Genomic DNA, 135974 nt, shown 5'->3' on the forward strand with positions numbered 1-135974 from the left:
TTTTTTTAAATATTTTTGTTGAATATGTTATTTTAATGTCACATAATAGTTATTCACTTTCACAAAAAATTGGGTCTGCAAAAAAAATTAGTTACCTGAAAAAACTCTAATTTAAAGCAAAAAATGGTCAAATTGTCTGGAAGCCAATGAGTTTTTGGGTAATTTAACTGTTTATTTTGTCTTTTTATAGTTGAAATAATTGTTTTTCCCTGTTCTTTTTTCTTATGGAAGTGAACAACTTCATTAAAACTGCATAATGGCCTATTCTTTATTTTTCATGATTTTGGGAGACAATACATCTTTAATTTTAAAATAAAGTATATACATTTTATAAGATTAATAAATAATATTGTAAACGACAAAATATTAAATAGCCCCATTACTACAATTTTACTTAAGTAATAAGCAGGGCTATAATGAAAACCATTTTCCGATTTTTTGATATAGAATACATTATAATAATAATTATTACTGACGACGTAGATATTAAATTGTCAAAGTATGAATACTGATCATATCTGATATTTTCAGGGGTCCCTGATATTATAAAATAGATTAATATGATAGCAATAGAGACGGAGGCATGCTCAGCCATAATAACTGAACCAATAACAAATGTCAAAGATTCGCGCGCTGTCATCATTTTATAGCTTCACCCTCTGTCTTGCCTTTTTCACGTTTAAACTCCGCCTTCTAATTTAAATATTAAAACGGAGCCTACTCAAGCGTGGGACAAAATGTTTAAAAAAAGGTTTTGTCCCACGCTTGAGTAGGCTAGGCTAAAAAAATTCATTTTGTTGCCCAAAATGAATTTTGTCTACACAGAATGAATTTTGTCTACACAGAATACATTTTGTCGCCACAAAATTAATTTTGTCGTTACAGAATGAATTTTGTCTACACAGAATTAATTTTGTCCACACAGAATTAATTTTGTCTACACAAAATGAATGTTGTCGTTACAGAATGAATTTTGTCGCCACAAAATGAATTTTGTCGTTACAGAATGAATTTTGTTTACACAGAATTAATTTTGTCAACACAGAATTAATTTTGTCTACACAGAATGAATTTTGTTTACACAGAATTAATTTTGTCGAGACAAAATAAATTTTTTCCACACAGAATAAATTTTGTCAACAAAAAATGAATTTTGTCAATACAAAATGAATTTTGTGTTGACAAAATGAATTTTGTATTGACAAAATTAATTATGTGTAGACAAAATTGTAATGTTTCGACAAAATTAGCAATGTCCCAAACGGCGCCCCGTAAAAAAGAATACATAATATACTGCATACCTACTACAGTTATATGTACATTGTTTAACAACTGCTGTACAATTGTGTTTTTTGGTCACGCTTCATTGGTATACACGGTAGTTATAGACTAGGCTATGAATGAGGTAGGTGCCACCCGGAGAGGTAGAAATTCTCATATGACTTTTCTAGACCAGTTTTTTCTGGGGAATCCAAATATATTGGGTAAACGGGCTGTAACCTGAGAACTTTCGCGTGAGGGCGCTTTTTTCAAAATGGCTACCAGTTACAGTAGACTATGATATCTTGGCAACCACTGGTCATATAGAGGTGATTTTGGTGTCAAATTATTCGGAATGTACATGTTCCTATTTGATGTAATGGAACATTTTGTCAGAAAATGGCCGGAAATACCTCTATTGACCTTTGACCCAATATCTAACAGATATCATATCTCCGTAACTACTCGACACAGAAAGTTGTAATTGGTGTCAAACTCTCCAGAATATAGATGTTTATATTCAGACTAATAGAAAATTATCTGTAAAAATGACCGGAAATAACGTTACTGACCTTTGACCCAAAATGCAAGACATTTCTCCCATCTGATCACGTTAATCTTGTCAATTAATTCATTTTGTGCCAATTGGAGGTTGACATTCTCATATTATTTTCTTGACCAGTTTTTCATGTGCAATCCGAATATATGAGATAAATAAGCCATAACAATTAGGCCAAGAATTTAATTCTTTTACTACATACATGCTTCCCTTTAGTGTTTCAGACTGTATGTCGTGTATTAATCTTCAAGATCGCTCACATCACTGCAATCTGAAAAGTCTTCATATTCATTATGTGTAAACAGTTCCTGGACATCAGTGGGAATCACTGTCTCAATCCATTTAGGCTCCATTTGTTCGTTCCATCCATTGTGTGTACTGTTGTTGACAAAATCATTGACGTCTGCTGATTGCCATTCTTTAGTAATGAAGTGTGGAAAACTTTCTGTTGAAGATATCATATCTTGCTTGATTTACACTTTTCCCCTTCACTCCATAAAATAGTGAAACATACTCTTCAAATTCCTCATACAACTCTTTTGATGGAACATCTGACACTCCAAGGTTGCAGAATGTGTCAACAAATTTTGCTTTTGATTCCAGAAGCTTCCAGCAGGTACGTTTTCCTTTCCGAAAGAAAGCGGTGTTATAATCGTTACCTGTGAAAGCATGGAATCCAATAAGGGATGATTTCTGCGCTTTTGTTAAATCAATGTCACTCAATTTCAGTACCTTTCGGTATTTCCCAATGTTTGTATCAATAATTACCCTCTGTCCATCATCTATGAAATGAGATAGTGCAATGACTGGAATATCAATGTCTCCAGAATGGGAACGAATTATTGCTACGCCTTGATTGTTATTTGTTAAAGCATGCTTTGCATGCAGGATGACTTTCGTGTAGGCTTCTTCTTCCGGCTACTATTAAGCTCCGGAACCAATACAACATCTCAGTTAGTAACGTAGATGTATTCTTTTGTACGATGAAAAGTAGATAACATCACTCCTCATATCTGTTAGAATGCTTTCTTTCTTTGACACTAGTACACAGCGAATAAGCTCAATCAATCTGGTCTTGTTCTCGCCGTTGGCAAGGAAATTGTTGAAATCACGGGCCAACTTTGATATTGTTGAGCTTACAATTACTTTTGGTGCAAAGGTCAATAGAGGTATTTCCGGCCATTTTCTGACAAAAAATAGGAACATGTATATTCCAAACAATTTGACACCAAAATCAACTCTCTATGACCAGTGGTTGCCAAGATATCATAGTCTACTGTAACTGGCAGCCATTTTGAAAAAAGCGCCCTCACGCGAAAGTTCTCAGGTTACAGCCCATTTACCCAATATATTTGGATTCCCCAGAAAAAAACTGGTCTAGAAAAGTTATATGAGAATCTCTACCTCTCCGGGTGGCACCTACCTCATTCATAGCCTAGTCTATTAATGGAATCAGTGTAGAGTGTTGGCCATCAAAATACTAATTAAACAGTTAGATAGTAGTGAAAAAACAATGCTTCTCCAATTCAATTCAACAACATCAATGGTGAGTGTTATTTATTCATCATTGGTCAGTTACGGACAGAATCAGCATTGGTCAATTACTGATAGATTCAGAAATGGTAAATTAATTTCAATTTTCATTTATCAGACAGTTCAACACACCGTGAAACAGGTATTTTTTGTGAAACCCTTTAGAATATATTTTTATATAATAAATAAAAGGAAATATCATGTCAATATTTTGTATTATTATTATTATTATTATTATTTATTGCCAAAAACCAGTTACAAACAAACAAAAACACAGAAACTGGGGTTGAAAAAACCAGCTTATTCCCGATTTCCGTTCGCGTGATCCAATTAACTTTTGCCTCAGGCTACAAAAAATTCGAGGTAAAATGTTCACCAAATTTGCAGGTTATTTCAGCGATAATCCAATTATACTCGGCCTTCGAGGATAATAAATCTCCGATAGAGGCAATGTGTCAAATTTTGACAAACGTTCGCTGCCTAGGCCCGTCATTTCTCCTACGAAGCTCTTCCATACATGCTTCGAGAGCGATCGTCAGCTGGTGCTGTCCTTGTTGGTGTAGACCGCTTAGTAGGCCTAGCTGGTCGGTGGTGTTTCCGTCGTGTAACATTGGGCTCAAATTCTTTGTCAATGAGTAAAATAATGGTCGTCAGGAGAAGGCATATTTCGGCAGGATTATCGGCGTTAAGAGGCATAAGGTTTGTCGCAAGGATAAGCAGTGAAAGGTAGCAAGTAATTGTTATTGTAAAGAAAGATCGCGAGTAAAAAATATACAACACGAAACTAGCGTGCGAAAATGGGGTCGTAGGTTGTAAAGACAACTGACCTTAAAACGTAATTTCCGGTTTGTGATTCGTCGATTAAGCATTTAAGCGGTTAAATATTTCAAGTACGAACAACGCTCAATTTATAACCCGAGGCATGGGTGAAATTAAGTGCTTATTTTAACCACCGTACGAACACGACCTTAGTTTAATGTCTTGCCTAGCTGTCGATTAGCCTCGACTCGACAAATTTTGTGTGAAGAAGAGTGCGCGAAGGCAATCGCGTGAATTGACTTAGAATCCTAGGCCTACAGTAGACTGTAGAAAGTATCGTATCGCAGTTGTGTAATCACTTCTTGTTGCTATACGCAATTGGGTGCACACGGAACAACAAATTTAACTGATGAATTATTCATGTTTATTTTGTGACGTTTCATGAGGGGTCCCCAACTTATGTACGAAAAAAAAAATCGCCGCCCGGTCACGCTATCGTAGCGCCCGGTTGATAAAGCAAACTGTTTATACGGCAGTTTTTACTAAATAAATTGCATAAAACGAACAATTAAATATCCAAAAAGTATTTAGCATGATGTTGGCATGTAGTTGATAACATTTTTTATCATGAAAATACTACCGGTGGTCCAGCCTTTGATTAGTGAAACCGTCACAAAAAGTTGTATACATCATATGCATCCCAGATACATCCACACTTATGGCGGCGCCCTACCACATGGACAATATTACTGTTGCAGGGAAAATCGCGGATTACTCATTCTTGTGATATATATTCTTTGCTATAGTGTAGTACCTAGAAGAAGTAAACAACACGTAAACGGCATTTGTAATACGAATTTTGGGGTCAGTTGAAAAGCAAATATTTGTAAGTAGCCCCTGTAAATAAATATAAATGTGTGATTGCATGATAAACTTAAATTACCCGGTTAGACTTAGCACTTGACCTAGCCATCGATCGACATAAGCTCTCTGTGTCGCGTCGTCATCGTAGTTTCTGTACCAAAGTTGCCAGTTTGTGTATAGTGTAGTCGTTTCGCCCCGGTTAACAATTAGTTGTTTATCTGAGTTTGGGCGGATTAGTGGATATTATAAACATTGAAACGTTTGGAGGTTTTATACTTATTATTCCTTATTTATTTTCTTTTCATGAAATAGTTTTTATTTTAGATGTGTTTGTTTTATGACAGATTTATTGTTTTGCACCTCATCATAAATATTAATATTATTATTAGCAAAACAATACGCACTGCGCACTGACTGTTCTGATGGATGGTGAAGAATTTGTTTTTGTTTTGTTTTTTTGTCTTTTTGAATTGAAAAAACTACAAAGTTTGTTTTCTGTTTTGTTTTGTACTGTAGATTTCGTATAGTATTAGTAGGATATTGTTTGTTGTTGTAAATAAATACAAAATAATGTGTTTTTATTAACCATATATAATATAAATGTTGTATTTAGATTTTTGTGAGCAATATATTATATTATATTTATTGTTTATGCATAGGTAGGAATTGTCGGTCCTTACAACAAACTTGCATTCAATCTCAAACACATAACGTACGACGTAACTGTTTGTTATGATGTAACGATGACGCATGTGTGGCCGTTTGTAAAATAATGTTCACGTAACGCTGTGGATCGGATTTATTTTTAGTTTATTTTTGTTGTATACAAACATTGTCTTTCATTATTCCAGTATAGTATGATTAATTAAATGCAATCTTCGCTTATATTTGGTGAAATGTAAGGCTCTACTTTAAATTTAAAGGCAAATGGGTGAATTTAAAATTCAGTAACTTATTTTTAAAATTTATAGGCCTACAATTATTTTCAAGAGACATACTACTGTAGTAGAGGGTTGACTAATAAAGTTGAATTAGTAAACAACATGTTTTTGTTTCATATTTTTCGTTTTATTATCGAACATTTTGAAATTGAATTTAATCCATCCAATGATACGTACATTTATTTGATGCATTCATTTTGAAGCATAGAACCGACCGATCGACGGAAACCTGTCGTATTTAATAAAATATTAGAAATACCTCACCTGTGGCTGTGACACAGTCATTTCGACACCCACCGCGTGTCGCAGAGAATATGTACATAGTACAGTACTGTTGATTTTTGTTGAGCCAGGCATAAGATCAAAGGACGATTTCCTGGTCCTAAGCATCGTGCTGTTTGGGTTTTTGCTGTTAGATTGTTCGGGAAATGAAATGAACGCAAACTGAGACCAGGTTACAATCTCTCCACAGTTGGAATGAAAATTTAAAATTAAAGGTTAAATTTCCGTCGCTATGACTATGCCAATGGTCATATAAATTCTACCTAGTTAAAAGGATGCTTCTTTAAATTAAATTTAAAATGATTTTTCTGTGGGAATATGTTTACTTCCATTTAGGAGTTCGATGGACTGGAAAAATTGTTGTCGACAGTGATAATAATTAATATCAAATATAATGAACGAATAATGAAACTATTCATTTACTTTTCATATATTGTTCGTATAAAGATTAGTAGTAAGTCCTCCCTAAAATCTCTTAATAAATATTGCATCGGTGCTTCCCTGTATCCTAGCATTCTCAAGACATCTCTACAACTACCACTACTAGACGGGTATTGCTAAACTGCGCAAACTGCGCAAACACTGCGCAAACTGCGCAAACACTGCGCAAACAACAAAAAAAGCTGCGCAAACCTCCTTCAAAACAATTATTATTGACTAGAACACAACTAGAACTATATAGGGAGACAATTTATGAGAAAAAAAATTTGAAATTCCTTTAAGTTTGCCTTTTTTGGGTTAAAAACTTCAATTTTTGGGAAAATTACTGATTTCACAGCGCAAACAACCACAAAAAGCTGCGCAAACCTCCTTCAAACCAATTAATATTTATTAGAACACAACTAGAACTATATAGGGAGACAATTTATGGGGAAAAGAATTTGAAATTCCTTTAAGTTTGCCTTTTTTTTGGTGAAAAACTTCAATTTTTAGGGAAATTACTGATTTCACAGCGCAAACCCCCCAAAAAAGCTGCGCAAACCTCCTTTATATCAATTAATATTGATTGAAACACAACTAGAACTATATAGGGAGACAAGTTATGGGAAAACAAATTTGAAATTCCTTTAAGTTTGCCTTTTTTTTTGGGTGAAAAACTTCAATTTTTGGGAAAATTACTGATTTCACAGCGCAAACAACAACAAAAAGCTGCGCAAACCTCCTTCAAAACCATTAATATTGATTGAAACACAACTAGAACTATATATGGAGACAACTTATGGGGAAAAAATTTAAAATTCCTTTAAGTTTGCCTTTTTTTGGTTGAAAAACTTCAATTTTTGGGAAAATTACTGATTTCACAGCGCAAACAACAACAAAAAGCTGCGCAAACCTCCTTCAAACCAATTAATATTTATTAGAACACAACTAGAACTATATAGGGAGACAATTTATGGGGAAAAGAATTTGAAATTCCTGTAAGTTTGCCTTTTTTTTGGTGAAAAACTTCAATTTTTGGGGAAATTACTGATTTCACAGCGCAAACCCCCCAAAAAAGCTGCGCAAACCTCCTTTAAATCAATTAATATTGATTAAAACACAACTAGAACTATATAGGGAGACAATTTATGGGGAAAAAAATTTGAAATTCCTTTAAGTTTGCCTTTTTTTGGGTGAAAAACTTCAATTTTTGGGAAAATTACTGATTTCACAGCGCAAACCCCCCAAAAAAGCTGCGCAAACCTCCTTTAAATCAATTGATATTGATTGAAACACAACTAGAACTATATAGGGAGACAAGTTATGTGGAAAAAAATTTGAAATTCCTTTAAGTTTGCCCTTTTTTGGGTGAAAAACTTCAATTTTTGGGAAAATTACTGATTTCACAGCGCAAACAACAACAAAAAGCTGCGCAAACCTCCTTCAAACCAATTAATATTTATTAGAACACAACTAGAACTATATAGGGAGACAATTTATGGGGAAAAAAATTTGAAATTCCTTTAAGTTTGCCTTTTTTTGGGTGAAAAACTTCAATTTTTGGGAAAATTACTGATTTCACAGCGCAAACAACAACAAAAAGCTGCGCAAACCTCCTTCAAACCAATTAATATTTATTAGAACACAACTAGAACTATATAGGGAGACAATTTATGGGGAAAAGAATTTGAAATTCCTTTAAGTTTGCCTTTTTTTTTGGTGAAAAACTTCAATTTTTGGGAAAATTACTGATTTCACAGCGCAAACCCCCCAAAAAAGCTGCGCAAACCTCCTTTAAATCAATTAATATTGATTGAAACACAACTAGAACTATATAGGGAGACAAGTTATGTGGAAAAAAATTTGAAATTCCTTTAAGTTTGCCTTTTTTTTTGGGTGAAAAACTTCAATTTTTGGGAAAATTACTGATTTCACAGCGCAAACAACAACAAAAAGCTGCGCAAACCTCCTTCAAATCAATTAATCTTGATTAAAACACAACTAGAACTGTATAGGGAGACAATTTATGGGGAAAAAATTTAAAATTCCTTTAAGTTTGCCTTTTTTTGGGTGAAAAACTTCAATTTTTGGGAAAATTACTGATTTCACAGCGCAAACAACAACAAAAAGCTGCGCAAACCTCCTTCAAACCAATTAATATTTATTAGAACACAACTAAAACTATATAGGGAGACAATTTATGGGGAAAAGAATTTGAAATTCCTTTAAGTTTGCCTTTTTTTTGGTGAAAAACTTCAATTTTTGGGGAAATTACTGATTTCACAGCGCAAACCCCCCAAAAAAGCTGCGCAAACCTCCTTTAAATCAATTGATATTGATTGAAACACAACTAGAACTATATAGGGAGACAAGTTATGTGGAAAAAAATTTGAAATTCCTTTAAGTTTGCCTTTTTTTTTGGGTGAAAAACTTCAATTTTTGGGAAAATTACTGATTTCACAGCGCAAACAACAAAAAAAAGCTCCGCAAACCTCCTTCAAATCAATTAATATTGATTAAAACACAACTAGAACTATATAGGGAGACAATTTATGGGGAAAAAATTTAAAATTCCTTTAAGTTTGCCTTTTTTTGGGTGAAAAACTTCAATTTTTGGGAAAATTACTGATTTCACAGCGCAAACAACAACAAAAAGCTGCGCAAACCTCCTTCAAACCAATTAATATTTATTAGAACACAACTAGAACTATATAGGGAGACAATTTATGGGGAAAAGAATTTGAAATTCCTTTAAGTTTGCCTTTTTTTTGGTGAAAAACTTCAATTTTTGGGGAAATTACTGATTTTACAGCGCAAACCCCCAAGAAAAGCTGCGCAAACCTCCTTTAAATCAATTAATATTGATTAGATAACAACTAGAACTATATAAGGAGACAATTTATGGGAAAACAAATTTGAAATTCCTTTAAGTTTGCTTTTTTTGGGGTGAAAAACTTCAATTTTTGGGAAAATTACTGATTTCACAGCGCAAACAACAACAAAAAGCTGCGCAAACCTCCTTCAAATCAATTAATATTTATTAAAACACAACTAGACCTATATAGGGAGACAATTTATGGGGAAAACAATTTGAAATTCCTTTAAGTTTGCCTTTTTTTTTGGGTGAAAAACTTCAATTTTTGGGAAAATTACTGATTTCACAGCGCAAACAACAAAAAAAGCTACGCAAACCTCCTTTAAATAAATTAATATTGATTAAAACACAACTAGAACTATATAGGGAGACAATTAATGGGAAAACAAATTTGAAATTCCTTTAAGTTTGCCTTTTTTTGGGTGAAAAACTTCAATTTTTGGGAAAATTACTGATTTCACAGCGCAAACAACAACAAAAAGCTGCGCAAACCTCCTTCAAATCAATTAATATTTATTAAAACACAACTAGACCTATATAGGGAGACAATTTATGGGAAAACAAATTTGAAATTGTCTCCCTATATAGGTCTAGTTGTGTTTTAATTCAATATTAATAGATTTAAAGGAGGTTTGCGCTCCTTTTTTTTTTCTTGTTTGCGCTGTGAAATCAGTAATTTTCCCAAAAATTGAAGTTTTTCACCCAAAAAAAAGCAAACTTAAAGGAATTTCAAATTTGTTTTCCCATAAATTGTCTCCCTATATAGGTCTAGTTGTGTTTTAATAAATATTAATTGATTTGAAGGAGGTTTGCGCAGCTTTTTTGGGGGTTTGCGCAGGCCTTTAAATCTGTGAAATCTTTAATTTTCACAAAAATTGAAGTGTTTAACCCAAAAAAATAAGAAACTTACAGCAATTTAAAATTTTTTTTCCCATCAATTGTCTCCCTATATAGTTCTAGTTGTGTTCTAATAAATATTAATTGATTTGAAGGAGGTTTGCGCAGCTTTTTGTTGTTGTTTGCGCTGTGAAATCAGTAATTTTCCCCAAAATTGAAGTTTTTCACCCAAAAAAAGGCAAACTTAAAGGAATTTCAAATTTTTTTCCCCATAAATTGTCTCCCTATATAGTTCTAGTTGTGTTTTAATCAATATTAATTTATTTAAAGGAGGTTTGCGCAGCTTTTTTGGGGGGTTTGCGCTGTGAAATCAGTAATTTTCCCAAAAATTGAAGTTTTTCACCAAAAAAAAGGCAAACTTTAAGGAATTTCAAATTGTTTTCCCCATAAATTGTCTCCCTATATAGTTCTAGTTGTGTTCTAATAAATATTAATTGGTTTGAAGGAGGTTTGCGCAGCTTTTTGTTGTTGTTTGCGCTGTGAAATCAGTAATTTTCCCAAAAATTGAAGTTTTTAACCCAAAAAAGGCAAACTTAAAGGAATTTCAAATTTTTTTTCTCATAAATTGTCTCCCTATATAGTTCTAGTTGTGTTCTAGTCAATAATAATTGTTTTGAAGGAGGTTTGCGCAGCTTTTTTTGTTGTTTGCGCAGTTTGCGCAGTGTTTGCGCAGTTTGCGCAGTTTAGCAATACCCCTACTAGACTAAGCCTAATTAATTATTAAAATTGTTTTTGTTCTCTTTGTGGGTGCGTGCCACATTAAATTTTTTCAGATTATGTAAAATATTTAAAATAAAATAGGGTTGGTACAAGTGTAACTTAATACCTTAATCATTTTCTCATTTATTATTTTTGCAATAACAAATATGTTATCTTCTATTGTATTATCATTCTAACAAGTTATTTATACACTTGCTTTAATCATGTATTAATTATTTTAGATTAATGTCTTAATCTTCAGTGTGTATTATCACTTTTTGTTTCTTTAGGCAATAAAGAACTGTGTTTCTTAATCTATACATATAATTTCTTTTTTTCAAAAAATTATATTTATTGATATTAATTTAAACATTCCTTTTACCTTTTATTTCAGAAAGATAGACCAAGAATACTAATACTGTACAATAAATTAAATAATCCTGTGGCGAAGATACTTATTTTACCTGCTGCAAAATGCCATCAGTAAACTGCTGCACAAATTTACAAAATATCTCATTGCGAGATTTAAAAGATGAGTTAAAAAAGCAATTTAAATACATATGGTCTTCGGTAAGATTAGACAGTTATTTATAATTTAATTATAATTATTTCTAAACAATACAGTAGTGACCTATTCTGACATCACGTATGAGCTGAGCTGAGTGGTTGTGAGGGATTAAATGATGGTACCCAATCTCTTTGTTGGGCGGTTCCCTTTTCAGATACATGGTTCACAATTTGTAGTCTGTCCTTAGGGCAGGTGCAGGCATTTCTATTGATCATTTCCAATATTAATTTTCAATATAATATTTATTGTTGTAATAATCTACCTACACAATATTTGCTTTTCCATTACTAGCATTTCTAAAAATTAACGTATAAAATCAGATTTCACTCTTCCCTGATAAAATCAAACTTTGAATAAATGATAAGAAAAGATAAAGATTTATTCATAATTTTTATTTTATTATTATTTATTATTTCATTAATGTATTTCTTTATTATAGATTGTTTTCAACTTATCCATCTTCACTGTTACTGTTATACCATTGTTGTTTTGTGGACGTCTCGGAAAACTTGAATTCGCATCAGCCTCTCTAGCTACGTCTGTGAGTATTACTAAAACATCATCATAGTATCAATCTGATCATCAGTACCATTATTACACCTACACCTTATCTTGCGACATGATGCGTCCCACTATTTTATAGTGTATTAAAATAGTGTTTCCTTTTAATCTCTTGATTGATTTTTTTCTTGTTTTGTATTCTGTGTGTTTTTTGCATTGATTAGAGAATTACTTACTTACTTATTTAGAACATCATCGTCATAATCAATCTGATCATCATTATCAATCTGATCATCATTATCAATCTGATCATCATTATCATTATTTACACCCTATCTTGCGACATGACGCTTGTCACTATTTTATACAGTATATTAAAATAGTGTTTCCTTTTAATCTCTTGATTGATTTTTTTCTTGTTTTTTATTTTGTGTGTTTTTGCATGAAGTAAAAATTACTTACTTAATTATTCTTTACTCCATGGTTTTTGATGATAAATAAAGAATGCTTGAATTTGAATATTTTACAAAATTCAAGTTATTCATAATTATTTAGTTAGTGGTACCCTGTCATTCCTGGAGTACACTAATTTATTGAATTAATTAGTACAATCATTTCATTTCATTTATCTTTTTATTTCGGAATATCATGGTGACATTATTATATCCATAGCATTAGCAAAAGAGAGAAAAAAAAATCTTAATCTAACAGCTCATAGAACAAAAACAAAGATATGTAAATATATGAAGTCAATGCAACAAAGCATTCCATTGTATGTGTATTCTTGACACATTAAGAACGTGGCGATTAATGGCCATGATCAAGGAATTACTACTTGCGTTCACACGATTTTTAAAACTAAAAACAGATTTTCTAATGAACTCATCAAAGGATGGGACGTCATTTAAGACAAACATCATGCTTGCACTACAATGTCTAGGTTGCTTCAGCAGCAAACGTAAGGCATTGTTATAACATACTTTCAGTGATTTCAGAGTGCTCTTATTATATCTACACCATAAGGTTGAACAGTACATGCTGACACAGTAACTCTTAAATAGATAACATTTAGTCTTAGTAGAACATTTTCCAAACTTTCTATTTAGAGAGTTGGCCCTAATGCAAATAGATCGATATTGACGTTTGATGTCACTATCATCACTCAGGTCATTACTGATCACATGACCAAGATAGGTTATTGAATTATCAACGATTAGAGGTGCCCCATTTAAGGTAATATGTGGAACACCTTTGAGGTTGCGGACTTTCGGGCAAAATAGCAAGCATTTGGATTTGGTTTCATTAAAAGTAATATCATGGTCACTAGCAAAACCTTCACAATCAAACTATTTATAGGCTTTAAAGTTTTAATAGGAATTTTATTTCTGATAATAAGTTATCAGTTGACACTTTTTAATGCTAGATATTTATACTATACTCCATAGTTATAGATTAAATTAAAAACAATAACCTATTCATTTTATAATATAGGCAAAGCAATCATTGGTCAAGGTTATTGTATGATTAAACCTGTACAAACAACAATTCACTAATTAACACCTTTTCAATAGTGTGACCACCCAATAAATATGTATATACATAAGTAGTAGGCTATAGTGTAAACGTAGCTTAAAATGTTCAGCATATAAAACTATTGCAATCATTGTATGTTATCAGGTTAACATGTACAAACAACAATTCACTAACACCTATGACATTCATTTGGATAGTGTGACCACCCAATAAATATGCCTGACTTAAAATCTCAGTGGCAGTGAGTTAAGCCTGAGGGCTAATAGTGTAACGTAGACAAAATTATGTTGTAATTAATAATTATTTCATTTTTTCAGATGATAAACACATTATGTATTTCTGTTGCAAACGGCCTGTCAACAGCATGTGATACATACTTTGCACAGGTGAAATAAAACATATTGTTTATATTCGTTTCAAGTCACATGACAATGAAAAATAAATTAGCTGATAAAACTTCTTATTCACCAGAAAGAAACATGCTCTGGTATATTTGATTTAGTTTTTTTAAACTTTTTGGGCAGCAATAACTTTTTTCGTCTTTAAACGGTTAAAATAAAAATGTGAAAAATAAGTCCAGATAATAATTATAGCGGCCCGCTATAAATCCCAAAATAGATGTATTATTTTTACAAAACGTCACAAATTGTAGGGAAGGGGTCTTTAAATATAAATATGGGTGTATTAAGTGGCTAGTATCGGCATGGTCAATACAATGTACAGTATTTTTCTATCGGCATGGTTTACCTGTATACAAGGTTAGGTTGATTATTTTCAACTGTTTTTAATGTTTAGAGTTTTGCCACTTTCATTTTCAACATTTGTACACTCGTTTGATTCTAAAGAGATGTAAGAAATAAATTTGTATTGATATTAGATTGAAATTTAATATCGTAGGACCAACGTCAAAATTCAAATCAGCATGGTTGACGTTGAAAACATTTGATTTGACCTCTGTTTTGTTTAATAGCCAATCAACTTCTTATCAACTGTCTAATCTAACCATATGTGTTTCTTTAAATTTTTGAAATAATAAACTAATTTTCTTTTGTTTCCCTGTCATACTAGATGTTCGGTAGCAGTAACAAAAAGGGTATTGGAACAGTTTTACAGCGCAGCATTCTCATTTTAAACACTTTTTCACTTATTATATTGGCTATAATACCAAATATGGAAAGTGTTTTAATATTAATGAATGTTAAACCAGACATTGCAAGGTATGCACTTTCTATAAATAATTTATGTATAATTACTATATACTAGATGGTACGCTCGCTTCGCTCGCGTACCATCTAGGTCGTGCCCACAGATGGTTCTCGAATACATAATAATTTCAGCGTTAAAAAACTGACGATTTCAAATGTACGTACAATAATACATGTCGTTTACAGGAACGAATAAATAGACACTGATTTATGTACTCAACTAACATTAGCACTCTGGGAATTACTTCCGAAAGAGAAACTTGTCACAAAATGAGACCAATTGTTTAAGTCAAATTTAAACAAACTTAACTTTGTGTTTTGTATGTAACATTAGGGTTGAGGGATGGGGAAGAGGATGGGTGCAAAGAGGAACAATTTTTAAATATATGCTTTATCCATTTAGTAACAAAATATTAATTGTTTTCATGTTTTACAAATAATATACCACTAAACACAGTAAAACATTGCGATGTAATACTTTGTTGAAACTATCAGTATCACCGTCCTAGTAGATTGAAATAGCAGTACAGGTAACGATACATCACTACGACGTGTATGTTTATATAATGTAAAACAATTTGTGAAAACCACCTCTATTCGGGGAAAATCATAAATTCGATTTAATCGTCAATAATATTAAATTATCTAACTCAACTTAATTAGTAGGCCTAATGGTTTTCAATTGTTTCTTAGAGCCAAGTCATACTTAAGTTGGTTCCTACCCTACCCACCAAAGTTGTTTTGCGTTTAGGGCATATGATGCACCGTATAGGCCTATCAGGCTCTACTATGGCTTTACAACGCTACTCATGCTAGTGAGAGAAGGGTGATGATGTGGGTGGTTTAACTGCAATAATAAAGATTTGTACATAATATACGGCGACTGAAAACGCTAGCACTAGCTCATTATCCGTTTAAAAAAAATTATATCCAACCTCTGCAGCACAGATTGAAAAAAAAATAGATCGAATTTCTGTTATGAGTATACAGTACTTTCCTTTACGACGCCTGAGGGAATAGACACTTGTGGAACGACACAGAGATTAGAATGTTCCATTCATCGCATTTGTATAATCGTATATTAAATCTATCAAAATAGTATTTTTTAAAGAAAATCGGCCTGTCTTCAACATTATGATGGTGTACTCTAGCTGTTCAACCGGTTTTCAGCTATTAAAAACAATTATCGTAGGAGGAGATAGGAAAATGCGAAGCCTCCTCGCATTTTTGTGGCGGGTATTTTTAAAGATGGACATCCATTAGACAGTGTATACCACGATCGGAAAACACCCCTATTTGGGGCAAATCGTTGAACCTAAATTCGTTTTAATCGTCAATAACGAATTATCTAACTTAATTTAATTAGTAAACAGGGTTACATCAGGTGGTTAAAATCAGTACCGAAAGTACGAACCAACTTTATATACCATCGAGTAAAAATTCTAGAAGTAAGGCGCGATTTACCGAATTTTGCCCTTACGTAAATTTATATATAGATGAGCAAGTGAATTCTGGGTAATTTAATGGGTGGGTTTATTATTAATATTACAGGAAATGCATAACAGTGGATTTACATTTGTTGTGTTGAATTTAGCCTAAATTAAAATCATACGTCATTGCAGTTACAAATGTAGTTAAACAATAACTGCAGTAGAATAAATTTGAAATTTATTTCAGAACATTTATTTCTCTTTTCTTTTCAATTAACAGTGTTTGTGAAAAAACAATTTTACATAAGAGAGGCGAACCCCAGAAAGTGTAAACATGTAGTGGGCTGCCAAAAAATATAAAAAAATCATAAAAAAACCAAAGTAAACAAAAATAACCTATTGAAAATATCAATGAAATTTGAATTAATATTATTTAAGATTCAGTGATTGTATGTGGATGATAGATGCCTTTTTAGCTTAAATGAGAAATTTTTTTTTGTTTTTTTGTTGGTATTACTCAAATTTACTTTCTGAAATACCAATTCTGAAGATTATACAGTATGATGTAATCATGGAGGTCTATGATGCAATGATAAACATATTTGTAGATTTTACACATCATGTGATTTTGTGTTGCAATATTTTACTGTAAACTGCAATGTCATGTGACATTGCTTATTCAAACAAATAACAAAAACAATACTGTCTATAAATAATTTGCGAAAGTGTAATACTAGAATACTAGAAGTCAAAGTATGCTTGTTGAGATTAGAAAGAAACAATAGTCAATATACCTTTCATTGTTATGTGATAATCAGGATCAATATTTATTTTCAGCATAGGAATAGGTCCATGGTTTCAGTTTTAAAACCATTTTATAAAAGATGATATTTTTTTTGTGAAAATGTTTACAAAAAAACACCTTTGATTTAACTACAGTACAATGGTATCATACAATAATGCTCAGTTTGATAACAAAAATCTGCACAAAAGGCTTTATGGTGGATATACAGTTTATTAGTCAGTTTACTCTTTAACTCTAAATTCTGTATAATTATTGTCTTTTTATATGTTAGTCCACCAGTCAGCATTTAAATTTTTGTCTGCTCAAGTATTATATGTATGAAATGCCATGTGTGCCAAAATATTTATTCTTCAAGATTATTATTATTTATTATAACTTTCCTTTAACTTTTTATTATAACTTTCTTTCTACAAGGCTGAGTTGATATTAGAATTGTTATTTTGTAGAAATAAACTACTAAACAATATACAGTACAAATATGTAAAACACAATTTATTTGAAAAGCAGTCTAGAACCTAGACTAACCTTTCCCATGCCGTTTTTAGTCTAAAATACTGTATGAGAATAATACATTTTTTTTTTGCAGAATGTCTGGAATTTTTATTGTTCACTTTATGCCCGCGGTCCCTGTAAGTATTGTTTTCATTTGATTTAATTTTTGCAGCAATTCTATTTTATTCCATCAACAATTTTTATTTTACAATGAAAATCAACATGCATATCAAAGTGAAAAGAAGCACTGGAATCATTTACAGTCATAGCACTTAGCAGATTATATAACCATCCAGCTAAATAATAATTATTTTTAATTTAGGTTGTTTTGACCAATGGTGTATTAGTAAAATATCTTCAAAACAACAATCATTTGCTGCCAGTTGTGTGCTGTACCTTGACAAGTAATGGTGCTAGTGCCTTATTCTGCTATGTATTTATATACAAATTTGATATGGGAATCAGGTACATATAAGGCTTTTTTCTTCTGCCAAAGATATACCGTATATATACAGTATGTTTTCATTCATGGTATATTTTTGGCAAAAGAAATGGTGCTCTAAAAAACAACAGTATACTCTATTTAACATACCCTGTATTTAACCTTTGTACTCTCAATTTTCTTTGTGCATTTAATAGAGTATTTGGTAATAGATACCATATTTTGCAGATGCAGTTTCTGCCAGCATGCCTAAACTTCTATTCTATAGCATGATATAATACTAACAATGCCCACACTAAACTGTAAATGTTTGTGATCCTTTAATTTGTCAAAACCGATAAAACTAAAATTATGATGCTGTTTTTATCACAAGGAATAATATAACAGGGTTGTGTTTTCTCATGGAGTTCTCTTTGGTGCACATGTTCAGTTTGTAAATCCATATGTGTGATTTTACAATAAGGAATTTTGGGTAATGGTGACATTTTATAAAGAACCACAAAACCTGCACTGTATTGAAGCTACAGTATGGTATCCAATATGATTTTCTGAATATTAGTTTGCTCATGGAGCTACCTCCATGGATTTCTGGACATTAAAAGGTTTTCATAGTTTACAAAGCCTTACTTATAGCTACTACATTCTATTTAATTTTTCATAACATAATTAATTATTAAGCTTTAATCCTTTGCCTATTATTATTATTTATGTTAAATACATCAATATGAATGAGCTATCCATGATCCAAAAATGGCCAATAATTTATTGATTAGACTTATAATTAACAATAAACATAAATAAAATATTATATATAATATTATATATAACCGTTAACCGTTTTTGATGTTGTATTGTTTTATGTTTCAAACCTGTTAGTGGCGGTATTTATTGCTGTTGGTTTTGACTGAATAAAATAAAATAAAAATAAAATAAAAATATTTTACCTCAGAACATTTTTAATATGTTTGCCTATTTAAACAAATTAGGTCAACTAAACAATATTCTCTTGCTGTTACTGCAGTAACATAACATATATTTCTAGTTTCTTTCAATGTACAGCAGTCTGATCACAAAACTTTCATACTGTTTTTTTTTTTATTTTCAGAGGGCCTGTTATCGCTCTTGCACTGTCCTATTATATTTTGTTAGCTCTATTAATTAGTTACATATTCTTTTCAAAAATGTACATTGGAACTTGGCATGGTAAGTCATTTTCAAGCAAACATATTTTTACAAAATTCTGTAAAAGACGTTAAAAAATTGGGAAAGCGAGCTATGGCATATGTTTGCCGCTTATTATTCATACCATATGGATAAGCAAACATACTTTACCACGGCTCTAGCTATTTATTTTACTTTGGTAAACTCAGTTACGTTTGCCTGTCTCCACCCAGGTGCACGAATGGATTAGATCAAAACTTTGCACTGATTACTAGCTGCATTATGGGAGTACGTTTCCATATGTGTTTGATCCAAAAATGACCAGAGGAATAATATGTACAGCGCTTAGAGGTTTCACAACATTAGTTAGGAACTTTATAAATTCAGAATATTATTATTATCTTTTATGACTTTTTTTGTAGGTTGGAGTATAGATTGTTTGTATGACTGGGGTCCATTTGCAGTCCTATCACTATCTGGTATGCTTCATGTGTGTCTTGAATGGTGGTGCTTTGAAATAGGCTACTTTATGGCAGGTAATAAAATGTTGAAGAAATAATTCAGTTCAATTCAATTCATTCCAGACTTCAATACAGACAATAAAATAACACACATGCTAGAGCCGGTATCTTAATCACATTGACCAACATACAACATACCATCTCAAACATTTGCCTACATTTTGATGAGCCACTGATGGTTGGTATATTATTTATAACCAGCATTGGCATATCCAAGTTTAGACATAAACTTTGACAGCAACTATCAATTTGTCCTGTTACTACATTTTCGGCTAATATAGATATTTCTTAAAGTGACAGAAGTCACCAATAACAGAGTTGAACAAAATATTTCATTTTATTTCATATATTTTTTCTGGCCAACAAACCACATGGTGTGTGGGACAGAATGCAGTGCATGTTGGACTTTTATTTTATGGATATTTTAGGATATTATTGTATATTTATTATTATATTTGTCCTGCAAAAAACAAAAATTTCACGTTTATAAACTTTATACGCTTGATTGGGTAATGCATGAATAAGGTACCCAAATGTATACCCCGCTACATTTACATCACAGTTTTTTATTTTTTTATTATTTAAACACTGTATACACTAGCCTGTTATTCTGTGTTTAAGCAACTCAGTTTAGACAATTTAAACACTGTATACACTAGCCTGTTATTCTGTGTTTAAGCAACTCAGTTTAGACAATTTAAACACTGTATACACTAGCCTGTTATTCTGTGTTTAAGCAACTCAGTTTAGACAATTTAAACACTGTATACACTAGCCTGTTATTCTGTGTTTAAGCAACTCAGTTTGGACAATTTAAACATTGTATACACTAGCCTGTTATTCTGTGTTTAAGCAACTCAGTTTGGACAATTTAAACATTGTATACACTAGCCTGTTATTCTGTGTTTAAGCAACTCAGTTTGGACAATTTAAACATTGTATACACTAGCCTGTTATTCTGTGTTTAAGCAACTCAGTTTAGACAATTTTCGAAACACTTTTGCATTTTTACTGGCAGTGTAAAATGGATTCGTATGCTATTCTATATTATTCTAATTGCTTTTAATTTATTTGCATTCATTTACAAAAAGCTACTTTAGGGAAAGTACAACTTGGTGCATTGTCTGTTACTATTCAGGTTGCCGCATTAGCATATATGGTATGTGGTTTTTGATACATTATTTTGAAGGGTAATTCCTGAATCACTCTTCCCTGGTTGAACCATAGAGATATTATAGTGAACTATAATATCTCTATGGTTGAACATTGATAATAACCTTACTTTATTTTTGAAAGCGGTGAATCAGAACAAGCGTCTTTTTAACAGTAGTGCTACAATGATTGTTCGTAACAGTACTGTAAAATAGGAATTACTGACTTTGACCTATAGTATAATCATTAACATCCTAACTGTTTGGAATAAACACACAATAGTCTTGTAGCACCATTTTTTAAAAAAGGTTATCAATATTGTTAGAGTGGTTTGCTAGCCCGGTGTATTAACTCACACAGCCACTGTAGTGGACAGGCAAAATAGCGCCATACAGTAGTTGGCAGCACCGACATAACATGACCCTTAGGGGTGAAGGATGTTGTTGAAAAGTGTAACATCTAAGTCGCATTTATATGACATATATAAATACATTAACATTATACATTACTGTAAAAACAAGATAACATTACAAATTATCATTACAAATTTAAAACCTGGAGCTACTCTTTAAATGAAAATGATTTCATATTTCATCCTTTCAATTGTAGACAGATTTTTGTTTTAATAATTGCAATCAAGCACTACAATATTTGTACTTTTTAGATACCCTATGGCTTGTCAATATCAGCAAGTATTCGAATAGGTCATTCACTTGGTGCAAAGGATACTAAGAGTGCAAAGACTGCTCTCTATGTTGCCTTCCTCGGCAGCTGTAAGTATTGACAACTTTTGGAAGATTGTTATGTTATATATTAACAATTTGTGAATTTGACTATATGTTACTACAAAGACCCAGATCAACACAATGTTGTTGGACATGCAAATACAAATTCAATTTCAACAATGTTTTAACAATATCATTGAAATATTGCTGAAAGACGCAGGCGCTGATTAAAATATTATGTTCTTTTGTCGTCGCATATATCCAGGCCTTGTCTTTTGAAAATGATAGGAGTGGTACAGTACATTGCACTCCTCAATACATTCAGGGATGCTGTTTGTATTTTGTGTGTAGCGGTTTACCAAATTTAAGTGTGTTGTAAATCGCACTCCTCAAGGGCAGTTTAGGAGTATGTTGAGTGAGTGATCGCACTCGGTCGCTTTAAAAGACAAGCCCTGCATATCCAAACTGACAAGCACCAGATTCTTTTGATGCCTATATCAATAAATGTTGATTGTACTTCACATTAATTCCAAAAACAATAGCACTACAGCCAGTAGATAGTGGAGTTGGTATGCGTAACATTTTTTTTTTTACCAATTAGTAATTACAATATCCCTAGATTCCTATCAGTTTACAATACCATAGAGAGATTGTAAATAAATAAAAAAAATAGTAACTTTATCTGGGTCAGAAGCTCTGTCTAAACTATATATCTAAACTAGTTTGAAAAAAAAGTGTGATGTGGCCAAATATGATATGTCCTTGTATCCATATATGGGCACATCACGTTTTTTTGTCACATAAAGTTTTATAGTGTGGACAGAGCTTTATGAAGTGTAATTTTCAATTGCAGGGCTTTGTGCATTTTTTGTTTTTGGTGTAATGTTTATATTGAAGGATGACTTGGCTAAAGTTTTTATAAATGATCCGTAAGTAATTGTATAATTTTATGAAAAATGAGAATCTAAAGCTTGATTCCCAATTGGACGACATAGACACATTGCAAATAAGTTGACAAATCACAAGTTATAGTGTGGATGATCCATCTTGTCATGATTGGTCAAATTACTTAGGGTTGGATTACATCCTTGTGTTGCATCCAAGTGGGAACCAAGCTTTGGTACTCTCTTGTTGCATAAAATTATGTCCGGTTACTCATTCATATAATAGTCTAGTTCAAATGTTTCCTTACATCGATATTTTTAGTTGTAATACTTCTGCTTTTAATGTCATTTTTAATAATATATAAATCTGTTTGTTCCTTGTTTATGCAAATCTAATGTATATTTTATGGCGATCCTGTTTTGGTGTTTTTCTTTACACTGTTGGATCTTGAATAAATAAATAAATATAACTTTAAATAGTCTGAGTTTGACGTGAAGAGATCCTTAAGCCTTGTCTACACTATCAAACTTTTTTGACACATAATGGTAGTGCTATGCTTAAATATATGGTAGTGCTATGCTTAAATATGGTAGTGATATGACATCATCATGTCCATGGGCACATCACATTTTTTTGACACATAAAGTTTGATAATGTAGAAAAAGCTTTAGATATTGTATGTGTTATTCATAGTTGTGTGCAGTTCAGCCCAGTTTGGCTGTACTGTGTGTTTGATATTAGCAGTGAGCCCTTTGTTGGCAAGGCACAATAAAAACATAAACTAAAAAAAATAGACTCCCTTGTTTTCTAGCGTACCCTTTCTCTATATGTATTCGTCTTTTACCAATATTCTATCAGTACCTGATGATGATCTATGGTCGAAAGTACAAGTACAATAAATATTTTATTTTGAGGCAGAAACAAGAGCTTTGTCTGTTTAAAAAAAAACAACTAGTTGTCTATTCTTAAATATACGACTATATCAAATTATTATATGATGTAAAACAGACAGCAAAAGACAGGTTGTTACCGACACACACACATACTGCTAATTTTGTTTACTGAAAAATATTTGATGAACTTAGAAAGATGTTAAATAATTGAATTACTATTTTTATTTGGTTTCAGAGATATTGTTCAATTAGTGGCAAAAATTGTACCTTTGATTGTTATATATGGATTCTTTGATTATACGGGAGTGAGTATTCTAAGCAGTGCTTGAGTTTCAGAAGGATTGAGGGTTGATCCCCTCTGATCGAAGTACATTGATTTAAGTGTCAAGGAACTAGACAGTTCTTTTTCAGAACTACATACGTGGTGTACCGCAAACATTATTGATTTCGCCATGCAAACCTTCAAACAATATATTTTTTAGATAAAACTTATATATTATATTTATCTATAGCTGTTTGCTGCAATTTTTCAACATTTTATATGTATTTTTTAGATACCGGTATAATAAATATATAGCAAAGTATATTTTTGCTTAAAATATTCCAAGTAAAGTGAAGTACAAACTTGATCAATAATAAAGTACTCTGTTGGAACCATGAGTTTACATGAAAATTAAACTTCTGTTTTATAATAATATATATTAAATATGTATACCTTTTCTGTAGGCTGTAGGAAATGGTGGTCTTCGAGGCTCAGGACATCAGAAGATGGGAGCAGTGCTTAACCTTATATGTTTTTATTTAATAGCTATGCCTCTTGGGGGTAGCTTGTTGTTTTTAACAGACTTAGGGATTATAGGTAAGTATCCTCAGAAACTATTCTGCTGCACCTTACATTAATTGTCTGTTGTTTACTCTTAAACCTCCTTGTGCAAATATTTAGCAAGCTTTATTTGGGGAAAGGTACATGTATGATACACCCTGTTTATTACAGTGCCATGTTAATGCTATATTGAAAGGTATGATACACCCTGTTTTTTCCATGTCTGGAACAACTTAAATATGACTATTGAAAATGCAAAATCCATTAATGTTTTTTAAAAATTGTATAAGTTGAATCTAATTAATAGGTACAAATCTTCAGCTGATGTCAATGTTACTTTATATATATATTTTACTATATTGTATATTTCCTATTATAGTATTAGCTGTTTTATAGTTGTTTAGTTATTTTAGGTCTTCAACCCTGTACAAGCTTTTAGCTTATTGCTGTTGATCCTTTTCATCTTTTTTGCATTTTATCTTTGACATGTTTTATAATTATTTTATTTATTTTTTGATGAATAAAACGAAAATGTATGTTTATTACAGTGCCGTTTTAATTCTATATTGAAACAAACTAAAATCATACATTATTGCAAAAATTTAGTTACTGCAGTAACTACAGTGACTACAGTAGAGTAGTTTTGACATGATTCCTAAAGTTATGTCTACACTATCAAACTAGTTTGACCAAAAAAGTGTGATGTGCCCAAATATGGTAGTGATATGCCCAAATATGGTAGTGATATGCCCAAATATGGCAGTGATATAACATCATCATGTCCATATATGGGCACATCAAATTTGTTTGTCACATAAAGTTTGATAGTGTAGATAGAGCTTTAGTGTACTAATTTGAATGTTTTTACAGTGTGCCCTTAGAGAGAACTGAAAAAAAATATGAAAACCTGCATGGGTGATCCTCTCTAAAAATGGTTACTAGGATATAATAAAGTATGCTTTATTCTGTATTATAGGACTGTGGATTGGTATAACTGTTTGTTTGATAGTGCAAGGGACATCTCTATTTATTATTTTAATGAATTTAGATTGGGAGCTTGAAGTGCACAAGGTATGATTTAAATAGTTTATATCAATTTCTGAACCACTATTATGTTTATTGAGACCCTTCCCAGTGGCGTAATCCATATGCTTTTAAGGCCCCTGGTTTATGGATGCTAAGTGGGCTTCCAACGTGGGAGGCCTTGGATGTCTTTTTATCCTGCTCAGAGGCCAACATAAGCTTCGGGGCTCCTGGTATGTGTTTGGCAGTGAGAAATGATTTAGATGATGGAACACGAATACCTAATACTTTAAACTTGAGCTAAAAAATGTGATGCTTGTGGTTTAGTTTCAGATTTTGTTGCGATTAAGGTTTTAATTTATTGTCTAATTCTATAACATACACAACATAAAGTATAAAACAGGTTTTGGCTGATGTATTGTTACAGTAGATAAATAGTAGAAAATTATTTTATTTCTCGTTGAGTAAAATGTTGTAGCTCTATAGTACAACTTACAGTTTCTATTTCCAAACTTAATTGTTAGGCGCAAATTAGAGCTGGAGCAAATAAAACAAGACGGTCGTCAACGCAAAAGGCAAACAAATCAGAAAAAGAGTGTTTAAATAGTGAAGATTGCGAGGAAAATGCAACAGAACTTCGTAAACTTTCCGATAAAACATCAAAGAAACTTTCTGCGGAAGAGCCAGAGACATGTGAAACACTAATGAATGATAGTAGTAGTGGAAGGAATTACGTCGTTGTAGAGAAAGCTGATAAAGTTGAAGATGATGACATCAAAATACGACTGGTTCCAGATAATTTACGATACACAATCTTAAAGCGTGCTGCTTTTATATTGATCAGTGTAGTTGTTTTTGTTACAGGTTTCCTACTTAGTATTGTATTCCGCCCGACGTATTGTGATATGTATTCTTCCTTAAATGTAACAGTGGATACTGAATCTGACTATTATTTTGATGATGATTGTATTCAATTATAGTGTTGTTTTATTAGAATGTATTTTTCTATAATGTAAAACATTTTACCTCTCTCAATCATTATCAGGGATGGATTCATTATTTTTTTTCTGTTGGGGTGGCGACCATCGCTAAACAAGGATTGAAGTGTTTGACTTCTTTTTCGTGGGCTACTAAGAGCCCCAATTGTCTACATCCAGCCCTTCCACAGGCTATGGCTAAATTTTAAGATTTTAATATTTTTGGGTTTTAGATGCAATATAATCAATTACATTTAAGATATATATGAGATTTAAATGAGTGCAGAATACTGTAAGTGTGTTATTTACTACAGTATACATTTAAAAAAAAAGTTAAAGTTATGCCTAATCTTTCACTTAATTTATTGGTAAAAACAAAAATTTAACAAATGGTGGTGTGGCAGTGTCTAAATGAGAGAATCCAATGGTTATACAGTACTGACTACAAATCATGTACCATAACCCGCGTTTGTCGCGCGTGTAAAATATGTGTAATTGCCGCGTGCCTGTATTTGCCGTGTGGACCATGACGTCATCACTTTGTAGCTTTTTACTGGTAAAATATGGAACTCCCGGTACGACGCCACGACAACACACACGTGGGTATCAGTTTGTTTTGTTTCTATTGTTTAGGCCTACCATCATATTTATGTAATCTGAACCCGCCCGTTACTGTATGTAACAAAGTTTATTTTTTCTCTATTGTTTAGGCAAACAATAAATAAGAAAGTTTATAGAATTCATGTAAATTGTTTTTCATCGGGGTTTTGTTTAGAGTTCACGTCGTATTATTTTATATAATGTGACGTGAGGCGTACAGTGAGAAGTGTACAACAGGGAGGCTAGAATAGAGAGCTACTGTACCTAAGCCCCCCACAAAAAAAAAACATATTTAGCGATCTTTAATAGGTCAATAAATAGCCTAATAATAGTAAAATTATAAAATGATGTTTCCTTGTATTTTCGTAACCAAAAGCCAAATATTTAAATTAAAATACAGCGCTAGTGTTTTAGGCCAAGTACAGTATTCGCTCAAATAACTGTGACTGTGAATGGGTTTTCCGCCGCTCAGTGTAGAAAGTAAAATTATTACGTTCTTCTAACACGTTTATTACATGTCTTTAGTATATTTCTATCTAACATGTCTGCATTGTATACTTGCTTTATACATTCTCTGCTTATGAAACGACTTAATAAGTTGCTAAATTGACGTTTAAAGCAGATATTTGTCTGACATCAGCCCATGTTTATAATGAAAACAAAACAAGGTTCCGAAAATGGTACAGTCCAAAATGAGGTGTGCAATTAAATAATATCAACGTAAACATATGCGCACGGTATCGGGGCTGTAATTATAAGAGAACTGATTTCCCCTGGACGGGAAATGGTAAAAACTTGTATTTATTCGACCTCGCTTCTCTCTCGCTCTGGCTGTGTGCGGAGGAGAATCGCTCCAACGTGGTTTCGTGGAGCGATTAATGGTCCAGTCCGTAACAGGGGTGTACATTAGTTACCGCGCTAAATACATGCATGTCAATACTGGCGTTGTAATACTATATAAATGTTTTCCTCCCCGACGGGGAATGGTAAAACCTTTATGTTATTATTTGGCCTAGCAACTGTGTGTACTCAATGGATGAACTCTACAACGTGGTGCGTACAGAAAGTACGTCATTCGGCCACCAGCAACGATCGTGTTTTGAAAGATATTGTTGGGTCTTTTCTACCTTGTTTTTTTTAATGAGTTTTCTCAAATACTTAATAAATATGACTTAAAAATATATATAAACAAACCCTGAAAGCAAACTAGGCCTAGAATAGTAGTACTGTACTCCCGGTAGTAGGCCTACTAACTAGGACTATTTTCAATCACAGACATAATTGCATCATGCACTATGATAAATAAATCGATTTTTTATTTCAAATAGGCCTATATTTTGTTATATAAAATGCTGTTATCCTGTACTGTAATTCCAGTTATTGTCTGTTTGATGATAATAATATATATGAACAAAACATCAACAAATTATAAATACAGTTCGCTGCAGTTGAATTACTCAATGCAGTAATGCATGAGTGAATATGGACAGTATTGTTAGTACCTAATTACACGCGAGTCACGCGTTTTTCACACCCGTGTAAAATGTGTGGGCTTGGTATATGATATGTAGTCAGTACTGTAATATGTCAAATATGGAGAAAAAATAATTTTCCTCCATGATCAAAGTCAATATGAACTTTGGACAAGTTACAAAATAACAAATAAATAAGCATATATACTCAGGTTCACTTAGTTCATTTAGTGAAGTCCAATTCAGACTTAAGCGGCATCCCACCATGCAATTTTTCTGATCTGGTCAGCTTGTATTAATGTTGTAGTGGAGCTGTAGCTTGGTGGTTAATGTGCTTTCCTTTCAATCCAGGGTTCAATCCTGACCTACAGTGATGCCAGGGTTGTAACTCATGACTCTTTTAACTCCACTCTCTAAGCCTGAAATTTGACTTAGACTAAAAAGCCAGATAATAATTATATTAAATAGTTTATCCATCCTGTAATGCTATAGTTGGTGGTCGTAAATGCGTATGAAATAAATAAATAATTAATTAAAACACATTTTATTTTAAACACCAGTTTTGTTTTATTACCATAAGTCATTAGTCTTTAGTTTTTAAGGACTAGTTCCTTATTTAGATACAATTGTATTGCTTTTTTTAAATGTTGAAGTGGAATTGATTTGATGATATGTATTTAATGATAATATGTATAGTTTTATGCTGAAACTGAAACTACCTTGTCAGATAAGTAAACAGAATTAAACCATAGTATTACTGTAAATACAAAAACTAATCATGTTGTATATATGATAATATTAATGGTGTATGAAGTAAACATGGTTATAGCATGAAAGAATTCAAAATTTCTTCAGGCTTTTATACCATGGAGAATTCATTCTCCATGCTTATACTAAATATAGAGGTTGATTATTGTATGAAAAGGGCTTTCAAATTCAAATTATTTTGGACAAATATCATTTTCGTTACATAATCATAATTGTTTTGTATTATTTTAATGCTCATAATCATCTTTACAAAAGTTAAAACTTAGGTTAGAAGAAGTTTAATTGATTCAATTTGTATTTGACCAAACCTTTTCTATGTAAGATTATTTGTAAAATGTGATATAAACAGTACTAACAATTTTGGATAAAGTTAACCGTAAAGCTACCTTTACGTGATAATTTGAGTCAATCATAATCATTATAACTTTAATTTATAAAAAGAAGAAATTAATAACTAAAACAATAATTAAGATGTATTTTCCCCAAAATCATGAAACATTTTATGAAATCAACTATTTAATAGATCATTTTGCAATTTAATGAAGTTATTCACTTCCATTGAAAAAAAAACCAGAAAAAAACATGTTTTCACACAAAAGACAAAATAAACAGTTAAATTCAACCAAAAACCCATTGATTTTTTGGATAAATAATTTTTTTTAATCCAATTTTTGGTCAACTATTATATGTGACATTAAAATCATGGCATATTAAAAAAGAAATATTTAAAACAAATTGTCAGCAGAACAAATATCTTTCATTTTAGTAACTTGTTGTTGTTATTGCATTTACAATTCAATCATCAAAGGACTTACTTTTAAGTTTGGTTGAAAGTTAATAACTATGTTATATACTGGTATTACATTGTTTGTTATATTAAATTCAAATATTTTAATACAATAACATTTTAATATTTTTTAAACAGAATAAAGTATACATAAGATTATAATCTACATATAATATATCATTGTTTTACAAAAAAGGTAAAGATGTTTTAATGACTGAACACAAAAAAATGTCTTTAATGAAACTTGAAACTATTTTTTTTGTGTAATTTTAAATAAACCAAAAAATCAAAATGTTAGAAAAATTCTTATTTATTTTGTCGTCCTTCAGATGATTTTAATGTTTGTACTCTCAGAGGAGAGTTTGTAATGTTCTACGTGTAAATAGCATGAAATTACTGTTTTCGTATAAATAGCTTTGGTATAAAAATTTAAAATTAAGTCACGCGTAGAGAAAAACATGGCGGCGACGAGCACGAGATTACGGCTGCTGGCTGGAACTTTGCAATTTTCTGCTTCTAAGATTATGAATGTTAATGTTCTTGCCAAGCAAAGTCAACCTTTAATTTTAACACAGTCAACCAGATATTTTAACAGGAGCTGTATTGCTTTTACAGGTAAAATATTAATGTTTATTTTTAGGCCTAGCCTAGGCTAGGTAGGCCTAGGCCTAGGCTAGTTTTTGAAGAGCGCACGGCGGTGACGCCCGAAATTAAGAAGCTGAGCCGCGAGGAGAGAACTTGTCACTTCCTGGCCTAACTAAACTCGGCCTAGGTAGGTTAAACAAAAGGCAGAGAGGTGTTAAGGAATATAATATCTAGGATAAATAGGCTTACTTAGGCTAGATTAGAATTTACGTGATTTATTAGGCGCTACTGCAGTTTCGCCGCCATTTAATTATTAATAATTTTCTTTTAGGCAATCACAATCTTTTATTTAAAAAAAAAATGTTAATATTTTTTTTTGCAGTTGAAATAGTGTAGGCTAGGCCTTACAAACAATAAACAAGGTGTGAAAATGCAGTGACTGAACCCCATTTTTTGTTTTCGATGTTTTGTTGTGCGCAATCCAATGTGAACGATTTGCACAATTTTAAATGTGCAAGGAATTCCTTTTAAACTCAATTTGATTCAAATTGCACATGTATCAGTATTTTGCTTGGTTCCCACTAGGATGCAATTCGCTTATAATTACAACTTATGCCCTAGTAGTGGGAACTAAGCTTAAATTTGGTTAAGTTGCCAATGAAATGCCATACCGTTTTACTGTCGTTAATTGTTTTGCAGAAAGGAAGTATTCTAAAGAGCATGAATGGATCACATTAGAAGACAACATAGGGACTATTGGCATATCAGACTATGCTCAGGTGATGATCAAAATACAATAGAATCCCCCAGGACACCTTCAGGACTAAAAAAATATGCACTCGCATCGGCTCAACCAATTAATTCCATTAATTTCCATATTGTTCCATGAATGTTAATTATAAAAACAATTTTTTTTTGTTCAGGATGCATTAGGTGATCTAGTTTTTGTGGATTTACCAGAGGTTGGGACCAAATTTTTCAAAGGAGGTATGTTCAAATATGCTATGCTGTCTGTGTTCTAAAATTGTGATAAATTGGTTGGGGTGGAAAAATTATGTTACAGGTATTGGATTGTTGAGGATTCTTGGAAAGGTTCTTGCTCATGTGCTATGTCAGTGTGTGTTGGATTCATTCCATAAATAGTAACTGCATTTATTTTACTGCAATAATTATTTTACTTTGTTCAAATCAGGGAAGAGTTAACTAATTTAACTCTTCCCTGGTTAAAATGTAAAAGTTTATGAGGCAATAACTGCAACAAACATTTGTGTGATTATCCCAAAACAAGTTTGAAAAATAATTGTTTAAAAAGGTTAATCAAAATCTAACTAATGCAGCAGTAACTACTGCAGTAAAATAATTTTACGTTGGTTGTTACTTACTGATACAGTAACTATTTTCAAAGCCTTTTGTGAAGAATTGTGTCCTCAAGTAGGGTTTACGATTTATGAGGTCATAAAAAATTTACTCTTTATCAGAGGTCATGTAATTTCAATACATTTGTATAGTACCTACAGTATATTACCATAAAGATATTTTAGTCATGGGAACAATACATAATATCTCTATGTAATATGCCTACATGCCTTTAGCCTTTAGTTTGTAACAGGGTGTTCTTTTTTTCATGTCAAAAGGCTAGTTAGGTCTTACCAGGACTTTTGCTGCTGGTCTCTATTGTTTGAAAGGTCACTTCAGGAAAAAAGGCAGTTAGTTCAAACCCTTGAACCTTCCCTGATTAAATGCATACAGCTAAATAATAAACAAAATATATACTTATTAATATTTATTTATTAACCTTTATTAACATATTTCTGACTTCCTAAAATGTTAGTCTAAAATGATGAGTCTAATTCCAAGTGGAAAGATTTCCAAATGAATTTTTGATAATTGCAATAAAAAGTTTGTTTTTTAATGTCAGTTATTTTTTTTCAATTTGTTATTCCTAAAAGAATTTTACTGTTTAATTTTCAGATGAATTTGGAGCCCTTGAGAGTGTAAAGGCAGCCAGTGATTTGTACATGCCAGTATCGGGAGAAGTAACAGAAACAAATTCTGGATTGGAAGACGAGCCCTCACTTATCAACAAACATCCATATGACGAAGGTAATAAATGATAATAATAAAAATTGATTATATTCGCACACACACAAGGCACATACGGTACACAAAGAATATACGGTATAACGAATAAATAAAAGTTACACATTAGAGATTGTGACCTCTTGTTGACATGGTATGCTTTTGTCCAACAGTTGACCAACTATGGCTGTGAAGATACTGTTGCAATTACAGTATACAAGAAATGTAATAATATTTTAAATAAGCCACTCAGTTTAGTATTATATAATAATAATAATTTAGTGTTATTATTAAAGCTTCATTCACACTTGTTCTGTTGCATATAAAGAAAGATGGCGTTGTAATAGAATGTAATAACAATCAATGGAAAATCATATAAGAGTTCTATGAAGCAGAACATAGCTTTTAACTTAGCCTGCTGTTCAAGTAAAGAACAGTGCTAGACGACTCATTCCACATTGTGCCTTAAAAACTACTGTGTTTTTCACATACCAGGCAAAATTAAAAGTATTCTTAAATGTACTTTTGTTAAAAAGTCACATGGTCTATTAAATCTATAGCGAAAAAAAAGTTATTCTAGCCTTTTTTTTTATAATTATGTTTGATATATTATTTTTATTATTTAATGTTTTTGTTGAAAATGCCATTTTAATTTTTAATGTCACAGTTTTTCATAAAAATTTAAATAAAGCAAAACAAAGTTAAATTGGCTGGAATTCAATGGGTTCTTGGTTGAATTCAACTCTTTGTTTTGTCTTTTTTAAGTGAAAACATTACTTCTTTTAAAGTTTTTATTCCACGGAAGTGATTAACTAAGTTATTAAAACTGTGAAAAAAATAAAAAAAGTCTTTTTTTTTTATTATAATGTTTATTTCTCTTCCAATTCATAATTTAAAAATTGCATTTACAGGTTGGATATTGAAAGTTAAACTTGGCAACTTAGATGAGGTGGAGGAACTAATGACAGAGACAGAGTACAATGAATTTTTAAAGTCTGAAGAATAAAACTCACTTAGCACCTGATTTATCAACAAATATATTAAGTTTCTAACAAAGCTTCAATAGTATAAAAGGAAGCTGTAATAAAATGAAAATTAACACTGTAAAATAAATTTAAAAACATCACATCTTTATATATCTCTAGTTTTTTGTTGGATGTTGTGTGTATGGTATGTTTTTTTTTGTAGCAAGATTTTGTGATTTTTGTTTTCAATTTAATAATAGTTGGTGCTGTGTGGATAAACTTAATTCATCTATTTAAAAAAATATGTTTTAATCTAAGGGTATAATGACTGCTAATCCACTAATTTTAAATACCAATTCTGTCAATTTCAATGATTAAACAATAGTATTTTGACCAATGTTGTCCAAGATGAATTTTTTCTTTTGCGGGTTAAAATACACTTATGTGATTCGCTGAATGAAGCACATGACTTACAAAAGTATCTAGTAGTACCGGTAATTGTTTTTGTTTAAATGTAGCACGACCATCGATTGTTTTACTTTTTTTTAAATCACAGTTCAAGTATTGGTATGATACGCTATGTGTGTCAAAATATGTTTCGTTCTGCGAATATTAAGCTGAATCTAATACGTAGACTAGACATACCGTACCACGGTTACGCGTACATTTTATTTGTGGCATACGGATATACAGTTTTTGTAAACATTTTAGCGTACATGTATTGAGAAGCTATTTAAAATGTGATTGTTTTTAGAGGTGTTGTGACACTATTTCAGAAACCAATGTACAAAAGTCGATTCAAACAAGGCCATATACATGGCTGCAGTCGCATGCTCAAGTTAGTGTTTACCGACCAACCGACCGATATAGTGAGCTGTAGAATCGTGTTGCATGTGACTAAATGAACAAAATGTTATTGAGTGTTTGAAAGACACGTTTAGTGGGTGACTGCAAGTTTTAGTGGGTGACTGCAAATTAACTAAATGGAAAATTCGCGAGCACATATATTGGCAATATAGAAAGACTACGAAAAAATGGAATACGAAACATGCGGGGAAACATGACTACACATTTTTAATAGAGAGCAAAATTATTATCAAGAGTTTTTATAGTGCTGCTCATCCACCAGCTTTTTGCTGATGAAAAAAACATGAAAATTAGATGAGTCGCTGAAAATGATACAAACATTTTCAGAAATGTGAATAAGCTTTTGTTTTTATCCCAATAATATTGTATATATTATAATGTATGTCACTGTGTTATAACTTATCTTTCTTTTTGTGTGTATTTCACATATAAATGAGGTTGTCAAATAGGGAAATAACATGTAGGCAGATATCCAATCAAATTGTAAAAAGGGAAATGGATACTAAACATGTTGAGAATGAATTAGAATGGTTACACCAGAAGCAAGAGAAGTGTAGGAAAGCAAAAAGAAACCTGGAGAAGAACTGTGGAAAACAAGTTCAGCTACAGGACATGGGCAGCCCAGAAAGGGAAGCATGGAAGACAGAAGTATAGGACAAGGCCCTATTGTCCCAGGGAAGAGAACAAGGAATAAACAATAAAATAGTGAAGAAAAGGAAATGGATTGGAATGATACATCAAAAGTAGCACTGACATGCTTTTGTCGAGTTGAGTGGTTAAGGCAGGAGCTCTGCAAACCATAGCTATTACAAGGCATGCACTCCTCGACCATTGTTCAGTGTACACATCTGGCTCGTGTGCACTTTAAAGGAGTAGAAAGTTGTGGTACTGTCAGTGACTGTCGTCCACACGTGTGCTGCAAGTTGCAGGTATTCAAACTTTATTCTCATCCATTTCTGGAAATTCCATTGCTTGCATCTCGTGTGCACTTTAAAGGAGTAGAAAGTTGTCAGTCGGGCAGCAAAGTGGTTGACCTCGCGAATTATTACCAAATCAAAATTTGAATTGCCGCCATCTTGGAATCGCGATAAAGCAAGTAGTGCGGAATTACAAAATGCAGCAAAAAAAAATTTCAATAACATTTAAATAGCATATTCATACAATTAAATTTATATTAATAAAATTCAACTAAGGATTTTACGAAAGATAGGCTACTTAAGAAATACTGCCGAGATCGGTTCCCCCACACGGCGTAGGGTACCGCAGTGCTAAGGGGCCTAGGTAGGAAAAAATCTGATTTTACCTGTTAAACATGCTTGAACCAAGGCCATTTTAATATATATTATCCAGATTATATATCAAAACAAACTGATAAAAGGATTTGTTGATTTGCTTCTGATGAGAAAAGTGCCGGATTCATTTCGCTGACGGCGAATGAATACACGAATTTTCGCCATTTTCTAGCACTAGCCTTGGGTACCCAGACAGCTGATAACGATTATATTCGATTGTCCAGACGTCTCTGCTACTGGTGCTCAATACTACAGTATGTATTACCATGGACCTATAGGTCCATGGTATTACTGTACATATAGTACTGTATGTTTAGTTTTTGCTTTCTTTATGGCAAAATAAATATTTAATTTTTATTATTGCTTATTTTGCTTTAACTTTATCCAAGAAGAAGTAAATATTATTATTATTTGGTTACTAAATAACTAAATAATTAATAGTATAACATCATAACTAACAAACAAACAAATTAACAAGTTAATAAATTAACCACCATTAAATAATTTTATTTACAAAAAAGTATTTTACATACAGTATAACATGTAATATCTTATTTACATCGAAGTAAAATATGCCTATCAAACTATCTTGCTCAGGCTAAAATATCAAGTTATATGTCAATATTTGAGTTTAATCATCGCGATAATAAAAATTTTTATTTTTTTTTTATTTTTAAAGACATCTGTTACGTACATCAATTTACAAATATCAAAATAGGATTGTTTTTGCAGCACAAGATGAATCACAAGTCGGATAGTTTATTCTTAGAAACCTGAAAGAAAAAAAAAACACCAATAATGAGCTATTCATAGTTAAATAATTTTAATGTCGACTTTAGTCATCCTAAATTTTGTCGCCATGATCACTACTATACACAATACTGTATATATAAATATCATATGTACGACCATCCAAATTACCTCATTCCTACCTACATACAGTCCTTCCTAGCCTAGGCTACATTATTGTCATATATTTACAAACCTCCAACAGCCACAACGTATTTTCTTTTCTTTGGCAAAGAATTTCCCGTAATATAGTCCTAAATTAAACTAGGCCTTTCTTTAAATATCCGACGATATATATCCATAATCCAGTGGATATAGATTCAACATTTTAAACATAATAATAATATGGCTTCACATTGATTATAATAAGTCGGCGATATGCCACTAAAAACTAGCCTGCGGCCCTCTCTATCCGCCTACAAATAGCACTGGGTTTCCGTCAAATGGGCTAGGCCTAGCCTAGGCCTAGATAATACTACAAGTTGGGTACATTTTTTTACAACCAAATAATCTACAATTATATTGCAATATTTACCAAACTAGCACCAAATCCAAAATAATAAAGCTACTAATAACATATTTTGGTATATTAATTGGTTTAAAAACGGATTGCACATAGTGATTTTGAAGGATTGAAATTACTCAACCACACGGCCTGTACTAAACATACGAATCCAAGATGGAGTCTGCTTAGAATATATCCCCAGCTTTGAACGGATATTGAATCCGTCCCACAAGCTGAACCAAGCTTAAACTTTCAGAAAAGATAGATTAATAACCTAATAACCAACCACTAAGTTTTTATAAAGGTTCCGTGCTGATGAGAAAAGTGCCGGATTCCCTACGAAACCAAACAAATAAATCATGTAGCCTACCTCAACGAACACCTCCATCTGCACTTTTTTCTTCAATAAGCTCTGTCGTCATTTCCTGGGCTATTTATACCAAAATTTTGTGGCGGGAATAATCTTCCATATTAGGAGTAACAATTTCCAAATATAGAAAGATATAATTTAACCTGGATGGTGGAAATTGCAGCAGATTTGTAAGGGTATTCCCATGCAAAATGCTTGCCGCGAAGTGAAAAGCGAACCGGAAGTCACTATAACTTGGCGATGCTCAGTGACCTGCGCAGTTAAAAAACAGCGTTTTAACGGTTAAATGAGCACTTTGCTGCTCGACTGTTGTGGTACTGTAAGTGACTGTCGTCCACACCTGTGCTGCAAGTTGCAGGTATTCAAAGATTCAAACTTTATTCTCATCCATTTCTGGAAATTCCATTGCTTGCATTAAAAATTACAGAACAACAATTGAAATTACATTACAATAAAACATATTTGATATATTCCCCCATTTACTATTTTATTCTTTATGATGTCCAGTATATTGTTTTTTTATCTATACTTTTTAACTGTATTTATATTGTATTCAAGGCGTTCCCACTTCTGTGATGGGCCACAGGCTTCATGGCAAATGTTTACTTCAGCAAATAAATGTGTCGCATGATGGGAAGTGAAGAGTCGGAAGAACTGTGGAAAAGAGAAAAGAAGCAAAACAAGTTGGTTGCACAACTGTACATGGGTAGAATACTAGTCACTATTCTCCATTCCGTAAGTACAGGCTTACTCCTTTTCATACAAACAGCAAAAGTATTTGGCATGCTTTATGGCACTATTCTTCAATGGGAACATTTGTAATGCAAGTTATAGAAAAAAACAAAAGCACAACATTTCTTTTTTTTTTATTAACATCAGAATTCCTTAATTAAATTACAAGTTGTGTCTTTGAATACCCCAAGACTGTACATCGGTCTAACAGCATCAATTGGTATTGAGTTAACTAGAAAACGTCATTTGCAAAGGATATACAAAGAAAAACAACCAGTAATTTAACATAGAAAATTCAACATAATTCAATTTTTATATTAAAATATATTAAATTATAGATCACTGCACATAACCCTTTATACCGTATTACAGTATTGAAATCAAGGAACGTAAAGTATTTATTATCGTGCTGCATAGATTCACCAGTTATTTCTGTTGATAAAGAAGTGATTCAATTCATGATTATTTTTTTTCTATGCAAGATAAATAAGAGGAAAAACACCTTTCAAGCCAAATGCATAATATAAGCACAAAATATAATTTTTTGTTGTTACTATAAATAATAACCCGTATGTGGTTTTGAGCTTCGTGTAAAATCTTTTAGTACAAATAATCAAAATATAATCATGGTGCTTCATAATTATTGCCAAATTCAATCTATCTACAATAATTAAATTTCAACTGAGCTCGGAAAATTCATCAAATAAATTTTGTATGATTGTTATTATATCATTTACTTGATGAATTTTCCAAGAAGCTCAGTTGAAATTTAATTATTTTAGATTAAAAAGTAAAATGAATTGGGCAATAATTATAGACACAGCAAACATATTTTGTGGACTGACTATTCAATCACAGCATGTACCAATATTTGAGGCAAGCTAGCAACAGGTTAGGTTGTGTTAATACAGGGAAGTGCTTCCTTGTTCTATTTCTTAACACAGATTTTATGGTTTTACAACGACCAATGAAATTGGAAATCAAAAGCTCCCCAACATTAAAATAGAATCATAGCATGTTTTCTACCATTGATATGGAATGTGCGTTTTATTTTCCTTATAGTAAAAATAGATATGAACTAAAACATTATTGGTAATTATTTCAATATGATATTAATTTTAAGTTCCCTTAAGAACACGATTATTAGTGCATAATTTAGTTCATTGAGCCATAGCCAAGGAGCTTGCGAACATAGGCAACTTGATCTTCACTGAGACCTAGTGCCTCGCGTTCTGCCTCAAATGTGGCCTTTGAACCATGACCTCCAGCGTATCCATTCAGGCGTGCAGCAACATGTGTTGTGATGACCTCTTTTGGTGTCAGATTAAGACTGCTAAGCAGATCGCGCTTCTGACGGAGAAGATATTTCTGATGGTAACTGTAGAAAATAAAATGATTTTACTTTTTATAGTTATATATAGAAAAAAAATATGCAAAATTAAAATGCTTTGATCTCTTGGTCATTTGTGCTCTGGAGACCCCTAATTCTTCACCATGAGAACATAAACAAAATTGTTTCACAAATAATGTACTAAATTGAATTCATAATGACCTCTTTGTGACCTAATTTCCATTTTGAGTTAGTGCTATTATTATAATATGCATTTTTCACTCAATCTCTTGTGAATTCTGTTCAAGGAGCTCTCATATGGATAAATTGATCCTCTGCATCATCTTTTTTGGTTATCTTGGGATATGTTTATGGATGTTTTTTTGTGTGTACTGTAAATCGCTTATAAACAAAAAGGCGCTATAAAACACAATTATTATATTCTGTATATACTGTAGATGGGGCAAGTACTTACTCTTCTGCATCATAGAATGTCAGTGCTGGAGTGATTTTAGTTTGAATTTTCCTCTTCAGTGTCTTCTGATGTTCATCTCTAGTTTTCTCAGCCAATTCTTTCTGCTTCTCTGAATGGTAGAAAATGGCCGACATGTACTGGCGATTCAAACAAGCTGTGCTGTCATGGTTATTCCAGAATAATCCTAAAAGTGTCTCATAATCAGTAGTTTTAGGGTCAAAATCTAAATCCACTGTTTCTGTGTGATCACCACTATAATAAAAAAATAAAATCCCACAAAACATAGTTATTATTTGTGAATAAAAATTGAATTGCCTTGGAAAAACAGTGCAAGCATGTTTGTAACCAATGGTGTCCTTTATTTTTATGAATATCTTAAAGATAATTAAAAAAAAAATTATTTGAAATCCCAGAAGATGTGTATGTTTCTTCAAAGAAAGAAAGCTACGAAAGCTGCAAACTAAATGTTCAAATTGACGCAGCTTACAATTGTCAGTTTTCAAAAAATGCATTATGTGTGTATTTATTTATGATCCCTTATGAGGTCTTTTTTTCGGGATAATCTGTAAAATCAATTGTAATTGATGACCAGCGTGTTACTTACAGAGAATGATACGTGGGGAATTTCTTCTTCCCACCAGTGTATCCAACCCTGGTGCGGATAACCCCTGGGGCGCAACCAAACTGCGCCTCAGGGAACCAAAATCAGCTAAGTGCAAAAGTTGCATGTTCTACCTCAACCTCCGGATCCTTAAATGGCATTCTTGATCCTTTTACCTAAAAATAAAAAAGAACTTTCAATCATTCAGTTACTCTATTAAACACATTAATTCTTTGATCAACACCACATTTTTTTCCCTAGCACTATAGTATATTGTAAGATACCACACTTTTTGAAATACACTGTGTGTTAAAGTAAGTAGAAAATTCTATTATTAAACACTTCCAGGACCAAACAAACGGTTTGGCCATTGTATTGTTGATTTTCCCCTGTTTCACAAAAAAGTATAACACTCAATAGAAGGGTGACTGTCCACTGTGTAGGGTGTCCCAAAAGAGAGGTTCTTGTGCTTGTAATTGTAAAATTTGCCTAACAAAACTCGAAGGGAATACCTTTATAAATAAATAGGTTTGGATTACTTGACTCCAAATTTGAACTGTTCTGAAAAGGTGAGATTACCTAATAACCCCTTTTGAGATTACAGTATAAATAGTATGACTTGCAATTTCAGACAGGGTAATAAGGAAATGAATTGTGAATTGACACTTCTTTTCATGTTGTAATTTCCAACAATTGATGATGTCATTACAATTACAAGATTTGCTGAACAATGGTTTAACAAATAAAAGGTCCGGTATACAAGGTTATAACTTATTCAAATGAAGTAATAATTAAAATCGTTTGTAACAATGAATACTGTAGTACAGTTGGCCTTTGTTCATGCAGTTTTTTATGGGTGACTCTTGCTCTGTATAAAGAACAATTAGATTGCCTGTATTCCTCTAATAATAAAGACATGTTAATTATATTTGACAATGGACATTGTATCATTTTATTGTTTAGAAAGTGGCAATACTGTACTTAGGTATGTTAATGAGAATCTGAATTAAGAATTGGTCTTTTTTGGTATTCACAGCATAGCAAAATGTTTTATTTCTTTTATGTGGTCTTGTTGTTTGTGTAGTGCTCCTCTGAATTTATTATTTGAAAACTTGTCACAATTTATGTATATTTGCCTTAATTAATAAGAAAGTACTGAAAATGATCTCGAAAATAGGCCTACCTAGGCCTAGTATAAGTATAAGTTTAGGTACTTGAGGCTCGGTGGCACAAAGTGAAAGGAATTTAAACTTTCTATTATCACCATCCATAATAAATAAATATGAAACTTAATTGCTCTAATTTATTATTATTATAATTAATACCTGTATTAATACTTATTACACTGTCACTGTATTAGGCTTTTATTTAGTTTATATTATACAGTCTACTACTACTAGTAGGGCCTAGAGGCTAGACTACGGCTAACTAAAATGATCATATTATAACTAACCTATATCATAATAAAAAAATGATTTTCTAATAATAATAATGGGTCAGATTGTTCATAAACCGATATTCACGTTATCAACGGGACTGATTTCCCGTTCCCGATTTTCCTAGCTAGCCTATCATGACACTGATTCGTAGGCCTAGCCTAGCCTAGCTTCTACCTAATGGAAGTTTACACAACAGAAGAGAATAAAAAGTGTTTGTCTCACTTTAGAAGATGAATCTCCCATTTATCAAAAAACACAAATTTTCCTTCTCACCGTACCTTCTTCTGTGCTTGAAACCAAGAACTAAATGCAAATTTAGTAGTCGTAGTGGTGGAGCGAAATCGGATTAACAACAACGCCATGAAAAATTAAGTGACGTAATCATTATAAAGCAATCACAACCCGTGATTGGCCCGTTGGCTACGAAGACACACAGGTAACACATCAAATATAGTAATATTACGTAACTGTCATATTCCTAATTTATTCTACTAGATACTGACGTTTAAAAAAAGAAGACAGGAGTGTTCATGATAATCTAATATAGAAGGTAATTATTGGGGCTCTAGAAATAAATTATCTAAAACGCAATATTGAGTTAAAAAATAAGATATTGAATTATAATATTTATTTGAAAGAACTACTCTAAATGTTATTTATTTATGAAGTAGGTATATTTTTTAACCCGAAGACATCGGATCGATTATTACATGACTCATCCTGCCACCAAATTAATTTATACAGAATCTTCGCATCATGTCATTATTATTTTCATGGCGAATCAATCTAGTTGAGAAGGTTTGCGAAAATGTGTTTTCCAAAATGGAAAATATGATTGGAGCAGGGAGTTGTTATTAGAACTCCCTGATTGGAGTGTCTCGTTTCGGTTGTTTTATAATTTTATTTTTCCATGTAAATACCAATGATAGGATAATATAAAATTGAAACATACAAGGCTTGACAAATACATTTTTGTATTTGACGTTTAATAATCGCTTAAAAGTGGAAAAATTAATAGTTAAAAATGTCTAAAACGGAAAAGTACACATTTGTCATTTTAGAAACTTAAGAAAAATTGTACAAGGGATACCATGCAGCTTACAAACGTTACGAAAGACCAATATACTGTATACAAAAGTGCGTAAACACAGAATCACGAGAAGGAACATTAAATTTGCAGTTGAAATATTTAAATATACAAATTGGAACTAAATGAAGGTTTAACAAATATCATGACTGTCGATAAAATGCATTTTTCTTTCTTAAAATCCCCACTGTATGTAATTTTCGGCGCATAAAAGTGCAGCGTACTACCAATACTAAAATGATTAGGCCTACAGTATTATTAACTATCGTCACCAACAAATCTAGCATGTGCGTTTCCATTTCCATACCTATGGCCAGAATAACTTCTGGATCTCCGTAGTTTATACACAAGACGTATTCGATTGGTTTGATTTCTTTTTTGTTGTTTTCTATTCCGAGCAGTGCTGGTAGATATCGCTTAGTTTCATCAATCGAATACACCTTATGAATGAAAAGAAAAGGGATTGGCATTTTTATTTCATTGTAAATAAATATGGATAAACACTGAGTATATTATTGTATTGGTAAATATTATTTTATGTTTATATAATATTGTGTTTAAGCTGAATACACTGTTGTACAAATAGGGTTATTTTTAGGGGATGATCTAGCCTGAGAATCCTCCACCTACTAGCTAGGTTTGCTAGTTGGCCTAGCTGGGCCTCTAGTAGTAGTAGTAGGCCCGGATTCCCGTAGGCCCTAGTAGTAGTTAGGCCTAGTAGAGTAGCCTAGCACCACCCTCGCGTACTGCATGCTTGACTGCTAGAAAGACTGAGGTGATAGCAGTATAGATAGGCCTAGCTAGCAGTGTAGGCAGATCAGGCCAAAAGTAGACTACTGTATTCCGCAAACTAGGCCTATTACCTATATATGCCATAACCGTAAAACAGGTAGAGAGCAATCTAAAAAAGCAGGCGGCCGTCCAGGAGGCACACTTCAAAAGTTAGTAAGTAAGTATTCTGATTGATGATGATGCTACCGCCCTGACCGAGTCAGCCAAATTGGCAAATACATTGTTTTCAAACTTTGTCCATTGCAAAAGTATTAAATATGGTACGTCACTACGTGGTGTTTGCTTGAAATCAACAGCAAATATTTAAAATGATTGTTTTTTTTCTCTTATTGTTCTATAGCAATGTGTAAACTATTGTCAATTAAACTAGATCAACATGCTGGAAGGTATAGGGGTGTTTGGTACAGGTTCCTTAGCTCGCATCAGTATTGCAGCTCTTAAATCCGTCGGCTTAAAGGTGGTTGCATTATGGGGACCAACGCAGTTGAAAGCCAAGGAAATAGCGTCTATGTTTGACATACCATTTTACACAGATAAAATCGATGAAGTTTTACTTCATAAAGAAGTGGATTTAGTTTGTATTACTAACCCACCTCATTTACATGCACAGGTGGCCTCGAAAGCGTTGAGTATCGGTAAACATGTTTTGTGCGGCAATCCTGCCGGGTTGAATGAGCATGATGCTTTAAAAATGGTGGAAGCCGCACGTTACTATCCTCTGTTATCTTTAATGAGTCATGGACTGCGATTCGTTCCTGCATTTATGCAAATGAAGAAAGCAATCCAAAAGGGTGAGGTTGGAGAGGTCAATCTGTGTGATGTGCGGGTAGCTTGCGGGTCATTAGTTAAAGAAAAATTTAATTGGATGTGTGATGAAAATATGGGAGGTGGTGTACTGAACACAATTGGATCCCACATTATTGATATAATTACATTTTTAACAAGTCAAAAAGCTGTTAAAGTACGAGGTATGATGAAAACTTTTGTGACACAAACTGAACGGATTAACGGAATACGGCATATAACTAGTGATGATTTCTGTTGCTTTCAAATGGAGTTAAGTGATGGTGCTTGTGCAACGGTTACGCTTAATACTCATGTTCCGGGCCATTTTTCGCAAGAGGTGCTTATAGTTGGGTCAAAGGGTCGTCTTAGAGTGGAAGGTGCTGATCTTTATGGCCAATTATGTGGAAACAAAACAGAAACGTTGATGATTAGTGATACACAGCGTATAAATCACCAGTCGGATGGCATGGCAGGTAGCGCAGACTTGCCGTTGCCGTATTTAAAGGGTTTATTTAAACTTATTGATTCAGTAAAGGAATCATTTGAAAGAAGTCAGGAACGAAGGGATTGGAACACAGAACCAGTTGCAATGGCAGCTAACTTTGAGGATGCCCTCTACGTTCAGTATGTAATTGATGCGGTTCGTCAGTCTAGTCGCTCAGGGAATTGGGAAAGAATCATCATTAAAAACAAAGAAGCCAGTGAAAATCCGTTCCTCCAACCAGGTGGTTTATGATGTAAATCACTGGATACTTTTAGAGACAGATCATTATTCTACTGCAGTTACTGCAGTAGATTTTTAAACTTGCAAATGTTTTAGTTTGTTTCAATGTAAAAGTTTATGAGGCAGTTTGCAATAGATAGTGTGTACTGTGTATGATTACTCTAAAATTGCTAACTATTTAATTGCATAAACAGGTTACAGAGTCCAACCGGTAGTTGTAAATAATAACTACTTATTTTACTACCTGGTTCAACATCCCAACTCTCCTTATAATCGCTGGATTTTGTGTCATCTCCCGCTCTAAATAAATTACAAAAAAAAAAATATCCCAAAATCAGACAATTCAAGTGAAATAATGAGTTGGCATCACATTTTCCTCCTTTGACATACCCATGTTTACTATTATTTATACTGTAGATGTATTTTCAAAATGTTATAGCGCCCTCTACAGTTTAGAAATGTTACATAAAACCCCATATTTTAGTATACTGCAGTAGAATAGAAACATTTTTTACTGTAAATTAAAAAAAAATGGTGCTTTTCTGAAAATATTACCATACCTGTTGTTCCTTCCCATTAATTACAGATTTATGTTAAAATCAGAAATATAATGGTAGTGTTTACTGTTATACCAGGGAGTTATAATTATGCAATTCAAACTTGCTTAAATATTTACATTGAAGACAGTGATAAAAGTTGTTGTATTTTAAAATCCTCTGAACATATAGGCCTACTGTATTACCTCACCTACATGTAGTACTCAGTAACTCGATAGCAAAAATGCAAAAATTATTTTATTGTTATTTAAATTTACTGTAAGCATATTTTTGGTAATATTATCCTGAGCAGGTGTTTTAGCAATACCCTTTGTTAGCATTTTGCTGTCTAAATATGAATAACATATTGAATGAATAATGATATTGATTGATACAATTTGTGAGAGATTTGCATAATTTATTTTATTTTTTTATTAATAATTCTTCGTTTCATCCTATTAAATTATATAGTACTGTAAATTATTTTCATCCCACCTTGCATGTATCACCTGCCATCCAAAGGTTTATATTTTACAAATTTGTATCCGATTCTATTGATGTTATTATTTAATGTTTTATAATTTTTTTTTCTATAAACTCATTTTCAATATTGGAAGAAAACATACAAACCATTTACTTGATTTTATTTAAATTGTTATGAAATACTCTACGTAGTACAATAAAGAAAACAATTAGTAGGTCATTTTCACGGAATATCCAAATCAAATTGGATACCAACTCTTTTACACATGAGCAACATAAAAGAATACACCCTTGGCTTCAACATAGCATGAAAGCATGTAACAGCCGGCCCCTAATTCCTATTTAGGTATTATTTCTAAACAGATAGAGTTTCTCTATTTCCAATAAAATGAAAATGTATTAAGTAATAAGTTGACCAGACATTTCCTCTGCCTTTTTATACTAAATGCAGAGCTAAATGTTACATTTTTAACTTTCTAGCCACATGGGCTAATGGGTACTGGCACTCATGCCACACTTTGATGAACAAGGTTTATTTGCAGTGAGAAAGCTTCTAGAAGTTATTTATCTTAATCACATTTTTTATACAATAGTAACCAGGGTGTTATATACAATATGAAAAACATACTACAGTAATTTATATACTTTTGAATCAAAATACAAATTAGGTTTTTAGTATATAATTTTTACAAACACAAATTTTATATTTTAGATTATTTAAAAAAAATTTGAAATATAGTACTATTTTTGTTCACACACCCATGTTGATATTGTGATTTTGATGGTTAGGCCTACATTTGAACATGGTTTTTTCGCCAGCTTGTTTTAGCCAAATTGATAAATCTTCTGTAAACTTTTCAGACAACAGAAATGTGATTATATGTCGTATAAAACAAAATATATTAATAGATAAAATACTGTTCTATTTTATGTGTTCAGTGCAATTGTGCGAGATTTTTAATATGGAATTGTCACTCAAAACAACAAGATAACAGAACCAGGTTAAACGAAAATTAATTTATACATTTGTGAATTCATTTTTTTGTTGTTATTGCCAAATGTATAATGGATCATACATTTATATTGTTGTTTAGAATAGAATTAGTTAGCCCAATATTACGTGTGATAACTTTAATACAATAATATATTTGTTGAATTTCTGATTAAATGATGATAGTGTATGACAAGCTATACATTTTTGTGGAGAATGCGATTGTTACCAATTAATGTTTTTCTGACTCCGAAATGAAATACAGTATCAAGCTCAAATATTTGTATGAAACGGCATATGTGCCATAATATTTATCTTTTTACTAATATTAAGTCAAAACTCCGTCTGTAACCCAGACTACCAATTAAGCTACTAGAGAATAAAGTGGCGTTTATTTCTTACTTTTTTATATAGCGCCCTCTGATTCTTTCAAAATACTATCGCGCCCTCTTTCTTTTTAAAGCGCTGTATTTCATTTATTTGTTTGTCACAAGCTAAGCTCCCTCTATAAGGACACGAAACTCTCCAATATCTTAACAGTTGATATTATGTCAATCTTTCTTTCTAAGGATATTTGAATAATGGATGAGAACTTGCTGTGTTGGGAAGATTTTTACTTTGTTAATAATGTAGTAGCTTAAAAGACAAACAATTTTAAGTGGTGTTTATTACTACATATTTATATAATGCCTTTTTAACTTTTAAAATCATCGTGCACTCTTTTGTTTGGAAAGTATAGGACTACTGTATTTTATTTACAGATTTCATTTCAATTAGTTGGCACAAACCTTTCACAGGAAACTGTAATAATTGTCCAATCTCCTAAAGCTAACAGTGTTCATTGTTTAGGCCTCTATTTTTGACAAAACAGCAGGTTGTTCATTTGTAAACCAACCAGATTTATGTTTCGATCTTGTGACATGTTTCATTTTGTAACCAAAACTTAATTAGTAGTTACTGTCGCAAATGATCAAAGTATACAAAACCGAAAGAGTATATTACTGTATTATAATCATGCAGAAATTGATCAAAACAGCATACTATACATACGAGGAAAGGTACAATTTTTTTCATTTCCATAAACAAAATATACAGGTCTCTCCAATTAAAGACCAATTTTGGGACTTGGTTTTCCAATAATCCAAAAGATTGAGGTTGGAGAGGTTAGTCTTCGTGTGATGTACGGTTGCGGGTCACTAGTTAAGGAAACATTTTATTGGATGTGTGATGAAAATATGGTGTACTAAACACAATTAGAACTCACATTATTGACATAATTACATTTTTAACAAGTTAAAAAGTCCGAGGTATGATGAAAACATTTGTGACACTTGCAATTAACGGAATACGGCTCAGGAACTTGTAACAGTCCTTTGATCTGATGTCTGGTTGCGACAAATACCAACAGTATCTGTTAAGGGGCGTGAGCTAATGAGATAATTATATAAATATTCAGACGATTTTGAACTTCGAGAGAGCCTTGCGAGAACGAAGCGAGCAAACTGAGGCTGGGGGTGAAGTCCCCCTGGAAGCTGTGGCTTTTTAGAGTAATGTAGGTAAAACTCTATCGAAGGTCACGAAAGTAAATTGTAACTGTTGGTGGTTGTTTATATCAAACAAATAACAGCAAAATAGAAAACTACAATTAAACTGGTTTAGGGAGATTTAAAAATATATTTTTTATTACCAGTGTAATGCGTGAATAACTTTCTCATGCGATTAGCTAGACACATGTTGTTTGCATATATTATGGTGAATTTTATTCCGTGAAATCTTATATTATTATTTTTAAACATTGCTGGATGTTAATAATAAATTTCAAATCGGATTATTTTCAATCTAGCGATCGCATTGTGTGAGTTTCTTTGATTGGCAACCTGATTTATGATTTAAGATCGTGTATAAGGAACTTAGTTTTACAAAATAGGCATATTACGTTGCTGCTGATTTTAAAAAGGTATTGTGGTATTAAGAAAAGCAATTTTGAAACAGAAACTCAGCTGGCTGCGACAAATACCAACAGTATCTGTTAAGGGGCGTGGAACTGATCGTTTTGCAGCCACAGATAACCCCTCTGATCATCCTGTTGGTTGAGCTAGGTCCATACAACAGATTTTATGTTAAAAAATGTATTGTGGTATTCAGAAAAGCAATTTTGAAACAAAAACTCAGCTTACTCCATCAAAACAAAGACGCAACAAAACCATAACCATTATTGCGTTTATGGTTATTAGAACATTATAGCATAAGTTCGGAGAAGAATCAGGAAATAAAAATATCGAGTATAATATTCTAGCAGAAACAAACAAATTCAACCATACAAACAAGGCATGTACGATATTGATTATATTTTTTTTATAGTGTAAAAATTCAACAGTATCAATAAAATATACATATTAATATATTACAAATTCATAAAAATAGTTTATAAAAAATACGTTAACCATCCACGAAATTTCATGTCGTATATTTAAATTAAGCTTTTATTAAAAGTAAAATAAGTGGATTGTACAATATTATTTTGTTGTGTCTGAAGGAATAATTATAGGCATATCTGCCTGTAAAAGGAGCGTTCATATACATACTACAGTACAGTACTACAGGAAAAAACAAAAAGAAAAAGTGAACTAATGTTACACATGGCTTAAACATTAATTGAGACTGAGGTATTCTGTTCGTACGTATTTTACAGGCCTGAAAAATGTACTGTTATTAATCAGATATCAACAAGATCCCTAAGTTGTTGAAGCAGTGCATCCCTAGTTCATTTGAGTTCATGTATCGCATGTTTGTAATGAATTTTACAGATATTTCCTGCATGCAATACAGTAATGATCTGAACAATGTTGAAGCCATTTTGTTTTTAAACTACACGGTAGACCTATAGCATTTAACTGAAATGAGATTGGTAATAGGCCTACTACGGTAAAATCCCGTTTGTCGTCAGTACAATTAGCATAATAGATTACTAAGGCATCATTATTTACAATTGGCTAATGACACAATATTATTTATGTAGGTACTGTACCAGTATAAATATAAATGAGCGGACAAGGCCTAATTTGGTTGTATCTTCTCTTTTTATCTCAGCTTTAAAATATATTCCCAGTATAACTAGGAAAATTAAAATGAATGCAAGATAAATGAGGCCGAAGGGGAAGGGATGAAGTTGATCCTTGTTTTTTCAGAAATTACCTGTACTACCTGCAGCGACTTTACATATTGTTAATATTTATATTGACGTTATATACTGTAAATCATTAATGACGTTGTAAACGTAGGCATGACCACAGAAAGCAATGACGCACTTAGAAAAAAAAACTCATTATGATGAGGCCGTCGTATGAAACGCCCCGAAGTGAAATACTACAGTTGTTTGAATTTGGTACAGATCCGTCTAAAATAATTAGTAAAATATTAAAAGTGGTCCAGAATTTAGTTCGTGGTCCGGATTGCCTACACAATTTAATAGTCATCCGTAACCATATATCTATATGTGGTTTAAATTTGGTAAAGATATGTATTTTAGTATTTAGTGTTCTGGTAACAGAAAAATAAACAAACAAACGAACAAACAAACAAACAAATGAAAGTACTTTGAGAAATATTTCAACAGAGCCCATGTTAAAATAACATAGATTTTTCTTTTTTTATGTGAAGTTTTCGCAATAACCTTCTTGGCGGGAGGTAATAACAGTATTATAAAATTCAGACCAACAATTATTTAGATATCATAAATTAGTAATTCTTAGCCTAAGTTTTAATTAGCTGCATTGCATTCAAATCTAGATCTGCATATACAGTTGTAGAATCAGCTCTAGATTGCTTTCTTCCAGTTCCTGTTGTATGTTCGATTTCAGCGTAAAGTAAATTGACCTGAAAAAAGAATGCCACATTAGTGTAATAATCTTTGTACAATGTACAACGTTTTCCTCAATTGTAAAACAATATCTTAAAATTACAGTGTTTGAATGTATTAAATAGATTGTAGTTTAGCATTTCATTGCCTACTGTAAATATGCATATAAAGTCACCCAGAACAGACCTCTAGAATAGACTACAAAATTGCTTTTTCATGTATAATATAGTTTAGAAAGGAAGAAAATTGAAAACCTTCGAACAAAAATAAACAAGATCTATGACATTGACATCAATAGGTTTAGAAACACCGACATAAACAAGTTTTTGTCATCACAATGATATTAAAACATTACTTAGTGTTGTCTTTTCAAGTCGAATAATGCATTAATTTATCTAAAGATGGCCATATAATTTGAATTTGTATTTCTTTTGTTTTATGTAAAATGCATATTTATATATTTATCTCTATCGTTATCGTCCTAGTGTAAATGGGCCTTAAACCTACCTCTTTTCTTGGTGGTCGATGTTGTGGAAGAAACGGAACACGCGGAGGAACTGCTGGCACTTTGTTGGTTAAACTGGGTACAGGCATTTCATGTTTTGGCTCAGCCTGGCTCCTAAAATTAAAAGACCATTAGTCAATAAAATATATTGATATATTGAATTTTGGGGTCTTCAGACTGTATTACTTTTTGACTGTCGAACATTTTATAAGTTGATATTGTCTAAAAAGGAAACTTGAATAATGGAAGGTGTTAGCCAGAGTTAATTAATAAATGAGTTACTTACATATGTTGAAGAGAATTTCTAAAACCAATAACTGAATTGGATGTTGATGATGGACCTGTAGGAAATTTATAAAGATTGTAGATAGTCAAATGCAGAATAAAAGAATCTGCATAACTTTAATAATAATAGCCTACTTTTATAAAATCAAAGACGGTATCAAATTGATAAAAAGTGTTCTGGATGACATATTTTATTATGATGATATGATGTAACTTTACGTGAAGGGATAATGTCAATGTACTGAGCATTCAGTAAAGTTAAGGCAGAATTGGGCAACCATTTGACCGGTTTTATAATATTATAAACGAAAAAAAAGCTGTTAAAAGCGAGTAAGTGACACATTTGTAATATTCATGTTTTATTCACGTGTAAACCAAGGATTCCCTCTCGATAGTGATTTAGTTATTATACCTCTGCAGTGTTTCGATGTTCTTTTTAAATGACAAATAAATAAAATGAAATATGTAATGGTTTATTAGGTTATAACTGTAGTTCATAATTATGAACTAACATATTCTCTCTCTTTTTAGTCGCGTGGACGCGACTCTATAGTTCACTATGTCGGTCGGTCTGTCTGTCGGTCCGGTATCACTATGCGTTTTATTGCTTTTCTGTACTTTTTGAACTGTTTTGATGTCAACATGTGGGCATTTACGTGAAATTGTGAACCTCCTATTGTGAATGACGTTAGAGTTGCGCAACGTGATTTACGCGCGATTTAACGATTTTCTCGTATTTAACATAGGTCAAAAACCAAATAACATTTTAAATTGAAACTTTGCAAAAGTTTAATTTATATCAGGCGCTAACTTTCTGTTGAAAAAAAAATGTGTTTTACACAAAGTTACGCGCGCACGCGCATTTAAAATTTTAAAATGCGCAAAATTAATTTTTAATCAACTTTCTACGCGTTTCTTGTCATTTTGAGCATGTCAAAAATTCCCATACGCGCACAAATTTTTACGCGCGCGGTGCGCACGTAGCGTTAAATACATACTTTTTTCGCGTGATTTATGTTTTTGCAGCCTTTTCTAATGATTTTACCAACTTTTAAACAATTTCGACTTAAAATTACGTCATACGAGCACGTCGAATTAGATAATTTGCGCACGTTTTTGATGAAAAAGTTCAAAAATTCGTCTAAATTATGCCTTTTTAGTCGCGTGGACGCGACTCTATAGTTCACTATGCCGGTCGGTCGGTCTGTCTGTCTGTCGGTCCGGTATCACTATGCATTGTAGCACGCGACTTAATGGCTGTTGGCCTTGTTATTACTGCATTAAAAAATGATTGGCATGGTTGCTCGTATAAATAAATGAAATTATATGATGGATGATCTTTATAACAGAATAAGGTAGGCCTATATTTTATTTCTTACCTGGGTTATCGCTTGACAAAACAGGTAAAGGAATGCCTAAATGCTCATTTTGTCTATAATCGTTTTCGACACTTTTCCTATTTAATTTTCTTTTAGAAATAGAAATAAAAGAATATTATTATACGATTTAAATAAATCCAATTTAGTTGGTCTCATCAAAACTAGAATCTTTATATAAAATAATGAACTTTTGCTGTTAGTATGTAGTATAGGTCCGAGTTCAAGTTAATCTCGTTCCCTAGTCTTGATACAAATTAAATTTAAAAAAATTAATATACTCTCATAAAAACCAGGAACTTAAATATAAAGCACTTTCGTTATGATTAAAATTAGAACAATTATTGTTTCAGATTTACTTTAGAATCGTTAGGTGTGTTATAACAAAAATAATGAATGTTTTGTGTTTGTTAAACGAAAAATATTTTTTATTTAAATATGCCTACACTCAATTTGTATTCGATATATCTTAAAATTGCATTGCAGAATAATGATCGAGACAACAAGTATATTGGTTATGAATTTCACTTACCGGACACGTCCATTATTAATGGGGTTACCTAAATATAATAAAGTTGTAGTTAATAAATTATAGATTATGTTACATAATAAACAGTACTCTGTAGTTCTATTTCATAAGCCTCGATGTTTAAATTAGTAAAGGAGTAGCTATATCCTTTGAAATTAGATAATACCTTAAGAAACCTTGCATAATATTGGGAGTACAATGACTTAGAGACAACCGAAAATAGAAAAAAACGTGGCAAACTGTTGATGCGTGTCCACATCATCTGAATATTTGTCAGTGTTTCAACATTTATTCAGTGTTGACTACCGAAGTTCCGTAATTCGCAATGAAGATCATGCATGTGCACTAATAATTGGTTAGAAATTCCGTTTTCGACCATTCACAGTTTAATTCTGTCTGTGGAACTTGATAGTTCGTTTCTTGTACGATACCTTGTTTTTTTTAAAGTTTGCTTTTTGAGAGAAACAGGGGTTAGACCGAGTGTCTAACAGTACTGTATGTGGTAAATCGAATTGTGTCTAGTGGTGTCATCGACAATATAAAATTACCTGTCTTTTTCCACTTCTTGCAGGACAAAGTCACAATAATTATACCCACTAAAGATATAATGAGCACAAACCCTGAAAACAATCCAATCTTGAAGTAGGAGTCGTCTAAATAGTAATACATTAGAATCAAATAATTATGAACTTATTTGAACAATTTGAATAGTTAACTGACCAAGTCTAAGTTGACTATCAGTATCAGTCGAATATCCCAAAACCAGGCTTTCCTTGAGGTAAAAAAAGTCCCAAATTCATTTTTACCATTAAAACACATTCTGAACCAGAGTTTCTAGAAAACCAGACATATTAGGTCAGCCGGCCCAAAGCTGTCCGGTATTAGGAGAGTTGACTGTAATTGAAATAGTAATGGGCATGTTTAAACCACACCTGGTTGATGACAATAGGATTATTTAACGTACCTAGCCAGTGTAACGTAGGCCTATCAAAAATATCATTGTTAGATATTTGGGTAACTGTACGCAATGTAGATATTGACTCGGTAGTCACCACATTACCTGGCTGTGGTACTTCAGTCGGCAAACCATTACCAATTGTCGAGGTGTAACTTTCAGAACCTTCAGAAAAAAAATGTCATTGTGTATTTGCATAGCGTAATCATTATTCCTGAATACAATTTTTTTTTAAAGTTTCATAGTCATAATATGGAGGTTCACATGATTCACCTCGGCAAGCCCTGTCGTGAAATGAAAGGCAATGGTACATACGTGAAACATTTATGAATGTTGTAACATTCGCTGCACTTCTTTGTTTCTCAGGATCCACAGTGCATGTATAGTTGCCAGCTTCACTAGAAGTGATGTCAGTGTAGTTCAGGATTCTGTCATTGCTAACTGTTTCACCAGATTCAATATGTTTCCAAGTGTAAGAGGCAGCATACGGGTAGTTGGAAGAACAGTTTAAGATTACGTCATCTCCTTCAGATACATGGTATCCTAAGTATAATCTTTCTTTGTGGAGGAACTCAATTATGACTATAAAATAAATCATTTTAAAAAGAAGACGTAACTGTATTTTTTAGATTGCCGGTGTTACCGGCTCTAAGTGAATTGAATTAGAAATATAAAGTTCAGTATTAAAACCTTTTCATTTTAAGTTTCTAATGTTGATAAAGTGCTGCCGGTTTGATTTAACATTGTTATTTGTTCATAATGATTGGGCATTTATTTTCCATTATTTATACTAGTGTTCATACTCTAGACAGACTATATATTTGCATAATTGCAATACATCTACAATTTTAAGGTGAAAGCTTATACCTTGCAGTTTAATGTGTCGGCTTTCAACTCCTGTTTCTTTATCTGTATAAAAAATAATATTTCATTATACCAAACGATGGGAACTTTTCAAGTCAATCTAGGCCTATAATTATAAAAGATGTATAACTGCCTGGATGTAATATCGTAATTTTGTTTGAACAGCAACCTCTTACACGATATTATTTATGCCGAATTTCCAAATTGAAAACAATCCTACTTACTGGCCGGTATGTTAATGTGTTTTATGTTTTAATGTACATCATTAGTTTCAAACTATAATACAATTTTATTATTATAGTATACCTTTTATTTGAGACTGATTTACAATGCAATAAACACTTAAACCGTCATGCGTCCAATTTTGTATGATGTTGACAGAATTGAAAACATCAAACAATGATGTGTCGTTCTTATTCGTGGTGTGGTTGTTTGTTTTACTAATCAACTCATGCCCTAATAATATCATAATTTGTCCAGGTGGTCTCATCCCATAACTGTAACAGTTTACTTTCGTTGTTTGTGAAACTGTGACGGAAACTATATTTTGATCGTTGAAATTCTCCGTGATGTTCGTATCCAATTCAATAGTTGTCGAAGGAACTATAATAAATACAAATGTCATACAGTACAACCAAAATACAGTTTTACATAAATATTTCATTAGGGACACATCGCCTAAATTCATACTGACTATTTTACTCTTGCATGAGAATTTACATTCGTTTACCGACTCGAGCCTAAGTAAAAATGAAATCGCATTCGAGTTTTTGTTTTTAAATATATATAGTTCTATATAAACTTATCTAAACACGAGTTTACATGTTATTAGTGTGTATGCCTAAGCCAAACATTTCGTATTTGATTTAGGATTTATACAGGATTACACAATCACGTAAAAGAAAACCTGTTTTGCATTGTGGTCCTGTCTTGAATACAACAATCCGTGACAAAAAATGTTTAGTTTTGTGAAGAAAAAAAATTACAACTAACCGTATACATTTAATGTGAATTGATAAAACTGTAGGAGAGCTTCATATATTAGTGAGCATTTATAAAATCCTGATGATGCTTGATCTCTAATTGACAATCGAAAGCGGTTAACATGGGTTAAGATGGTAATTTCAGCACCGTCTTCTTTAATGCAATGTGGTGTACACGCGCATACAGGCGATAGTAAAGTGAACGAGTAGGTGCTATCTCTTTCAACAAAATGATGTGATACTACCGATGAATTCAGCAGAATGGAATCCAGTTGAATTATGCCCATGTAATTAAAACCTAAGCATATAGAGAAACATTATAAAAATAAGATATATTAAAGTGTAATATTACAAATTCATTTAGTTTCTCTTTCTATATTTTGTTGTAACAAATGTAGGCCTAGTGATTTTTGATAATTGTCACCTTACTTATGCCTACAATTTGTTTTTATTGATATTTCAACTTATCCGTTCTGGTTACTGTATATCCATATTCCCCTCGCAAACAACCCAGTCCATGTGCAAATTAAGTAAGGCTACTTACCGGGGATTTGATCAATTCTAAAATGCATTACCGGTAGACCTACATGTAAGTAAGTACACGTTGAGCCTAGTTTGATGAACGAAGGAAAACGAATAAATATTAATATGAATAAGTATAACAAAATACTTAGGCCTACCTAATATAAATACGACATAACGAACAATATTCGACATCCTCATACTGACGGTTACGCAAAGTAATGGACAATTCGGGAATACGTCTGTCAGCTGCGACAAGATAGTGGAATACCTCCCTCATCAGCTTATTTAAATATTAATGTCTCGCATCGAAAGTTTTGTCTGTTTTGGGCATAGATAATAATAAGCACTGAAAAAGAGGCACTTTATGTATTGTCCCTTTGACTAATTAAAAAAAAAAGATCTTAAAAAAAAGTGGGTCATTTTTGAAGTATCAAAATTATTTAACTGAAATACAGACCTTTTTTTGTTAAAAAAATAACTTTGACTTCCAGTCAAAGTTTTCGATCAAAATATATCTCATAATGCAATGCGCTTGTTTGGCTGCTCTGTATGCATAATCATAAAATTTCCTCGCGATCTGTGTGAAAACACCTTCTCAACCGTGACGAGTTGTAAATGAATGAATGCGCTGCTTGCACAGCATTTATTTTCAAATATATAAATTATTTAAAATTTGATGTTTGTACACAGATAAGCTCTTAAAATTAAATATACATAAAAAAAATAATGAAAAAACACATCAAAAGATAAAAAGAGCATCCAAACAATTGTCATGATGCCAACGAAAACGATGAGACACATTTTTAGTAATACAATCTTATCTAGATGTTTTATAGTCCAGTCCCTAAGGGGAGAAAAAGGGGTGGGATGTTACCAGACTGGATACAAATTTTTCAATATAGCAGTTTGGTAGAGTATAGTGTGGAGATGCCAAAACAAAGTTACTGGAAATCTGATTTGACCTCTGACCTCAATTTTTATATTTTTCTATTATATAACTAAAAATTGCCATATCTTGACAACGCATGGACATTTTACATTAATTTTTTTTTCAAAATGCTTGGAAGATATATATTTATATTCGCTATAATGAAAAAAATTGTACAAAAATGGCCGCAAAGGCTTTATTTTTCAGTTTGACCTTTGACCTTGATTGCCTAATATCTCAATAACACGCAATCTCAGAGATTTGAGAATGGGTTCAAAATGTTAAGAAAATAAATCTAATATTTAGTCTAATAGAAACTTTTTTCAAAAAAATTACCATAAATTAAGCTTTTTTGACCCTTGACCTCTAATGTTTGAATATGTCAATATCTCGGTAACTATTTGTCCTAAAAAGTTCAATTTGGTGTCAAATTGTTTAGAATATACACATTTATATTTGCTCTAACAAAATATTTTGTCAGAATTCAATTGAAAATGTCATTTTGAGCTATGACCCATCCGTTTTGCATATATTAGCAATTAATAATCTATAAAAAGAGATCGAGAGAGGGGAGGGGGTTGGGGTGGATGGAGAGACACATATTTTTTTTACATGTTACACAAATGTTAAACTCTGTCTGCACTATAACATTTTTATGCGACAAAAAAATGTGATGTGCCCATATATGGACACGATGAATGACATATCACTACCATATTTGGGCACATCACACCTTTTTTGTTAAACTAGTTTATAGTGTAGACAAACATGTAAAAAATATGTGTCTCTCCATCACCCCAACCACCTCCCCCTCTCTCGCTTTTCCAATGCTACTGCATGCATCTATACACATCTAAATTGCCGGAATTGTACTGGAAAGTTTTTAGCTACATTTGAAAATAAGTCCCAGAGGATGGGTGTATTGTAATGTTATCAGAATTATGGCAATTGTTTGTAATGGGAAAGTTTTAAAACTACGAAATATTTGCTAATAATATCACATGCTATTAAAGATATACTTATTTTCCCCCTGACAAAAGTAATTTTGACAAATATTTTTGTTGAATATGCAATTTTAATGTCACACATAATAGTTTCACCAAAAATTGGATTGAAAAAAATGATATAGTGCATACCCAAAAAAACTGTAATTCAAAACAAAAAATAGGCTGGAAGTCAATGTGATTTTGGTTAAATTAACTGTTTATTTTGTCTTTAAAGTGATATTTACTCTATTTTTTAGATTAGCTCTTTGAATAAACACCTCTTCCAATGCAGTGAAGATCTTAAGTGTCGCCTTGTCTTACTAATCTTCCTTAACTTCTCTTTGAACGATCGTAATCAATATTTGTTGAGGTATAATATTTCCCTCAAATGCTTTCTGATAATCTCTAAATCAAAGATTTGGTGATATTCATTTCCTTTTTATTTTAGTTGATTGACAAACTGTATAAGATGGTCCTACAAAGCCATGGTTTATTTTTTGATTACTTTTGTAAATTATTTGTGTACATGTGATAATGTTCGATTGGTCGGTAATGGTTGATGTCAGTTTTGTCATGTTTTTGTTGATTAAAGTATAATTATCATTGCTTCTCTTCATTTCTTCTGGTTTCAAAGATTTTGTTGTATAGTGTTATGAGCTGGATGTGTTATTGCCTCATCAAGCCAAGATGGTAATTTTGACTGCTCACTGGTTTGTTTTCCTTTTATATTCCACTACAGTATGTTCTTGAAAAGAAATCAGCTTTGTAATTAATTTGTCTTTGATCCTTTTCAGATTTCTAATATTTTAAACATATGTTTTTCTTTTCTTCACTTTTTCCTCACTGTTTCAAACATTTTATTTTTTCAGGATACTTCAAGCAATGAATTGATAATTAGGTCATATGTTTTATGAGTATCAAATCGCATTGGTTAATTCTTCTTTTCTTTCTTTAAGATCTTGATTTTCTTTTTTTTTTAAATGTTATTTAACTTTAAGTTTATCTAATGTTTTGTTGATATTAAGTGTTGCTCTTACGGTGTAGGCCTACCATGCGATGGAATTATATATATTGAAATTAAATTAAACATTAAGTTTTAAGAAAATTGTAAAAGGCTAAATAGGATATTGAATGTAGTTCTGGTCCATTAAATCTAAATTTTAGGTATATTATTATAAGTATGACACACGCACGCTTTACAGTATATCCTGGTTATACCTCAAACTGGCATTTCCAGTAAAAATATGATAACATCTTCTATTAGAGCTAATATAAATGTTTACATTCTGAACATTTTGACACCAAGTTGAACTTTTTATGACATTTGGTTACAGAGATACAGATATATTTAAACATTAAAGGTCAAAGGTAAGTAAATGACATTTCCTGTGAATTTGGAAGAACATTTAATTAGAGTATATATAAATATGTATGCTCTTAACAATTTGAAACAAATTTCAAGAAATTTTGACCAGTAGTTATTGAGATATAGTAAGCCGAGGTCAAAGGTCAAAACATTGAGAAATTACATTTCCTGTCGTTTTTTTGAAAAAAGTTCTATTAGAGCGGATATAAATATGTACCCTCTGATCTATTTGACACCAATATTATTTCAATTGTCAAACCCGTTGCGGAGATATGCCTGTTTAAGATAGAAATATAAAAATTGAGGTCAGAGGTCACAGAGGTCAAATCAGATTTCCAGTAACTTTGTTTTGGTATCTCCATATCATGTTCTATCAACATGCCAAAGGGCACACTTGTATCCACTATGGTAACATCATTTCCCCTTAGGGACCGGACTATTACTGTTATATATAGTTATGGAGTTCGGAATAAATGACTTTCTATATCTGCCAGTTCGAGTCCTAATTAGCATCATGCATAATGGTAGAGCAGTTAATGACATGTGCATTTTATTACCAAAGCATGGAACTTGGCCCAAAGTTTCTTTAATGTGTATAGATTCAAAATATCGGGGGGTGCCAAGTGTCCAAGGTCCGGTATGGCGGCCATCTTGATTTTAAAATGGCCACTATAAAAACAAAAAATGTTCATATCTTGGCAACTATACACATTAGAGACTTAATTCTGGTCTCAAATTGTTCACAAACTATATATTTCTATTTGCTCTAATGAAAAGTTTCGTCCAAAAATGACCGGAAATGACGTTTCTTTCAGTTTAACCTTTGAACTCGTATTTGTATATCTCTGTAACTACTGGTCATTTTCAAACAATTTTGGTGTCATTTTGTTCAGAATAAATATATTTATATTTGTAGTAATGAAACATTTTCACATAAAATGACCGGAAATACAATTTATGACCTTTGACATTTATTTATTGAATTTTAATTATATGAATATACTGTATGTGTTTTTTGTTAAATGCACCTAATTTTGAACTTTCACCTGTTGGCGTAATTATATTAAATGATTAATGGACTTAAATTGTATATAGTACATAAGATTGGTAAACATTGTGCTTGGTGGTACCATTAGTTTAATGATGATGGCACCTTCTGATTCGTTAAAAGTTTTAATAGTTTGACAGAGGAAATAATAACATGTTATGGAATACCGTAAAACCTCGAAAAGGTGATAGTATGAGCTTCTTTTCGAGATAGACTGTATGTGAATGTCAAATAAATAGTAATATGATGATCGTGTTTATATCAATAAACACGCGGCTTTACCACGTGGAAACACCGGTTCTCGTCAGATCACCGAAGTTAAGCAACGTTGGGCCTGGTTAGAGCTTGGATTGGAGACCATCTGGGAATAGCGGGTGCTGTATACGGAGCTGGGGTCCCATTAGGCATTTGAAATCAGCACTGCTGAATCTTATGGCAGCCCTTGCATCTAGTATCTGCCACAGACCTCTGGTCAAGGTGGGCACTGGACGAGAGAAGCCCTTGATCAATATCAGGATCAATCAAGGTGCTTTAAACAGTCCTGGCTTTGTTTGTATCAAACCCGTTAGTGGGGGTAATTATCGCTGTTGGTTTCGATTGAATAAAATAAAATAAAATAAAAAATAAAAATTAATGACCTTACAATGAACCCTTTATATTTCAACAATCAAGCCTCAGTTATTATACAATTTATTGTTTTCCAAGTGGTAGACCTATTTTGATTGCATCTTCTTTTTGTATGCTTCCTCGGTTAATATGGTCCTACCCCTCCTTCTTTGTAGATTCTCTGTAGATGGTCTTCTTTGTCTGTAGATGGTCCTACACCCCCTTCTTTGTCTGTGGATGGTCCTACACCCCCTTCTTTGTCTGTGGATGGTCCTACACCCCCTTCTTTGTCTGTGGATGGTCCTACACCCCCTCTTTGTCTGTGGATGGTCTTATACCTTTTTCTTTGTATGTAGATGGCCGTATACCCCCCTTCTTTGTCTGGGGATGGTCTTATACCCCTTTCTTTGTGTGTGAATGGTCTTACACCCCCTTTTTTGTCTGTGGATGGTCTTATACCCCCTTCTTTGTCTGTGGATGGTCTTTTACCCACTTCTTTGTCTGTGGATGGTCTTACACCCCCTTCTTTGTCTGTGGATGGTCTTATACCCCCTTCTTTGTCTGTGGATGGTCTTTTACCCACTTCTTTGTCTGTGGAGTGTCTTACACCCCCTTCTTTTTCTGGACTCACTAGTTTGATTGATTGAATCAGACATTGTTTCTTGTATGATTAGGAGACCAAGACCTTCAAAGTGAAAGTCCACAGGTGGACGCCTAAAAAGGTCTTGTACAGAACAGTATATTGTAGGTCCATGTCACTAATTTGAGGATTACTTGAATAATTACTTATTGAGATGTCTTTAACGAATTGATTTGGTTTGGATTTTGCTAAAAAATCAATGACTAGAGAAAATCGAGGAAAAGGATTCAGATGAAAGGTTTACAGCAAAGACCCATTACCATAAAAATTGAGTACATTTTTTTAGATGCAACGAAAATGAACAAGAATTATCTGAGTTTCTGACTAATGAAAGTAGGTCTACTGCACAAATGCAGGATAAGTTTGTAGTAAGTACTTTGAAAGACGGTGTTCTCTTAACTCATGAAAATGAGAACTTCCCGAACTTGTCTCATATGCAACATCAAAAAGGCCAACGAAAAAATGCTACTTTACATCAAAAATATTTCCAAATGGCATCTAACGATTGACACATCACAGTTTAGCAAACAAGTCAGCATAGATGAGCTCAGTGATTGCTGTTTCTCAGTTATCTGTCATACTTTACACCTATCCTATCACATCAAAAGTAAACAATTCAGAATAATTCCTGGTCATTTTTGCATTAAGTGTCATTTATTTCGGTAAAAAAAATTAGGTGCATTTATACCAATGTAAACCACATACAGTATGTTCACATAATTATATATGTCAAAGGTTATAAATTGTATTTCCAGTCATTTTATGTGAAAATGTTTCATTACTACAAATATAAATGTCTCTATTCTGAACAAAATGACACCAAAATCGATTGAAAATGATCATTAGTTACTGAGATATACAGATAAGAGGTCAAAGGTCAAACTGGACGAAACGTCATTTTTGGACGAAACTTTTTATTAGAACCAATAGAAATATGTAGTCTGTGAACAATTTAACACCAGAATCAAATCTCTACTGTTCATAGTTCCAAGATATGAACACTTTTTGTTTTTATGGTTGCCATTTTGAAATCAAGATGGCCGCCATACCAGACGTTGGATACTTGGCACCCCCCGATATTTTGAATCTATATTTCACGGACACAAATCAAACAGCTTAGAAATGCTCCTTTAAGTATAACCGTTTTATTCAATGATTGAATATGTGTGTATGGTACGTATGGTAACTGAAAATAACAGAAAGTATAATTCCTTCAAATTGATATTCAAATACAGTAGTACATAGAAAATACTTTAAACCTTGCTATCATATAAATATGATTATACAGTATATGCTATATTATTGTTAATTAAATTGTTACATAGTTTGTTGTTTACATACAGTATCTTTTATAGTATGACATAACTTACAAAGCTGTGAGCCTATGGATGCAGCACAATGAAAAACATCTGTGAATTTCTACTGTTAAACTTTAATACCTATGAATGAAAAACTATAACTGACAATCTACGAAATCTATAAAACTACAGTATTAAAAAGTACAAAATACAACAAATGTAAGCATTAAGGGATCACCCTAAACATAACAATCAAAAAGGTACATCCAGTCGCCTTTTCAACACTATCCCTGTTGCCATAGCAACTAAGAAGACACCATCCCGCAAACCTAGGCTATACAGCATCTCGCGCACATGTGTGCATACTGTATGATAACTAGTTCACCCTTCGAACTATACACAATCAAAACTATTATATAGATTCCCAAAATGCAATAACATTAATATCCATAGTATCCTAAATATATCTAAAACAAGCTGATTCAACAATTATAGTGATTTATCCATTTTAAACTAATATTTCTTACCTACAAAGGTACGACTGAAGTTTATGACTGATTCATCTAACTATAGGCAAAACAGTGCCGCGAAAAGTTACAATATGAAACGCCACAAATATTGTATGGAAGGCAACTGCGGCCAGCATACTCCCTCGTGATGACACTTCATCACCACTAACATTCTCTAACATATTATAACTATTCAAAATAACATTAACAATTCAATGGTCATAACATATTTATGCGTTAACTAAACAGATTCGACCAGTAATACCAGTTCATGTATAGGTCTTTGATACTCAGAGTTAGTTGAAGGTAGCCGTATGTTGACTTTTCGAACATAGCCGTCATCGCTGGTAAAAGTTTGGGTGATTATGCCAAGATGCCATTGATTTCTTTTAACATTCTTCTCCCACAATAATACAATATCTCCTACACGAAAGTTTCGCTGCTCTTTCTTCCAAAGTCGTCTCTGTTGAAGGGTTTGTAAGTAATGTATTCTCCATTGTTTCCAAAATTGGTTTGCTAATACCTGCACCATTTTCCACTGTGCTTGAAACATGTTGGATACATTGTCATCCACTGCAATTTCTTCAATACAACCATGTTTCTGAGTTAGCAATAATGCTGGGCTCAAGTAAGACACTTCGTCAGGATCTGTAGTTAATGGTACTAATGGTCGTGAATTGATAATTGCCATTGCCTCTGCCATAAAGGTAACCAATACTTCATGGGAAAGAGATTTTCCTTTGTAGTTATAAAGTATACCATCGAGTACCTTTCTCGTCACACCAATCATCCTCTCCCATACGCCTCCCATATGGGACGAATGAGGTGGATTTAACTTCCACTCTGCTTCGTTTTTTAGCAAATATGTTTGGATTTTGTCATCCCCAATCGCACCAATGAAATTGGAACCTTGGTCTGATCTGAAAAGCTTGACTTTTCCTCTGATTGCTATCAACCTCCTCATTGCATTTATGAAAGAAGATGAACTCATTGTCTCAACAACTTCAATGGGAACGGCTCTCCACGTTAAACATGTAAACATTACCGCCCATCTTTTGTTTTGGGCAACACCTCCTCTCGTTTTTCTGGCTACCACTTCCCATGGCCCAAAGCAATCCACTCCAACATTAGTGAATGGAGGAGTACATGTAATCCGGTCTTCTGGTAGATCAGCTAAGCGTTGCAAACTTATCTTTCCCTTTAGTTTTCTACAAACAACACAATGGTGGATGACAGAAGATACAACTGCTTTCAGACCTGTAACCCAGTAACCAGCCTCTCTCACAGCCCCCTCTGTGAACTGTCTTCCCTGATGGTGAATACTGTTGTGAAACCTTCGTACAAGTAGTTTTGCAATATATGATTTGCCTGGTATGATAACTGGATGCTTTACAACAATAGGAAGATTAGCTTCTCGAAGACGTCCGCCAACACACAACAACCCATCTTTATTTATTTATCAGGGCTAATGAGAGAATCTTTGAATCGTTAGGTAGTTGTTCATTTCTATCAAAACATCTCAATTCTTGCTGATAGAACAAATCTTGAAGTTGTCTGATTACAATAAATTCGGCCTTTTGTTTGATTTCCAAATTATAGAAGTGACAATGATGCCAGCCTACTTTACATTTAATTTCATTATTCTTTTTGAATGACTGGGCCACATGAATTAGAAATGCAACAGCCTTAATGAAACGTTCCCAACATGAGAACTTCTTGGCTGTTTCTGGAAGTTGGTTGCTTGGTAATTCGTTCTTGCGAACCACCACTTGGCTTTCTTGTCTGATTTCCTTATCTTCATCAGGCTCTACTAAGGAAAACTTGTCATCTGTCTTTATGTCAAACACAGTACAATCCGGACCAGTTAACCACGGACAACTCTTCATGGTACGGGCAGACACTTGGCGAGTACCATAATCCGCTGGATTCTTGCTTGTCTGGATATATCTCCACTGTCGAGGGTCTGGAAACTGCAATATTTTTGTGGTGGGCCTTCTTGTTGGTAGCACTTGTGTGCGTAGGCAGTTCGTGCTTTGTCTGTGTAAGCCACCAAGGCATGCTTCGCCAATCACAACCCAACCTAGGTCTAGCCGTTGCCCCCAAGGGGCGTTGTTAGGTCCGTTTATTACGTCTCTCACTTTGTGTGCTTGGGGTACATCCCTTCCTAGTAAAACTAGAACTTCTGCACTCTGGTCTACAGTTGGTATTTCACTAGAAATTGATTGCAAATGAGGAAATGCTCTTGCCACTTCTGGAGTGGGAATTTCTGATCTGTTACTTGGAATTTCGTCACATTCCAACAGGTTAGACACTTCAATCTTGACATCTGTGCTGAGAGACTCTATTACAAGATTTTCCATTTTTCTTCCAGTCACTCTTCTTTCTCCATTACATGTTTTAATTCTGTAGTCTAATTTCTCGCCAGATATTTGCAGCAATTTGAATAATTTGGTATCTACTAACGATTTGTTGCTCTGTTCATCAATAAGCGCATAAGCCTTCACTTTATTTTCTGGGTTATCCGGCATGTATAGGTTGACTAAACAAATCTTTGCGCATGACCTGCTCACACCATCCTTGCAAATCTCTGTGCATTTGGTACAGACTATTGGTACGGGTGCATGTGTTGGTGCTGTGTTTTCAGTACTTTGTTGAGGCGTCTCTCCAGAGGGTTGCAGTTGTGCAGTGTTTTTCTGTGGCTGTGCAGTGTTTTGTTGCTGTTATTGTACAGTGTGCATTGATGATACATGTTTTGGGCTGTTGCACTCACTGCATTTTACTTCTGCTTTGCAATCTCTGGCGAGGTGGTCAGATGATGCGATGCATCGAAAACACAATCTGTTGTTTTTTATTATCTTTTTCTTTTCGAGATAGGGTTTGTTTATAAAGACTCGACATCTCTCAAGAGGATGTGATGCACCAGAATGAAGTGGGCACATTATAGACTCTTTGCTGTTCTTGTTTTTGTCTTTTACACTCGTCTTTGTAACTCTCACGGTTTGTTGCTTTGGCTTTTCTTTTGTTTTATTTGCATCACATGTGATACCAAAGATTGGATCATTTGCCTTCCTTGACTCTTTTTGTGTGAATTTGACAAAATCTTGGAATTTGATCGGTTTCTTGTTTTCTTTTAGATTTACAGCTATGTTGCGCCACTTATCATGCAAATAGAATGGTAATTTGTCCATTAATTTCTTTAAATGTTCTGGATATTCAAGGATTCTACTTGCATTCACATGTTCTGCTGTGTGTAAGCACTCTACAAGGAACAACGAAAACTCATCTAAAGCTTTAGGATCTGCTGGCTTTAATCTTGGCCAATCTCATGCTTTCTTGATGTATTCACTGGCAATGAATTCACTGTCACCATATCTGTCTTCTAATTGCGACATAGCCATATGGTAGGCCTTATCTGACGGTAAGTGGCTGTAACCTACAACAACTCTATTGGCTTCTCCTATTGTCATTTCTTCGAGATAGGCCATTTTTTCTTCCTCAGAATTGGTATTGGTAACAATGTGAGAATTGAACTGCGATCCTAAATCTAGGGTATTCTATTGGGTTTCCGTTAAATTTCTTTATCGTGTGTATAGGCTTTCTTAAGCTTTTCACAATTTCGGCAACGGCATCATAGGATGGAGCGAATGTCTTGGCTGTTGGGTTGAGTTGTTTTCTATGATTTTTAGGAGTGATTACATTTTCATCACCACAGGCAGAAACCTCTGGGGTAATATCCAGTGCTGGCATAGCTGCTGGTTTAACTGGAGAAGTTTCTAGGTATTGATTGAAACCATTGTTTAATGACATGGGTTGAGGAACTATAGGTATTTCAATAGGTGAACTTCTATCAGGTATAGACATTATAAATTTTGATACCTGACTACGTTTGTCTTCTTCTGGAACGTTGATTTGTGATTTTGAATCACTGTATGACCTTAATTCTTGATCTAAGGCCTCTGATCTGGCTTGCGCCGTTGCCAGGGCTTCTTCTTAGTTCGAGGTTTTCTATCTCAACTTGAGCCTTTATAGCCGCTATCTTGGCTTCAGCTTTCTTTTTTGCGAACGTTTTCTGTGCAGTTTTCACAGCTAACTCTGCCCATGCTTGGGCTGCAGTCAGTTCCAATTGGCTTCTCGCTGAAGAGATGCTGGACATCCTGATTTATACAGCTTTTTACTTTCATGGACACAAATCAAACAGCTTAGAAATGCTCCGTTAAGTTTAACCGTTTTATTCAATGATTGAATATGTGTGTATGGTACGTATGGTAACTGAAAATAACAGAAAGTATAATTCCTTCAATTTGATATTCAAATACAGTAGTACATATTATTGTTAATTAAATTGTTACATAGTTTGTTGTTTACATACAGTATCTTTTATACCCAGGTAAAAATTCCAGTTGAAGACCAGTTGGGAAATTTCCCAGTTGGGAATTTTCCCTGTTGTGAATTGAGACAATTACCAGTTGTAAATTTCCCAGTTGTGCATTTTCCAACTGGTCTGATAATCCCAGGTGTAAATTTCACCAGTTGTAAATTTCCCAACTGGTCTGATAATCCCAGTTGTGAATTTTCCAACTGGTCTGATCAATCCCAGTTGTAAACTTTCCCAGTTGAGAATTTTCCCAACTGGTAAATTTTTGTACAAAAACAAATCACACAAACTACAGAACTTATTGTTAAACTGTTTATTTTATTAACATTAATATTTACAATTACAGTAGTTACTTTCAATTCTGCAGTACTGTAGTTAATTAGCTTACAAAGGTCTTAACGACCTGCATAACCCCTACATCTACACACACAAATGTCAGCATATCCCTCCTGTTTCCTTTTTACAGGTCCATGAAAATGGAGATCTAGCATTTATTCAGTAATATATTTATGAAGTTATGGCCACCTTCTTTATTTCGTCATGTTGAAAAAATTAGTCCTGAAAGAGAAAAACCAAAACAAATTGTTACTTTATAAACAATCTACTGGTAGTACAAGGAAAAAATGAAATTCAAATCTCAAGATCAATTTATATACTCTTACTAAAAAAGGAAGATGGAATCATATTAATAGAAATGAAAGATTACAGTGCAAATTATGTTCTTGCTCCACAAGCAATTGAAGATGAGTATCACTTCACTTTAGTTTGTCCCTTTTATTCAGATATTAGCACTAAATATATTTTCATTTTAACGTAGAACAGAATTCTTAAACGCACTCTAATGTTATTGATTGAATTGTTACATTGTATATTATTTGGGCCAAAGGCCATATAAATAACTATTTTCTTGGATCATCCCAAGAAAGAAAGTATACATAAATATATTTACCCTTCAAATTGTACTGCTGTACTTTTTTGGTTGGTTTATAGCCTTGTTGTATTCAAGTAAACTGGAAATCACCTGCAATTGTGTATGACAAAAATTGAAGAAGGAAAATTAAAAAATATAGGATTTAGTTTAAGGAAACGGAGGCAGACTAAAACTGCATGGATTAGGCCTAGTTTGCTTTATTATTAGATTAGTAGGCCTAGGTTAGTAGTAGGCCTAGGCTAGGCTATGTTAAAATAGCAGCCATGCATGTCATCACTAGCTTTTTAGCTAGGCCTGGAGTAGTAGTGATAATACAACATGCACTGCAGAACAGTAGTACTACTGTACCTAGTTTAGGCTTACTACTATAGAGGCCTAGGTAGACTTTAGAGGCCTAGCCTAGGCCTAAATTAACAAAAGTCATCATCATCATCATGAATGAATAATATTGGAAATAATTTGCTCGTTTGTGTGGTAATATTATTAGGTTAATATATTATTGTTGGGCTTTATTTCTAGCCTACTATAGGCTAGTACTAGGTAGAGGCTAATAAGACAGTTTGCAGTCGTACACAGCCATGTAATCAAGCAGCTAGCAGGGTGTAGGGCAAGGCTGTAGAGCCTATAGCTTTACTAGCCTAGGCTAGGTGGCCTAGCTAGCCAGCAGCGAGCGAGGCCTCCATTTTGTTGTCGATCTTTGATCATAGTTAGTAGGCCTATGCCTATAATAATAAGAGATAATAATAGACATATATATCAGGCCTACCTTTTATAAAACAGCAAGATTTGTGCCTCATCCTTAATTTGATACGATTAGCCAATAATACCCTTTCTAGGCCTGGCATCTCTGTGCTGCGTGATGGCCAATTTTGCCGCCGAGACTGCACTGACACAAAAACAAAGGGAGCCGTTTTTGGCCGTTGGCTTGCAGTTTTCTGATTGGTTGTTTACGGTCTGCCGGCCTATACGACGCATGCTCCATTATTTTCAAAAAGTTATGCAGTATTTTATGTGATTTAATTTAATAATTGTTTGTAGCAATAATATAGGATTACAAATAATAAATAACAATAAATATTAATTATATTTTGAATATTCTATTCTATCTTCTATTCCCGTCACCTCAACCCAGAACACCTAAACTCAGAACACCCCTACCCCCACCTCTCCCCTGGGTCCTCTTCCGTACTCCCACGACGTACACCATCGTCTTTCTCTCTTCTCCGAATTCTTTTGGTTGTTAGGAAAAAAACTAAACCAATTGAACCAGTTGCCCAGTTGAAAAACCAATTGGACGTCACGACAAATATGGTCCGGGGCCAAAATCGGTCCGGCCGGACCGATTTTGGCTCTAAAGTTGTGGCCAAAAGTAGTCCGCCACTGCCAAAATCGGTCCGGGTTTTTCTTCTGTCGATTTTAATTGAATTACTTTAGACCTATGATGCTGTTTTAAGTTGTTTATGGCTAGAAAATATCCCATGATATATATAAGCAAGTTATATTATCTTGTCGGATAAATACTATAAATAAATGTATTTTATCTAAAAACATGACTTAGGTATTTCAGCCTGCCACACACTCACATTTTATCCAGGCCGGACCAGTTTGGCAGCCATAAATGGTCCGCCGGACCGATTTTGGCCCGGACTGATTTTGGTGTGACAGGACCAGTTGTGTTTAAAAAAAAAAACTTTGAACTCAGTTGAGCTTTGGAATACCAGTTGACCAGTTTGAAAAACCAGTTGACCAGTTTGAAAAACCAGTTGACCAGTTGAAAAACCAGTTGACCAGTTTGAAAAACCAGTTGACCAGTTGGAAAAACCAGTTGACCAGTTGAAAAACCAGTTGTCAGTTGGAAAAACCAGTTGACCAGTTGGACAAACCAGTTAGACCAGTTGAAAAACCAGTTGACCAGTTGTTAAAACCAGTTAGACCAGTTGAACCAGTTGAAATTTCCAACTGTTTTCAACTGGAATTTTTACCTGGGTAGTATGACATAACTTACAAAGCTGTGAGCCTATGGATGCAGCACAATGAAAAACATCTGTGAATTTCTACTGTTAAACTTTAATACCTATGAATGAAAAAACTATAACTGACAATCTACGAAATCTATAAAACTATTAAAAAGTACAAAATACAACAAATGTAAGCATTAACCGATTCACCACGATAAGCGCTTAAAGCGCTCAAAAGGTTAAAAGTCAAGGTCATTGTAAACAAATTATCAACAAAAAAAAAGTAAATCGAATTTACATGCGCAGTTTGCTGTGCATGAATCGTAACAACAAATTATACAAAATACTCACAACTTTTTTTTTAAAAATATGCTTCTAAATATATAAAAACAATTGTTGAAGTTAGTTTGAAAATAAAATTCGAAAATATAACCGTTTTTCGAAGCACGCTGTTCGAAACGCGACAGGCGCGTTGAATGAATCTAGGCCTAAACATACAACGTAAAATCGTCTAAAATCCATCTTTATTTCTAATAATCACTATTTTGAAGCTTGTATACAATAAATGTATAATAAATAAAGATTATGTATCAGTTACAGTGTCTAAATCGTCATATTTCCATGTAAAAATGTGATTTTTCTACCGGAGAAAAGTCGTGAAGATGTCCTCACGAGGGCCGCGCCATATTGTTTACCTTTGATTGTAATATGAACCCTGACATGTCAGATGCATTATGGGCATGAAATATTTGTTCAAACTCTGCGCAAAGGTCAGTTTATTGAAGCATAACTTTTGACAAACATTTTGATACCAAACTTGTTTTAATTTCATCAGTTTTCGACGCATTTTCGTCAAATTTTCTGCAAGCTACACGTCTAAAACAGCGGACTAAGCTCCCGAGGGATGCCGGTGCGCGTGAGAATCGCGAATTCCAAGTCGCTTTCGGGATGTTTTTTTTAACATTCCCAGTGAACAAACAGCGGCGAGGACGCTCTCGGGGCGGCTCCCGATAGGCCTAGGCCCCATATGGTCATCGTCGGATGAGTCAGTCTACTAATTTCTTCATAATTTCGAAACCGGTCATTCATAATGGTCAAGTTTGGTCTTATTTTGAAGAGAAGAAATAGGTTCTGATGAAGAGATGAGTTTTATTATGAAATATTTATTAATTTTTGTGCATTTGGTAGTCAAAGATAAATTACAAATTTTTAATAATTTTCCTAAAATATTTCTAAAATTTGCATAATCCATACTCCGCCAAAATAAGTTGTAACACAAATTTGATAACATATTTGGAAATAAAATGTCCTTTGCATTATTTTTGTTTTTTAATTTTTTTAATGTCTGTGTTTAGAAAAAAAGTTAGGGTTAATTATATGACATATGCTTTTTGGGTCCCAGGGGAGCAAAATAAACTTAGGGGTCAATGGGTTAAGGGATCACCCTAAACATAACCATCAAAAAGGTACATCCAGTCGCCTTTTCAACACTATCCCTGTTGCCATAGCAACTAAGAAGAAACCATCCCGCAAAAAACCTAGGCTATACAGCATCACGCGCACATGTGTGCATACTGTATGATAACTAGTTCACCCTTCGAACTATACACAATCAAAACTATTATATAGATTCTCAAAATGCAATAACATTAATATCCATAGTATCCTAAATATATCTAAAACAAGCTGATTCAACAATTATAGTGATTTATCCATTTTAAACTAATATTTCTTACCTACAAAGGTACGACTGAAGTTTATGACTGATCTATTAACTATAGGCAAAACAGTGCCGCGAAAAGTTACAATATGAAACGCCACAAATATTGTATGGAAGGCAACTGTGGCCAGCATACTATATACATCAAAGAAACTTTGTGGCAAGTTTCATGCTTTGGTAATAAAGTGCACAACTTGGCTCTCTTTTTATGGCGTTAACTGCTCTTCTATAATGCATACTCGTGGTTTGAAATCTTTGTTTACTTTCGCTCACGACGATTTTCCAGTCGAAATGTAATTAATTAATTTACCTAAACTTTTAGAAATAAACGAACAAAAAAATAATGTATGTCATATCAATTTTATTCCGTAAAATAAGCGACACACGCGCTGTATACCTTGAAACGCGGCCAAATTGTGCAAAAAATCACTATTTTTCAGCATGTTTTTTAAAGTTCTTCTCACTAATAACCGTCGGATTTACCTGGTTCAAACGGTAAAATGTGTATAAATGAAAGTTTCATATTATTTCATAAATCACATCACTTAAATATGTGTTATCTCGTCGGAAAATCCAGTTTTTAATCACATTATTTTAAGTATCATAAAACAACACATTATTGAAATGCATAAAATCATATGTTACATGATACATGATGTTTATACTCACTTTATGTATTGATTAATTTATATTGAGAAAGTGGGAATTAGGTTTTTCGGATTAAAGTATAAGTGTACGGATTATGGATGGTACCGTTTTGGTAAACTAAACATTTGAGGAAGCCAATTGGCCAACCGAAAACCAGTCAGCAGGGGGAGGAGACTGATCGTTGATTGTTGCATGTTGTTGATTAATTAAGAGTGAAATTACATTATTACCAAAGATAGTGTTTACATGGAGGAATGATTTCCTCCATGGTGTGTAGGCTCTAGACCCTGGGCGTATTGCCTCGCCGGTGTAAGATTGAAATGTGTCCGGTGTTTGAGTGTCCACCGGACAATTTTCAGCATTGAATAGTGTAACACCAGCTATTGAAAATGGTTGCAACCAACCGGGCAGTTTTCATCGATAACAAAGTAGGACCATCGACTGTCACCACATCACCTTAACCCTGTAAAACTAGGCCGCTGGACATTTACCAACTCCCTAGGGTAATTATAATCGCTTAGAAAAAAAAATATGTCGATCCAAATAAATATTATTAATATTGTTATATCAGACATAGTCTTATTATACTACCTGTTTACAGAAGAGACATATCAATCGTCAATGGACGTAATTTGAAAAAAAATATAATGGTCGGTAATTGGAGGTGTCTTTAAGTAAAATGATCTTTAATTGAAAGAGGACCAGTACAAGTACCCCTATCAATTAATAAATGGTCGCTAATTGGAGGTATTGGACCAGTACAATTACTTGTATTTTGTCACATAATTAAAACTATTTATCATTCTTGTCTTTATTCCTACCAATTAATAAATGGTGGCTAATCTAATTGGAGGTATTTTAAGTAATCGGTCTTTAATGAAGAGGACCAGTACAATTACTTGTTTTTGACACGTAATAAAACTATTTATTATTCTTGTCTTTATTCCTACCAATTAATAAAATGGTCACTAATGGAGGTGTCTATAAGTAAAGTGATCTTTAATTGGAACGGCAATAAAGACTAATCAACTTCACGTAGATATGAACACTTTTAATAAACAAACCAAAATAATATCAATCGACACTAACAACACACGAGGGCGTGCGAGTGTGATGGCGGAAGAGGACCAGTACACTTACTTTTTTTTTTTTCACATAATTAAAACTATTTATTATTCTTGTCTTTACTCTTACCAATTAATAAGTGGTTGCTAATTGGAGGTGTCTATAAGTAAAGTGGTCTTTAATGGAAGAGGACCAATACAATATTACTGTTTTTGTCACAAAATTAAAACTATGTATTCTTTTTCATTCATACTAAATAATATAATGGTCGCTAATTGGAGGTGTCTTTAAGTAAAGTGATCTATAATTGGAAGAGGACCAGTACAATCACTTAATTTTGTCACTATCATAATTATTAATTAATATTAAACTATGTATTATATACTCCTACCAATTAATAAAATGGTCGCTAATTGGAGGTGTTTTAAAGTAAAGTGATCTTTAATTGGAAGCGGACCAGTACAATCATTTAATTTTGTCACTATCATAATTATTAATTAATATTAAACTATGTATTATTTACTCCTACCAATTAATAAAATGGTCGCTAATTGGAGGTGTTTTAAGTAAAGTGGTCCTTTATTGAAAGAGGACCAGTACAATTACTTGTTTTTTTTGTCATATAATTAATAACTATATATTCTTCTTGCTTTATTAATACTAAATAATATAATGGTCGCTAATTGGAGGTGTTTTAGGTAAAGTGATTTTTAATTGGAAGAGGACCACTTCGTTTACATGTTTTTGTCACATACTTAACAATTATTTATTCTTCTTGTCTTTTCACATACCAAATAATATAATGGTCCCTAATTGGAGGTGTTTAGGCAAAGCGATCTTTAATTAGAAAAAAAAACTAGTTTTGCATCATTAAGTATTATTGGTTATTAAAAGAAGACAAGACAAGTGCATGCGTGATCAAAACCTGACTCTCAAATCCCAACCACCTATCATAAAACGTATGATACAGTATTTAATAGTGGACGCATTTCAATCCATGGGTCAGACATTATTAAACGGGCCGGACAGCATTAATTGTTGAAAAACGCCCACGAACCAGTTGAAACATGCAACTGGACACTATCCAATGCTTGCTGGACACATTTCAATCTTACACCGGCTCCTTAAATACTGAGAGCTCGAGCTGACTGTTATTTCTTTATTGTGCATGTAATATATAAAATAATTTAATTAGGAAATATTCTATAGCATTAACAAATTACAAAAAAATATATATAATATTATATCTATTACTTATTGATTTTTTTTCCATACATCTTGTACTTTAATATTACAAACGCCATTTTTACCAATATATTGTAATTAATGCATTGTACTTCATAGTACTAATTATGATTACTTTATACATTTTAGCAACTCATGTTAAATTGATATTCACCTAATAATGTTCTTTTATTTGTGTAGAAATAAATATTAATATTAATAAATATATTATCATAAAAAATTAACATGCTATACATAACATATCTTTTTGATGGTGTTTTTAAAAAACTGTTCGTAATATCCTGTAATAATATATGCAATATCCAAGTAAAATTTATTAATTTTATGATAATTGTAACTTGGTATATAGTATTTATGTTACCAAGTCTCTAATAAATGTGATGAGTATATAAATAAAGGTTGTCTATAGTATTTTACAATTATTATACACACAATACATTGACATAAAAATCATCTTTATGTTTGTTCTTTAAAATTGATATAAAATAATCCTTTTCAATCACGTTTCCACTCTATTTTATAATTTATAACGTTTTGATACATACTCTATTTTATATTAATTTAACGTTTTGATACAAAATCAACAACTTCCAATGTAATATATAATACAGTATCTGTGGTACTGCTATGTCTTACTGCTGTATTGTGAGCTTATTTAATTTATAAAAATGCGCCCTCTATTGACAAACAAAGATATTGTATAATGCAAAAGAATAGGGAGTTTTACATTTTGGCAATAGAGGGCGCATGTTTTTATTTAATAATCTTAAAATCGTTCTAATTAATTAATGTGCAACTTTTTTCACTGGCGAGTTTGGTTTTTATGATAAGATATATGTGTAGAACAATTCTACAAAAGATGAGGTAGCTGCCAGAGGGTCACCACGAAACTAAAAAACTAAGCCACTTTTCAGTGTTCAGCCCACGGCCTAATGTTGACGGCGGCCGATTGCGAAGTTCGCGGGAGGTCATGACGTCACAACCAAATCACTTAACAAACATTGATGTAGTAGTAACATATAGAGCACAAACCGATAAATTCTCAAAATTGACGCCCACGATTTATGGAGAATTTTATTTCAAAAAAAATAATTATCTTAAATAGGTTAACAAAAAGTAGACTACTTTAGGTGTAAATTTGATATTGGAAAAAACCAATCTTTTTTCCGCGAAATGCGTCAATCGCATCAGTTGTGGTAGTATTCGTAGTAGTAAACAGTCAAGGAAGTCAGTACTGTACCAAAGCTTCGCATAGTATGTGGTAATAATACGTAAACTGGGTAAATATAAATAGAATGTAAGTTAATAGGTCCACTATTCATATTATCTGTAAGTAGGCTACTAGTTAGTAGGGTTAGGGCAAGGTTCTGTATTTAGTTTTACAGGTTTACAGTTATGATGAAATCGGTCGCGATAAAAACATCAACTTCCGCTACAGTATTTTGTATGGCACGCCGCTAGAGCTATAATACTGTAATGATTTTGGGGTTGAAGAAATATATAGAGGGCGGCAGATGGAGGCAGAGTTGGGCAGGATGCGATTTTTTTTTCCGTACGAGAGTTCCTCCATCGGTTCGTTTCGGACTCAATCGACTCTCTTCGGTATTCGGTAAAGTCAGCTCACTGATGCGTGACAATACAATACAATTTACATTTACAAACCGCGAGCTAATAGTAAAACTTTCACACAAGCTCTCATAATAGTAAAATGAATCTATAACACTAACACTGTGTAATATACTGAACAAAAAATAAAATAAAAAAAATTAGGAAAATCTGATTTGTAGTTTTCGAAATATAGGGTCTAAAACATCGCCGAAAATGATCGTTTTTAGCCACGAAAGAAGTAAAACAATTTACGGCCCCAGTCGACAATTCTATTAACTACGCCATTTTTGGTTAAAATAATTACATATAATTACGTTTTTTAGTAATTTATTTTATATATCACCATTGGAAATATCAATAAAACATGCTATTAAATGCTTATAAAATATATAAAGTTGTTTACTTAACGGAATTCGGGCAAATTCATTGCTCTAACTTTGTGTAGTAACGATCAGAGAGATTCATGGTACACGCGCGAGAGAAAACATTCCGCTGCGGGTGATTCGCATCCACCAATCAAATCAGCCAGAATTCAAAATCATTCAACCGTGAGCAATGCCAATCGCGAGAAAGCTCAGCTTTGATTGGCTTACGATGACATCATATCCCAAAATGGGGGGGGGGGGGGGGGGAGCCTCACGGAATATTCTGTTCCAAAAATGAAATACATGAATATTTTTTATGGTATGTGTGCTTTTTCTTTAAAAATTTTGAATAATAAAGGCCTCATATCGAGAAAAAAACAGGTTTTTGGCACTTATAATAAATATTAGACAAAAAAGCACATGGCATGTGGAACTATATAATCTTAGCGTAGGAAGACATACAAATCCCAGGTCATGAGAAGCTCAACTGCAAAAACAAGGTTGAATAGGGTAAGGTCAAAGACTTTTGAGTAAACAATCTACCGCGTACGGCCGTACGTACGTGCTAGGTAGTACGATATTTTGACCACATTTTTTACGTGTTTCGTTAGATGTAATGAAAATAAAAATAGTTGATCTGAAGCGATCAATGATATGATATGTAAATAAACAAACACTCAAAAGAATTATGTTTACAGTTCAATTATTGTCCGAATAATACAGTAGTTTTTTTTTTCCCGGCACCTTTGTTTGCCGACGGACGCGATGATGTGCCGACGACACGAAATCAGGGGGGGGGGGGGGGCCGGCCTCCTACTGGATACGCCACTGGTGGAGGTTACACCATTGTTGGAGGTTACGTTGCTGTGGAGGTTACACCATTGTTGGAGGTTACGTTGCTGTGGAGGTTACACATTGTTGGTGGTTACGTTGCTGGTTGGAGGTTACGCCATTGTTGGTGGTTACGTTGCTGTTGGAGGTTACACCGTGGTTGGTGGTTACGCTACTATTGGAAGTTACGTCATTACTGGTGGTTGCGCTGTTGTTTCAAGTCCGGCGTAATAGCAGAACTAATCTAATTAATTATTATAATTGGTTGTTACCAATAATTTGGAATCAAAGAAGAATAAAGGAGGTCATTCCAGTAATTGTAATTGATTTGTTTGTTTTATTCGAGTGTACCGTGGTACCGCAGACCCTTCCCCCCAAAAGGGAACAAACCCGAGAGCGGATTTTCGTTACAATACTTTTGATGATATCGGTCGCGCTATTTTGTATGGAGCGGGATGCATGCGAGAGCGGGATATACATTGTCTTCGTTTATAATATATAGATATAAAAGATATCTTTTAGGAACTTGATGGATATTTTTTATTTGTTTAATAAATATTTATTATCAAATGAAATTGTTTTTTTTTTATTTTACAGGTCTCGGATATATATATATATATGCTAACTTTTCTGGCTGTTTACTTTATCGTTTTGATTTAGCTTTTCGCTTTTTATTTTTGTATCTCCATTGAGATCCAGCCACTGATACCCACAGCATTGTCATTTTTTTTCAGTAATTTGCCTTTATATATATATATAAACACATCAGGCAATGAACATTAATTCTAAACCGCCCGGTGATATACTGAAATTTAATTAATTAATTTGAAACGATAAAGATGAGGAAATCTGTGAGAATGAGAAAAAGTCGCCCCAACCGAGACTCGAACTCGGACCGCCTGCTTGATATGCAGATGTCCTAACCATTAGACCACTGGGACTTTCATGGTATTGTTCGAACTCGATTGGATAACGACTCTTTAACATTCTCGGCGTGGTACGGCGGAACAGCACTAGTCCTCAGTTGTACGCACGCGCAACAGAGATCAAATTGATACGCCCTCATCTTTCAGTATTTTTATTCACGAGGCGGGATCTCCGAAGAGATACTTTTATACACCTATATATAAACACATCAGGCAATGAACATTAATTCTAAACCGCCCGGTGATATACTGAAATTTAATTAATTAATTTGAAACGATAAAGATGAGGAAATCTGTGAGAATGAGAAAAAGTCGCCCCAACCGAGACTCGAACTCGGACGTGACCGCCTGCTTGATATGCAGATGTCCTAACCATTAGACCACTGGGGCTTTCATGGTATTGTTCGAACTCGATTGGATATATATATATATATATATATATATGTCTGTGTCTTATTATGCAAAACAATTTTTACAACGTATCGCCTGTAAAGCCAGTGTATCCATTGTTATACTTATGCATACTGTGGCAGATATATCATATCCATTATTCGATCACATTTTTATTTATATTTTATTTATGTCCGTTATGTTGGATATTATTAAGTGTAGTGCCTATTGTTGTGGTAAATCACGTGTACATTTTTATTTCTAATGTTTAAAATAGTCTTTAGTAAAATGATCATAATGCGAATGGTTAATCGGCGAGTTACTGAACCCCCGAATAAACCATATCGGAGCTGCGCATTCTATGACCGTGCAGCTGTTTCCTCTAACTACGTTATCTTGCTGATGGGGATTCCCTTTAAAAAAAAAACACGCACTTTGCGTGTCAAATCATGGAAAGAAACACGTACGATCGTTGTCCATGGCCAGGTGAAGATGGCGTCTTTATTACTAATAACCATACGTTCTGGAACGTCTATATGCCTCAAATGGTCAGAAAATCGGTCAGAAAATAGTGTTTTTTAATACATTATTACACTTTTCAGTAACTTATTAGTTTACAATACGTCGTGAAACGCGTTTCACTTGACGACTGACGTTTTAGTCGCCGGTGAACGCGTTTGGTGTAATGAAATGACAAACAATTATACAAGTAATATTTCAGATAAAAATTTCAGTATAATTTACATACTATGAACATCATTAGTTGCACTGTCCAACAACAGCATAATAATCTTCATCAAATTACTTATTAATTTTGAGCTAGGCCTAGCTAGCTAGGCCGTTTACTCAGCCTAGCTAGCTAGGCTTGAATTTATGTCTAGGCTTATTCATGGTTTCGAAAAGGCTTGGTCGTTACGCCCCGTTTTTTCTCGCACATTAAGAATTGTGAAGAACTTCACAAAATCCTCTACAAAACAAGACTGGTATTTCAGATTAGTAAAGCGATATGGAAGCTTAGGCCTGATTGGAGGGCATCCTGTCATGGCCCATGGGATGGGTACTACGTACGGGTAAGGCCGAGTCAGTTTGGGTGCCAAGGTGAACAGACGATCGGGGCCAAGGACAATCGGGGCCATCATAGAGACGATCGGGTCTATTTTACGTTTGTCCCGATAGCCCTAGTGTATCGTTTGTAAATCCGTTCCATTATAGTTTATAATCGAGTTCTCGGCATCCATACCGAGATGAAGTGAAATATTGTGTTAGTTTTTAACGGAGTATTTTGAGCGTTGAGCAGATTGATAAATTCATAAAAAGTTCATAGATAAATAAATAAAACTGAGCACACGTGGCGTACCGTAAACTGCAAACACACTGGATTATAGTGCTGAAATCAGCGATGTCCAGTCATCATTCTGAAGATTCTGAAGATTGTTCTTAAAAGCGTACTTTATTACAGTTTTCTACCGTTATGTACATTTTATTGGTATTTTATTATTATTAAGGAAAAGGCCGCGTGATTTTTAAAGAAAATCGTACGTATTGAAAACAATTTTATAAACAGTTGAAATGTATGAAAAATTGAAATTTTCTGCGGAGCTAGCTCCACTTATAAAAGGCCAGGAGGCCTAGTACCGATCGAGGTTTAAAAAAAATCGTCAATAGTATAATTAGAATTCAAAATGAACAAAAACATAATGAGCGTTTTTATTAAAAACACATAGAAACGGCGATAATGTGTATCTAGTGCACCCCATACAAATTAGCGTGACCAAAATAAAACGCGACCGATATCAAACGTAGCCTAACTAGTATGATAAAAGGCGTCTAGCGGCGGATGTTGATTTTATCGCGACCGATTTCATCTGACACCGTGTGTTTGTGTGTGGCTTAGTGCTGCTTGCTAAACATTAAAGATCCACGTGCAGTTTAGGTACCGGTCTTTTTAGTAGGTTATTCCATTCGAAAAATAGAGGTGTATTGTATTGTGTAGACAAATTATGACTAAGATACGACTAGGAATTTTAGAATTGAAAAAGGAAGATGGAATTGTATAAATAGAAATGAAAGATTATGCAAATTATGTGCTTTACAATCAATTGAAGATGAATATCATTTCACTTTAGTTTGTCCATTTTATTCAGATATTAGAACTAAATATATGTTTTCCTTTTATACAAACAACCCAACTAAATTAAAATATATTTATCTTATGTCTGCCACAAATACTGATCTTATTTTTAAACTTGGAAAATATTTATTTTTTTCATTTAAACGTAGAACAGAATTTTTAAACGCACTCAACTGATATTTATTTAATATTGTATTACATTGTATATTATTTGGGCCAAAGGCCATATATAATAAATGTTTCTTGGATCTCCAAGAAAGAATGAATGAATGAATGTATTAAATCGGTGTAAGTGTTTGACCAGGGAGTTGAAATCCCTGTTTGACCAATAAATATACAGTACTGTAGTCCCAGACTGGTGGCATTTCGGATGTTCCACTTTAACTACGGGGGTTCATAACGTAGCAATTTCTAACATTAATATTAATTATATTGCCTGGTTTCAGCTGACATAACAGTGCATATTTATTTATTTTCATTTTACATTTTAATAATATTCTATAAAAAACAAAACCCAATACGATTTATAGATTATTGTGTCAATATATAATTTATCGTGTTTATTACACGTCTTACTCTGAGGCTCTCATCATTTTAAAATTATGAGAGCATCAGCAACATCATAAGTGAGGTACGTAATCAGCTAGGGTACGTTTATAGGAGAATTATTTTTAGTATAGGGGAGACCGGGGAGCTTTGAAACAAGGGCACATTGAAACTGGGTCGTTTATTTTCGATACGAACAAATTGGGCGAAAGTTTTAAATACCATAGCAACCCTATCACCGTATACAAGCTATTTACCAAGTACAGTATCAGCGAATTTTGATTATTAACTCAAGAAATATCACTATTTTATTAATTTTAACACCTCAAAGTAATTATTAGTGACGTCACTTTATTATAAATAACTCCTAGAATATAGTGTTTACTATTTTTTCTAGTATAGGTTTAAAAAGACATATTATTACTTGTTTAATCACTGCATTGTGTTTAGCCGTGCGAGTCGTCATTTTTTTTTCTAGGCAGGAACAGAAGTTGGTTGTGCATACGGGGTACGTTGAAACCAAAGATCTTATAATATACTAAAGATGTGACACTACCCGCGTTTACACGTAACACTTTAGAAGCGTCAAATTATAGTGTGCGCCCCCTCGCTTAAACAAGTAACGAACTTTTGCGTGACGATGATCGCAGTATTCTTTAGAAAATGGGATTGAGGAGTCGCGCCAAAGTTTGTATGGTTAAGAAACAATGAATGAAAAGAGAAAAAGTGGAGGGATGTACTGTGCTGCAATTAATTGTAAAAGCAATTCAAAGGTCAACCCAGAACTTAAGCTTTACAATTTTCCCAAAGACAAGAACAGGTAAGTTTATGTAATTAAATAAGTAGCCTAGGCTACATCTTAACATATGCTATGTAGGCCTGGGGACTAATCTTACTTTACTGTATTCAATTTATACATATATTAATAAACTAGGCTAGGTAGACCTATTATTAATAATTATTATTTAAACGTATGAAATGATTATTAATATCATTATTAGGCTGCTACTAGTACATTAGTTATATAAACAGTGAAATTACACTAATTTCACTGTTACCTGGTTATATTACTTATCCTTTAAAATTTAGTACCCTTAACAAACAATTTTTAAAACTTTCAATTCAAGAAACATTTATTGACCAAATATATATCATTACAATTGTTGGCATATAAGTAAAAATTTGGTCGAAAGACTACATTGGCATGTCGATGTAGGCCTAGTCCCTCTTTTTACATTATACACTATTTGTATTGTTCCCTGGTTATATTACTTATCCGTTGAGTAGCCCTAACAAACAATTTTTAATTGAATCTTATACTTAATATTTATGAAATTCAACCGTTAGTTAGTTAGTTAGTGGTTTTAGGTTAGGCTTAAGTATTTGATTTTAGGCCCTAACCAATTTGAAAATCAATTAGCATGCACGCAGACGTCCTATAATTACGTAAACGTTAATTATGATAAAGCAAAAACTCACTAGACAATTATTAATTTACAGGTGTGCAAAATGGGCCCAGAACACACGACGCGCGGATTGAAAACGAAACCAAGTTCCTATTTACACCGTAATTGCCACTTGTGCAATATTCATTTCGAAGAATCTCAAATACTGCAAAAAGATTGTATGGAATGCATTCCCTACAATATTTGATGTCCCAAATCCACCACACCAAGTAGTTAATGTCCTATCTATCTGTGAAAAGATTTTTGTTTCTAACTAGACTTTAACAAATACTTACATACATCAAACATCAGCAGAAAAATAAAGTTAAAAATCGCTACCATGTTACATAGATTTGGTATGAAGTTGCATCTTTGTTCACCAGCAATTGAAACATTGCTAATTGAAACGTACGTAAACCTACGCATATTCTTCAACAGAGACATAATCAGTGATAAGAAGAAGAGTAAAAAATTAATTAAAGTATCACATTTATGAGGTATGGTAAAGTTGTAGGAGGTCTGTACGCGCTCCGGTCTGTGCATTATCGGCTAGAAATGATGATCATTTACGACGGTCTGGTATGATGATTGTATAATTGTAAATATGATGATTTTATTTCAATGTTTCTACATTTTTTATATTTCTTCTGAGTGGCCCGTGCATCATTTCGCAATAGTTATTGAGTTAATTTTTAACTGAGACTACTATAACATAACTAATTGTTATTTCAGGTTTTAAATAAATTATAATAATAAATGAATGTCATGGCGAATGATGGGTACATGTATGCCTAGTATGAATTGTCTCAGAATTGACTATCATAATCTGTTTCATATCATGCCTGTAGGCTTAAGCCTATAATTGTTTATAAATATATTCCGAAAAATTACTGCAGTAAAATAGTCGAAGTAGTGATTTTAAAAAGTGACTTCTTGTTCTTTTTTAATTGTTTATAACACACTATTTGACTAATATAATTTCCTAATCTGCACGGTTTTGCTGCTGGATGAAAAAGAACAACACATCAAGAACAAAAACGGAATACGATGCGCTTAGTGTTAATACCAGAGGGACCGACTCGCATAAATAAGTAGTAGTGATGTGAGTCTCCCTGATTACTCCTAGATGATGATTTTGAGGATGATGATAAACTTTCAATAATAACAACAATATTCAGTAATTAAACAAATAGATATACAAAGTACAGGAAATAAGTCTATCATTATAATTTAATCACACATTACCGCAATTATTGTGATGAAAAAAATTGAGTATTCAGTTACAATAAAGTAGACATATCTGATCCATAAATCTACTTGTTTGAGCGAGGGGGCGCCCTATAAAATGAGCTCCATGTGTGTTACATGAATTGCACGTAAAATTCCGAGAGTGTCCCATCTTCAGTATATAGGATCTTTGGTTGAAACGGAGTATGGTCGAAGCGGCCGCCTTCCAAAGCGGAAGAGTCTAAATGTCATCCGTCAGGGCACCTATTTATTTTACGCATGCGCAATTAATTCCTTGGATAGATGGACCACAAATTATAGATCGTATTTTACCATTTGCACAATTATTCGATTATTACAGTGTAAGTGCAACGCGATGGTGAAAGTTGTTCTCGTTTTACCTTTGTAATTTTCATGCAATTCCACTACAAAACCATGAATCATAATTTTACCGTACTGCTGCAAAATTTTAATTTAGTAATTTTATTGCGTCACGGCACCTAGTTAGCTCAGTGCTGAGTTAGCTACATGCACTGAGTAAGTTAGCATACGTTGTTCGGTTATATCGATATGAACGAAGGTCTGAATTCACTATGAATCTGGTAGTTCCCTGACGGATGATAAGTATTAATTGTCATCCGTCAGGGCACCTATATAGTTAACATACACGTTGTTTTCCGTTAACATACACGTTTTTAATTCATTCTGTGTAACTGGTAGTGCCCTGACGGATGATAAGTATTAATTGTCATCCGTCAGGGCACCTATAGTTATAACATACACGTTGCTAATTCACTGTGAAACTGGTAGTGCCTGACGGATGAAAAGTATTAATTGTCATCCGTTAGGGCACCTATATAGTTAACATACACGTTGTTAATTCACTAATCTGGTAGTGCCCTGACGGATGATAAGTATTAATTTTCATCCGTCAGGGCACCTATATAGTTAACATACACGTTATTAATTCACTCTGTGTAACTGGTAGTGCCCTGACGGATGATAAGTATTAATTGTCATCCGTCAGGGCACCTATATAGTTAACATACACGTTGTTAATTCACTCTGTGTAACTGGTAGTGCCCTGACGGATGATAAGTATTAATTGTCATCCGTCAGGGCACCTATAGTTAACATACACGTTGTTAATTCACTGTGTAACGTAGTGCCCTGACGGATGATAGGTATTAATTGTTACACAGAGTGAATTAATAACGTGTATGTTAACTATAGGTGCCCTGACGGATGACAATTAATCCTTATCATCCGTCAGGGCACTACCAGTTACACAGTGAATTAACAACATGATATGTTAACTATATAGGTGCCCTGACGGATGACAATTAATCCTTATCATCCGTCAGGGCACTACCAGATTCATAGTGAATTAACAACGTGTATGTTAACTATATAGGTGCCCTGACAGATGACAATTAATACTCATCATCCGTCAGGGCACTACGTTACATACATAGTGAATTAACAACGTGTATGTTAACTATATAGGTGCCCTGACGGACGACAATTAATACTTATCATCCGTCAGGGCACTACCAGTTACACAGAGTGAATTAATAACGTGTATGTTAACTATATAGGTGCCCTGACGGATGACAATTAATCCTTATCATCCGTCAGGGCACTACCAGTTTAGACCTACACAGTGAATTAACAACATGATAATGTTAGCTTTATAGATGCCCTGACGGATGACAATTAATACTTATCATCCGTAAGGACACTACGTTACACAGTGAATTAACAACGTGTATGTTAACTATATACGTGCCCTGACGGATGACAATTAATACCTATCATCCGTCAGGGCACTGCCAGTTACACAGAGTGAATTAATAACGTGTATGTTAACTATATAGGTGCCCTGACGGATGACAATTAATCCTTATCATCCGTCAGGGCACTACCAGTTACACAGTGAATTAACAACATGATATGTTAACTTTATAGGTGCCCTGACGGATGACAATTAATACTTATCATCCGTCAGGGCACTACCAGATTCATAGTGAATTAACAACGTAATGTATGTTAACTATATAGGTGCCCTGACGGATGACAATTAATACTTATCATCCGTCAGGGCACTACCAGATTCATAGTGAATTAACAACGTCATGTATGTTAACTATATAGGTGCCCTGACGGATGACAATTAATACTTATCATCCGTCAGGGCACTACGTTACACAGTGAATTAACAACGTGTATGTTAACTATTTAGGTGCCCTGACGGATGACAATTAATACTTATCATCCGTCAGGGCACTACCAGATTCATAGTGAATTAACAACGTCATGTATGTTAACTATATAGGTGCCCTGACGGATGACAATTAATACTTATCATCCGTCAGGGCACTACGTTACACAGTGAATTAACAACGTGTATGTTAACTATTTAGGTGCCCTGACGGATGACTTTTCATCCGTCAGGGCACGACCAGTTTCACAGTGAATTAGCAACCTGTATGTTAACTATATAGGTGGCCTGACGGATGACAATTAATACTTATCATCCGTCAGGGCACTACCAGATTCGGGCCAGATTCATAGTGAATTAACAACGTGTAGGCCCCTATGTTAACTATTTAGGTGCCCTGACGGATGACAAATAATACTTATCATCCGTCAGGGCACTACCAGTTACACAGAGTGAATTAACAACGTGTATGTTAACGGAAAACAACGTGTATGTTAACTATAGGTGCCCCGACGGATGACAATTAATACTTATCATCCGTCAGGGCACTACCAGATTCATAGTGAATTCAGACCTTCGTTCATATCGATAGAGCCGAACAACGTATGCTAACTCAGTGCATGTAGCTAACTTAGCACTGAGCTAACTAGGTGCCGTGACGCAATAAAATTACTAAATATAACCAAATTATGATTATTCGAAGATTAAAATTTTGCAACAGTACGGTAAAATTATGATTCATGGTTTTGTAGTGGAATTGCATGAAAATTACAAAGGTAAAACGAGAACAACTTTCACTGCACTTACACTGTAATAATCGAATAATTGTGCAAATGGTAAAATACGATCTATGAATTGCGGTTCATCTATCCAAGGAATTAAGTGCGCATGCGTAAAATAAATAGGTGCCCTGACGGATGACATTTAGACTCTTCCAACCAGAGCGGCCGCCAGTTTAATATCGTCATTTGTATGGAACGCCATGTGCGCTTTAATCTTTGATTGTCGTTGTCAACGCCATGGCCTATGGCGAGTTGAGTTACAGCTAATATATATATAATATAAAGGAGTATGGTCAAACCAATATAAGCCAAATTATGTACTATCGAATCTTAAATATATTGGTAGTGAAGGGAAAAAATAACGTTGAACTGACCCGACGTTTCTCGATAACTCTCCTATCCAATCTTTATACAGTATTGCAATTAATATAACAACAAAATACACAGTAAATTAAAATACATAAAATGACTGTACAAAAACACAATATAATTATAATGTTCAAATAGATTTACTTTATGGTATACATAACTATACTGTAGGCCTACAAAAAAACCCAACAATATAATTAATATTAATGTTAGAAATTGCAACGTTATGAACCTCCGTAGTTAAAGTGGAACATCCGACATGACACCAGTCTGTTCTGGATCAACTATATTGGTCAAACACAATACACCGATTTAATACACAATACACCCCTATCTATTATGGTTCGGCGAAAACCCAGTAAATTAACTAACTTTTAGCTCAGTAAAACTTGCGTGGCATTCATACACAGTCATTTTGCGTTTGACAACCTTGTATTATATGTCGCCCTCTATGTCTAACTATAATATCTTAAGTTTCGGTCGAAACAATGAACCCGGTCAGCCAATTTGCATAATCATCATTTCGAATACAGTATATATGTCAATATGACTATTAATTTACTCTTTTGAGATGATCCCATATAATAACCACCTTTCATCTTAAACACTACCGGTATACTTCCCAATCTTAGTTTCTCATGGACCAATTTAAAAATAAAGGTGACCAACAAAAAATAATAAATAACTAATAATAAGTTTTCCCTTTATTTTAGGTTTTTTCGTGGTCTTTGTCTCATATTATTCGTTCGTGTCGTATCGTGTAAGTAAAAACGAAGTCATTTTATTTTGTTCTGTCCAATGCACCATTCTCAAAAATAAATGTTCTGATGAATATTCCAAACTAGACCGTAGATTGAACCTGGTTGTATATTCTATTTTTTATTTGGAAAACAAGCACGTGCCTTTATTACCAATCTAAAGTGGGTACAGAATTAGATGTAACAATTTATTAAATTATAACTGTTACCCTCTTCAATTTAGTTCGCCATTTCTACTGTACAGTATATTTTGTCTTAATAATTGTTTACGACGAAACAAAAGCCAAATCGTCAAGTTTAGCCTGGCAAATCATGGTATATAAACATAAAGTTAAACAACCAACTAAATATTAAGGCTCATTATTCTTTTTGTTGTGACCGACTGGATGAAAATGAGCAAGTGGCATTCTCGCGTCTTATTATCTGTTATTAAGGCTATGAAGTGAGGTAATTAAACTACAATAGTCTAGGACCTGGGTAAGATTTGTGTTTGTGCCAATGGACAAACTGTATGGTATCAAATTAAAGCATACACAATATGCTACCCATTGCTACCCAACTTGTATTGAACATTTTTAATTATGAAGCTAATTGTATGGAAAATGTGCACATTTATGCTAGGTGTATTAAGAATTGATGCGTGATAAAATTTACCGTTAATATTTATATATATATTTTCCACTACCGATATAGTGACTGATAAAGTGATTCGTTTCTGCCCCGGAAGTGACATAGTCTTACACTGTCATTATAATAGCACTGAGAAACTACTCTCTGTCGTATGGTTTGTAGAAAATGAAGACGTTTCATCATATACTGCAGAAACCAACAGATTGGTGGATAATAATGAAACAAAGTTTCAAATTCAAAATGGTTCGTTTTCATTAAAAGTCTTTGGAATAACGGAATCACAGAAATACAAATGTAGAGTAGTTGATGCAATGAATGATGTTGAGAGAAATTTCTGGACGACACAACCACAACCAGACGGTGAGTAAATCAATGATGATAATGAACAGTTCTTTCGCATTGAACACTATTACCTCTACTTATTATTTTTTAGACCCGCTATATATTTTGTACAAATATAAAGTATTTATTACCTCCGCCAAGGAGGTTATGTTTTCACCCCTGTATGTTTGTGTGTGTGTTTGTGTGTGTGTGTGTCTGTGAACAGCCTGGAGGCCACAGTTTTTATCCGATTCTTACCAAATTTGGCAACAATGATCTATGCCCCAGAAGCTTGGACGAGTTCGAATTTGAGGGGAAAAGGTCATAGGTCAAGGTCTCAACTAACAAAAAACTATTTTACTGCCTAGAGACCACAGTTTTTATCCGATTCTCACCAAACTTAGCAACAATGATCAATGACATATCATATAATTGTGGTTAAATTTTGAAGGGTCAGGGTCAAAGATCAAGGTCCACAAAAAAAAAATGAAATAAAAAAATAATAATAAAAAAAACACCTCAGTGGGACTTGAACCAGCGATCTCAACTGTGAGAGGCTGGATACATAACCATTACACCACACTGTCATCCACAACTTTGTAGTGTGCAGTTAACATATTTACACTTAGAACTAATAAAAAAAAATGTACAAAAAAAAATATTCAGGGGGCATTTTATGTAGGGGAATTTTACAGTAGGCGCGCGGAGGTTTGTACTCTCGGAGTACCCTCTAGTTATTATTATAAAGCATTAACTACGGTACAACCAATTATATTTGATGCTACCTTAGTAATTCTAATGAGACCTTTTTTGTGTGTTTCATTTCAATTACCGAACCAAGCAATAAAAGAGATAACTAGTACTGATTGAATAACTGTTTCATAGAATAATTTCAAAGTACAACAGCTAATATTAAATTTATTTAGCTTTCTAAAGAAATATAAACTATGGTGACCTTTCTTAAATATCTCGGCCGTATTTTTTCCAAACCTAATCAGTATATAATATGTATATATCATTCAAAAAATGCCATGATTAGTCATTGTAGGCCTATTGAAAATTACGGGGTTTTATTTTTTATTTTGATATTATGAATTAAGCCTATTTTTTTCAACTTAGCAACTCATCAATAATTAGTAATAATTGTTTGGCTTTTATGTACAACAATATAGGCCTATTCACTGATACTGATATCTATGTCTGTTTTTAATCCATTTTGTTCTTTTGTTTTAACATCTTATTCGTTTCTCCATGATTTTAAAAACAATTTAATTTATTACTTATTTATGGTTAGTCAATCAATAATCAATTTGATACATTTATTATAAAGTAATTATGCCAATATTGATTGATTAGGCCAAGAAAGAAAAAAAGGCCTCAATCATAAAATACAATCTAGTTGCCAATATCCCAGCATCCCATACCCGTTCATGTGAGTGTGTGGCAGGCTGAAACCATTTCATGATTTTGGATAAAATACATTTATTTATAGTATTTATCCGACAATATAACTTACTTATTATATTATCATGGGATATTTTTCTAGCCATAAACAACAAATATCTTAGGCCTAGTAATTTAATTAAAATTGACAGAAGAAAACCCGGACCGATGTTGGCAGTGGCGGACTGCTTTTGGCCACAAATTTCGAACCAAAACTGGTCCGACCGGACCGATTTTGGCCCCGGACCATAATATTTGTCGTGACTCCGCAGTTTTGCTTTTGGTGTGAAAGGGCCAGAGAGTTGTCGAGGTAATTATGTATCATGAATGACCGGAATGATAAATTAAAAAAAAATACATTTAGGTAGTATTACTACTCTTTTAAAAGTACGAAAAGTATAATGTAATATTAAAATGTTTCTTTCTTTTAAATTACAGACAGCCTGGAGTGCAGTAGTTACACGGCTATTGTGGGTAAGATATATAACACTAGAATTGACACATCCCTATAGATCGTAAATTATTCCAATTTATGCAAATACAATGATAAATAGATGAGAATTGCTGACGATAAAATTGGATATCGTTAAACGTTCCTCATGCATAATCTGTGCCCAGAGAATATTGGCTCATTCGTTCCTAATCACGAAATGGTTAAAAAGGAATTTTATTGTTTATTGTTTTTTTCTTTTTGCAATTTGTAACTGTTATCTTTTATTTTAAAATGTGTGGTGAAACCAATAAAACAAACAAAAAACTTTCCCTACGTTTTTTTGGATCTAATTTAAAGTAAAAAACTAGTATTATGTTATGTATAAACAAATACTATATGGACCTATTGCGATATTTTTTTGTCTTTAAACGGTTACAAATGTGACAAATTCGATGCGATTCTAATAATTTGAGCGGCGCTCTAAATACCAGCGTGAACTGATATTTTCGTTTGCACCCACTTTTGATCAATCGCGAAGGCCGCTGTCGTATTTATAAACTTCATTCGTACATTGCGTTCATCTAATCAACTCCTCCATGTTCCTAATGGAAACTAAATCCTATGTCCATTGTGCATTTTCTGTGCAGCGCCTAAGTTATGGAATACAATAAGTCTATTGATTGATTGTTAGGCCTATCAGCAGCGTTCGTTACAGCTGTTTAAATACTAAGACCATCTACGCGAGCTACGAGTGCATTGTTTTTCTTTTTTATCATAATTAACCGTACGTACATTTAAAACAAGGAATTACCTGGTTTAGGCCTAATGTTTTCAAATTTATATGCATTACTTACAAAACGTCAACAATTGCAGAGAAAGTGTCTTTCACACCTACCTATAGACCGAATGTAAAAAGTATTAACATCTCAATAAAGAGGGGGTTTTTTACCGTTTTTTTACGCACATTATCGCCCTTTTTTTAAACTCGTAAAAAACGGATAAAAATAACGAAATTATCTATTAAAGACGTAGGCCTAATTTATATTAATTTTTTTAAATCTTAGGTTTCTCATTATTTAAATCAGACTCAACAAAGTCTACTTCTATATGGCCTAGACCAGGCTAGGACCATCTGATATTATAGTAAACATAGTGAACTATATGATATCTATTATAGGATGGAACTGAATTTTCGTCCACCTTACCGTATCTGCTGATTTCAAGAATAATATTGTAACATTAATACATTTTTGTCTTGCCCAGCTCCAATCATAGAGGGCGCTATTACAAATAGAAAGATATTGGTACTGTATTTATTCTATCAGTACTCACTTGGTATACATGGGTATGTCATGGCGTGCCAACGCGAAAAATGCGAAACCAAGCATCTCAATGTTTCACTTAATACAATCAATGCATACATTATAAACATCTTATGGAAAACAGTATTAGTATGTTTTCTAATCTATTACCGTAATAATAATAATCATCATCATAAATTGATTATATAAATGAAAATATATATTTTTTTAGATATATTAATTATGTTTGTTAACATCCACATGACTTATATAGTAATAGTACATCAAGGTTATTTCGTTTCTTTTTTATGTTTTAGGCTCCTTTAACAGTGGAAACTTTCTGAAGTATCACATACTGACTGAAATTTGCAGTCTAGTTTGTTTGGTAAACTATTTTTGTTTAGCCGTGTATTCTCCGTTCTAGGAATGGTCTGAGGCTCGCGCATTATTGAAAGGAAAAACAATCACCAAGCCAATCTCTTTCCTATATATATTAGTAGAGTAAAACTAATGAAAAAAAGGGGCCAACCTCAAAAAAATTGCAACAAAAGGTTTCTCAACGGATTTTGGTAGTATTAGGTGTACTAAATAACAGAAAAAAAGTCTCAAGAATTTCGACCACCGGAAAGTGTTTTTTTTCAAGATGGCCGCCAAAATAGATAAAAACTACTTGGTCTATTGATATAATTTTGGTACCAACATACTCAGAACATACATATTTATATTCGCTATAATAGAACATTTTGGCCAAAAATGACCGGAAATGCTATTTCTTGCATGTTTGACCTTTGACCTTGATATGTTGTATCTTGGTAACAACTGACCGTAGGGAAACAAATTGTGGCTCAAATTGTTCAGAATGTACATATTTACATTTATTGTAATGAGACATTTTGTCAAAAAATGGTTAGAAGTAAAGGTTATTGACCTTTAACCTTGATATGCTATATTTCGATAATGACTGACTGAGATACTATTTATGGCTCAATTTGTTCAGAATATAATTATTTTTATTTCGTATAATGGTCTAATCTACCCATGGAATTAAGAGCTTTCCTGGGAATCAAGTAACTGTAATATTTATAAAGACTTTTAGAATATGAGTTCAAGTTCAAATTGTTCAGAACATACTGTATACAATCTTAATAATAATAATAAATAAAAAACTGAAAAGTAAACAAAAACAAATATAATAATAATTTTAAATTTCTAATTACGGTATAGCAGCAGTTGATTGGATATTGTGCATGTATTTAGTACGGCATCCTCAACAACTGTTTCAACTTCGTCTTCATCATCATCATCAATCTCTCTATCTACGTTGTTCCATTCTTCTAGTTGACACACTCCACAAACTGAAGTACATGCCAATCCATAGCATCTACAACTGCAAAATACAGTTTTACATCCAGTAGTACAGTTACAATGGATGATTTTCAAACTTAAGCAGCAGTTTCAATCGTCATTATTGGCACAAATGTTTTATTAAAAACTTGGTATTATCTTTCTTTATCCATTGCATGATTTGATAGTATACGGTACTCTAAGACTGTGACATTTTGTAGCAGATGAGGTTGGTGGTAGTAGTTGTTGAGGTTTGATAAATTATTTACCCTCAGCAACTTTCTTATTAAACAACTTGCATCTGTAGCTATTTAGGAAATCCAGTGACTTGGCTCCAAAAAGAATAGACATGGCCTTTAATCCAATCTCCTCGATAGTTTGAAGTTTCTGATGCGATTGAGTGAAAATATCGGCACACATCAGTGTCATATTCTGGGTTACTTTCTATCAATTTATTGGTTTATTTGCCTTCCTAAAGATGTCTTTGGCTTCGAAGAGTGAGGGTGGAAACGGACTTAGTTCATATTTCATTACATCGTCTAGAGAGATTTGTCCTAACTGAATTTGATGGAAAGAAAGAAGAGTTCTTGTCAAGGCATGAGAACAAACACAAATTTATCAACATGCTTTCATATGAGCTACAGAAAAAAGAATGTCCTGTACGACATGCAGCCAACGAGTGGAGTTGTGGCTTGATGGTTATGATGCTTGGCTACCACTCCAAGGGTCCTGAGTTCAAGTCCCGTCACATGTCAGGATTTTTTCTAAGGACCAAATTACTCCACTCCCAAAGACTTGTAATAAGACTTTGTTTATGTAGAGCATCTTGTGTATATGCTTGTCTTGTGAACCTCTGAGGGTCCCTAATGATCAGCAATAGCTGGATGGATCACCCTCATTAAATATGGTTTAAAAAAAAACCAAAAAAAACGATGCCGATGTTGACTTTGCTTTGGCAACATAATACAGTAACTTTGATTGGAGAAGACACGGACTTACTGGTACTTTTACTGTATCATGTAAATACAACAAACCGAGAAGTGTACTTCAGATTAGACAAAGGAAAAGATGGGCCTACTAGAGTGATTAATGTAACCAGATTGAAATCTGTTTTAGGATATAAAATGTGAAATGCATTACCCATAGTGCATGCATTCACTGGTTGTGATTCGACGTCTAGGATTTTCGGAATCGGCAAGAAAGCGGCATTTAATAAATTGATTGAAAGTAACCCAGAATATGACATGTGTGCCGATATTTTCACTCAACCGCATCAGAAACTTTAAACTATCGAGGAGTTTTTGGAGCCAAGTCACTGGATTCCCTGAATAGCTACAGATGCAAGCTGTGTAATAAAAAAAGTTGTTGAGGGTAAATCATTTATCAAACCTAGCTTCAACAACTACCACCAACCTCATCTGCTACAGAATGTCACATCACAGTCAAATCATGCAATGGCTATAGAAAGATAATATCATGGATGCTACCAAGTGGGGATGGAAAGTTTGTAATAAAACATTTGTGCCAATAATGACGATGGAAACTGCTGCTCCAGCAGAACTTTGAAAATCATCCATTGTAACTACTGGATGTATGTTGCAATTGTAGACTCTATGGATTGGCATGTACTTCAGTTTATAGAGTGTGTCAACTAGAAGAATGGGACAACGTAGATAGAAAGATTGATGACGATGATGAAGACGAAGTTGGAACAGTTGTTTAAGATGCAGTACTAAATACATGCACAATATCTAATCAATTGCTGCTATACCGTAATTAGAAATTTAAAAGTTATTATTATATTATTTGTTTTTGTTTACTTTTCGGTTTTTTATTTACTATTATTATTAAGATTGTATACAGTATGTTGTGAGCAATTTGAACTTGAACTCATATTCTAAAAATATTACAGTTATTTGATTCCCAGGAAAGCTCTCTATTTCATAAGTAGATTAGAACATTATACGAAATAAAAATAATTATATTCTGAACAAATTGAGCCATAATTGGTGTATCTCAGTCAGTCATTATCGAAATATAGCATATCAAGGTCAATGGTCAAACATTTAGTTTCTGGTCATTTTTTGTCAAACTGTTTCATTAGAGTAAATATAAATAAGTATATTCTCAGTATTTAGAGCCCAATTTTAAATCTCTACCACACATAGTTGCCGAGATATGGAAATTCTACATAAATAAAGTTAAAGGTCAATAACCTTTACTTCCAACCATTTTTTGACAAAATGTCTCATTACAATAAATGTAAATATGTACATTCTGAACAATTTGAGCCATCATTTGTTTCCCTACGGTCAGTTGTTACCAAGATACAACATATCAAGGTCAAAGGTCAAATTGTCAGAAATTGTATTTCCGGTCATTTTTGGCCAAAATGTTCTATTATAGCGAATATAAATATGTATGTTCTGAGTATGTTGGTACCAAAATTATATCAATAGACCAAGTAGTTTAGGAGGTATGGCCATTTTCACTTTTTATCTATTTTGGCGGCCATCTTGAAAAAAAAAACACTTTCCGGGGGTCGAAATTCTTGAGACTTTTTTTCTGTTATTTAGTACACCTAATACTACCAAATTCCGTTGAAAAACCTTTTGTTGCTATTTTTTTGAGGTGAAACCTTATTTCTACTCTACTATCCTGGCTTGGTGATTGTTTTTCTTATTCAATGATGCGCGAACCTCTGCAGAGAAGACCGTTCCTAGAACCGAGCAACAAGTAATTTTAGTACATCGAAAACGTGTAACATAGGCCTTGTCTAGTATTGAGTTGTTTATTCCTTTATAGTCTGAGAGATGGGGCGATTTGGTGTACATATTTTACCATTGGTCTTAATATGATTTTTGTGTGAGACATACTTTGGTTCATCTGAAAATCCAGTTCTTAAGTGATTTTGATAATGCACTTTCGGGTCAAAGGTCAATGACCTATTGTTTTCACGCAATTTTACCAATATCTTTAGTTTATGGCACAGTATTCGATGAAATTCATCAATTCTTTTGGAATTAGGCTCAATGTAAAGCTGATGGATCATACTACACATTGATTATCAAAAGTCATTTGAGTTATTGTTTTACAAATTATATGAAAAATAAACTCATTTTTTTGGGTAAATTTCATTTTTTTATTTTAATGAATAACAAATATTTTTGTAACATATGCTTTAATTTTTTGAAACAACTTTTAAAAACTGTCCTAACTATATGGGAGTGGATATCAAAAAGAAATTTTAGATTTGAGCTTTTATATGTAAAATACTGATTTTACTCATTTTTGGGTAATGCTATCTCGTAAACTAGAATGCTAAATCATACATTAAATGAAAGCCAATGATAGTGTTTGTATTCATTGTAATGGCAGTTTTTGTCATAAAACTATCATAAGTCATCATAAATTTAGAAATGCAAAATGTAAAAACAAAATACTAAGTATAATAGACTTACCCGAAGTCTGTAGTTATTTCGAGGCTTTTTGATGTTTGTCTGAACCTAAAATTGGGATGTTTCGAGCTCAAATAGTATACGTATGAAACGCAATATGTGCCAAATTATTTATCTTTTTACTAATATAAAGTCAAAACTCCGTCTGGAACCAGACCATAAGTATAAGTGACAATGCTTTGAATGTTGTTAACAGTGTCAAATTACTAGGAGTGAATTTACAAGATAACCTAAAATGGGATGTCCAAGTAAACTAAACTACTTACTAATTAAAATCAAAAGAAGCTTTAAACATATCAATTAGGAAAGTTGTCACTAAATTACACTTTGTATTTAATTTTGAAGTTTTATTTATTTATTTATTTATTTTATTTTATTTATTTATTTCATTTCCCAACCAAAAGTGATCTCATGGTTCACCACTTACAGGAGGGAACACAGACAAACACGTACACATACAATAACAAATATTAAATTAAAATACTAACAATGTTACGGAGATTATTACTAAAGATATCTAACTCAGGGTTTCTTAAAGTAAAATATTATAAGTTTGACTTAATCTACTAATAAAACCATTTTTTAAAACATTTACTCTACTAAAAAAATATGAAAAGTAGGATTTCTTCTAAGACGACGACAAGGGATTCTAAGATAAAAATTACTAACTAAGTTACAGTCAAATAAAGAATTAATACATTTATACAAAAAAACAAGATCAAAAAAGGTTCTACGGGACTCGGGAGATTGGACATGGAAATGAAAATCAGGATTCTGGTTGTGGCTGATGTAGCTTAAAAAACGGTTATGCAGACGCGGAATATTTCGAAATAGAATTAAAAATAACAGAACTATAGTTGAGAATTGGAAGGATAATTGAATAATAAAGGTGGATTTTGGGTTGCCTGTCAAAATGTTTACAATTACGCCACATCAGCCCAAGCAGTCTATTGCACTTGCCAACAAGATAATCAATATGAAAAGAAAAACAAAGGGAACTAATCAATAAAAACACCAAGATCTTTTTGCGATTGCACCCTATTAATGGGATTGTCATTAATTAAATAATTATGAAACAAGGCCAACAGCCATTAAGTCGCGTGCTACAATGCATAGTGATACCGGACCGACAGACAAACAGACCGACAGACCGACAGACAGACGGACCGACCGACATAGTGAACTATACTGACCGAAATTACTGAACATGTTTAAAAATGTTGAAATGTTTAAAAACATTTATATTTTTTTAATTTACACGTGCGTAGCCTGTCACTTTTGACGTGCTCGTATAACGTAATTTCGAGTTGAAAAGTAAGTCAAGAAAACAGAAATCGGGCAAAAAGAGTGCGCAATAACATTTAACGCGCAGTGCGCGCGCAAAAATCTGCGCACTCATGGCAATTTTGTAAACGCTTAAAATTGCCTGAAACGTACTCTTATTTCATCGAAAATAAATTTTGAAAATTTTAGGCGCGCGTACGCATGCGTTACATGCGCTACGCACGTAATTGTATTGCCATATGATGATTTATGCCCTGAAATTTATGAGTACCAAATTTTATTTAATTGTTATTCATGGTTGTTAAGATATGATTACAAACGTGATTTCGTTAAATCATGCGTAGACCGCGTAATTTTTTATTGCGCACCGTGAAATCATAACTACATCGATTCCTGGCCATAAGGAATATTCTGTGAAAAATTGATTTAGCTAGATTAAACTGATATCAAGATAAGGTCATAAAGCGATAAAACGCATAGTGATACCGGACCGACAGACAGACAGACCGACAGACAGACCGACAGACCGACAGACAGACAGACAGACCGACCGACCGACATAGTGAACTATAGAGTCGCTTCCACGCGACTAATAAGATGTTATTTTTCAAAGTAATAGTTAAGATATTGCACTTGAGAAACATGAGTCGAAATACAGTAGAACCTGTGTTTTACGTACCCTGATTTTACGTTCCCTTGATTTTACGTACGCTTAAAATAACCGATGACGTCATCATTTTCTTACATTGAGGGCGCAATTTAACAACAACAAAGCACACAAAGCCACAATCATGGCTAGCTGTGTGTGGAATTCTGCTGTGTGTTTGAGTCAAGCAGCTACGCACGTCCATTTAAGCAGCGACTGTTTTTATTGATAGAAAATACAAGAACATTGATATTTTACACTTTATTTAAACATCTCACAGCCTGTATATACTGTACAGTACTGTACTTTTCTAGTTAGGCCTCATATCTTGCTAGGCCTGCTAGCCTGGCCGCGTAATTTTTTTTTCCAGGACGAACGTGGGCAGAAATCATGAATAATTCAACCTTAATTATGACATAATAGGGAACATTATAGAGGGCGCTGTATAAGAATGCAGAGAGATTAAATAATTAGTGTAAACAACGTTTGCCAACCGAAATGTTTGGTCTAGTGGTAAAGGCTTTAACTTTTTACGATGGAGCCCTCGGTTCGAGGTCTTTCATGAACATGTTTTTTTTAATAGTTGAGAGAGATTATTTAGAGGGTTAGGTTTAGTATTTTTAGGAAGTAGATCAGCTATCTTTCAATTCTTTATAATAAAAAATAATTAAGGTAATGAATTATTCATGACTTCTGCCCACGTTCGTCCTGGAAAAAAAAAACACGCAGCCTGACCTGAATAGTCTAGGCAAGGCCTAGCTAGTGACAACCTGCATGCTGTTCAATTAAAGTAGACAAACAGGGTAGCCTTTATAGCTACGATCTCTACGTATTTGGGGTCAATTTAAGGTCAACCTTGATTTTACGAATCCTTTGTTTTACGTACGCCTTTCGGTCCCGTACCGTACGTAAAATGGAGGTTCTACTGGTTAAAAACAATTTTTTCTAACAATTTAGAAATGGTAGGCTCAGAGAGATAGGTCTATAGTTAGAAATCAATTGCTTGGTCCCCCCTTATGAATAGGAAAAATATTGGAACGTTTCCAAAAGGAAGGAAATTATCCGGTTTAAAGAGATTTATTAAAGAGGAAATAAAATAGAAAGAGGACGAGAACAGACTTTAAGATCATGGTTACTGAGATTATCACATCCAGATGCATTATGAGTCTGAATGGATGAAAGTAACGAGTTAACAATTTCAGATTGAATAATTGAGAATGCCGACAGAAGCCTCAGGCAGACGTTGGTGTTCTTCAGTCACAGGAGGACCAGATCTAAGAACTGAATGAAAATAATTGTTAAATAAAGCAGCCTTATCATTTGTTGTCTCCGCGACCTTGTGCCCATGCGACATAACCGAAGGATAAGAAGACGATTTTTTGGTCTTTATCCACGACCAGAAGCGTTTGGGATTTGCCTTAAGATTCCCAGAAAGTGATTGCATATAACTTTTATATTTAGGTTTCATAAGGACTTTAAATTCTTTTCTGGCAACGGAAAAAGCATTTTTTGATTCATGTGTAGGCCTATTAAGTCGTTTAGAGATACGAAAACATTTCTCTTTATTTTTGAGAGCGACTCTAACTTCATTACCAAACCATGGCGGCAGTTTTCTTTTTGGTCTAACAATAGCCACAAGATCACGGAGAGCAGCATCAACTAAATCATAAAAAAGGGAAACACTATCGTTAATATCATTGCACATAATGGATTAAATCAAAAATCATCATTATTTACAGCCTTGAAACAATAAAGTTGTCTTGAATCCCTAGAAAAGTGTTTTTGAATTGAAATTTTAAGAATAAAAGAAATTAATCAGATTCAAAAATATTCTGACCAGCAGAAATATCCGAGATTAAATCAATTGAATTATTACAAAAAATCTAATCTAAAACATTATTATTGCATTTTAGAATACGATTATATCGAAGTTACGACTGTTTTCACCTGTAATAATAATTAAAAATAATGCATCACTAAATTTAGATACCGGTGCATGTTTACTATAAATAAGTGCATCTAACTAGAAAATTTCACATTTTCGAAAACATGTATGATTGTATAAGAAATAAACGTGAGAGTACTATTCTACTCTACTGTATTAATGTTTAATTAATTTATCTTATTACGATGACTTATTATTATTATGGTAGGTTTGAGACAAAAACTAAACATTATCATTGGCTTTCATTAAATTAATGACTATAGCGTTCTACGACAAGTAGTTCCAGAGATAGTATTTTTTGAACAAAAAAAAATGAAAATCAGTATTTTCTAAAGTTATGATGACTTATGGTAGGTTTACGACAAAAACCTCCATTACAATAAATTTCTTGTTTTTTTTTTTTTTTTTTTTTTTTTTCATTTTTTTTTATTCATTTCAAAAAATACAACCATAACACAAATCACTTAAATATAAAGTAATAGGTATCAAAAAGATATGAACGTTTAAATAAAGTAACTTACAGTGATCAAACAATATTAAAAAACTATAAATTATTAATTCCATTTTTTTTTTAAAGTAAATTATTAATTAATTTGGTAAATGCTGTGTTTTCCACAATTATGTAACTAATCTAACTAAATATAATTGTATTAATCAAATTAGCCAGAGATATACATTTACTAACATATTAATTTTTTTTTCTCTTTACATAGCAATAATAAATAATACTCATATTTATACCTACACATACATACACACAAATATATCTTAATCTGTACTATTACCAAGGAACTATAATATAATTGTGTTAATTAAAATCAGATACATACATTTAACAACATAACCATTTTTGTTTCTTTAAAATAATACATATATATTAATAAAATACATATTTTTAATTATCTGTATTGTAACCAAGGAACTAATAGTATGCCTATAATAAATACTTAAATATATCTAACAAGTGCAAATAATAATTTCTGGTTTACATTTTAATTTAATACAATAATAAAGAGCAAGCGTAATAATAATAATAATACACAAAAGTAAGTCATTTCCTCGAGAAACAGTATCGTTAAGTTATCAAATATAATCTTCTATTAATCTCCACTTTTGTCTGAAATTATACAATGTACTTCTTTTAGAAGCAATGTTTTTCTCTACGTTATAATTAAATTTTAACCGATTAAAGAAAACCTGGAAGACTGGCTTTTTGTGAGTTAATTTGTAACTAAATATAATTTTCTTAATCAACAAAATACATAGATTTAATAACATATCAGGATTTTCTGTATTGTAACCAAATAATATGGAGGTTTTATCAAGGTAAATCTTTGTTTTTGAAATGTTTTCCCACCAAGTTGTGAATTCATCCCATAGTTTGGTTGCAATGTTACATTCAACCAAAAGATGGGTCATAGTTTCACTATTTGATTCACAATAGGAACACATATTACTCGGTACAATATTCATTTTATGTAGCCTACTATTAGTTGACAAGCAATTCACATTAATTTTATACTGAAATATTCTGGTTCTTACCTCCTGAGAACATTTAAATGGTAATACATAGATATTTTCCCATTTATCGCTATCTACACCTAATTCATCCTGCAATTTACTGTGAGATGTTGGTATTTTAAAGATTTTTTTAATTAAGGCTCTGTATATATTTTTTGTACTCATACTTTCTAATTCTTTCTCTTCATTCTTTACTTCCACTATAAACCCTCTCTTTTTATAATTTGTTCGTAAAAACCCTAGCTTCATGTTTGCTTTCCACTGTGGGGGTATTGCAGATATCGTCATTCTCCAGTGCATGAAATTACTTGTCGATAAGCCTCTCTTTATCCACGTATTAAAGGGAATGATATTACCGTTTTCATAAAAAAGGTCGCTTACTAAACATATCCCAACATCTCTGAGGCTCTTGTAATAAAATGGCTTGCCATGTATATGCATGTGCCTATTAAACCATATATATTGGGACCCTTCGTTTACTGTATCAGGATGTATTAATTCGAAATAAGCGTTTAACATATCCTTATAAAACAATGGAATATTTTTCCAACTACGGACACAGTCCGCGCTTACATTACAATAAAAAATAGTGTCGCCTCCTTGCTTATTTAGGAACCTATGTAGTAGAGATCTCCATGCTGCATTGACATTTATGTTATATCGTTGTATCCATTTTATCTTTAATGCCTTAAACATACTTTTGATATCTACCATTTTTAAGCCGCCTTCTTCAATATTCCCAATTAATGTTGTTCTTTTTATCATACCTTTACCACCGTTCCATAATTCCATGAATTTCTTGTTGATATCCACTCCCACAATAGTTAGGACAGTTTTTAAAAGTTGTTTAAACAAACTTCAAGAAAATGTTACAAAAATATTTGTTATTCGTTAAATAAAACAAGGCCAACAGCCATAAGTCGCGTGCTAAAACGCATAGTGATACCGGACCGACAGACCGACCGACCGACATAGTGAACTATAGAGTCGCGTCCACTAAAAATCGACTAAAAATGAAATTTTATTTACAAAATTGAAAAATGAGTTTATTTCCCATAAATTTTGTAAAACAATAACTCAAATGACTTTTAATGATAATCAATGTGTAGTATGATTCATCAGCTTTGAATTGAGCCTAATTTCAAAAGAAATGATGCATTTCATCAAATAATGCCATAAAATAAAGATATTGGGAAAATTGCGTGAAAACAATAGGTCATTGACCTCTGACCCGAAACTGCATTATCAAAATCACTTAAGAATTGGGTTTTCAGATCTACCAAAGTATTTCTCACAAAAATAATATAAGACCAATGGTAAAATATGTGCACTAAATCGCCTCATCTCTCAGACTATTAAGAGCCATTGTCTGTAAGAATCAAAGATTTGGTGGTAGATGTAAAAAAAATGGATTTCTCTCAAATTGGCACTTCAAGGGGTTTTTGTTTATAGAAGTGTAAACAGCCAAGTATTGAGTTCCATTTAACGCAAGCAAAAAAAATTGTACAAGATGAAGTTTGGTTGATACAATTATTTTAAAAAGGGGTGTTTTTCAACAGTATTTTTTTTATAAAAGTATACCTCATAAACGTACCTATTAGTATAACTTCCAAAGTGGTGTTTTTATACCAACGAGGTTTTTTATTTTTTCAACAATAATCACGAAAACATGGGGTAAATTACATACATAGGTTTTGTGTTGCTAGGAAAATAGGAAAATACAAACAAAATAAAACCAATCAAAACACAAGAAGCAACATTTAAATAAGGCAAATCCAATAATAAATATGTTTGGCTTGCCATAATGCTACTACAGTCATATGAATAGTTTAGATAAAATGTGAGAATGTGTTGCCAGGTATATTAATTGCCAGAAAAACAGTATTTTGCATTGAAATATTTAGTTGATGGAAAATAATGTTTAACTTTGAGATAATTGCGTCGAGGTTTTTATACATTTTGACATTTATTTTGTGAAAAGAGATATAAAAGACGTCCCAAAAAATCTGACATTGTAAACAGGTCATTCGAGGTCAAAAGAGGTCAGAATGCAAAACAGGACAGGTGCCAACTTTAGAAACAACTAGTAATAGTTTATCAACATTTTCAAGATAGTTCTCAAATCTCATTTTTTAACTATAGTGTTACCATAGCAACTGTTTCTATGTGTAACTAAGGAAAACAATTTAAAAAATATATTTTTATGAATACAAATAATTGATTGCTTTTGCACTTCTACTTTTCCCCAAGTTTACTTCTACTGCATCCAAATAATCACAGATAAAGTGATGACAAACATGACCTTTTAAAAAGGTCATTTTAGGTCAAATGAGGTCAACATTTACCATAGTAACTGTTTCTATGCGTAACTAAGGAAAACATTAAAACATAAGAAGTTTTCATAAGTACACATAATTTATGACATAGTTTTACATTTCAACTTTTCCCCAAATGTTCTTCTTTTGAATCCTAATAATCACAGAAATAAGTCTTGACAAATCTGATCTTGTGAAAGGGTCATTTGAGGTAAAAATGTGACCTTTAGTGTTATCTTATACCTGTTTCTATGCATAACTAATGATAATTTAAAAATAAATGAATTATGGGGTTTTCATGAAAAAAAAATTGATTATATCAGGAAAGAGTTAACTCTTCTCTGATTATATTTTACATATGAGGTCAAGTGAGATCAACATTTTATCTATAGTGTACCATAGCAACTTTTTCTATGCGTACAGGTATAACTAAGTACAATTGTTCTTAAATATGGGGTTTTCATGACTACAAAAAATTGATTACATATTTTACACTACTTTTTCCCAAATTTACTTCTACCGAATCCCAATAATCACAGAAAAAGTCTGATGTGAAAGGGTCAATTGGGGTCAATCAATGTCAAAATGTATTATTTATGTTATCTTAGAACCAGTTTCTATGCGTAACTAAGGACTTTTTTTTAAATAAATAAAATATGGGGTTTTCATGAATGAAAATAATCACAGAAGAATGGCCTTGTGAAATAAGGCATGCCTGCTAATAATTCTACACAATATCTCAATTTTACCTATTGTGTTACCATAGCAACTGTTGCTATGCATAAGGGAAATTAAATAATTATCAAAATCTTTTCATAAATGAAATTAATAATCTATTATATTACACTAATGAATCCAACAATCACAGTAAACAAATGTTAATAACGTTGATGCTCAAAAAACGGTAAGTTGAGGTCATCAAGTAAAGTCGAAATACAAACATAATAATATCCAGTGGTAGAAAGTGGCATCCCCACCCGATAAAGAATAAATTGCCACTCAACTTTTCAAGAAGTCGGAAGTGGTTGTGGATGGCCATGTGGGATCTGCTTAGGTTAGCAAATAGAAGAAGTCAAAATGAAAGAGGAGCTTCAAAATAAGAGAGGAGTAAACTGTTGCAAAGATTAAAATTCACAACGATTTGGCATAACTTAATCAAATTTCCAGAGTATATAACGTAGAAAATGACACTAAAACTAGGAATTACAGAATCTATAATAACAAAACACAATTAGAATTATATAAAACATTAAATATTGTTCTGACCAAATGGTTTATATTGAGATCAAAGAAATTAAAATGTTTTTACTAATTATTGCTATGTTTCTGGCAACACTGCTTGTGGATTTTTAAATTAATCCAGTAATTAATTTAGAACTACTTAATAATAATAATAATATTTATTCGGTAATCAATGTAAAAATAACCAGGAATGAGAATAGGCTAAAGCCCAAACAGATTCTGCACTCACTCCATACAATACAAACAGTTAAGATAAAACCATATACAAGAAAAATACAAATAAACTATACATAACATGAAATATAGTGTTTTGTTAGAGCAGCCTTAAATATTGAAATTGTTTGTGAATCTTTTACGTCATTTGGTATTTGCTCCCATAGTCTAGGAAAGGAAACAAATACAGAATTATGAAAAGTATTGCCTTTCGAATTCAAACGTAAAAGCCTACCCGGACATCTTTCACTAGTTTTAATATACTCATTGAAAGAATGGGGGCAGTAACTTTTCAACAACTTAAATCCTAATGAAAGTCTATGTAATTTAAACAAGTCATCAATAGATAATAATTCAAGCACTTTCAACCTATGAAAATAAGATGTGTCCCAGGAACCTTCCTTTCTAAACATTATTATCCTTGTTGCTTTCCTTTGTATACTTTCTATTCTATTAATATTTGATTTCTCAAATGGTGCCCACATTGAACAACAGTAGGTAATCACTGGAAGTAATAGAGCTTTTATAAGTTCAACATAGCTAACCAGCACATATTTTTACTACATTTTAAAATGAAACCAAGCAATCTGCTTGCTTTACAACATATATAATTATAATAATAATTATAATTATTTGAAATAAATCGACTTAAAAAATACACCACTTTGGGCGTTATGGTGAAGTAAAATTTAGTGGTTTTTAACAATTTTTAAATTTAGAGATCTCCCAAAATAGGAAATAAAAAATATATAAAAACAAATGAAACAGATACATAATACACTGTTGTTATGCATGAACTAATTTTTTTGTTAAAATTGATTACTTTACTACCAATATCTTGAAAAAACCTAAAAAAGGAAAAAATTGGTCAAAAACACCAATTTGCCCGTTGCCATGGAAATATACGTGCGAAATAAAAAATACTTTATATTTGATTTCTCTCAACACATGTAAAAGTCATGTGCAAAATTTTAAAGAAATCCTTTTTTTTAGTCTGTCACTATTTTTTAAATTTCTTTGATTCTTACAAACTTAATATCTTTCTCTCAAATAGTTTTGTAAACAAAAATGGTTTATTAACAAGTTAAATGAAAACTATAAATACTATAACAATTGTGAAAAAGTAAATTTATCTTTTATTTGATTTATATACTATAGGCATGGTTTTTTTTCTTGTTTGATTTATGATGTATTAATTATCTTATTTACATGATTTTTTTAATCTCGGCCAACATTTTTTTTCTGTTTAAGTAGGCCTATTCACATAATTTCTTTGCCAATGTAATTTTTTATGATTTTTTTTTACAAACACGTTATTGGATTTTATTACTCATTTACTAAATGAAATTCTTATCACATTCAAGACAATTTGTTTGTTTATAAACATATTTATAGGGCCTAAAACTATATACGGAATAAATAGTATGTTATCTTAGTTGCAATTAAGCTAATAGAATTAGATTAGGCATATTTTTGCAGTATTACCTTGTAATTATTACTATATTGATTGCGTGTTACATTGTAATACATTATTAATGAAACTAAAGTTGTTGATATTTTGACATTTATACAACACAATCACAATCACAATCATTTTTACCAAATGAAGCGGGTGCTTGTCAGTTTGGATAATTACCAGTTACATTTATACATACATGAAAACAAAAACACATTTAAATAGAATGTGTAAATATTCAAAGTGTTTATTCGAAGGAGGCGTTTATTCAAAGCGGGGAGTTTATTCGACTAAATACGGTAATAGATTGTAGTCCAGTGAATGCATCCATTGGACCATCAATGGGAGGGCACCCAGACATTTTGACAATATTATACCAGTAAAGGGTAGATTTAGTAAATTTACAAAATTAAAATCCTAGAATAAACACTCAGTAGGATATTGTTTTATATTTATTAGGAAATATCATATTTTTCTCCCCAACAAAATATGCATGAAGCATATAGGACTGCGTGTGAAGATGATAAATAGTATAGGCATAATGTATAAAAAAAATAATATATTAAGATTCTGATTTTATTGTGTATATTAAATTATAATCCTTGCTTTAGAATTAATGAAAACAAAATAGACAGGCATGTATCGATTTAAGAATTGGGCCTACAGTAGGCTTATTAACTTTATCTTTGGACGGGAAACGGCTTGTAAAATTGAAATTTAAAGATTTAATAATACCGGTAATTCACAAGCTTAGATTACAGGTTTAACATTTTCACTCTTTTAACTGTGAAACTTCTCAATAGTATAAGATCGTCAGTAATTCTGTATTAATTTTGTATTGCTTTTGCATTTTTAACAACTATATTCGAGAAGTTTCAATTGTGCATATTTATATCTGTATATTAATATAATGCCATACATTTATATATTTTAAAAATATTACAGATTTTATGCATGAAATGTAGTGTATAAGCATGTTTCGTTCCTTAGCTATTGTGTTATACTTTGACTTGTAAATAAATATCCCTGCTGGCTGTTTAGTGTACTTGTATATTTTTATTTTTTCCTTATTTTATTAAGATCAAGCTTTATCTACAGTACAGTACGTGTGAAGTGTTTTCTAGGATAATTTGCCTTGATCGAATTAAATTATTCGGTATACATTATTTTTATATCTATACTATGGACAATGTCATTATGTTATGTTAAATACTTAGAACTGAAGGATCCCAGGATATATTTAAGCTTAGAATTAAGAAAATCTTTTATATTTCTATCCAAAAAATAATAATTGATAGAAAGAAAATCACCTTTCTATTATTACTATTTTTAAATTTAATGCTCTCATGTGTACTTTGGTTAAATCTGGAGCAGTTGTAGTACGGGCATTGGTAGGCATATATGAAGTTTTTTGATGCATCATCGAACTTGGTACGTATATTGTCTTCTTTGCTAAATATAAACAAAACAAATATTTAAGATGCTTACACTTACAAAACTCCGTATTGAACTATGGCAACACGGAAGTGAGGCTGTTTGAATGTGTTAATAACTGTATCCAGGCCTATTTTCATAAATCTTATATTCATTTTTGTATATTCAAATGGTGTCTGATACAAATGACGGGATTAAGCTACAGGTTGTTTTGCACCACTTCTCTGTAAATGATGAGGATATTCTATCATGTCTCACCTTTTTATTTTTAGGCCTAATAGTACTATCATGACATTAAATTACAAATGTATTTTACATTATACAATAAACAACTGGAAGTGATGTGTTCCCTTCCACTTTCCCATGATGAAATTATTGTTGAGAATAATTGACGAACCTTATACGTTTATTTATATTTGTTGGACAGATTTGAGAAATCATGTTGCTGAAATCACAGCTATTATTGATGTCGTCGAAACATAGCAGGCTATGCAAACAATGATGACGTAACGTATTACGCTGAAACAGACCATGGATTAAAGAATAGAAGGATATGCATCGACGTGAGATCAAGGGTTCCTTGACTCTCGCCGACAGACCGCGGACCGCCCACAATGTTATCAGTTTAATTAACCGCATGGTAACAACGAAACGGTCGCGTGCCTAATATATTGTTTACTGCACATGTGCAACGACATTTAACCTTGTTGGCTACGCTTCTTTCGCGCGTTCTTTGGTGGCATGATGTTTTAGCGCTAGCAACAATGGCGACGAACAATTTATACGACGACGAATTTAGTTACTGTATAACCTTTCTAATGCGGAATTGTAGATGCTATAATTGTAATTATTATAGGTTTCTGCCGCGATTGATCTTGGCCTACGCTAATGTTTTTATGACATTAAAGTAGCATTTTATGACCTGTAGTAGCCCTACATCTGAGACAATAACTATTTGTTGTCTCAGCCTACATGTACAATTACAAAATCAGCAAGGATACTAGGCCTAGGCCTTCTAGGCTTACTAGTAAACCATATGATTTGCCGACATTGATACTACCTAGGTAGGCCTAGGCTAATCTTAAGTGTAGTAGATACAACGTGTAATCATGATCTATATACTCACCGTTGTCTTACTTCTTGTGTGAATAATAATAGGTACTTCTGCGTGTACTTTTCAAAATGACCGCTAGGTAACGAATCGCAACTATACATAGCCAGCCAATCCCGGATCAGGGATCGCTGTTTTCATTCAATTAGACCATGGATTAAAGAATAGAAGGATATGCATCGACGGTGACATCAAACGATTTTAGAACGCACTTGCCTATACTAAAGCACTGCTGCCAATCAAACAAACACGCTCATTGAACTCCGTGTCTCTTCTTTCGCGCGTTCTTTGGTGGAATGATGTTTTAGCGCTAGCAACAATGGCGACGAACAATTTATACGACGACGAATTTAGTTATAACCTTTCTGATGAGGAATTGTAGATGCTATAATTGTAATTAGTATAGGTTTCTGCCGCGATTGATCTACGCTAATGTTTTTATGACATTAAAGTAGCATTTTATGACCCGTCGTAGCCCTACATCTGAGACAATAACTATTTGTTGTCTCAGCCTACATGTAAAATTACAAAATCAGCAAGGATACTAGGCCTAGGCCTTCTAGGCTTACTAGTAAACCATATGATTTGCCGACATTGATACTGCCTAGGTAGGCCTAGGCTAATCTTAAGTGTAGTAGATACAACGTGTAATCATGATCTATATACTCACCGTTGTCTTACTTCTTGTGTGAATAATAATAGGTACTTCGTTTGTTCGTGATTAAGTTTGCATGCCCTTCGTGTACATTTCAAAACGACCGCTAGGTAACGAATCGCAACTATACATTACATAGCCAGCCAATCCCGGATCAGGGATCGCTGTTTTCATTCAATTAGACCCGGTGATTGGATGTGATGTGGATGACATAACCACTAGCCAATCACCAGGCACTACAATTTAAATATAATCACATCTATAATTAAGGAGATTTATGAAGAAACCACTGCTTAGCCATATATTAAAAACACGATTGTTGTATGGGTGAATACCGGCCACGCTAACAACATACATGTCAAATGCATAATTTAATATTCTATAGATTAACGCAATTTTTAATGACAGAAGATGGCAGGCAAATAATGATAATTCAAATATAAAAATTGCATATTTTATTAATATTACCAACTACTTAAAATTACAAGTCGTAAGAAAGTGAACTTTTCGCAGTCCGATTGTGATGAAACTAAAACAGAATTATTCAGCAATATATTTTTGTTGTCAATTAATCATCGACGCAGACATGTCAATAGAACATTCAGACTGCGCATACGATTTCTACATGGTTATGTTTTGGTCTCAAAAAATGTAACAGTTGATTCGCAGCGTTTTACAGAGGGCCGCGGTTAGAGACACGGAGTTCAATGAGCGTGTTTGTTTGATTGGCAGCAGTGCTTTAGTATAGGCAAGCGCGTTGTAACATCGTTTGATGTCACCGTCGATGCATATCCTTCTATTCTTTAATCCATGAACAGACCTACTGTGCTCTTATAATCATAATAATAGTTGGTGAGCTGAGACACGCCCTTTGGCGATAGCTCTTGTCTCTCCTCAGTGCTCCCTTTTTATGTATCACGGTAAGGAATAAATCAAAATAAATAATAGTAGGCCTATACGTGAAATGTTTTCATTTGATTAGTCAAGGAGATCAATCATTCAAAGTAATTTGCTGTACTTAATGTTTTAATAGGATTGTGAAGTTTAGGCTAATATGCATAGGCCTACATTGTACACGTGGTTTAATTTACAACGGGACGAGGATCGAATGAGAGTTAGTTATGTGGCTTGTTTAATAAATAAATGTATGTACTAGCCGTGATGTAATGTATAATGTATAAACAAGGCAGATAGTTTGTTGCCTGACCAAAATACTGATTGAATGCTTAAAGGATGTGAAGTTGCTTTTCCAAATAAATATGCATTACGTAATATATGTATATATGTATTTGTATTGTATTATACAAAAAAGTTTGCAACAATATCCATATTAGACAGGGCCGTAACCAGGTTTGACGGCGGGGTGGATCGTTGAAGTTGTTTAGTGGAGCCCAGGAGCGGATCCAGGATATTGAAATAGGGGTGGCGTAGCTTTGCGAGCGAAGCCAGCAAACATTGGCTGGGGGCCAGGGGGCCGCCAAGAACCCCCGGTCGGGATCCAGGGGCCGACGGCCCCTGGAAATTTTGGCGTTCTAGCGCATTGTAAGTCGTTTAAAAACGATTTACAAACATCTCATAATGTCATTTACCAAACACTCTTAAGCTCGCAAATTACGACATGTGGAATATGCAGCTGATACTTATAGGCCATAAGCAGTAGCTCAAAAGATGCCTAGAACATGGATTTCGTTCCCACCTCTTGGATCTACATTTTGAAAGTTGATATTGTGAAATGAATATGTTACACATACTATATCAAAAGTTCTCCATGAAATACTTGTACACTTTTGAGCAATGGCCTCTCAAAGGTACCCCACTGCTGCAAAAAAGGCACTTTTTGAGGTCTGGAGGTACTTTTATGGGCCAATATCTTTAAAAGTCTTTGTCCAAATGCAATTGTCTTTTCTCTGTGAGTAGTCCAGTATATTGTGAACACTTATCCAAAATTTAAAATTTTAAAAATAAGTATTTTGTATGTGAGGAAAACTGAAAAATTACAATTATTTAGTTGTAATTGCACTTTTCAAGATGTTTAAGACACAATATCTTCGTAACTAATTGTTGACATACCATATTTATATTTTTTTCCCAACTATTTGAGAGGGTTGTTAAACAAGATTCAAAGTTTCAGCTTGTCAGCTTCAGGGAGGTTTTATTTATGAAGATGCAAAAACTTAGATTTGGCCAATTTTATAGATAATTTTAATATCTTTTAGTCGTTTTTTGAGCAGTTATATTTTAATAATCAACTCTCACTATGTATTTATATTCATGCAATGGGTATCCTAGTGAGTTAGTGACACACAAGTGAAGTTTCAACGCAAAAGAAATTATTATGCAATAATATGATAGTAACTTACATTGCATTTTTTTTGTTTTTAGTGCCAATTTTGTGTGAACTCGACTCAAACCGTAAAATGCGCCTGAATAAATACTATGCCTTTTCTGTGCAACTACCCGAGAGGGTTGATAAACAACCTTTTCAAACCAGCTTGATGATTTTTTTTATATAGGATGATTTTTTTTATATAGGAAGATGCACTGCACCAGCTGAGAATTTGCTAATTTTATAGATAATTTTGATGTTTTATTTGTTTTTGAGGAGTACGTAAGCCTACATGATTTCTTAGAAAATGACTTGCCATAATAATATTTATATTCATGCAATGGGTATGCTAGTAGGTTAGTGACATCTGAGTAAATTTTCAACACAAACAATAAATGATTATGCAATAACTTATTTATTGTAACTTAAATATTGCATTTTTTAGGAGTTTTTAGTGCCAATTTAGGCCAAGAGCTTCCATAAAAACAACCCATTTTTTTCTGTTAAACATCAGATAAGTAGGCCTGCCAGCCCATTTTTACTGTTTTTATATTGATAACATGAATGTAAGTCTTGTGGAGAGAACTATTATTATTGATAATGATATGAGATGGACATATATACACACAATATACAACAAATACCTTGTAATGTATTTTCATTTATTTTTTTTTTGTTTCTTTTGGATTTGTGTTTTTTTACAACCCTACATGTTGCCCAATATACAATGTATATAATTCTACTCTTCTCTAGATACGTTGTACCAGCATAACTAGTAGTCAAGTAGAAAAGTTGTCAATTTCAGGTGCGGCATGGCCAGTGTACAATGGAAATAGCAAATATACTTTAACTAATTAATAAGTAATAATTACTATGTGGAATATCCTTCATATACAGTATGTACATACTACGTGGTAGGTAGGTACAATTAAACATAGATTCAGCAACATTTGCAGTTAAGTATTTTACATTCAGCCAGTTGATGGTTTTGAAGTTTATGAAAAATTCAAGATGATGACAATTGTTTTGAAGTTGGTATCATTTCTGTAACAAATAATCAAGAATAGATTATCTAATTTATATCGATTACTTAATATTTTAGTTAAACTGAATATTATTAAATTACAATGAATCTTTTTGGTTTTATATTTAAAAAATTAGTTCAGATTTGTGGTAAACCATACACAGAAATGTTGAAACATTTTCAACTTTACTTACTCTACCACACACTTTCCATTACTATATAGTGTTTATTGACAATGCAACCTGGTATAAAACATTTTTAAAGTAATGGATGTTTTTCAGCTATTTCTTGCATTCATTACTATTTTTAACTTTCATTACTAATTTTACTACTATTGTATATAATTATAACAAAACATAAATCATTTGGCATTTCTCATCTCTACATTAAAAAAGGATCCAAAACTTACCAAAATCAGTGAACGTGTTCAGCATTTTTGTGCCTCCTTTCCACTAGACAACCTAGACATAAATAATTGAATATAAATTGAATTGAAATGATACAGTTGAAATGAAATAAATTATTTTTAATTAAAATTAAGCATTTATAAATAAAAATAATACTGAGCTGATGTATGAATACTAGGCCTAGTCTTCGGACCAGGCCATCAAAATGAATGCATAATACTAAATAGGATAGCCTAGGTACAGTATAGGGAAAGCCTGCTTACTCTAGGCCAGACCAAATTAATTATTTCAAACAATTGTAATTATTAATAATAATAAATAATAATATATTAATTTTAATGTGTATTTATTATGTTTGCTCAAAATGTACTAAAATTATGCTATCCTCACCTGTGTCTTTGTATTCCGTTTGTCGCCGTTTTAACTTAATAATAGCCCATTAAGTTATAGTTTAGTAGCAGGCCTAACTGTACTGTGCTGCTGCTGGGCCTACCTAGCCTATGCCATCTTGAGAGTAGCCTAGTATACACCTCCAGACCTAGGCCAGTGTGCTACCTTAAGCCTTTAGGCTAGAGCCTAAAGACGTAGCTAGCTAGCCTAGCCTTTCTGTACGAATATTATTAATATAGCACACTGGTTTAAGTGGTAACATTCTAAAAATCCCATTTCTTATATGAGCAGGAGACTATTTCAATACAATAGGATGATCATAAGATGCATCATTTCTTCGTTTACAGTAGTATTTGTTCGGTGGTGGGGAATCAAACAAATTTTCCTCCACGTCTAGCTCCATTCATCATGATTGAATATTTTTGTCCACGTGTGACGTTGCCGTGTGTGAGTTTTGGGGATTCCCCTCATCTGTAAACAGAGCATGATTGGTGAAATACGATCACGTGGTACAGTTTTTAAGACGTTGCGGATAATTTGAACGTGTAACGTTCGGCCCGACCAAATCACTCACGCGGTGTATATTAAAATAAAGTACCAAAATAAAACAGTAATTTCTCAAAATTGTCTAACACGATTATGGAGAACTTTTGATATGTTGTTATTTATAAAATTATTATTCTAAATATGTAAAGAAATTGTAGATCCATGACATCGGAACGAGATGAAACGTTAGAATTTACTGCTTATGGCCTATTACCTAGGGTACCAAAAGCAAGCTAACAACTTGCCTGTACTTTACATCTAAATTTTTACAACGCGACGATGTTTTTCACCTTTTATATTATTATTTTTTATTTATTATTATTATTTATATTATAAACTATATAATACCTATAGGCCGGTATTATTTACACGCGCGCCGGGTCGATCGCGGTCACTATACTTCGCATGCAGCTAAAGTAAAATGACGTCACGTTAAAGCGGGTCGTCACAGAGTCTCATGAATATTAATGAAGCAAACTTGCTGAGAGTGTTTTCACCACGCAACACATGCGACGCGAGATATATCGAAACTCCGAGTCATCGACTGACGGTCATGTTTTTGACAATTAAAATCACGGCATATTCAACGACCTGGTTTAAACGATCGTTTAAAAATTAGCGGTCCGGCTCGATTACATTATATTTAGTGATTTGAAAAAAACAAAACACCTCTTTTGTCATGATGTCATCGCGATGTGTTTATGAGAATCATCGACGGGAAAGCAAATAAAACAACAAGGGTCATGAAATGCTGCAGTATTGTTAATATTTTAATAGTAATACGTTTTAATAAAATTTAGTCCTAACGGGATAATTTTCATAGGCACTATACATTCCTAGCCTTTGTTTTTATTGTACTTAATAAATGGGCGCGTAGTATAGCAGCACTGACCATGTGGCTTCATCAACTCTATTGATCGTCTGAGGTACCGCTACTCTACAGTGGGAAAGCCACTTCGCGTTTTGACCGTTAAATCGTGTAAAATCGACTTACTTCCGCATTGACGATTTTGAAGCGCCACCTATCGTTGAAAACTGAAACCACGATTTTTCGTCGCCTAGCAAATAAGTGCTGTTTTATTTTAAGCGCTCATGAATATTTAAGAACCGCCCAACATTACCTATTATGGTAAAAGCATTTCCTAATAAGTATTATTGAATAACCAATCGGTTTCCTTCAAAGAAACCGAAGCTAATACAATACATTCGGCGACTGAAGTCGGGACTCGTGAAATTTATAAATGTGGTACGATTTGACTACTGTTTTGTTGTCCATTTTCTGAATGGATCAACCTGAGTTTTCGGCATGTATTGAATATAGGACTATTCCATTATTATTTACAGGGGTGTTAGTCAATGTGTTAAGTTTGGTGTGAGAGGCTTGTTGAGGCTTCTATTGTTCGCGTCTTTGAAAAATAAAACAAAAAACTGCTGCTGTAGTTAGCCCAGGGAGTTGTTAACAACTCCCTGGTTAGCCTATAGCTTTTATTATGTGTCTGTAAATTATATCGTTTTTTACACTATAACAATGTTGTTTTTTTAGTCAACAATTAAATCAAGTAGCCTCTACAAATAACAAGAAAAGATCAAGAAAAAGATTTATATACATATACATATACATTTTAATCTTATTTAATTTATGTTTTAATTTATATAAATATATCCAATTTATGTTTAATTTATATAAATTACATTCATGTTTGTTTTTTTCTCAACAGTTGAATCAAATAGCCTCTACAAATAACAAGAAAAAAATTGATAGATCGAGATATACATTCTTCAAACTTTATTCAAATATAAGGCTCAAGAACTTTAACATTATTTAATAAGCCTCAAGGAACATATTATATTACATATATACAATTTCAACTTACTTAATCTGTTTAATTTATATAGCCATTTATTTAATCGTTTTACTTATTTGTCCAGCATACTGTACCTATATATTTGAGAAATGTGAGATAAAATATTATTAAAAGCTTCCTCCCCTGACTTGCCATATCCTTCTCGCCACATAGTCATAAATTCGTCAAGGTATTCCGGTAGCCATTCTCGTTTACACCCTCGCATTCTTTCTAACTTTAATTTTGCACGATTCCAGTAGGACTCTATTTTTTAAGTGTGGACTCCTGTTATTGGATCAACATTAATAATAATTCAACATTTATTAGTTTCTATCAATGGTATAACAATACAATAAAAAAGAATGATAATTTATAATGAGAAAATACAAAAAATACCATTAATAGAGGATCTTGCAAGAAGAGAATACTTGTCACGCAAGACCCATAGACAAAAGAAAAAAATACATTTGTATATAATTATTAAATAAAATAAAAGAAAGTCATGACAAAAACAGTTTGAAGGTCTAGTTTGAGTACAATGATAACAAATTACTTTTAAGTATCATTAACATGGAATGAAATAATAATGTACATTAGTTTCTTTTCTTAATATACGGTAGGCATAGATGTCCCCTTCGCTACGCCTATCCGTGTATTAAGAAGAAGAAGAAAAGATAGTTACGAGATATGGCAATTTACAGCATGATAACATGTTTCTAGTATAGAATATAATAAACATAATATAGGTAGGTATCATAAATACAGCATTTAAATACCAGTCAGAAATCATTTTTGTTTACTGTAATTAAATAAAACATTATGCGACAATGTTAAAGAATAAAAGCATAGTTACGAGATATGGCAATTTACAGCATACTAATATATTTCCTAGAATAGAATATAGGCCTAATAAACATAGCATCATGAATATAGCATTTAAATACCAGTCAGAACTCATTTTTGTTGACTGTAAATAAATAAAAAAATATTTGACAATGTTTAAATTATGAAAGAAGAATTAGTTGTCCATACCTTCTTTTTGTAACTAAATACACTCTCATCAATTCGAACTGGTTGGTTGGTTCTGTTCGATTTTGTAATCGAACCTCCCTCTTAGGAGCAATTGATGATATCTAACATTGATTTAAACATGGACCATGTATGACAAATATCATCACAATTAACAATTGTGGACCAATCAGTATTGGAAAGTTTTAAAGTAAAATCATTAACATTATAATTTTTTAAAGATCTTAGTTTAACAACGTTGTGATGATTTACTTTACATCTATACTTTCCTAGTACAATAAATTAAAGAGTGATCACTTAACCCTATGTCAATAGTACCGAATTGTAATATTTTGTCATCATTATTGCAAATAATGTGATCTATGATTGTACTTGTATTACTGGTTACTCTTGTAGGTGAGTTTATTAGTTGACAACAAATAGATCATACTGTCATACAAATTAACGGTAATTAGTAAGTAACGGGAGAGATACACTGAATGTCATTAAAAAGCATATTCAAAATTCGTGAATATAATTGTTGTCTTATTAATCCTTATATAATAGTAGGCCCTGTAAATCTTGTGCTGAGGAAGGGTTAGTGTGTGTTGCATGAGAGAAAGCTCTGCAATTTTATTTCTGGCTGTTTTAGTTTTTGTGTCAGGATCAGCTCGAGCGAAAAGGCCTCACGAACATATTGCTAACTCATTGAAATAAGTTGAACCAAACATGACACTACTAAATAACACTTAAAAATGGGTTGATGAAATAAAACATACATTAAATTAAATATGTTACACAATGTATTTTTTTCTTCATCTTATGCCTTTACGTGTACTGAATTTTTCAGAGTCATAAACTGTTGAGAGAAAAACAAACATGGATGTATTTAACATGATTGAAAATGTTCATCTGGTTTGTAGGTATAAGTATATTGGAAATATTCTTTTTTTCAAACCAATAATTAGTAAACTAACCTTGACAGTTTCGCTGTCCTGATCGGACAGCTTCTTCAGAAATCATCATCATCATTTCTGAAGAAGCTGTCCGATCAGGACAGCGAAACTGTCAAGGTTAGTTTACTAATTATTGGTTTGAAAAAAAGAATATTTCCAATATGGATGTAGGCCTATTCATATAAATTATTTTTCTGGCTGTTTTACTTTATCGTTTTGATTTAGTGTTTCGCTTTTTTTTTTTTTTATCTCTATTGAGATCCAGCCACTGATACCCACAGCATATTGTCATTTTTTCAGTAATTTTCCTTTGGATTTATATAAATCAAAACATAAATTAAATAAGTTGTATATGTTTTCTCCTTATTGTGAATAAATTTTGAATGTATTTTTTTCTTGTTATTTGTAGAGGCTATATATATAACTTGATTCGGCTGTTGAGAAAACATAAAACAAACACGTATTCGTAATAATATTACATGAAATGTAAAATAAAACATGATATGTAAAATAATAATAAGGCTAACTACAGCAGCAGTTTTTTGTTTTATTTTTCAAACCAGGGAAGAGTTAAATAACTCTTCCCTGTTCAAACACAGTAAAATACAAAACAATTGGCACAATGACGCGAACAATAGAAGCCTCAACAAGCCTGGCACACCCAACTTAACACATTGACTAATACCCCTATAAATAATAATGGAATAGTCCTTTATTCAATACATGCCGAAAACTCAGGCTGATCCTTTTCTAGCTGTGAGCGTGGTTTCGGCAACGCGAGACACGTGTGTCAGTATAGGCGATAGCGAGACGTGTGTTGTACTGTGTTGATGCTGATCCGATAGTCGTTAAGTTGTACTGATTAAGAGTATCATTGGTCCTGGCCGCGATTTTTTTTTTTCGTACATAAGTTGGGGACCCCCTCATGAAACGTCACAAAATAAACATGAATAATTCATCAGTTAAATGTTCTTGTTCCGTGTGCACCCAAGCGTATAGCAACAAGAAGTGATTACACAAGTGCGGTACGATTCTAGGCCTATCTCCGCGCTGTTGTTGCGGCGTGCGATTTCATAGAAGAATAGCGGCGTTTTGTGTGGATTGTCGAAACAATCAGCCTTTAGTTTATGATAGTGTTTTTAATATAATTTATTACTAAAGAATTACTTGTTAAAATTATAGTTTCTATTAATACTATTAGGCCTAGGCCTAATTATTAGTCTCTAAACATATGTCTATTCTAGTAGAGCTGTGTGTGTGTGTGTGTTATAGGTATGACACAATCCGAGTAATAAGTCAGCAAAATTAAACAATAAACATTACACAAAAATACAGTTTTTATTCTCGTGGGTCTAATCTTCCCATCTCATGTGTTCATATACGCGCATTTTTAAAGTTCCTTTGAGTACATGCATTGTTTGATAATAAAATAGCAGAATTAAAAAAAATACAGTACACAAATTATACATATTCTTTATTCTTGTGGGTCTAAGCTTTCTTTGGGCTATGTCCAATGAATTACTACTTAGTTTAATGTCTTGCCTAGCTGTCGATTAGCCTCGACTCGACAAATTTTGTGTGAAGAAGAGTGCGCGAAGGCAATCGCGTGAATTGACTTAGAATCCTAGGCCTACTGTAGAAAGTATCGTATCGCAGTTGTGTAATCGCTTCTTGTTGCTATACGCTTGGGTGCACACGGAACAACACATTTAACTGATGAATTATTCATGTTTATTTTGTGACGTTTCATGAGGGGGTCCCCAACTTATGTACGAAAAAAAAAATCGCCGGCCGGCCTAGCCTGGTGATCTGATCCCCGCAAAAAAAAAATACTTTTTTTCAATCAGTATTAATATTATTATTTTATTTTTCATTTATTATTTGATTTATTAGGCTCAATAGATGCCTAGCAGGCTTCTAGTACTAGTAGGCCTAGATTATATAAATAATAATAGTAAATAAACACTGTAATTTAATTAATAAAATACAGCTTCCATTTGCCTTACTTTTATGTCATCATATAATATTATAATTATAATAATATATACAACCAGACATTAACATTTTTTTTAAATAATATTTATTATTTTTTCTGACACTTTCAGGAATCGTTGATGATGCAGAGTTCTTTGTCTTTGTGACTTCTTTGTCTTTGTGACTTCAAACTGAGAGTGAAGTGGATAAAAAGATGACACCGGTACCTACCGACATTGTCATACCCAAACTATAATTTAATTAATAACAAAATGTTGAATTACAAATATATATGTATGTTGCAGAGGATTTAGATGAATTACAATACAAATATTTATGTTGAATGCAAACCTACTACACTATACTCTGTAAATTATGTTATTGTCATGTGGTAGACCTTAAAAATTGAATATTTATTGTATGTTAGGCCTATTTTATATTTTATTAATACTGTATTAGTTTAATATTACTATTATTATAATTTATATTATACAGTACTAGTTTGTACATGTTTTTACCCCAAAAAAAATGAATAAATAATTTGTTATTCAATCTAATTGCTTGTTTGTTCATCAATAACAAAACAATTGTAAGCAAGTATATAACAGTTCTTGTTAGCCGCTTATTTCAGGTCATATTATTAATATTAGCTAGGCCCGATGCGCCCGATCACAACGTCACTAAGTGACTTTCCGCCCCTGGAACAATCGGTCGCTAATAGGGCTAGGCCTCGGACTCGTATAAAAGCTATTATAATAGTTATGATAAATATTCCTCAACTAAAATGTATACTGTGATAAATAAACAAGTAATAATATACGTTGTATTGGAATGTATTTATTTATATGAATTCTTATACGCGGACAATTATAAACATCGCGTATATCGTTCGATATAAATAAATTCATAAACACGATGACGATATGTTTACAAAATGGCGGTTTCGCTAGTTTTCGATGGAACAAATAGTGGTACCTTTAGTTTGAATAGTCGGAGCTGCATCCCAACCACCGAATTTTGTATCTTAATATCGTATTCTGTAGATTATTAATTTTTCTAACAGGGATTTTAAATTCAGGACTGTTCAATTTTTCTAAATATTTTATTTTAATGATTTTCTAGGGTACAATTTCGAAAAAAAGACATTGGTTGATTTTGCCGTTAAATTACAGATTATCGTTTTGTTCAAATACATTTAATTTTACATGACAATATATTAAAACCATTTATGAATTTATTTCACTAACAATATTTTTCCGATAATCAGCTAAATTTACAAATATTATGTTTTTCCAACACCCTAAAATTTAGCAATTTTGAACTAAATTAGAAAAGTAGGGCGCCCTCTCCGAGTCGAAATTTGACACGATTTGTCGACTGGCTGTCCCACTGAATACGGGAGTGACGATCACAAAGGATGCCGACCTGCTTAGTGGAACGCGACCAAGCTCACCACGTGGCTTTTATCAACTTGCTCCTTTTACACACTTAACTGTGAATGATTGTTGGTAACGCTAGAGATTGATAGTACACAAAGGATGTCGACGTACATGCTTGGTGGAATGCGATCAAGCTGACGATGTGCTCCGACGTACTATTTTCACTATGAAAATGTGCAAACCATCGGTGATTGATGACCGTCGAAACGATACGTGTTTTTAAAATCTATTTAATTTATTAAAAAAAATACGCCCCCGCTAGATCCGCCACTGGAACCATACCCTCGAATTTTTTTTCTCTATAGGCCTATGGCCGCAAATCGCATTTCCGGCTATTCTCTTTTGTTTATGAACTATATTGTTGGTGTAATTTCCAGCCCACAAATTTCAATTGCCGACCTTAATATTGCCGACCTTATATTGTCAGAGGACGGCATTCTCTTGCCGACCGAAATTAGGCTAGATCCCTCCTCCTTTCAAGTCTCCTAGCAACAACATGGCACATTAGGGATCGTGTCAGTAGAAGTAGTCCTACTTCAGACAGAAAATGATCAGTCAGCCATGACTTTGGTGTATTTCCTGATTACGTAATATCCGCCAGGTGTTTCTAAAGGTCGTTTCCGCCAGGTGTTTCTAATGAAGGTCGTTTCCGGCAGGTGTTTCTAATGAAGGTCGTTCATTTCCTGTTATTGTATTAGTTATGTAACTTCCTGCAGGTGTTTCTAATGAAGGTCGTTCTTTTCCTGGTTTCGTACTAGTTATGTAATTTCCGCATAATAGTCCAATTTGACCAAAAATGATTTACATGAAAAAACTATACTTTAAACAAAAAATCAAATTGATTGCAAGCTGCTGGAATTGGGGTTTTGGTTGAATGTCATTACAGTTTGTTTTTTGCGAAGAGGTTATCCTGCAGGTCTAGTCAGTCGTGGTATATACATTATAATATAAAATTAATAAATATTAAATAAAAATGATATGGTAATTTAGTTGCTTGTGATGAGAACAAAATGGTTTACAATGGTTGAAGTCAATAGATGTTATGTTTCGGATTATAATACAATGGTTAACATAGGGTAAGGAAGTGAGACAATATAGTTTTTGTAAGATTTGAATTAGTCAGAGTCAATAAAGATGCACCTGGTTAATTAAAACTAGTTAATTGAGGTTTTTGCTTGATGTATGCCGACATAATCCAAAGACATAAGTTATTTGATCCGGATATTATAACAATGACTAAAACAAAAAGATAAGAATGAATGAAGTTAAATAATAAGTATGTCTTGATTGAACTATACCGACAGGTAATTAACCATCTTCCGGATTTGTTAACAAAGGGTATAAATCGAAAGCAGTGACACGGGGTGTTTGACATACTAAAGTTTAATGTGTGACGTCATGATGTTAGTTTCACTATTTTTCATGATTTTTGTTTTACAATGTTTAGTTTTATTTTCATTTAAATTGGTTACGTTTACGAAAAGATTTCTTTGTTTCCTTTTAAAAGTTAGTTTCACTATTTTTGATGATTTTTGTTTTCCAATGTTTAGTTTTATTTTCATTTAAATTGGTTACGTTTACGAAAAGATTTCTTTGTTTCCTTTTAAAATAAAACAAAAAGTGGGTAAAGAGGGAATTGTTATATAGAATTGTTATATATTAATATACATTATAATATAAAATTATTAAATAATAAATAAAAAATATTTGGTGATGATTTAGTCGTTTGTGATGAGAACAAATGGTATACAATGGTTGAAGTCAATAGGTGTTATGTTTCGGATATAATATTACAATGGTTAACATTGGGTAAGGAAGTAAAAGATTGTTGTAAGATTTGAATTAGTCATGTACTTGGCGGTATTTTTAAAAAGGGGTACAATAAAAGATGCTCCTGGTTTAATTAAAACAACGTAACAACATAAGTTAATTTGATCAGGATATTATAACAATGACTAAAACAAAAAGTTAAGAGAATTTAGTACAGTTTTCATCAGTATGAACTTCTACAAACCAACAGCTGATTACGCCGATTCTAAAATAGCTGATAAGGCTAAGGCTAGTATGCAGCGAGTTATGAGAAAACGGTTTGATCTTTGATGATTTTGGATCGGACATTTTTTAAATTGAATGACATTGGGGAAGCTACTTAATGAAACAAAAGATACACGACGCTTCGACACAATGTTCCGACAGGAAATACAACAATGACAATTGGCTGAAACAAATTTAGTAAATGCCGAATGTAATTCTTTGACTGTATATAACTCTCGATTATTTTGTAATCCTTACCTCATTCTACAACGCTACAGAGCTCGACAAGACAGACCAAAAACCAACAACTAGTTACTATGGATTCCGTGATTGAAATCATTGATCTTACTATGGACTCTGATGTCGAAGAAAATGTTATATATATAAGCAGTGATTCAGAATTTGAAGATGAAGACATACTAGCTATGACTGGTGCCTATTTTACAGCAGAGGAGGAGGAAGAGATGAGGGAAGAGATGGGGGATATGACGTGTTTAATAGCGATTCAACCCCCACCTCCAATGAACGTTGATTTCAATAATGTATCTAATACTGAAGAAGACGAACATTATAGATCGAGAATAATTTCTGAAGAGGAGAGGATTGTATACGACGACACGTCATCGGTAGTTGACTACCACCTATTTCTGGCAAGAAAAGCCGATGTAGAAGATGATGTAGAAGATGAGGTGTTTGCGGAAGAGTACCTGAACCCTGTGCTGGAGGCGGAGATTAAGAAAGAAACTACCGAACTTGAGTACAAAGAGATAATGAGAACAATTGAGAAGGTTTTCATAGAAGAATTTATATTCATTCTGAAGGACATGGTTGAACGTTATAACTTTCACGGCTCAAGATATGAACAACTCCTAACATTTTTTCGACCAATTCTGGCATTGAAACTTGTGGACAATAGCGCTACCCATTTTGAATGGGCGCTAAACTACTTTCATTTACGTTGTATAAATGTTGATGCGTTCGCTAAAGCCATAAAGTTGATTTCAAATGATTCAGAACTTTTTAATAAGATTCTTTACCAATTGTAATTTGTACAAATTTAAAAAAATATCTTAACACTTTTTTAATTAATGTTACATATTTTTATAATTCTTATTTCTTTTCGGTAAATTTATTATTATTATGGTTGTAAATTATATTGAAATAGAATATGTGTTAAAATAAAGGTTGTGGTTTTTCTTTTAATAGCAACAACAACGAAAATGAATTTGATCTTTGCTTGTTATTTAAGTATTTTATTTATTTTTTAAATTTTCATTTGGGTGAATGAGGGTAATGAGTATGGATGAGTACTTAAGAAAAGTATATTACGATCCTAAGCATCCTGATAGTTTTGATGGTGTGGACCGACTTTATCAAAATGTAAAATACGATTTAAATATTACCAAGAGACAAGTTCAAGACTGACTGAGCAAGCTAGATACATATACATTACACAAATCCATTCAACGTAAATTCAAACGAAACTGGGTACTTGTAAGTGTTATTGATGAACAATGGGGAATGGATTTGGAAAAATAACGTGTATAAAATTTGATTCAGACAAACTGTTTGACTTTAAATTTCCAAAAATCAAAGGAAGTCAATTTTGAAATAGTTGGTAGCATGGTACAAGGAATCGGACTGGAAAAAATAACAACAACTAATCCTAACAAAATAACCCGTAAACCAAAATCTCACTCTCTACCATTCAAAAATGATGTAGCGATTTTTTCAAGCGGTATTGTCATGAACGTATTGAAAAGAAAATAGTTTTATTGTCAATGATTTGTCAAGTGTTTTATTTTAATTTCAATTACTGTTGTATTGTATTTAGTTTTACCCGTTCATGTTGGCATGATCAATATTTGCTCAAACTCTATTTTATCGTTATGTTTGTAGTATTTTAGAGATTCCCGATCATCGTAATAATGATATAACTAGAATTCGTAACCGTGTGTTAGATTCCACGCGTATTATATACATATTGTCTTACTTTAATTCCTTCTCTCGTTATTCACCCGATGTAGTTTGATCAAGCAATTGTACCTGAGCCTGAAAGGTTAGTTGTTATGGTACAAGGAATCGGCCCGGAAAATAATTTGTTTTCTTTTCTGTTAAATTATTATTATGTTTGTGAATTGTGTATTGCAATAGATTTGTTTAATGAAATGAAATTAATTAGGCCTATGTTTTGACTTAATTTACTGTCAGTGTAAATTTGTAAAAGTAGTTTTCCTACTTTAATTCACGGTAAATTTGTTTATCGACTTAATTTAATTTGTTTTCTTTTCTGTTGTTGTTAAATGTAATTGCAAACACACATAATAAATGATTGTGATTATAAATATTCTGTTTACTTCTTTTAATTTTAAACAGTACAATAGATCTGTAATGTAAAGTTATATTTTATATATAATAAGTAATATTACAAAAATAAACATACAAAATGTATAAAGCATAGATTAATTAAATTTAAATACAATTTCTTTATTTCAAAATGAATTTCATTTTCTACGTGTTTTCAATTTTAAATCTTTTAAGAAAGACACAATACGTACTGCTAAAAAAATAAAACGCACACAAAAGAAAACAAATTTGAGACGCACGATATGTAACGAAGGTTTCAATAAAAAGGCATATTATAAATGTATTTTTACCAAATTTATAAAGTAAAGGGTTATTATTGAGAAATATACATTTTAGATAAATGATAACACATCTAAAATTAATTAGAGAGATCAATACAATATGGTGTTCATAATAATTTGTTTTGATGATTAGAGGAAACATCTGAAGACATTCAACAAAAAACAAGCGTTAACACCATACCAGTCACTAAGAATGCTACTACTCTGAAAAAAAAACATCTCCCTTCCAGCACAGAAACAAATTCTGAACGAAAATAAAAAATAAAAATAATTAGTAAACGAAACACGCGCATTATAAATAAAATGAATAATTTAAGAATATTTGTTAAAATACCCACGAACAAAAAAAAAAAAAAGAAACATACTAACCGATTTATCGTCATTACGAAGTTCAAATAACGAAAACTTTTCCTTGAAAAATCCACAAGAGACACGTTTTACATTTTCTAACTGCATTTCAGTGTCACATTGTTTCGCAACACATGTACATACAACGAGTCCTGTCACAAATCTGCCGACATTTATTTTTTTATCGCTCATCATTTGTTCTAATACATAATACAGCGCTTCCGAAGAAATATCTTTACACAATTCTAACACATTAAAATTGTTTTCCAACTCTTTACAAGCACGAATAGTACTCTGGAGGATGGGTGAATCCAAAACAATTAACCCCGTCAATTTATATTCAATGTATGCTAAAACTACTTCCTCTAAATCAACCATAACGCTCGACAAAACAAATGATAATGGATGTAATTACCAAGAAAGTTACAACTTAAAACATTTATTTTTGTTTTTAAAAAGAAGTTGTAACATAGAAACTAATTTTGTCAGGAAATGTGTTTTTATTATTTATGTGATTTATTTGTGTTTAGAAAGTTACAACATTAACATTTAATTTTGTCAACAAATGTGAATATACGGAGCCGAATGTAATTTTTAATCCTTAGTATAGTGAAGAGATTTTATAAAAAAAAAAAAAAAGAAAAAAAAAAGAGCGAACGGAAACTAATGATTGCAGATTAGCCATATAGAAATGGATTGAAATCGGAAATCCACATGATCAAAGAAAAGAAACCATCGTTCCGACAGAAGCTAATGACAATTACAAAGGATGACACAGTTTGAATATAGTAATTACCGTAAAACATAATTAAATGTTGTCAAGATAGTTGTCAAAAATAAATAAAATATATTATACTGAATTTACTTTGTACATTTATTTAATTTAGGCCGTAATTAGGGTTGTTGTTCATTTATGATTGTGAAAAATATACATACGAATAAAACAGCTATATATATATATATAAAAAAAAAAAATAATGATTCAGTGTTATAATTTTATTTACCTGTCATTATGTTAAATAAAACATATTCTAAATTAAATTTATATCATGTTAGATATATTTTCAAGAACATTTGTTACATAAAAATAAATTTGTAAAGAAATTTGTTACATAAGATAAATGTGTTAAGAAGTTTGTTTCATAAAAATATTTGTGTAGATAAATTTGTTACATGAAAATAAATTTTTCAAAATATTTGTTACATAAAAATAAATTTGTAAAGAAATTCGTTACATAAATTTATTTTTTACAAGAAGTTTGTAACAGAAAATTATTTTGCTAAGAATTAGTTGCATCAATTGATTTTATCAACCGTATGTAACATAAAGAATTATTTTGTTGAAAAAAATATTTTGTCATTCAGTCCATTTGTTCAGTAGGCCTAGTTCGTTTAAGTTTTTAAGAATTATTTGTGTAATATTCTTGTAAATAAGAGAATTTATTTTTAACCTTTGTAATTATTTTGTAAATATCATTTATGCAATATTTTTGTGTGTAAATATTTGATTTTATTTATACTTTTTGTATGGAAATAATTATACTAATATTAAATATCATTATTTGTTTATAAATTTAATTGTGATTATAGATTTATTCTTTATAAGTATGTCGATTAATTTCAGAATCAAAAACTTGTTAAATAAGAAAAAAAAAATGGTCATGAAATTCGTTAAATAAAAAATTATTTATCAAGAATCTTTTTACATAAATTTTATTTTATCATTAAATTTGTTACATAAACATAATTTGTCAAGAATCTTTTTGCATAAAATTTATTTTGTCATTAAGTTTGTTACATAAAAAAAAAATAATTGTTTCATGAATCTTGTTACATTTTTTAAATTTTTGTTTTCAACTACTTATATGAAAATTCAAGTTAAGAAAGCAGTATAATGACAATGACTGGGCGTTTAGTAACACCTTTCACCGCAGTGATTAGCGGACAGACTTCCTCCGGTAACTCGGTATTTGTTAACAATCTTTTAGAAAATAATTACTTAAAAAAAATAAAACAAGTCGTTTGATGATATGACATAGTGTTATGGCGAATATCAAACTTAGTTAGAGAAGTAAATACTGTTTGTGTTTACATGCGTGTCATAGTAGAGTTTGTAATTACGTTTTTTACACAACTATCGACAACATAATAATACATTTATATTGAAAAAACGTAATTACAAACTCTACTATGACACGCATGTAAACAAAAACAGTATTTACTTCTCTAACTAAGTTTGATATTCGCCATAACACTATGTCATATCATCAAACGACTTGTTTTATTTTTTTAAAGTAATTATTTTCTAAAAGATTGTTAACAAATACCGAGTTACCGGAGGAAGTCTGTCCGCTAATCACTGCGGTGAAAGGTGTTACTAAACGCCCAGTCATTGTCATTATACTGCTTTCTTAACTTGAATTTTCATATAAGTAGTTGAAAACAAAAATTTAAAAAATGTAACAAGATTCATGAAACAATTATTTTTTTTTTATGTAACAAACTTAATGACAAAATAAATTTTATGCAAAAAGATTCTTGACAAATTATGTTTATGTAACAAATTTAATGATAAAATAAAATTTATGTAAAAAGATTCTTGATAAATAATTTTTTATTTAACGAATTTCATGACCATTTTTTTTTCTTATTTAACAAGTTTTTGATTCTGAAATTAATCGACATACTTATAAAGAATAAATCTATAATCACAATTAAATTTATAAACAAATAATGATATTTAATATTAGTATAATTATTTCCATACAAAAAGTATAAATAAAATCAAATATTTACACACAAAAATATTGCATAAATGATATTTACAAAATAATTACAAAGGTTAAAAATAAATTCTCTTATTTACAAGAATATTACACAAATAATTCTTAAAAACTTAAACGAACTAGGCCTACTGAACAAATGGACTGAATGACAAAATATTTTTTTCAACAAAATAATTCTTTATGTTACATACGGTTGATAAAATCAATTGATGCAACTAATTCTTAGCAAAATAATTTTCTGTTACAAACTTCTTGTAAAAAATAAATTTATGTAACGAATTTCTTTACAAATTTATTTTTATGTAACAAATATTTTGAAAAATTTATTTTCATGTAACAAATTTATCTACACAAATATTTTTATGAAACAAACTTCTTAACAAATTTATCTTATGTAACAAATTTCTTTACAAATTTATTTTTATGTAACAAATGTTCTTGAAAATATATCTAACATGATATAAATTTAATTTAGAATATGTTTTATTTAACATAATGACAGGTAAATAAAATTATAACACTGAATCATTATTTTTTTTTTTTTTATATATATATATAGCTGTTTTATTCGTATGTATATTTTTCACAATCATAAATGAACAACAACCCTAATTACGGCCTAAATTAAATAAATGTACAAAGTAAATTCAGTATAATATATTTTATTTATTTTTGACAACTATCTTGACAACATTTAATTATGTTTTACGGTAATTACTATATTCAAACTGTGTCATCCTTTGTAATTGTCATTAGCTTCTGTCGGAACGATGGTTTCTTTTCTTTGATCATGTGGATTTCCAATTTCAATCCATTTCTATATGGCTAATCTGCAATCATTAGTTTCCGTTCGCTCTTTTTTTTTTCTTTTTTTTTTTTTTATAAAATCTCTTCACTATACTAAGGATTAAAAATTACATTCGGCTCCGTATATTCACATTTTTGACAAAATTAAATGTTAATGTTGTAACTTTCTAAACACAAATAAATCACATAAATAATAAAAACACATTTCCTGACAAAATTAGTTTCTATGTTACAACTTCTTTTTAAAAACAAAAATAAATGTTTTAAGTTGTAACTTTCTTGGTAATTACATCCATTATCATTTGTTTTGTCGAGCGTTATGGTTGATTTAGAGGAAGTAGTTTTAGCATACATTGAATATAAATTGACGGGGTTAATTGTTTTGGATTCACCCATCCTCCAGAGTACTATTCGTGCTTGTAAAGAGTTGGAAAACCATTTTAATGTGTTAGAATTGTGTAAAGATATTTCTTCGGAAGCGCTGTATTATGTATTAGAACAAATGATGAGCGATAAAAAAATAAATGTCGGCAGATTTGTGACAGGACTCGTTGTATGTACATGTGTTGCGAAACAATGTGACACTGAAATGCAGTTAGAAAATGTAAAACGTGTCTCTTGTGGATTTTTCAAGGAAAAGTTTTCGTTATTTGAACTTCGTAATGACGATAAATCGGTTAGTATGTTTTTTTTTTGTTTTTTTTTCGTGGGTATTTTAACAAATATTCTTAAATTATTCATTTTATTTATAATGCGCGTGTTTCGTTTACTAATTATTTTTATTTTTTATTTTCGTTCAGAATTTGTTTCTGTGCTGGAAGGGAGATGTTTTTTTTCAGAGTAGTAGCATTCTTAGTGACTGGTATGGTGTTAACGCTTGTTTTTTGTTGAATGTCTTCAGATGTTTCCTCTAATCATCAAAACAAATTATTATGAACACCATATTGTATTGATCTCTCTAATTAATTTTAGATGTGTTATCATTTATCTAAAATGTATATTTCTCAATAATAACCCTTTACTTTATAAATTTGGTAAAAATACATTTATAATATGCCTTTTTATTGAAACCGTCGTTACATATCGTGCGTCTCAAATTTGTTTTCTTTTGTGTGCGTTTTATTTTTTTAGCAGTACGTATTGTGTCTTTCTTAAAAGATTTAAAATTGAAAACACGTAGAAAATGAAATTCATTTTGAAATAAAGAAATTGTATTTAAATTTAATTAATCTATGCTTTATACATTTTGTATGTTTATTTTTGTAATATTACTTATTATATATAAAATATAACTTTACATTACAGATCTATTGTACTGTTTAAAATTAAAAGAAGTAAACAGAATATTTATAATCACAATCATTTATTATGTGTGTTTGCAATTACATTTAACAACAACAGAAAAGAAAACAAATTAAATTAAGTCGATAAATAAATTTACCGTGAATTAAAGTAGGAAAACTACTTTTACAAATTTACACTGACAGTAAATTAAGTCAAAACATAGGCCTAATTAATTTCATTTCATTAAACAAATCTATTGCAATACACAATTCACAAACATAATAATAATTTAACAGAAAAGAAAACAAATTATTTTCCGGGCCGATTCCTTGTACCATAACAACTAACCTTTCAGGCTCAGGTACAATTGCTTGATCAAACTACATCGGGTGAATAACGAGAGAAGGAATTAAAGTAAGACAATAATAATAATAATACGCGTGGAATCTAACACACGGTTACGAATTCTAGTTATATCATTATTACGATGATCGGGAATCTCTAAAATACTACAAACATAACGATAAAATGGAGTTTGAGCAAATATTGATCATGCCAACATGAACGGGTAAAACTAAATACAATACAACAGTAATTGAAATTAAAATAAAACACTTGACAAATCATTGACAATAAAACTATTTTCTTTTCAATACGTTCATGACAATACCGCTTGAAAAAATCGCTACATCATTTTTGAATGGTAGAGAGTGAGATTTTGGTTTACGGGTTATTTTGTTAGGATTAGTTGTTGTTATTTTTTCCAGTCCGATTCCTTGTACCATGCTACCAACTATTTCAAAATTGACTTCCTTTGATTTTTGGAAATTTAAAGTCAAACAGTTTGTCTGAATCAAATTTTATACACGTTATTTTTCCAAATCCATTCCCCATTGTTCATCAATAACACTTACAAGTACCCAGTTTCGTTTGAATTTACGTTGAATGGATTTGTGTAATGTATATGTATCTAGCTTGCTCAGTCAGTCTTGAACTTGTCTCTTGGTAATATTTAAATCGTATTTTACATTTTGATAAAGTCGGTCCACACCATCAAAACTATCAGGATGCTTAGGATCGTAATATACTTTTCTTAAGTACTCATCCATACTCATTACCCTCATTCACCCAAATGAAAATTTAAAAAATAAATAAAATACTTAAATAACACGCAAAGATCAAATTCATTTTCGTTGTTGTTGCTATTAAAAGAAAAACCACAACCTTTATTTTAACACATATTCTATTTCAATATAATTTACAACCATAATAATAATAAATTTACCGAAAAGAAATAAGAATTATAAAAATATGTAAC

The 135974-nt window shown here is 32.4% G+C and overlaps 6 protein-coding genes and 2 long non-coding RNA genes across 11 annotated transcripts; 4 read left to right on the top strand and 4 right to left on the bottom strand.

The window, feature by feature from the left end:
* Positions 1 to 4906: 4906 nt before the first annotated feature.
* On the top strand, positions 4907 to 55187 carry LOC140057413 (multidrug and toxin extrusion protein 1-like). Its single transcript, XM_072103060.1, has 18 exons — positions 4907 to 4997; positions 11484 to 11659; positions 12097 to 12198; positions 14009 to 14077; positions 14760 to 14908; positions 17718 to 17760; positions 17946 to 18088; positions 19171 to 19268; positions 19649 to 19762; positions 20839 to 20906; positions 21564 to 21672; positions 22478 to 22553; positions 23638 to 23707; positions 24129 to 24261; positions 25202 to 25296; positions 25773 to 26824; positions 37863 to 38039; positions 55156 to 55187. Exons 2-16 carry the CDS (start codon positions 11564 to 11566, stop codon positions 26226 to 26228), a joined length of 1821 nt encoding a protein of 606 aa, XP_071959161.1. The 5' UTR covers positions 4907 to 4997; positions 11484 to 11563; the 3' UTR covers positions 26229 to 26824; positions 37863 to 38039; positions 55156 to 55187.
* Positions 30280 to 33841, top strand: LOC140056249 (glycine cleavage system H protein-like). Its single transcript, XM_072101553.1, has 5 exons — positions 30280 to 30467; positions 31137 to 31216; positions 31361 to 31424; positions 32409 to 32540; positions 33428 to 33841. The coding sequence occupies exons 1-5, from the start codon at positions 30311 to 30313 to the stop codon at positions 33520 to 33522; spliced, it is 528 nt and encodes a 175-aa protein (XP_071957654.1). The 5' UTR covers positions 30280 to 30310; the 3' UTR covers positions 33523 to 33841.
* LOC140057415 (peptide methionine sulfoxide reductase-like) lies at positions 38154 to 42266 on the bottom strand. Of its 2 annotated transcripts, none has more exons than XM_072103063.1 (4): positions 42160 to 42266; positions 40446 to 40618; positions 39842 to 40093; positions 38154 to 39414 (listed from the first exon to the last, which is right to left on the bottom strand). In XM_072103063.1, the coding sequence occupies exons 3-4, from the start codon at positions 39973 to 39975 to the stop codon at positions 39192 to 39194; spliced, it is 357 nt and encodes a 118-aa protein (XP_071959164.1). In that variant the 5' UTR covers positions 39976 to 40093; positions 40446 to 40618; positions 42160 to 42266; the 3' UTR covers positions 38154 to 39191. The 2 variants fall into 2 exon arrangements, with proteins under 2 accessions (XP_071959164.1, XP_071959163.1); XM_072103062.1 differs by having other exon boundaries at positions 42104 to 42260.
* On the top strand, positions 43414 to 47457 carry LOC140056296 (glucose-fructose oxidoreductase domain-containing protein 1-like). Its single transcript, XM_072101620.1, has 2 exons — positions 43414 to 43491; positions 44101 to 47457. The coding sequence occupies exon 2, from the start codon at positions 44137 to 44139 to the stop codon at positions 45280 to 45282; it is 1146 nt and encodes a 381-aa protein (XP_071957721.1). The 5' UTR covers positions 43414 to 43491; positions 44101 to 44136; the 3' UTR covers positions 45283 to 47457.
* Positions 49725 to 73577, bottom strand: LOC140057414 (uncharacterized). The gene is made up of 13 exons (XM_072103061.1): positions 73543 to 73577; positions 57181 to 57246; positions 56647 to 56934; positions 55960 to 56256; positions 55657 to 55698; positions 55105 to 55371; positions 54895 to 54954; positions 54383 to 54487; positions 53838 to 53865; positions 53309 to 53397; positions 51931 to 51985; positions 51647 to 51758; positions 49725 to 51156 (listed from the first exon to the last, which is right to left on the bottom strand). The coding sequence occupies exons 2-13, from the start codon at positions 57206 to 57208 to the stop codon at positions 51034 to 51036; spliced, it is 1494 nt and encodes a 497-aa protein (XP_071959162.1). The 5' UTR covers positions 57209 to 57246; positions 73543 to 73577; the 3' UTR covers positions 49725 to 51033.
* On the bottom strand, positions 68907 to 70770 carry LOC140057269 (uncharacterized). The gene is made up of 3 exons (XR_011846900.1): positions 70615 to 70770; positions 69867 to 69938; positions 68907 to 69475 (listed from the first exon to the last, which is right to left on the bottom strand). It is a non-coding gene; the product is annotated as an uncharacterized lncRNA (long non-coding RNA).
* A 4108-nt stretch (positions 73578 to 77685) lies between the features above and the next one.
* LOC140056733 (uncharacterized) lies at positions 77686 to 113585 on the top strand. 3 transcript variants are annotated; one of them, XR_011846810.1, is made up of 7 exons: positions 77686 to 77781; positions 90039 to 90085; positions 90777 to 91073; positions 92916 to 92951; positions 94529 to 94596; positions 111010 to 111066; positions 111497 to 113585. XR_011846810.1 is itself a non-coding variant. In XM_072102208.1 (6 exons), coding segments are annotated over exons 1-6 (456 nt in total). In that variant the 5' UTR covers positions 77686 to 77779; the 3' UTR covers positions 111016 to 113585. The 3 variants fall into 3 exon arrangements, 2 of the variants coding, with proteins under 2 accessions (XP_071958309.1, XP_071958308.1); XM_072102208.1 differs by having other exon boundaries at positions 111010 to 113585; XM_072102207.1 differs by lacking the exons at positions 111010 to 111066; positions 111497 to 113585 and adding an exon at positions 98361 to 98931.
* A 1324-nt stretch (positions 113586 to 114909) lies between these two features.
* LOC140056526 (uncharacterized) lies at positions 114910 to 117332 on the bottom strand. Its single transcript, XR_011846770.1, has 3 exons — positions 116983 to 117332; positions 116595 to 116646; positions 114910 to 116205 (listed from the first exon to the last, which is right to left on the bottom strand). It is a non-coding gene; the product is annotated as an uncharacterized lncRNA (long non-coding RNA).
* Between the last annotated feature and the right edge of the window lie 18642 nt (positions 117333 to 135974).

The sequence above is a fragment of the Antedon mediterranea genome, chromosome 8 (assembly GCF_964355755.1).
Source record: "Antedon mediterranea chromosome 8, ecAntMedi1.1, whole genome shotgun sequence".
NCBI lineage: Eukaryota > Metazoa > Echinodermata > Crinoidea > Comatulida > Antedonidae > Antedon > Antedon mediterranea.

Excerpts from the sequence above, each read along its gene's own strand:
- LOC140057413 (XM_072103060.1), top strand. The coding sequence starts at position 11,564 with ATGCCATCAGTAAACTGCTGCACAAATTTACAAAATATCTCATTGCGA. Across the intron at positions 19,763-20,838 it reads AATAGGCTACTTTATGGCAG|CTACTTTAGGGAAAGTACAA; the intron begins GTAATAAAATGT and ends ATTTACAAAAAG. Across the intron at positions 23,708-24,128 it reads GATTCTTTGATTATACGGGA|GCTGTAGGAAATGGTGGTCT; the intron begins GTGAGTATTCTA and ends CCTTTTCTGTAG.
- LOC140056249 (XM_072101553.1), top strand. The coding sequence starts at position 30,311 with ATGGCGGCGACGAGCACGAGATTACGGCTGCTGGCTGGAACTTTGCAA. Across the intron at positions 31,217-31,360 it reads GCATATCAGACTATGCTCAG|GATGCATTAGGTGATCTAGT; the intron begins GTGATGATCAAA and ends TTTTTTGTTCAG. Across the intron at positions 31,425-32,408 it reads GACCAAATTTTTCAAAGGAG|ATGAATTTGGAGCCCTTGAG; the intron begins GTATGTTCAAAT and ends TTTAATTTTCAG.
- LOC140057415 (XM_072103063.1), bottom strand. The coding sequence starts at position 39,975 with ATGTCGGCCATTTTCTACCATTCAGAGAAGCAGAAAGAATTGGCTGAG. Across the intron at positions 39,415-39,841 it reads ACATTCTATGATGCAGAAGA|TTACCATCAGAAATATCTTC; the intron begins GTAAGTACTTGC and ends TATTTTCTACAG.
- LOC140056296 (XM_072101620.1), top strand. The coding sequence starts at position 44,137 with ATGCTGGAAGGTATAGGGGTGTTTGGTACAGGTTCCTTAGCTCGCATC.
- LOC140057414 (XM_072103061.1), bottom strand. The coding sequence starts at position 57,208 with ATGCATTTTAGAATTGATCAAATCCCCG. Across the intron at positions 54,955-55,104 it reads AACATTCATAAATGTTTCAC|GTTCTGAAAGTTACACCTCG; the intron begins GTATGTACCATT and ends TTTTTTCTGAAG. Across the intron at positions 54,488-54,894 it reads GACTGAAGTACCACAGCCAG|ACGACTCCTACTTCAAGATT; the intron begins GTAATGTGGTGA and ends ATTACTATTTAG.
- LOC140056733 (XM_072102207.1), top strand. Across the intron at positions 91,074-92,915 it reads GACACAACCACAACCAGACG|ACAGCCTGGAGTGCAGTAGT; the intron begins GTGAGTAAATCA and ends TTTAAATTACAG. Across the intron at positions 94,597-98,360 it reads TTTGCAGTCTAGTTTGTTTG|TCTGAGAGATGGGGCGATTT; the intron begins GTAAACTATTTT and ends ATTCCTTTATAG.